Source organism: Phaethon aethereus (genome assembly GCF_964289735.1).
Source record: "Phaethon aethereus genome assembly, chromosome: 3".
NCBI classification, from domain to species: Eukaryota; Metazoa; Chordata; class Aves; order Phaethontiformes; family Phaethontidae; genus Phaethon; species Phaethon aethereus.
In genome coordinates, this window is record NC_138576.1 from 42441766 (window position 1) to 42585944 (window position 144179).

The 144179-nt window shown below is 39.3% G+C and overlaps 4 protein-coding genes across 4 annotated transcripts in view; 2 read left to right on the forward strand and 2 right to left on the reverse strand.

Moving 5' to 3' along the window:
* Positions 1 to 1653: 1653 nt before the first annotated feature.
* Positions 1654 to 3144, reverse strand: LYRM2 (LYR motif containing 2; the record flags this gene model as incomplete). The annotated part of the gene is made up of 3 exons (XM_081997873.1): positions 1654 to 1734; positions 2663 to 2803; positions 3100 to 3144. The coding sequence occupies 3 exons, from the start codon at positions 3142 to 3144 to the stop codon at positions 1654 to 1656; spliced, it is 267 nt and encodes an 88-aa protein (XP_081853999.1).
* Positions 3145 to 5290: 2146 nt separating this feature from the next.
* MDN1 (midasin AAA ATPase 1) lies at positions 5291 to 109245 on the reverse strand (the record flags this gene model as incomplete). Its single annotated transcript, XM_081998091.1, has 102 exons — positions 5291 to 5479; positions 6997 to 7139; positions 8882 to 8945; positions 9931 to 10045; positions 10139 to 10212; positions 10849 to 11023; positions 11654 to 11769; positions 12686 to 12775; positions 14622 to 14779; positions 16337 to 16510; positions 17160 to 17361; positions 17538 to 17639; positions 18019 to 18180; positions 18442 to 18746; positions 19372 to 19507; positions 20189 to 20332; positions 20568 to 20734; positions 22263 to 22400; positions 22620 to 22761; positions 22891 to 23052; positions 23410 to 23582; positions 23806 to 23952; positions 24309 to 24535; positions 25089 to 25568; positions 26784 to 26899; positions 28002 to 28107; positions 29001 to 29127; positions 31055 to 31201; positions 31373 to 31532; positions 32825 to 33020; positions 33209 to 33282; positions 33729 to 33838; positions 34116 to 34262; positions 35407 to 35531; positions 36256 to 36350; positions 36606 to 36701; positions 37357 to 37592; positions 38649 to 38922; positions 39726 to 39887; positions 40753 to 41449; positions 42570 to 42679; positions 42881 to 43262; positions 43359 to 43573; positions 43720 to 43890; positions 44810 to 44936; positions 45811 to 46042; positions 46186 to 46396; positions 47514 to 47634; positions 47996 to 48156; positions 48841 to 48974; positions 49649 to 49758; positions 50405 to 50537; positions 51334 to 51447; positions 54310 to 54530; positions 55637 to 55839; positions 56728 to 56873; positions 57451 to 57659; positions 58889 to 59005; positions 59308 to 59467; positions 60200 to 60470; positions 60616 to 60876; positions 60988 to 61077; positions 62772 to 62960; positions 64066 to 64173; positions 64265 to 64462; positions 65500 to 65622; positions 66149 to 66357; positions 67826 to 68035; positions 68828 to 69061; positions 69626 to 69755; positions 70890 to 71034; positions 72565 to 72695; positions 72791 to 72929; positions 73881 to 74019; positions 74096 to 74230; positions 74358 to 74499; positions 75241 to 75387; positions 76484 to 76692; positions 77050 to 77228; positions 77713 to 77864; positions 78660 to 78770; positions 78955 to 79102; positions 79750 to 79863; positions 81499 to 81595; positions 82995 to 83139; positions 83996 to 84099; positions 84906 to 85117; positions 85672 to 85732; positions 85833 to 85981; positions 86523 to 86635; positions 87716 to 87811; positions 88548 to 88629; positions 89697 to 89890; positions 91661 to 91775; positions 93615 to 93718; positions 95196 to 95327; positions 96628 to 96840; positions 99422 to 99614; positions 99694 to 99801; positions 101362 to 101586; positions 102205 to 102431; positions 109147 to 109245. 102 exons carry the CDS (start codon positions 109243 to 109245, stop codon positions 5291 to 5293), a joined length of 16713 nt encoding a protein of 5570 aa, XP_081854217.1.
* A 2525-nt stretch (positions 109246 to 111770) lies between these two features.
* On the forward strand, positions 111771 to 131427 carry CASP8AP2 (caspase 8 associated protein 2; the record flags this gene model as incomplete). Its single annotated transcript, XM_081998337.1, has 9 exons — positions 111771 to 111819; positions 112968 to 113048; positions 114895 to 114995; positions 116188 to 116262; positions 117505 to 117620; positions 120153 to 122683; positions 125172 to 128124; positions 129947 to 130046; positions 131371 to 131427. The coding sequence occupies 9 exons, from the start codon at positions 111771 to 111773 to the stop codon at positions 131425 to 131427; spliced, it is 6063 nt and encodes a 2020-aa protein (XP_081854463.1).
* A 10461-nt stretch (positions 131428 to 141888) lies between these two features.
* GJA10 (gap junction protein alpha 10) overlaps positions 141889 to 144179 on the forward strand; it is a gene marked incomplete at both ends in the record, with an annotated part of 8620 nt that continues 6329 nt past the window's right edge. The window contains one exon of the mRNA XM_081998133.1: positions 141889 to 143266. Within this exon, the coding sequence (XP_081854259.1) occupies positions 141889 to 143266 (1378 nt within the window). The remainder of the gene's footprint in view (positions 143267 to 144179) is intronic.

Consider the following 144179-nt stretch of genomic DNA (forward strand, 5'->3'; position numbering starts at 1 on the left):
CCTTGAAACGTACAAACCGGAGTCAATGGAGTAACGCAGACTCAGGGCTCCAAATAGGCATGCGCTGCGATGAGGCGGCAGGGTAAAGTCTCCTAATTAAGGAGCAGAAATCAAATCACTGGCTGAAGGGGAAGGGAAGGCGACGTGTGAGAACGAGCCAATATTGGTTATGGCTTCATTTAGTCAAAATTCCTTTCTAAACAGCATTTTCTGGTAACATGAAAATCAATCCCCAACACACTAATGTTCTGTCAGTGTGTTCTACCACAAACTCACAACAAAATTTAGATTTTTAACTAAACGTTTAGACATGTATCTTTTTCCTTAAATGATTAGAAGCTCAAAGGCTTCTGTCTATAGAAACCTGAATTCTCTTGCAGCCTCACTGGTTGCCTCGGCCGCATCCCTTACTGCAGAGCTAAATAAACATCATAGGAAAGGATCTACAACGACTTTCAGAAAAAGAATTAGGAAAAAAACCCCACAAAAATGGCATTTTCTTGTTAGGCAGCAGCTTTTAGCAAAGCAGCTTTGCTGAAGCACGTAGCTTTGCAGACCCTTTTTTTGGCTCCAGCGAGAAGCGTACGTCCTACTCCCGAGTGGGTTCTTCCCTCCTGTAGCAGGAGGGGGAACGCTGCCCTGTCCCTTCCCATGGGCCAGCGGTGGCACTGACCAGGCTGGCTCCGAGGCCGTCCAGCTCAGCGGCACAGCAGAAAGCCTGCTCGGGGAGGTGGCTCCATACCTGACCTGCAGCAGCGGAGTGAGAGGGGGAAGGGTTCCTGCATCACTTGAAACCACACCTTAAACTGCACGCAGCTATGGGATAGCCAGGTATCTACTGACTCATGTTGAAAAAATCCCAGACCCACTTTGGCATTTTAATTTGTAAATTAGATGGGGGGAAAAAAAGACATACTGCAATTTGGTTGGAAGGTAAGAACGTTTCCACACTAAGAAATAAAAGTAGAGTAATATAACATTTGGAAAAAGAGACCACAACATTCACAGGTAGTATTTCCTATTAGTAATTCTACTCTATATTTACTTCTAAATATTAACTTGAAAGTACTTCTTGTTAACTTGGCAATACCCATTTCTGGGCCTAAAATCTCTCATTTTCTTATATAAAGACATCCCATATTAAGTTTTATTCAGCTGTAACTGAAAATCAACATCTACATACAAAACATTTTCTTAACGTTTTATCATGTTTGCTTTGGGCCCATTTATTTATCACAAATTTCGGTAAAAATCCTTGCCACAGTACATAAAGAGCTGTTGCCACTATGAATGTTACCAACTTACAAGTTGCCACAACAGAAAACAGACAAAGTAATCTGGCTTATATTTATTTTCCATTTCCCTGGCAAAACACTGCTGTTGTCATTTTTGGAGCTTTCTGCTTTTCCCACAGCACATGCTACATCATCCATTCAGTGCTTTGAAGTCCTTTGTGTCTAAGTGATTTCCACACAGGAGGGTAACCAAACCAAGAAGAGGAAGGTGAAAAAACAAACAAACAAAAACCACCCTGTGGTAGATTCCACCTTCAAACATTACTGGCTTGTCAGCAAAGGCCACTACTATAACCACATTCTGGAAAAAATACTGTGTTCACAGCAGATGAAAGTCCAGCTGTCAACAGACTTAAGATCAGGATTTTGCCAGTTTAAGTGTTCTTTGAAGTTCCTGAAGTTGCATGTTGCCTTGAGTAATCATCATCCTGATTGCATCCTGTAAAACAAGACAGAGTCTACTGAACTGAACATCTGTACACAGCACAGGTTTCACACAAGCACGCAGACTTTAACACATTAAAATGACACAATTCTTACCAGTTGTGATCCATTTCTTTGTGTGAAGTAATGCTATAGTCACTGAGATGGTTAAAAAACAGGTGAATAAATGAATTTCCTCTAGTTCCTAATGATGTGTTTGGGGTCTAATATTTTTTGCTTTTAAAACTCAGTTTTGAACTGGATTCAAACTCCTAATGATGTTTTCTTTACACCTCTGCGTCTGCCGCCTTTGCAAGTAAGCAGTGACAACTGCACATGGGCATTATGAAGACAGGTGTTTTACAGAGCAAGTGGATGTTTCTCTCAACATTATTTTTATCTAAGTAAGTACTGTAATGTTTTGTCTGCATAATTCAGCCACTAATTCCTTGACCCCTGGCTAAAGAAAGGACCAACTTAGAAAGCAGAGGACAGGAGACATACAAGAAGTGTAAAGGTTTCTGCATTTCATACAATTTGGTTTTGTTCAGCCTGAATATAGTTGAAATCAAAGCTGAAAAAAAAGAAGCTATAGAAAGCTTGACCACTAAGAAGTTTGTTAGCTATCGTATTATTCAATACAATTTTTCTGATTTGTAGCTTGAGTAAACAGGATTTGTTTGGTTTTTAGCTTTTTAATTCCAGATTATTCTCTGGAAATCAGAGAAACATTACTAGTGCCAACAGAGGGGGATAATATTTAGAGATGCTGAATTATTTCTTCACACAAATGCGCAAATGCTCCTGAAGAGAAACCAGTAACAGGAGACATCTTACCAGTCCAGAAGTGACACCTACAAAACCAAACCCGGCAACAGAGTACACCTCAGCCCACCGACCATGCCCGACGGCTGCGCTCCGCCTTGCGGGTTCCCGATCCTCACCTCTTCCGTAGCATCTTTATTTCTCCTGAACTCCTCCCTGGCCCAGTCCTTTAAATAGTGGCGATCTGCCTCAGCAGGGACCTCGCGAATAGCCCGCAGGATCTTCCTGTACAGCTGGAGAACCTGCTGTCGCCTCAGGAACTGGGAAGGAGAGAGGGAGGTCTACGCCCTGTCCCAGGGCTCTCTGCCGAGCTGTACCCGCGGCGGCTTTGCTTGCTTTGAGGGACGTTTAAATGACCACCAAGTTCCCCACCGCCTTTTCTAAAAGGCCGCCCGGCCGCTTCCCTCCGCCCCGCTGCTGCCATTTGCCAGCAAGGCCGGGGGTCCCTGTCAGGCCCGGCCGGCCCGGCGAGCCCCCCTGCCCAGCCCGCCGCGGGACAGGGCCTGCCACCCCCGCAGCGGTGGGAGAGAGGAGGCCGCAGCACGCCCGCTCCTACCTGCTTCAGGGTGAGGACGGTCGGCGAGAGGCGTCCGGCGGCCATGACGCGCAGCTCCGCCCCTCCCGCCGCGGCGCTGGCCGTCGCGTCCTCCCCGGGAAGGCGGGGCCCGCCGGCCGCCATTTTCCAGGCGGCCCGGGAGAGCCGGCGCGGAGGGCGGCCCCGGCGCTGCCCCCAGGCAGAAAGTGAGTCCCGTCATGGCCGGGCTCGCTCAGCCCTGCGGGGCGGCCGCCCGGGAGCCGGCGCCAGGGACGCGTGCTTACCCCTGGTCAAATGAAGGCGGTGCGGTAAGATCCAGCAGCCACCTCGGCAACCGCAGGACGCTAAGCTACCGCTGGCGTCCGTGTAGCACCTGCGGCTGTGCCCAGCGAGGTGACTGGTGGCAGCAGGGCAAGGCAGCCATCGTTGTGGCAGTGAATACAGACATAGAGCTGGCTGGCAGAGGAAAAACCAACAGTTAACTGATGCCTTGCCTTCAGGACAAGCTCTTTGTTACTTACAGATGAAGAAAAAACTTGTTTAAAGATTTGTGTAGTAAGCACTGCTGATAAAGTTGTGTCTCAGGCTGTAACGACATCCCTGCAACAAACTCTAATTTGCATTGGAAACAATCCCTGCAATTTTAAGTTTTAGTTTCTAAAATATTTTCTCCAAGTTTCCTACTACAAATGCTCTGTACAAGTCCAAAATGGAAGTACATACTGGAGAATTACCTAATGAACTAAACCCACCTACTTCCACAGTTCAATTTCCCGAAGCATCCAAGTATTTGTATAAATGCACAAGAGATGTAAAGAATACTGGAAGGATATCATATAGTACCTGACATTTAAATACTGATGGGATAGAGTTCCCCTGTTGAGTTTTCAGGTCTGAAATTTGCTTATCATGAATTACCTGTGGCAAAGCTACACAAAGCTAGTGTAAGAAACAGCCTTGCTGGGGGCCTTTTCACACCTCTGGGTCTTGCTGCTGCTGCTGCATCTCGGAACAGCTACAGCCACACTTTGAGTAAGGTTCTTCTAGCTAGAAGCCAGAGAGAACGATCACATCTTTGGGAATACACCCACATTTCCAGCCATTTTCTGCTCAACCGCACCACACTTAAAATGAGGCACCTTCAATTTCTGTATGCAAAGATGATCTTAAAAAAGAGTTTAGACCAGGGGCATTTAAACAAAGTTTCCCTTCAGGTTTTGACTAAGAAGTCAAAAGACTGGACCCCTAATTAAAATTCTCTGCTGGCATTATCCTCGTAAAACGAGGAGAAGTGTTGAAGTTACATCAATCACAATACATTTTCATATGAAAATTCACATTTGTGCACTGCTCGAGAATGCACAGAATTTCCATGTGGAAAATTTGGTTAATTTATTCAAGCTTTGATCAACTGAAAGAACAGACATCCTAATTGCAAACAGTGGTACCTCTTTTTATTAGTACAGACAATATAAGATGCATAGCTTTTGCAATGAAAAATCATGTCCATGCTCTAAGACATCGGATTAATGAAAGGTCCTCCATGTCTGCCTTGGACAGAGGGGCAAACTTCACAGTGTAAACTGATAATATAGGGATGATCATATGGCATTATTCATAAAACTCCCTGTTAATATTGTCAGACAAAAATCAGCAATAATTAAATAGGATGTGTTTAACCACAGAATAGTTTCAAGTATTCAAGTACTTATTTTTTTGGTTAAACCCATCTGCTTCTCCTGCTCCCCCACTTGTTCCTAAGGAGGCACCAGGCCACACAGGTGAAGCTAAAGAATGCTTTTTTGCAAGACACCTGAAGTTCTTCTAATGCAGAAACACTGTCCCAGAAGCAAGACTGATTTTTCTTATTGCAATAGACAGTGGTAGGAATAATTTTACCTCTGTGAACATTACAAATACATTTTTTTTTTAAAGTAATAAGTTATTACAGGAGAAGTTAAGGAAAGTTTTACGTTATTTGTGGGAATAGGCAATGAAAGAAGATGACAGTCCCATCATTGCATAATTCTTCTCTTACAAATGTGGGAGAATGCACCTAAACCATTTTGTTCTCAGGCAGTCTGACTGCCAGAGGGCAGCTTCTGCACATTCATCCCAGTTAGAAAGAGACCGTACGAACTCTCCGATGAAATGCCTTTTCATATATTTCAGCGGTTTAGCAGCAACCAGGTACTGACTTCGTCTACAACGTCTACAAAGTGTCTGAGGCAGTCACCAGTTCAAACCACTGTCTGAGTGCATCACTGAGAGTTTCTGGAAGCGCATTCACATCTCTAAGGATCATGTAGAATGGGAATGGGAATTCTTCCATGTAAGATCTGATTTCAGGCAATTCTCCAGGTCCTTTGAATATAGGTACTTTAATGTCCAAAATGGAATCCTGTAAAAAAGAATTGACAGGACTACTAAACCACATGCATCTTTTACACGCCTTTGATGTTATTTATCCTATTTTTCAAATACTTAGAATACCTTCTCTGTTAAATCAGAAGTTAAAAAGAGTTTTAAGATTAAAAGCTGTAAGTGTTCAATGGTAAATCAAATCAAAAGCTGAACACAAAACAGTTAAATGTGGTCAAACATGGGAACAGGCTGCCCAGGGAGTTGGTGGAGTCACCATCACTGGAAGCATTCAAAAACTGTGTGGACGTGGCACTTCAGGACATGGTTTAGTGGGCATGGTGGTGTTGTGTTGATGGTTGGACTTGATGATCCTGAAGGTCTTTTCCAACCTTAATGATTCTGTGATTCTGTAAATGCTTTTGCCCTCTTCAATAAAAGTGCTCTAATCAATGAATTATAGGCTAGAAGAGACTAAGCTTAAGCTTCTGCAATACCAAGTTTTATAAATAAATCCTGTTCTGTCTTTCCTTAGTATTTTATGATTTGATTTTACAAGTTTACTGTTATCACTTCACTTCTATTTATACATTTGATGCCTTTCTAGCACACTGTCATCTGTAAGCTCTTTAGGACTAAGAGTTCAACTTGCATTTGTGCAGTGATCTAATACAACAAGATCCTTTAGCAAATTATTTTATAATATTTCAACAAATACTACAAAGACAAAAGGCAGGTTAAACTCCAGCTGTGCTTCTTGTAAAGTAACTTCTTAGTTGCTCAGTGTAGCAGCTCAGAAAGTTAATAAAGCTTATAAAAACCACACTTCACTGCCTAGAATTTTCTCTTGACATTATAGCTAGGTTTCATCAGAACCTTGTAATAGTTTGTCAGCAAAAGAATAACAGGTGGGTTGTGTGTGGAGAAATAAAGATATAGGAAGAAAGCGTGAACTACAAAATCAGAGTCTTCACCTAATTCAAAGTAAGGCTTAAGTTTGCTCACTTACTGCACTACAGTGTCTCCCTGAAAAGCTCCTGGGTATTTCAGCTTCCCAGCCAAGGAACTCTAACGGCTTGCTTTCACAGCTACCAAATACAGTACCAAGCTTACCCAGTTCAGGCACTAAGTAACTCTCATATACTCCTTTCTGTCTAATGTTTAATCTCATATTGGCTCCAGCTGCCATATCAAATGGAGACTGCTGTCAGAAATGATCAATCTGAATCAAAATTGAGGTGAACAAAAGCATTTCTCAAACTTTGAAATTGTCAGCCTGCCAGCTACTTCTCTGGTGGCCAAAATCTACAACCATTACATGTGAAGACAGAAGCTGTGGCATGGAAGTGATTTTTTTATTTAAATACAAAAGAAGGTAAGAGTTACAGTAGGGAGAAATCATAAAAGATCTGACAGATGTTGTGAAAAGCTGAAATTGGGCTAAATATCTTTGACCTCTGCAAAAGATAAGATAGCTGTAAAGTACTAAAAAAGACAAGAAAAAGATTTGTATGTGTCTCATTCACTGCATTTGAATTCCCTTGTTCACCTACTTACCCGGGAATTAGGATTGTCCAACACTACGAAAATAACAAAGATATTGGCATTCTGAGCTGCTTGAACTGCTGCTGTCACTCGTTCCTTGCCTTCCAAGAAAAGGCCTCTTCCATCAGATACAATCAAAAGCAGTTGCGCTGTTTCTGAGCACAAAGAACATTTTAAATTCCAGTAAGTTAGAGTAATACATTTAAAAGGCAAACAGACTATTTTGTTGTTAGTCCTGTGGGTGTAATGGAAAAACTCTCAGAGTATTCCTAAGGAAATTAAGTCTTTTTTAGATAGAATTCTATGATTTAACATTAAGCTGCCATTACAAGTGGGTCAAGAAAGACAGTTTTTCCCACTCTGTGATACCATTGAGAATAACTAGGAGGAAAAAAAGCGCCAAACAGTCCATCAGTACCATAATCAAGGATGAAAGCCACGGAAAACACCTAATGAATTGAGTCATGGTCTTCCATGCCTGTACATGCCTAGGAGTTAAATATTGGCTGAATTATAAAGAGTCCAGCTACTAGGTCACTACCTCAGTAGAGCAGCAGCTGCTGCAATGAAAGAGAGTCCAAATTTATTCCTCCAGAAGAAGGTACCTATGGATGCGTCTGTATTAGCATTTCACTTTGGACTACGACTGTGCTTCTGAAGCATGTTTCCCTGTTGTCCCTACTTCAACAGGCTTGGCTTCCATCAGAGAGCAATCTTGGATTATTTCTGGAGGAAACTAAACCAGAAGACAGGCTCCAGAGGCACAGTCAAAGCAGTCCAATCAGTACAGGTCATTCAGCCCTTGGGACCAGATGAGCTAGTCTGAATAAACCTCCTGAAACATGCACAGTACAGATGCTGGGTTCCTCAGCACCAACCATTTTCTGGAGACATGTAACTTGAGCAGTGTTGCCTCCCAGAGTCAGAGATATAGCCCTCTAAAGGGACATTCTAAGTTATGTATCTATTGACTTTTAATTACACGAGAAATAACAGTAATTACAGTCAGGAACACAAGCACCTCTCTTGTTCCCCTTGCAGCATAATGGCTAGGGAGAGATGCAGAATGTTTCCTCCTTTTTTGCAGACAGGTCCCAAATGTGACAGGGCTTGGTCTTTTTATAGAAAAGGGTTAATGTATCCTACTGCCTTTTCTCTTGCTACAGCTCCTCGATTCGGGGGAGCTGACTGCTGCTGCATGCCAGTCCAGTTCAACAGGACTGGATGCTGCTCCCCCTCAGAATATTCCAACAGCCTGGCCACCCTGTGGCAAAGCAGCTGTGCATTACAAATCCTAGATTATCCATTTCTTGGAGTACTTTAACAAGACAACCTTTTTAAAAACACGGGTGCCACCATGACAAGCTTTTAACTAGCACAGAGCAACCTTTTAGGCTAACTATGAGTCAGCCGTGAGGTAACAAGCCTTCCAGCTTTTCTGGGAAATTCAAGCAGCTCATCACCTAAACTTGCACCACAGTGAAAGGCAAACACTTATCCTCCTCAGAACAGTGTGCTTCTGGGTACCTAGAGAAATCAAGCTCTCAAGCAAGAGCAGAAGTGCCTAGGGAGTCAAGGTCACTAGCAAGCTGGACAATGCTCTAAAGCAGGCCGTGTCTAGGACTTAAACATGGAAACATGATGTAAAGGGAGGCAGGTAAGGTGTGCCTTTTTAAAAAGCCTTAAACAAAATTTCAGTGAGTTATGGACAAATATGAAGTAGGCATCTGTTGGGTTTTGAGCTAAATTTCAACCAAACATGCCGTTTGACAAAGCAAAACCCAAAGCCCTAATGCAAGTGACATCTCAGTGCTAGGAGTCCTTTCTGGCAGGATATTGCCAGAAAGTGAGTGTTCTGCTGCCACGGCAACAAGCACAGTAACAAAAAAAAGCTCACCTGGATTAATATTTTGAGACAACTGCTGTGCTGCAGCAAACATATTTGCTGATGATTCTAGAAACTGCAGAGGAAACAAATAAGAAGATTAAGTTAGCTCATCATAAAATAACAAACTTAATAATGATAACATTTTTAAAGAACACATTTCTGTATTTTAAATACCAAGATAGTTGAGTCTGCCCACCTACACAGGTAGAGTCCTTGGCATTTTCCTATATTAACTCCAGCTTCAAATTTAGTAAGTATTTTTGAACTAGAGAATCTTCAGAAAAGCCTTCAATCTAGATTTAAAATTTTTCCAATGCTAGCAAAGCCATCAAAACCTCAGTAAATTGCTCAAGTGATTAATGACACCATAAAAATATACATGCTATTTCTAGGTTCAACTTCTTTGGCTTCAACTTGCAACAGAGTATCTAGTTACATATTCTCCATTAAAAATAAGGGCATCAATTGTCAAGTCCTCCCAATTTTGGCATTTCTAAGATTACTGTTGAGCTACTTGGGTCTCCTCCTTTTCTGTTTAATATTAATGGAAGATCTCATTCAAGTGTGGAACGGTAACTCTTCAAAAATCTTCCTATAAGAAGAAAACTTGCAGCTGTCCAGGAACTATGACTACAGAAAGTTATTTTCTTCAGGAATCAGTCAAGTCTGACAAACTTAGCCTGACAAACACACAAAGCTCTTTCTCCTACTAATACAGTGGAATCCATGGCATGGAAAACCTCCTTAACTCCCACAAACTTCGATGTGATTTGGCATTGCGATACCTAATAGCTTCTACCCAAAATACTGTTTAAGACCCAATGCAAACAGAGAAAGATGAATGCTTAAAAGTGGCATACATCAGAACTAAAGTGAGAAAACACTCTTACTATTACAAAATTGTGATCATTCTATCTCTTTGTTACCTAACCAGCTACTACACTCTCAAATACAAACAACCAGTAAAGGTTACAAAGTAATCATGAAACCCTGAAGCTGCTGATGTCTCCTCTGGAAAAGACTTGCAAATCTCTCGCCCTAGAGGAATTCTTGTGTACCTGGGCTATTTTCGTTTTCTTCTGCTGAAATTTGCAAAGACGCAATATCCGTGTCCCTGACTGGTCACTGAACTGTTCGTGGAACGGATGCAGCAGCTGAACAGTCTCTCCAAAGCTTTAGAAAAGAAGAAAAAAATACAGTGTGAAACTGGTATTTACATTCTGCTCTGAAGCCTTGAAGAGAAGTGAAGATTTCCAGTAAACTCACCTACACACAGCAATTTGTCCCACTTCTAGAAGAGTCAGTGCATTTCCAATAACTGCCAGGGATTCATATGCAAGCTATTAAAGAAAAAAGTTACATCAAAAATAGGATATTCCGTGTTTTACTCACAGCTCAGTATTAAATATGAAGAATGTTATTGAAATTATTTTTCATTGTCTAGTAAAATAAATTAAGAGACTTCCTATCTTTTTTCCTGTTGCAGTTATGCAAGATGGTCACTGCAATAACGATACACTAGTTCTACTTACGGCCTTCAGCTGATTGATTTAGAGATACCCCTTTAAACAGGCTAATGAAATAAACACTGAAATAGCTATTTGGAAGAAAACACACATTTTTAATAAATAAAACCCTACACGAGCTATGATGAACTAATATTTAATCCTCCAATGAACTGCATAGCTAGGGAAATTTTGGCCTTTTACAGGCTACCAAAAATAATTTTCCAGTGGATATGTACACCTCTAACAAATCTAACATCTCCTCCTTTCAGCTAACTTTCACTGATCTTTTAATAACAAATCGCTTAGGCATGAAACGACAAGAGTTCAAGCGCAGAGAAATAACCGCTCTAGAATCACCAGAGTCAGACTTTCCAACGGCCACCAGTTCTGTGTGAAACAAGTCAGCAGCTGACATACTCATCAACAAGGGGTAGATTCTTCATACTTCTTCCAAGGTTTTTATCTTACCTGTTTAGAGTGATTGTCTATCATACTAGAGGAATCATCAATAGCCAAGCAAATCTGGTACTGTCGTTTACTGGGCTTGGTCCTCCGCAACCAGATCTTATCCTTTCGGAACTGGCTGGCAATATATGGTATCACTTTGCGCATGTTCAGTCTCTTCCCCGTTCTGTAGTCTCCTCTGAAAATTAAGAAAAAGACATAATGGCAGGGATTATCAGTAAATAATCTCATTCTGGAAATCCCAGCCTATGCAGCAAAAAACTAGAATTTTGTAAAATATAATAAAAAGAATCTTAGCAGCTCTTACTACTCATATTCAGGTATAGATCAAAAAAATCTTACATTTTTAATGCAACATGGATATGCAGTGTTTTTAAAAGAAGTTCTTAAATCTAGGTGCCTAAAAGGGAAGGAAGACCTTGCATTTAGACTCCTTCAGTTTGAAACAAGTTTAAATCAAAAAAAAAAAAAAAAAAAAATCACGTAATGTTAAAACAACGTAGAACATTTTGACATTTAAGATAATCTTTGACTCAACAGCACTTCACAGGTTTAAGTTGGTTTGATCACCTGTTGCACAGAAGAAAAAAATATTAGGCAATATCCTCAGGATGGGATACACACCGCATGACATTTGCATTTCATGAAATAACCTAGTTTTCTCATACAAAAGTAAAATGAATGCCTTTGCAAACACAAGTAATTGCTATAAAGCAAGAACAACAGAGAGCTGCAGTTGTACAGAGGTTAAAGCCCTCCAAAACCACGAGTTTAAAGAAACTAGACGCTTCAGAAAAACCCAACTTACTTCAATTTGGCTGCCTGAGTGGGTTCCAATATGAGTCGTAGCTGTTCACAAAGCTGCTGTGATAGAGGAGCTGTCAGTACTAAATACCTCTGCCACAACTGTGCTGCTTCCTTCTCCTAAAACATTATACATCACAGAAAGAAATAAAAGTGAATTATGAAAAAAGAAAGAGTTGGGAAGCCTGAAAACAGAAGTCAAACCTCAGTGTACCAAGGGGGAGGTAGTAGGTAACTATCAGCTGGAACTGTGAGGGTGTCTTGCAAGCACTCTGTAAAGACGACAATTTGCATTCAACTTCGCATGCTCCTTGCTGCTACAAAGCTGCAGTGTGCCATGACCACTCCTCTAGGAGTACACAAAGCAGTTTTGGCATTGCTGTTGATATAGGAAAATCTTGTAATGGCCAGCATCTGATACAGTAGCAAGGCAAGCTGTAAAGTCTGCTAGGTTCTCTGTTGGCCATCAAAAATAGTATTACTTACATTAACTAAAATTCAGCAAAATTGTTAAGCCTCTATAGTGTGAATTTCATTCAGGAATTACTTCCAAATACAGTTCACAATTCATGACTGGGACCGTCAGAGCAAGTACCATATTCTGGCTTTGCGGGTGGTTAGCTCAAGCTCCCTTGCTGCAACTGAAGACGACAGCTTCTGTCCATCATAATTTTGTGAAAGACGTGTCCAGCACTTAACTGCAGGTGACAACTCAAAAGGGAAGGAGCTTGGTAGGACTGAGAAAAATGTTTCTAACTCTGCAAGTTTTACAAGTCATTATCAGCAGAGTAACTTTCTGCAAATAGCACAAAGCACATTCAAAACAAGATCTGAAACATCATCCTGCTTTAAGAATAATGTAACTTTTTTTCAGAATAAGCTAAATGTAACAACAAAAATAGCAACTAAATCATGCTATTTTGAATATTTAGATACCAGCGTGCTCGGCTTCCTCAATGCTTCAGCAGCAAAACACAATGAAATAATGCAGTGAAAGATTCTTATGACAGCTTTATACTAAAACGAGGTCACGAACCTCATCTGGACTTCCAGACTGCTGTGTCTGCCAAGCTTCCAATTGCCTTTCAAGTTCCTTTCTTAGCTCTTCGGGATCTCTAATGATGTGCTAGAAGAGTAGTTATGAGATTTATGAGACAGAAAAAAAAGTTCACACATCTGGTAATCCCCAAACTATAGAAAACTATGAAAAAGTAAAATGCATTGTTCTTATTCTTTTAGACACAACAATACCTGAAAAAAACTTAAATGAAGATTCTAAAACTCATTTTTTTTAATAGCTTCCATGTACAGGAAGGATAAATACCTCCCCACAAATACCTGCATCTGTGACACAATCAACATAGAAGCAAATCTAAGAACATCTACGATACAGACCCTGAAAATAATCAAATACAGAATTTCAAGGTAATTCAATTAAATGACCTTGACTAACACCAGATTTAATGACAATATAATAGAGATCAAACCACTGAATACTACCCATCTAGTATCTTCCAAAATATAATATGCTTCACTTACAGTTTTTTTAAAAGCTTCATTCAAACCACTTAAATAATCAAATGACATCTTCCTTTTTACCTGACAGCAAATACTATTTGATAAACCATTCTGTTAAAGGACACCCAAACCTTATTACACTTCTTTTCCTTTTGTTGTGCTTTCAGTGACAACCTCTGCTCCTGACTTGTAAAATTATAGCTTAGCCAAACAGTTGTATGTGGTCTGCATAACCTGCAGGCTTATAAATTAGGGAAAACAAGCCTAAAGTATGTTGAGTTTGCATTCAGTAAATTCTCCTTCCTCAAGAAGCAGCAGCAGTCCCTCTGGTCACTTACTGCAGGTTTAAGGAAGGTAGGAAGAATGTACATGGAAGGGGCTTCTTCCCTTTCTCCTTTTGCTGAAAGGTGAGAACTTGCACTTTTCCCCCAGCATCGTTTTTCCCTCCCTCTTTAACTGGTGCTGCGAGAGCTCCCCCTCCTGTTTCAGGGTTTGCATGTCAATTGAAAAAACCTAAACCAAAACCCCAACAAAAAAAGGCACTTAACAAGTTTGACAACTGGAAAACACCCTTGAATTCAGCTGCCTTTTTCCAAAGAGTGGCAACATTTGGCAATAAAATGGAAATACCAGGTATAGCTGGCGCACAATCCTTTCCATGTTGTGCATAGAAACAGTGAAGTATCTCCCTCCAAGTATGTACTCAGGACACAGTATTATAAGCATGAAAGGTCAATACTTCTAAAAAACACACTGAAAATATTCTTACTTTATCAACTGGTTATACACCATCAACTGCTTCTATGCCATAGCTCTTTATCATAAAATTTTCCTTTTTACAGCTAACAGTTTGCACTGGGAAATTATGAGTGTTATGTGAAGCTCTAGGATTTTCTAGGCTATTATTTTTTGAATTGAGACATTCATAGAAGGCTCACAAGGGTTCTGTAATATTTGGAATCAGCTTTTTTGAGGAAGTAATATATTGTGACGAATTAACTGAGGTGAATTCTTTGTCCACAATGGTGTTTTAAAGTCACTGATGCCTAGATCTCTCATCACTCTGAACCCTTTTTTTATCTTCAGGCCACACACCCGTGCCCATCACTTTCCACTCTACCCAAGCATTTGATCAGCAGATTCATCTGAGCAAAACAGTTCCTAACAGTCAGAAAAACAAGTGTTTTGTTTTTTTTTTTTTAAAGAGTGAGGATGGGACCTTCCCACATAAGGATGGGGGAGAACTTGTTATTTTAAAGTCATCATTCAGCTGCATATACAACAGTTGGTTGTGTGTTACTTTTCATTCTGCTATTAAAGAACAACGAGCTATTGAGTTGTCTGAATGAAAGTAATTCTAAACTTTTGCATTTGCAGAGTTTCATTAACACAGGTCAAATAAAACAGACTGTTTCTATTACTGTAGCTGTAAGAAAACACATTGGATATTGTACCTGGGGAGTGTCCATCAGAAACTGATGGGCTGTATGTATAGTTGAGTCCCTGCTTCTCTCTGGCTTCTCTTCAGTCACCTTTGGTAGCTTTTCTGTTGTAGAGTCATTGACATCCTCCGAGTCAAAAGTCTGGATCTCTGGCTCTGCTTCACCTGGCCCTACAATCACAAAACTAATTACCAACTTTGTAGATCTCACATAATACAAGAACCAATACTGTATCTCAACTATTTTACAAAGTGTCTCGCATGCTTTGTAGTGCAACTCGGACATTATTTTTTAAGAGAAATACACAAATTTTAAGACAATCAATTCTAGGAATAGGATAAATACACTTTGGAACTCACTGCAACAGATAAACACGCATTTCCTTAGGCAAACTGTTTTTCTCTCTTATAACCTTCTTGCCAAATGAACAAAACATTGGTGAACAAATCTTTAACAACTTAAAATTCCATTGGTGAAGTACATTTTTTGAGCTTCATAGCCTCTCCAATAGAGTGACAAGAGGTATAAAGCACTTTGAGAACATTCAGAAGATCTACATTAAAAGAACAATGGCAATCTTTTCTTATCAAAAATCTACACAAGAAAAGATGGCCATTGTTTTTTTAATCTCATCTTTTACTCTCTAGTTTTGTAATGGAACAGTTTCCTATAAATCAGACATCGATTTACAAATAAAGGAGTGGACTAAAGATTTTCTTTTATTATTGTTTCTACTATACTACAACTGTTTAACAACTCAGTTTTTAAGAATTATTCTAAGAAAAAAGTATGACATTGTAGGAGATGTTTCAAGATCCTAGTTTTTCAGAACCTACTGTTAGAGAATCATGTGGAAAACAAAATAGACTGATTACATGCATGCCTGTACCATAAAGCTAATGAGTCTAGCAAGAGATTTAAGTGAAGAGATTAAACCTGAAGGGAGTGGGAGGCAAGAAGGTGAATTCAGGCTAGTAAAACTCTTGTCTCCCCCCTCCAGCCAGCTTTTATGTTGTTAGATAAGAAAACCATTCAAAATTCCAAGCTACAGCGTCATTTACTGAGAGTCATCAAAACTAATTACTTCTGTTGCAACTGGCAAGAGATATTTATTTATATCTGGCTTATTTTGTTTGTGCGGGCTGTGTGGCTGACAAGTCAGACTTGTTCTCATTTACCAATCATTTGCATCTGACAGCCATTCTGTTAGGCAGCTCAGTTTTGTTTTGTTTCATTCCCACTCAAGGAAGAAAGCAGTGAGACAGTGACACTTCAGTGCTACCTACCAGATGTTGTTCAGACCAGCTCTTCAACTACTTTATGTTTTGTCAGAAGTTACACACAAAAAAAGTTGAGTTATGTGGTGCTGATGCTGGTGACACTGGAATGCATTGTTATATGCCAATTAATTAAGCGAACTGGTATTGTGTCTAACAAAAGTGGGAAACTATTTGCTTTTTACTTCTTCAAAGAAGTGGATAAAGGTTAGAGACCATTAACGAAAGAAAGCAGCAAACCCTTCTATCATTCAAACAATTTAGCAAAGGCTAATGCTGGTTACTAGGCAGGAGTAAGAATACTGCTGCAGCAAAGTCAACTAAGAGCAGATGTTTTAGTCTTATAACACATACACACATCCATAACATGCAAATATAAATACCTACATATACATTTAAAGATGCACATCAGCGTATGTTTAGAATGTTTTTTTTTTTAAGTTAACATACCAGGAGGTTTAGTGGCAGTAGACAACTTTTTTTCTGGCTTCAGCTCCTCTGTGTCTACTGCTCTGAGATCCTCATTGTTCTGCATTTCTGTTTCCATAGCTGCATCTTCAGAATCTCCCTCTTCCTTTTCTTCAAGGGGCATAACAGGTTTTTCTTGCTCCTTGCTAGCTACATCTGTATAAAGGCAACAATACTTATCAAGGGAAGAGAGAAAGGAAAAGTAGTGAAGTTGCAAAAAAAGCTGCATTCTGAGGCCACTGCCGTATCAGTTTTAGTGAACTTCAGAAGAGATCTGAGATATTGCTACAAACCTTGGTTTTGTCTTTCACTGTGCTGTGCCATGTTCTGTCAATGAGCTATTGCCCTGAAAACCTGATGAATAGACTAGTTACTTTAATAAAAAGCAATTTATTTAATTAAATTTAGATTAGAGGAATATTTTTAAAGAGACATCAATATTTTTTATACAGAACAAAGATCCTCTTGTGTTATCCTAAATATTTTACATGTGCGGTAGCAGTTTAGGCTTCAAAATAATTAAGTAAGATTTGGAGAGAATAGATTTTAAATATGTTTATTAAACTAAAATCCATTTTTATGAGTCAACTCAGTATTTCCAAAAATGTTATCACTAGTTTGAATCTGATTGCCAAGAGTAGCATTTATTGTAGTGAAATGGTGCTACATCTTAAACAGAAGCAAGGACTGTTAAACATAACTTCAAAAAACATATTGGGAAAAACTACAGCAAATAGGAGTGCTTCAGGATTTGATTCTGCAATTTGATTCTGACAACTCTTTACACCCAGAAATACCACCGTACCATATGTCTGTGCATCATAGCATTCGGAGCCTTGTTTAATATGTTCAAATGCATCAGCCTCCTCTGCATTTTGTTTAGACTGAGTTGTATTCTGCTTTGCTTCACTGCTGGATTCTATGGTCCTCAGGCGCTTGTGGATATGTTCGTTGTGATCTCCCATTGAGCGCTCATTGTCTGCCTGCCCGGGTTTCCTCTTGAAACTCTGAAAGACAACAAATTAACACTGTGAACTTCAAGCAAGGTGCAACCAAACACCGATTAGAAAAAGAGTTCTAACAAGGAGAAACTGTGTCCTGCCTATTTGCTGGTTAATATTAGGACATTCAAATAAAATAAAAAAGATTTAAAAAAAAAAAAAAATGAAAAGAAGAGATGAACCTGGGTATTTTTTCTGCTTTGCTTCCGAGAAGCCATTCGGGCCATGCGTGTGGATTCATGGCCTTCTGATTGATTTGCACTTGAAGCTCCACTTCCGTATTCCTGAGAGAGCAAAAAAAATGCAATGGTAACTGAAAAGGGACTTAGCAACTGTTGTAGATAAATTTGAGAAGTTACACTGCAACGCTATGCTACCTTCTATTGTGAATGATGAACAGCTCACAACTGCAAGTATTATCCTTGTGGAGAGCAGACAAGATAATTCTGCAGCTCAACAATTAGCCTAAACTTCCCACGCAGCTTTCACTGCTATGAAGTGAAAACTACACGGTCTTCAATTTTTGTCAGTGAATTTCTAACTAGTGTTCTAAAAATTGAATCTTAGACACTATTCTTAAAAATATGGCAGCAACTCCTTGACTGTAACTTGAAAACATATTCACAAGCTCAGCATTTTCAACTAGGACACTATGTAATTTACCTCTTTAGACTGGTCTCTTTCTGAAGCCTCTCCAGCCAGCTCAACAGCACTGTCACTCTGCAGGTTTTCCTGCCCAGTCTGCCCTTGTGTTTCATGCTCCATTCTTTCCTCAGGCTCGGGGATCTGTTCATCTATCTCTGAATTATCTTTACCCTCTTGTTCCTGAAATAACATCAGTTTAGTTTAATATTCTAAAAAACACTGGGAAACAGAAGGCCAAGGAGGTAACAGGAATACAGATGACAGAAAAACACCAGTTCAATAGTAAGCACATCTGTGTTACCTTGGTGAAGATTTTCACTAACATTACACCTACTCAATGTCAAATTTGTTCCAGAGTATCATAGAACACATCTATTTCTTAAATCTTTTATAAGGTAATTAAAAAAAAAAAAAATCAGGCTTTTATTTATTACTCTCTACCTGAGGTTGAAGGCCTTGGTCAGCAGCAGGGATTCCCTTATCTTCAGCAGATTCATTTTTTTCCTCATCAGGTGGTTGTGACTCTTCTGCTGCTGCATCCTCAGTGTTTTCTTCTTGATCATCAGCATCTTTGTCCCCTTCGTCTTCCTTCTTCTCTTCATCTTCAGAAACACCTTCTTCAGCTGGTTCTGCATCTTGATCATCTCTTTCTGTCTCACCAGTATCCTCTTCATTCTGTTCTTCTGTCTTCTCTGCCTCATTTAAATCAACAGGTTTCTCATCTACTTCAAAGGCATTCTTTTCTTCTGGATTAAAAAAAACCCAGAAAGGTATACAAAACATTCAGTGAAGTACAGAGACAGTGAATATTACAGATATTTAGAATAAAACTGCCCAGCCTATCAAAAAATCTTAAAAGAAAATACTGAGAATTCTATACACAGAATCTATGATTTTCTATAGCAGATAATTTCTTTAAGTCACAATTGGTTTGTAACTAACAATACAGCAAGATGAATTCCTCTTGACTTCCTTTAAATTAATATTCTTGAGGGTCAGTTGACTAAGTGCAAATACTTGTATCATACAAAAACCTGAAATCACAAAAGTGACTGGACAACGAAGTAAGAGGCTTATAGCATAAATCAGGATGTATCAGCGTATCACTTGGATAACATGAGAAAGGCTGCTCCACAGTGTGCATGAAAGGGAGGCAAAGGGAAATGCTGTAACATTAAGTTCTTATCTGGCCTGCGTTTGGTATCTTGATATTTTGATACACAGAAGTGAATTTGCAGCTTCTTGTTATACAGAATCCTACCATCACCTCTCTTCTTTCTATAGAGAAAAAAGAATTTATTATCTGACTGTTCCTCCCTATTTCCCTTTGGCTTTCACCCGGGAACCTGCAGAGAGATTTTTCAGCTGTACCTTCATCCTTTTCCTCCTCATCACTCTTCTCATCATTCTCCAGGTTCAAATTATCAGGAAGGTCCAAAGGTTCAACTTCAGGCTGCTTTTCTTGCTGGCCATGATAAGGATCTACTTCATTCTCATCATATTCACGCTGTCAGCAAAAAGAAGGGATGGGGGGAATAACAGGTATGTAATAAGTCAGAGGAAAGGCAAAGATGAGAAATAAAATACTACTGAATTCTCTAGGACACAGAAATACTGGATACAATATTACATTCTGATCAGTTAAAAATGATTTTCCAATGGTACACATCCTCATGTCTAAATAGCAGAAAAAGATTAATTTCAGCAACTGCATTTACATAAATTGTTATGTCTTCAAAACAGCATGTTTTGTGTTCAGAATCCAGCTTTCCTAATGGAAAGATTCTGAACAGAATCTGCACTCTTGCAGATGGTAAATGCACTCTTGCATAATATGCAGAATCTTCAAGCCTACTGTATACAGATTCTTGGGATAAGTCCCACAGACTTAAGAACACAACAGAACAAGAACTTTTAAGCTTTGTCCATCAAAACACCAATTCAGTGTAAAGCCTGTTTTGGCAGCCATTACAAGTTCAGGTTAGTGCAAACAAGATTTCTTTCTGGATTATGCATCAGAAAGTATACATATGTTATAATGGATACAATATAGCTCTGAAATGAATGAATTTTTTCAGTGCACTTCACTATTAAATAAAGAGCATTTCAAATTCTCAGAAACACATGATACGAGCAACAGGATATGGTTGAACAGCAAGATATTCTATGTAGTCCAAATCATTTTTACCTCATCAATTTGTTCATGGATTTTCTCTTTGTTTTCATTGTCCTCCTCTTGTTGCTCATTTTCCTCATCCTTGGGGGGCTGTTTTTTATTATCCTTGTTTCCTGTGCCCAAATTGTAATCTTTTGCAACAAGCTCCGAATCCTCCTATTAACCAACAAATCCAAAAGAAACTCAATTAATGCTACCTGCTTCTCAAAGTCTGAGTGACAAGATATCATCTCCTACAGAAAAAAGAAGACAATATTAAATAACTTGTGATATACTCAAAATTATCCCTTTCCAAGACCAAGAGCTAAGCAAGGGAGTTCACAGTCTAGGTCACATCAAGTTAATAGAATTTAATTCCTTCGATATTCTTCTTCCCACTCCTTGTCTCTACCTCATCCATTCCTGGTCCAGTTTCTTCTGTTTTACTACTGGCATCTTCATCATCATCTTCATCTTCATCCCCCCAGAGCCTCTCATCCAGTTTATCATCAGCTTCAGCATTATCAAGATTTCCCATCTGCTTATCCAGCTCCTCTTCATCTGAATTTTCATCATTTTCTATGTACAGTTCAGAATGTGTTTCAGTACAGAAGAGACAAAGGTAACTTTGTTAACTTCAGAAATAAAAAAGCAGTCATACTTGGCACCTTAATTTTATCACCCTATGCAGTTACTTTGAAAGATGCCGAAAAAGACACACATGCACTAACACCCAGAAGAGCAGGTTTCCAATTAATGTGGTTCAGAGTGTTCTCTTGGACATAAGGACACACACAGCATTCTCTCCCTCAGACTAACAGTTCCCAGGTGCAACACTTGGATGATATAAACTCTCCATTCCTTACCCTCTCAGTCCTCCATTTTCAAAACATTCTGGCATTAGTGGGAGGGGGAAGGTCTATTCCACTTTATCTGTTTATTAGCTTGGAAATTTCCCTTCTTCTGCAGATGAACTTATTCTTGGTATTTTGTCAGAGATTTGAAAGTAGATTAATACTACCATAATTTATAAGCCACATTAGTTTCAGATGTTCAAATTGTTGCCCTGTAAAGTGAAGACCTGCTACCTTTAGGGTGAGTAGCAACTTGAGTGAATCTATCGAATACTGCTTTTTTCCAATTTAAAAAGGTAAAATTAAATTATTTTAATTGCTTAAAAGTAAGCAATAGCTTCATTAATCACATTTTGAAGTTAACTACAGCCATATTCTCAAGTATTCTGTTGGTCTTCAACAGCTCCACAAAGTCAGCGACTAATTTTAAACTGCGTCTGTAGGTTAGCTTACAACAGGAAGAAAGAATCATATCCCTTCATTCCAAAACCATCACAGTGAAAAAGAGAGACAATATTTTCTTTGTACCCTTCTTAGCATTCATGTTAATAGTTAGAATAATAGTCATAGAATAGTTTGGATTGGAAGGGACCTTTCAAGGTCATCTAGTCCAACCCCCTTGCAATGAGCAGGGACATCTTCAACTACATCAGGTTGCTCAGAGCCCCGTCCAACCTGATCTTGAACATTTCCACCCCCAGGGATGGGGCATCTACCACCTCTCTGGACAACCTGTGCCAGCGGCTCACCACCCTCACTGTGAAAAGTTTCTTCCTTACATCTAGTCTATATCTGCCCTCCTTTAGTTCAAAACCATTACCCCTTGTCCTATTGCAACAGGCCCTGCTAAAAAGTCTGTCCCCAACTTTCTTATAAGCCCCCTTTAAGTACTGGAAGGCTGCAATAAGGTCTCCCCAGACCCTTCTCTTCTTCAGGCTGAATAATGCCAAGTCTCTCAGCCTGGAAAAACACAAAAGTGTTCCAGCCCTCTGATCATTTTTGTGGCCCTCCTCTGGACCCTCTCCAACAGGTCCACCTCTTTCCCATGCTGAGGACTCCAGAGCTGGATGCAGCTTCTTAGTATTCATATACAAAATGGCACTACTCTGTTATTGAACACTGACTTTTCTGTATATGCTTAATAATACAAAAGTATAATTTAATATAAATAAAAAGTATAATTTAATATAAAATCCATTACTGGATTGATCTATAACATTTCTTTGAAGTTTGCCATAGTGGAAGGACCAAACCTTTTTCTTCCTGTTCTCCATCATGCATTTTTCCTTCAAAGTCTTCTGACATTTCAATTGCATTGTCTTCTCCTTCAATGTCTGGTTTAGAATCTTGATCCTCTTTCTCCTTCTCTTCACCCTTTTGAAAACTGTCTTCTATCTGAATTATTGGTAAAGCAAAAAATAATTACAATGGATCTTGCCTATATATTAAAGTACCACAACAATACTTATAAGCTTATATGCAAAGATAAAAGCCAGCCTAAACAGGATACTGGAGGTAACTTCATGTTTCTTTTACCGGAAACATCCTCAACATGGATCTCAAGGACCTTCTCAGTTTTACTTAAATTAAACAAGAACAACTGCAAACACTTGCCTGATCTTCGCTTTCTATTTTATCGCTCACATCTTTCTTGCCTTCCCCATCTCCAATACCACCATCCTCGTAATCATGAAACTGTGTTGCTCCCTCTCCATCTTCATCTTCAAGTAATTCTTTCGGCAGACAAAATCCCTACAAAGGCAAACTGAAACTCAAAACTTCCTGTATTAATAAGCTTAATAATCAGCTTAGTTTCTACTTAAGATTGCATTCATTACATATATGCTTACCATCTATCCACTGTTATGTCTAATAACTTACCTTTTGGGCAAGCTCTGTAAAAATGCTAGTTAGAACAGAAAGCAATTTTCCAGTACTCCTGTGAGATGCCAGTGAAACAGTGAGGTAGAACAGGATAAGGTCTGAATACTTGCAGAGCATGGGCTTTAGACGCACGAGCAAATAGCAGGACTGGTTGAAGAACTGCAGTTAAAACACCAAAGAACGTATGTCAAAAATGACTATGTACATACAGAGATATACCTCAGAGAGGGTGATGATGGAGACTGAAAACAGATGCTCAAACCAGAAATATCAGTAAGAGTTTAAATACAATTTAAATTTACAATTTAAAATTTAAATACAAAAGTTTCCAGAACTTTTTCTAGATTTTCACAACAACAAAAACTTTTCCTTCTTACCAAAGGAACATCTGGCTTTTGCACTACAGGAGAATACCTATATTTGGCCATAGTGGAAGGACCAAACCTGTTTCTTCCTTTTCTCCATCACTAAGCCAAAGACCCTTAAGCCAAACACTCTCGAGAAGAACAATTTTACCTTGTATTTATCTGAAGTGTAATCTTCCCCATAAGACTTCAGGTTCTCCAGGAGTTCTGAAACCGCTAAAATTGCTTTCTCCACATGCAAAGAATCCAAATCAGCAGAGAGATCTTCATCCAAAAGCTTAGTTATATGTCCTGCTTTAATCCCATCAAATGCAGATGCATCCTCTTTGTTTGAAATACATTAAAAAAATATGGAAATGAAGTCAGACATTCTATAAACGTTGTAGCAAGCAATCTAGAAATATCCATCCTACCTGTTTAAACAGACAAATTAAAATGCCAATTTCCTTGTGTACTGGTACCTCCTCTAGACACAGAGTTTAAGGAATTTTTAGGTTTGCATAGTTTAAACTCCCCTCCTCTCCCTTAAGTAAATCAGCAAATTTACCATTTTCCTCTGGAGATTTTTCTTCCTCTTTCCCATCTTCCTGTTTTCTCTCTACCAAACACTGGATGCCATAAAGAACAACACGGATAACAGTTTCCACTTTTGACGAGAAGTGCTCCACAAACTCTTCATCTGACTCTTGACTTCCTTTTGAATCATAACACAGGCAGTTTTACATAGAAACACATTAAATTACAGTTACTATGTTTCCCCTATGCAAGGAGCATGATAAGCACTACGCAGTTTTTACTACATAGTTCTACTAAAATCTCCTTGCTAACCCTGACATACAACTATGGTATAAAATCTGTTAGGAACAGTGACTAAGGGGGAAAAAATATTACTGCACAAATTAAGTCTGAACTAAATTTTGCAAGTTTGAATTTCATCAAGTATTTCTGGATATCCAAATGAACATGGAGCCATCATCTGCCATAACAAAACTAATGAATTCTTACATCTTTATCTAAGTGACAAAATGGGCAGAGGAGAATTGTCCTTACCACTGCAATTCGACATGGAAGCAAGAAGCTGTGTTCTCCAGGCTGTGAAATCTGCAGATGTGTTATTAACTTCTTCTTGTATATATTTTAGGCTCTTGATTAGGGCCATCTGATTTGCAGCTTGCCTGTCTTCCCCATTTGGAAGAAATAGGGACTCTACATCCTGTAACTTAGCTGAGACTTCTAGCAAACAACTCACAGCTGATGTGCAAACTTCAAAATCTCTCCTGCAACAAGAAATGCCATAATACTGAAGGAAGAACAAACATTTCAACTTAAGATTAAACTTTTTCTTGGGACATGGATGAGGGGGAGGCAGCTGATCTCCATCTTTAACTTATTAGATAAAAAGCTTGACAACAAGCAGATGTGCCACTTACACTGCTTAAAGCAGAGAGAAAATGAGAGGATTACTATTATTACTGAATAGGCTACAGATTTCTTTTAAAATAAAAACTTCTTCATTAAATTTATGTTTGAAATTTGTCTCATTAACTAAGGAGCTATGGGTATGAAATCCCAGGAGACTAAAAACAAACTGAGAAGCTGAGATGGACCAATTTTTTTTCTGACTTGTCAGGGGAGTGGGAGAAGACACGCACATTTGTTTAAAAAGCCAGGCACTGCATTTTGCAAGAAACACAAACAGAAAGAAGCTTCAAGAGCACCTGAACACGCTTTTCAAGATACGCATAGGCAAACATTTTCAAGATGACTTCACACATCTTACATGAGCATAAAACATAGAGACTTTCAATTTCATGCACACATAGAACTCACCAGGAATAAAACAAGGTCTCACATGACTCTCGTCTTATTTTGTCCACTTCTGCTTTCATTGCCTTCACATTTGCCAGCATTGCAGTCAATTGTGTAGCTAGCTGGAGCCATAACTGATCCTTATTTCGCATCCTGCATCCAGGAGGCAGTCGCTCAGTTGTTACTGGAGACAAGTATTTTAGCTCTGAGGGAATTAGGTCAGGTATTCCCATAAAAACATTTCCCATTTCAGGTCCTGAACTCTGAAAAATGTTTGTTTTGACATCCGTCCTTTCATTGTCGCTGCACTTTGTTAACTCTTCTTTTGGGCAGCACTGCATAAACCAAGACAGCTCCTCGAGAACCATCATGCACTGCATGGAAAGTTGCTGCAGTTTGTCAGTCCAATGTTGAATACTGTCTTGAGGAGGGAATGCTACATTATATTGTCTGTCAGCAGTCAACCTAGAATCTATCTCTTGTATAGAACTCAGGAGGTTCCTAGTCAAGAATAAAGAAGGAAAAGTTACAATCACTGAGTTTTATTGTTATAGTTCCTTTTTAAAAGCTCAACCATCAGACTGAGTTCATAAAAGATCTAGATAATACGGACTCAGTGGAAGTCAAACTTTGTCTGGAAAAAGTAAAATGATCGCCTTTTTTAAAAAACGTTTTGTCTAATTAGTGACTTTTTCTCTCCGTTGCATATGTTTGAGTTGTCTTAAAAACAGGGCTTTGTGAGATTTCTCAGAATCTACACCATCTTTTCAAACAATCCTTAAACTCCTCGCCTGATACTCAAATATTGTTAATTTTCCTCCATTATAAAAGCAAATTAGATTCTAACACATCTTCATTGTCTGAACAAATTATTAATCTGATTTGCAATGAAAGTCACAGCAATGCAGGTAAGTGTCTTAGAAGTTTTAACTATTCCTGCAACTGTAAAGCTGAGGAGTTTGTGTTGTGGGTTTTTATTTGTTTTTCCAATTTTCCTAGGGTTAGTATAAATTTTGCACCAGTAATCTCCAGTCTAGATGTCTTTCCCTGTACAAAGGAAATAGGTCCTGACCTAACTTCAGAAAGTTTTATGGAATACATTAGTGATGAGCACAAATATGCAGAAAAACAGTGGAGTTTGCAGTGAAACTGATGAGTCAAGCAATGGAGTGAAAAATCACAAGTAAGAAAGATTTCCTATACACTTCTCCTTTTACAGTTTTGACACAAGATCTAGTATCTCCCACCTTTCTAGGATTTTTCTTTGTAAGCTGTTGTTTTGTTTTTTTTTTTTTTCATTTTGGCTCAAAGTGTCATCCAGATCATTTATTTGCTCCAGATCAAACCAACAACTTGAACACAGCCAAAATTAACTTAGACCAATACCAAATGAGAGAGGTTTAACATTTTATAGGCTTAATCGTTTAACTGTGTAATTAACTACAGTAATTATTTCATAGTCTTCATGTATGCCTAACTTGTTTTCCCAAATTATTTTCATTCCAAAATATTGGCTGCAATGACAGGATAAACAGTATCTAACCCCCTTCCCCCCACATCTAGGTTTAACTGAGGGGAGGAGAGAAATGGGGAAGGGGGGGGGGAGGGGGGGAAGAACTTTATTTTCTTCTACCTTATTGTCTATCTTTCTTGAACTGCATTGCTTACTGTAAAACTGTCCTTGCCAACATTTAAATGTTGGAAAATGCAAACTACCTTAGTAAGATCCACTGTTCTGTCAAGGCAGTAAGAGATCTTCTCTGTCTGACAAGCATCTGCATGAGGTGTGCAGTGAACCCTTTGCATCGTTCAATGCTACCTAGTCCAATATCCTAAAGAAAACAGATGAAGTGGGAAGGAACAGTTAGATGAATAAGCAGAAACAACATTCTCTGTGCCTCCATTTCATTTCACTGAGCAGGCTGAAACGTTATAGTTTACTTGAAAAAGTCTTAAAATGCAGACAAAAATTATAGTTATTACAGTTTCCCCATCTTCATTCTTCTGCAATCTTCCATATATCATGCATACAAATTTGATTTTCAAGTAGCTTCTGCAACAACAGTCATTATTAAATTGCACTCCACTGCAGCAATTCTTATCAGGAATTTAGTTCCAATAGTAAAGCTACCTTACATAAATGATGATTAAAATCTAAAGAGAAACCAGCTGAAATTTTTACATTCATGACCATTGCTAAAACCACTTCCACAAATCATTTTACCAGATTTACTGACAATTACTTTCACTCCTTTCATTAGAAGCGATCCCATTTTAAAGCTTAGAATAGATGTTCATGGCACAGAGTGAAACCGACCATAGTTATGTTCCATTATTTATGGCCATTATCAGCTGTGATGTTTGACAAGATCGTGTTGTAAAACATGGAGTGAAGCATAGTGAGAGAAAGAGCATCTGGAAGAGATTCCTTTTTCCTGGAGTACTGGAAAAGTGGTACTGATTTGGCAGAGCTCATTTGTTCCTTCTACTGATTTTAGACTAATTTTTAAGCAAGGAAATATATCATCACTTTTTGCGTTAGACACAGGCTCCAGTTATTCCTAATTATAAATCTCAACTGAATTTTTTCATCAGTACCAACTAATCTTGGGGTTTTTTTCCTAACAAGTTTTTATTCAGCATTTCAGGAGTTACCTTCATGCACAAAAAGTAGCAATTTGGGATCCATTAGGATGAAAGATGTACACTGAACAGATCATTAACTTAGTTCACTGAACTGATATTGTTCATTCATAAAAGGGGTTTTAAAATTCTGCATTTAATGATCGGTCCCAAAAATATTATATTTTTTTATCATATCACAGAACATAGCATTATCTCACATCCCCTTTTTACTACTAGAAAATTTCAGTCCAAGCTGGTAAAATAAAGTTAACAGAAGTAGGATTTCTATTTTTACTTCAGTGTTTTTACCTTGGCAGGTGCCAACAATGCTGTTTGAAGTCTACAGTGGCGTGCAAGTGACCGATAGAAATATTTCTGACATCCATCCCAGGCAGAAGAAATCTCTGTCAGCAACCTGACAGAGCACAAAAAAAGCCTGATATTAGAAAGGTGTACAATTTCAGTACCTCAGCACACTGGAACCACTATGTCAGCTCTTCAACTTAAGACATTTGCTTACAATTTGTTATATTGCAAATGCATTGATCTTGTAATTCTTCATCTTCTCCACAAGAATTCTAGTCTTAAGAAAACACTTAAGTTTTAAAATAAGCTTTAAGGAAATCTTAAGCAGTAGCAGCAAAATCTCTATCTTTGAATATAATTTAACACTTAAATAGTGATTCCCCGCCCCGCACAGGTAAATCCAGCTTGACAGGGAAGCCTTTATTTTGGCCTTGATGAAAGACATTATACACTAAACACTTGCACCTGAGGAGGACAATAACCAGCATGCCTCAATGACAAAAATCATTTGCTGCCAGAAAAACAACACAGAAACATCTGAAAGAACATCCTTCCTCTAGATTTTCCAGAAATGGCCACTTTGAAGTCTATGTATTTTCTCCTGAAATATCCCATTATTTAATGAAGACAAAACAATTAAGTAATGCCTGTAAATTACAACTCATTTTTAATAAAATCATTAGCAGTCTACATTCTAATATGATGCTAGCAAAGCATCCCAGGCAAAGCTGGACGGTGGAGGGCTAATTGAAATCTGATTCACAGAAACAATGAAACTGAGGGTAGAGTTGCCAAAAGTGCCAATAAGCCCTTGCTCAGTTGCATGTGCTGGAACAGTATGTACAGGATTTTCAAACAGAGAAGTAATGGGAGGAAGGGAATATGCAGTATCCTAAATGAATTACAGTCCAGAAATTCCAGTCTAAATCCCCATGCAATAAATTATATATATCATAGCTGCAAATTCATACAATCTAAGGGTTAGAAATACTGTGTACATACGTGGCATCCAGTTCATGTGTACAATTTACTACACCTAATGCACTACGCAAGTCCAGTGGACGTAGGTAGAGTATTTCATGATAATCTTTTGAACGGGACCAAGACAGACCTTTCCGGTATGACAAACCTGGAATGACATTTAAACACACATCCTTTTATGCCCTCATTCTTTTATATGAAAAATATCACTCATACAGTTGGTATTAGGATATAAAATCTTCTGATGTATTTTTTTTTCCCCTGATGCTGCCTCATTTGACCAAGTCTTTGAACATGCTGCAAGTTTTGTAATGTAGGAACACATCGTAGCTTAGCTATCTTAGCTGAATATCACAGCTGAAATAAGGCAAACACATGTCTTATGAAATAAGACCTCCTACATGGGTAGGAGGTTGGTGGTGGTGGCTAAGAGAAAAAAACAAAAAGCCTTGAACCTGTAAGGCAGGCTACAGCCTGAGAAAGTTATAGCTATGTACTTCTAAAACTCAGTCTTAAGACTGTTATTTTAGCTATTTTAAAAACTGGATTAAACATGCTCATTTCTCTCGAGCCAGTTAAAACATTCCTTTCAAAGTATCCTGATGGTAAGCAGAGCCTGTAAGAAATACTCATTAGCTATTTAGGTTATGTTGCCATTTTTCCAAACAAAATGGAGAACAAGTCTTAAGAGCAACACTTTTCACTGCTCCTGGTCCTTTAAGAAAGCTGAGATAGGGCTCATGACCTTGTTTTTAAGACATGAAAAGGCTGATGAATAAGGAAGGTAGAGGTGTCACCTGAAATCAAAGACAGCTCAGTAAAAAATTCAAGTCCCATGTGTTAATTAAATCATTGCAGTAGGTCATTCCTCCAGCACAAACTTCACAGGGTAGAAATGGCAGATATTCCTTTGGCACCAGTGGGTGCAAAAAAAGCCAAACACAGGAACAGTGTATGTACTGCAAACGTCCCATTTAGGTTTGTAGCCATCTAAACACAAAAGGACCTTAATCTTCTGGGAACTATTTACTCAGTACACACATCAACTCATTTAAGTAGCATAAACTACAAACATTCAAAACTACAACTGAAGCCTCCTCCCACCTCCCAGAAAGCATTTAAGATGTTTTTGTTTTCATATACTTTCCAAGTGTTGTGACACTTTAACTCCTAGTTTGTTATCAAAATCATGCCTTCTTGGAACCCTTAACTTCATGTTTCCAAGCTTCCTTTTGCAGCCATGAGGAACAGAATTTTTTTTTTTTTTCTTGAGAGGTTCTTAGGATCCCAGCAGGCCAGAAGCTATGGCTTCCCAGAGAAGCACCAAACACTAAACTCTCTTCCAAGAAGAAGAAAAAAAATGCCAAAATTACATTAATTTCTACTTCTGCCTATGACTTAGCAGAATACGGTCAGACAGCTGTTTATTTAACAAGACTGCCTACTTCTGCGGGTTTCTAAACTGCTCAGTGACTAAGAACAGTTGATGAATGATTTCACAACACAACACCAAAGGAAAAGGCAACAATTAATAGTTTGGGTAGGTCCCTTACCTTAAGACTAGCAAGGGGAGCAATGGAGACTGGGCTGCTGAACAGGGTGTCTCGGTTCAGTATTTCCCATCAATAGACCATTCAATCTCCATGGCTCAACCACACCTCTGCCAACCTGATCTCTGCCAGTCTGTCAATCAAAAGATGGCCCCTCATTCTAATGAGCTAACTTAATTTCAGTTCTGGATCAGAGAATGGATACAAGATAATGAGCTTCCCTCTTGTTTCTAAAAGCTGGGCAGTGACTTCTGACTGGAGATAAAGTAGGTTTCTGCTTTAGAAAAGCTACTGTTGTACATTTAATGGAAGATAAGAAGAACAGAAGGTATCTGAAAGAGCTAACACACCGGGCCTCATAGTCAACAAACAAAGAGAAAGAGAGACTTAAATGCTTCTATGCATTAGTGGCTAAATGACTTCAAGAACATGGTATTATGGCGGGTTTAGATGTATTGGCAAAAATAGTAAAATGCTTAAGAACTTTGTACTTTTAAACCAAGCACACTTTTAGTCAAAGCTTACCTGTTTTAGAAAGGCTTTTAAAGAGATCTGATAAAGCCCGTTGCTTTTGCATCTGAATATGCTTTGCCTCTGATTTCTGCTTCTCCTTATCTGCTGTCCGATCAAATGTTAAATTTTGCAGTTCAACTACAGAAACAATGATACCACCTGTATAGAAGACAGCAGGGAAGGGTAAGAGATGTGATAATTTAACATACAGAAAGCAGCCATGAGAAGACAGTCTGGAAAGGGAACTATATATATCTACACTTTTTCCTGATTTGTTCCATTTATGTTACAGAGGTCAATTATGGTATGGAAATCACACGGATACTTAACCTGTGAACTCGTCAAGATTTTCCACCAGACTTAAGAATGAATTATTTTCTGTAACTGTTGTACACATTTTCTTCATTTTTTTAGTAAGCTTAGGCAGACGATACTGAAGAGATTCTGTATGAAATGTAATACCATCCTGACATTCTTCTGGGAGTGCCCTCTGAGAAAAAAAAAAAAGAAACAGTCCAATTATACACACATACTCAAAGCTGACTTATTTGACCATTAAGAGTAAATCACTGCAAAAACAAGGGCTAAATTCTGCATTTATCTGAAACCCCAAAACATGCCCACATGATCTTTTGAACAGTTTGGCACCAACACTTGAGGAAAGCTACAAATATGCAGTATGCAAATAGAAATTTTTAAATAAGAGAAGTAATCCCCCAGCATGTCCAAAGGTAGTCCCTAAGCTTTGTTCAGTTTAAGTTTCCACACGTCTTGTTTAAGGAATGAAGACAACATGAAACTGCAAGTGAAACCAACAACCCTGTTAACTATCAGTAACAGGCTTGCAAACAAACCAACCAACCACCAAACCAAACCCACAACCAAACACATTAGATTTGCATCAGATTACTGCCTCCTCACTCTACCCTCCTGAGGGTCACAGGACAAAAGCAAGATCAGCCACCTTCCTGGTCTGAAGAAACTGAACAAAGCCTTGGAAGCTGAGAGTAACTGAGCATTTCCCACTCACTCCCAAATTCTGATGAGTTATGATTGTGTCATTGCATCTTATTAATAAAAAATAATGGATGTGAATAGGAATCTATTTCAAGAAGAAAAAATTAGTTGACTTCCTTTCTGATCTGGACAACATAGTTAGAGACACAATAAATAAATAAATAAATAAATAAATAAACAAACAAACAAACAAACAAACTATGGCACCCTGGAGTAGGGTTTACCACATATCAGCTAATGTTTGCAGTACACAAGTTGTCAGCCAACAGCAAATGTATGACAATGTAGGGCATTCCCCATCAGGATTCAAGCTCAAAGTAATTTTATATTTAATCAGAGCTTATATGTGCACAAATCCTAGAGCTACATGATCATGTCTGGGTCCTTGTTTAGGGGGGAAAAAAAAAAAAGGCAATAATAATTTCAACTCCCAGTCCTTATTACTGCACTAGCAGGGAAGTAACAAATTGCTGCAGAGAATCTGGAAGCAACTTGGAGATGAAATGTGTAACTGCTATCATCTCTATATTAGAGCATAGATATTGTGCCAAATCAATACAGAACATGCCTGTCTTTCCATGCTGCATTTCCACCCAACTGCAGTGTTTCATAACACTGAACACAAGTAAGACCAAAAAAGTTGATGATATATTCAGCAGATTTGACACTTACATAAGATTTTTCTGCATAAATCAATGAAAAGCAACATATAGATGAGAACAGAGAAAATATCCTTCCCACTCTTAGAATAAAGAATACAGTCACCTTGGCAACATCTGTTTTAGCAGACAGAATTTTTTTTAATGTGTTGTTTAGCCTCTGAACTTTGGTCTCTTTGTTCTCAGACTCTTCCTGCTTTTGCAAACAGTCCAGCTGCTCTTCCTTACCAATTTCCACCAAGGCCGGCCGACATGGCTCATCCAGAACAACTTCAAACTTCTTCATGAATTTAAAGAGGGTCCTAATTACCAAAGGAAAGCAAAAATGTTACTGTGTTTTATAATCCTGGAAATCTCTCCGCTGCTGGAAATAAATGTTTCCACTGTGTTATGAGCAGGAGAAACATTCTTGCATTCAAATTTAACATCACAGACAAATCATCTAGAAGGAAAGTTCCAAATACAAGCTTAATTCCAAGCTCTGAGTTACCTGCGTATTTTTTCAACTGATTGTTTTATAGCCCAGAAGCTGACGTCATTCCACTTCGAAATTTTCACAAATTCCTATTAGGAAAATAAATAATCAATGGGATTACTTATATGCAAATATTGCACTGCATTTATATGCAAGGTGATCTTTAAAGTTGATCAGCTAAGATGATCTGGTGGTCTTAAAAGTTTAAGCAAGACAGTTTAGTAAGTGAGCAAATTATTGCATAGGCATCTTATTCTAGTAGTATATGTATTTATGCTAAAACTGCTGCCCAGCCAAATGTTGTGAAATCCAAAGGGACTTCACTACTGAGTAGAAAACTCCATGGCTAAATGGGACTGACCAAACATTAAAGAATTCAACCAACCCCCACACCTCAAAAAATAAATTCTTGCCAAAGAAAATGTGAAATATAGTAGGGATTTCAGTGGCCAACAGAGCTATTAAATCCAAATAATATCTGCTCCACTGTTCCTTTGATTAGTCAGTATATTGCCCGAGCAAAGCTTCATTTTACCTTAAGTTCCTTTTCTATAGGTTGACGAAGTTCAGCGATTCTGACCTCAACACACTCTGAAAACTGCTTGTAATAATTGTATAGATTCCACAGGATGCTGCACAGAACATCTGGAAGGGACAGACAATAACAAGCTTCTTTTTAAAACAGGATATTCTTCAGTATCAAGAGAAGAAATGCATCCCAGTGTTTTTTTGCAATCATGAAGCTCAGCAACACCAAAAGATGGGGTAAACTGATCAACAGTATTTTTCATGAAAATGGGAAAAACAGCAGCATAGGCTTGTGTTTTATTTATGAGCTTAGTGATCTGTTTGGTAAGTCTTGAATACCTGATGGTCAGGTTGCTGTAAAGAAGACTCAACACATAAAATGCTAACAACTTACCCTTTTCTGCTACCTGAGGCATCAGCAAGATATGGCAGTGGAAAACCAGTAATGCTTGAAGTCGTGCATGAAACTCTCCCAGTGTGGATCCTTCAATGAAAGCTTGTAGTGTGCTGACCAGCGTTTTCAGATCCGTTTGCTCAGTTTCTGAACATTGCACCAGAAATTTAGAAGGAACAGAGGAGAAAACAAGCAAAAAAAAAAAAAAACAAAAAACCACCTCTACATGAAAATTGTTTTCTGCTTTTTGTAAATTACCAATTAAATATCAGGTTTCTGTTAGGAAAGGTTCAAAACAAATAGGAAAGGCGCATAGAGGGGAAGAATTCTAATGCAATGAGTAAAACCAGCAAACAACACACTGGAAGAAAGGAGAGGGGACAAGAGAGGCAGCAGTTAGATAGCGACCAAGGAGCTACATGCCCAATTTCAGAGTGCATCAAGTATTTAAAGAACACTTGCTATTCTCTATGAATGAACGTCTTTTTCAGTTATGATGAGCCATACTACAAATTAGTCACTGCCAGTTCCTTACCTCCTCAAAATCACGAAGGCAGAAATACATCTTAGAATAATCTGGTAGAGAATATAGTGTCTGTAGAGCATTACCTATGAAAGAAGACATGCTGTCCACCTGGAGATGTAAAATAACCCAAGGATCTGAAGCTTGTGAAGTAAGTGCATTAATTAGTCATGAGATTGGAAGAACCCTGCCTCATGCCAGAGTATGCTACTTTCATCTTTACAATTTCACTAAATTTTGAGGAGGCAAGGGACTGACAGCTATATTCTTTTCCTTATTTTACGGAACGTGAACACCTGCTGACAGATTTGCTAAGAACAGTATGCACCAAAACATACTTGCTGTAAGAATTCTTTAGGCTTTATACAGAATGTTAAAAGCAGTTCAGCTGGGATATGAATTATACTTTGTGCAGTTAAAAAAATTAGGTGCCTTTTCCAGCTGCAGATGGAGGCCTCCTACCCTCCAAATCTGTTTGAAGTGTTTATATGTGCATGACATATGCTTACCACAGTTCTACTTTCTTTTAGATGCTTTTTACAGACATCTTTTTTCTTTACACTACCTACAATATTGGCCCTATGAGAGACACAGGTGGTTCCAGAAATAAATATCAAGTGAAGTTCACCCTATAGAGTCATGGAATTTATTGTAGAACAAAGGGCACAAGAACTAGACCTGAAAGTGCATTGCAAACTCTTTCATTTAGGACGTTAATTATGCATCCTTAGTAATTGCATCACACATTCATATAAGGACAGCACTTACCTTCTGTGTTTGCCTCTGTCTGTTCTTGAATATACTTCTCAATCATCTGATAGATTGAGAACCAGTGCTTTGTGGATTTCTCTACATGCTGCTTCATAATATTGTCCAGACTTACTGACCAGCAACTGGAAACAATAAGGAAGGGGAGAAAAGAAAAAAATAAAGCAAAAATATTGTGGGTAATTTGGGCTTACAAACAGCAACAAACTTTATTCTCTGTTTCTACTAAAGGAAGATTTTACAAGATGGAAGAATCTGCACATATGCTTAATATACACAATCAACTCTTGCGGATCACTGCTTGGCTGCTATTATCAAATATGAGAGAAGAAATGCAGGAACTAGGGACAGTAAAACAAAACCAGTCAGACAGGTTCAAAAGTTTGTTTTCACAAAATTTGAGGCAGACCTACGGAATTCCTGATCATGGCATATTGTGGATATAAAAATTTTACACGGTCTTAACAGCAGACTGGACAATAATTTTAAGGAAAATTTAATGGGAGTTGCTAAACAGACAAAACACTGCAGGCTCAGTAAACCCTAGGAAGAAAACAGGAGAACACTAAGAAAATAGTAGGATGAAGTACTGTAGTTATCTGACCCACTTCTGTTCCTCCTGAGGCATATATTTAGGGTCACCATGGGCTGGACGTGCTCATTCTGAGCCAGTACAGCTGCTACTGTGGGGGGGGGGGGTTTCCCCCCCCACTTTGTTACTAGGACAGACACACACACACAGAGAAGCATGTTCCATGACTGAGGCAGTTCCACATTGGAATGTGTCTCTGTACAGAGACAGAAGCTTCCAGTATCTAAGAAAAAGCAGTAGGGAAGGACAGTTCTTACTTCAACTCCAATCTACGCCACTGAATAATCAGTTGTGTGACCAAATCAAGATGTTTTCGCAAGGATAAAGCTCGACTGGCATTTTCCTCCCAGTCCTGGGGAAGAAAAACAAATAAATAAATAGATAGATAAATAAATCCCCCTTTAAAAAAGCCAGAAATTAGTGTTTGCAAGGCAAGACTTGTGCAGTACTCTGGATTACATTCCTACTCCTCAAACTCACAGTATGGAGCAAGTTCACTTCCCCAAATCCTGGCAATGAGACAGCTATCAGCTGTTTTTATCATGGTACCAATAAAAATAAGGAAACACACACGAGAAAATAAAGTTTCCTTTAGCAATTTTCTTACCTGTGCCTTTGCAAGAAGAATTTCCAAGCCATTCAAGAACTTTGAGAGAGGACAAGAGAGTGGAAAACTCCGGATTCTGTCCATCACAACTAACAGCTGTGGAACAAAAAACAAGCATTCAACCTATAGTAACAGATCTTCAACAGAAGCAGTCATGAAGTTAAGCTAATTTGTATTAGCATAACCACCTCCTGCAAGAGATAAGAACTTAATTTTTTTTTAATTTTAAACTGTTTCCTTGTTTTAGTATAAGCTCACTAGTAGTTCAGTGAAGGCCAGTGCACTCTGGGAAAGGAGCACAAATGACCTAATGCAAGGAGTTCAAATCAGTTGTGAGTTTCTGCATCACTCTAAGAAATATACCTGAGGGCTACACAGGCCCCACAAGTGGGACCAAAGATATCCATTTTAAAGCACTATGAAAGGAAGCATTTTGGGAAAAAACAGAAGCCCAAAGAACAAAAGACCTTGAGAATCTTTGAGGTATGGCAGGTTGAAGATGGCTTAAAGTAGGCAGTAAATACCACTTAGTGTTTCATAACGAAAACAGAACAGCTAATAATATCTAATACCTTTTAGGTATTAGAAGAAGAAACAGGTATGACTTCAAAACATCTGCATAAGTAATAAAGACAACATCTAGGCAAGTGTACACATGCACATATCTATGCATATCTACACACTCATTTACACCTAAATGCAATTCTGAAATGTTCCAGTTTTCCCCAAACATTTGCTGAAGTGTCTTTACCTGCATAAGTACTGGATGCTCTGGCCACTCCTGCAGCAACCCATTTACTTCTTTAGCAAAATTATCAAGTACAGGTTGGCACTGTCGGACTTGCTGAATATTAGGATGTTGGTAAAAGTCATAGGGGCCATCTTGATGCAGCACAAGATCTGAAGTTAATTCCTCAAAAAAGGTATTGTGAAGAAGAGTGCTAACTAGAAGTTGGCTTCCCAAAAGACTATCATTCATTTCAGCACCTAGGAAGTAAAAAAGGGAAGACATTACACATGCTATTAATTCTTTCTTCAGTTAGATAGAAAAGGGTTTTTTTCCTGTATCTCAAGCCTTAGCATGTTATGTATTGCAAGGACACATGAATATGCCACACATAAGCCATGAGATAGGAGTATGGAAAACAGACGTACTTAAAGTTTACATCCTCTATTTTATTAAATTTTCATATAAAACTAAAATCAGCATTCTAAAGGTGGGCTGTAATCTTGTCAGAGACCATAGTTCCTCTGTGCATAAATCGACATCAAGGAGAATTATTGTTACATATAATTATATTATTATTATTACTACTACTACTACTACTACAAAATTAGCAATGAGGCTCTGTGAAAAAGTAATCCAACACACACACAAAAAAATCGGATATATTACACTTCAGGTATTAACAGAAAAATAAGTTACTATAGAAACAGCATCCCTCTTGCATTATCTGCTGCTTCTTAACTGCATACATATACATTTATCACATCAGAACTGAAGTATAGATTTGCTTGAGAGGTGATGACCCCAAGGTCTCACACTTCGTTATAATGATTTACACATCAAGTGTGCCAAAATTTGGGGGGAAGGTGGGGAGTGGGTGTGGGGTGTGGAGGTGGAAATCACACTTTTTCTTTTTGTTAATTATAGAAGCTCTATTTAAACCGAATTCTTTTATTAATTTAATTGCAAATTTTAATTCCAGGAAATTTCTGCAAGTGCATTGTCTTCCACAGGATTATGCAGATGCAAGCGATCAAAATTTCACTTTACTAAAGTAGAGTAGATTCAGTTTACTCTTAAACTGTGTTGGTCTTATGTATTAACAAGTGGAATAAAAAAAAAATCCATAAAATAATAAAAACAAAAGCATTCCACCGAGACAATTCTTAACATGGGGCAAATTCTTTGGAAAAGAAAATTGGTATTTGTGCATTTTCCCCACAATAGGTCTGTTTCTTGACCTGCAATACAATTAATCTGAAACAAATCATTACAAAGCTAAACCTGCACATCTGAAATATTGCTAGCAATCTTACCAATTAAAGGATAGAATTGCGACACCAGGCATGCACCAGTCTGATAGCAGGAAATAAATGTACTGAAATAATGTTTGGCTTGATGAGAAGGCAGACTCTGTTGATACCACAGGGATCGAGCGAAGTTTAAGCACAACTGTTGATGAACCATCATTACTGTTTGCATAGAGCTCTTGGACAAAAGGGCTCTATCAACTTCCAGCTGGTCTTCCAATGGATTTTCAGTTTCCATTTTTTCTTCTAGGCTTGCCTGAGCTGTGATATCTTCAAAGTCCTGCAAATTACATGACAATCAAAGGTCAATTATATTTTCTCCATGTAACGCCTCCCCTCCCCACCACCCTTTTTGCACTTTTTGGCATTGTGACAATGTGCTAATGACTTGGAGCTGGCACTATATGGGTACACTGCCTACCTCACAGCTCAGATGTCAGCATGAAAGAGAACACAGGTGAACGGAACAACTAACCAGCATAACCACAGCAAGCAGGAGTGCAGTATAGTGAGCCCTGAGCTGCTGCCAACTTTTATCTGCTGATAAGCTACACCTCAACATTGTTTGGTCGCTTGAAGGTCTGAACTATTTACATCCCAGCAACACACCGATGCACATAATTGTGGATTTCTGTACTGCAAAACATTGCTCAATGAAGACGCTTCAAAAATGGTTCAGTGATACAGGCCAGTTAAATAAAAAAAAAAATCTCACAGCTTGCTTTATTCAAGATTATCCTTCCTCAGAGGCAATTAAACCTCAGCAGACCTTACGTGCTAAATGAATCAAACTCCAGAATTTTACAACAAATAAGTAATGGTGTTGTCATTCAGTAACTTGGGACTATTCAAGCTGAACCACAGGACAGTTCAAGTCCAAAAGTTAATTCCAAAAACTTTCTACAAGAAGAAGGGAAAATAAACTAAAAGCACAGAACTTAATACCTTTCTATTAAAATCTATCATGCGTTTTTCTTTCGGCTGAAGGAAAAACTGCTTAATTCTTCATCTTATTTTTCATATAGCATGCCTTTTCAGGAGCTACTACAGACATAATTTTTTGTGTTTCATTAGGGTTGCTACCTTTTCGTGAAGGGGAAATCTCCTCCTAAATTCTTCTTCTTCCTCCTCTTCCTCACTTCGTCCTTTTCCATGACTTTTACTTCTGTATCTGTACAGACTGCGTTCCATTGCCTCCCGCTCTTGGGCACGGCGTTCCTGTTCATCCCATTCATTTATAATTGCCTATGAAAACACAAAGCAGGATGCTTTTACACAAATTCGTGTTTAAAATCACCTCATATTTCATCAAAGGGGCAGCATCTATCTTGTTTGGCTCTCTCCTCCTCTATAGTCTACATCGGTATAAATCAAAACCATCTAACTTGAAGGAAGATTTGTAAATTGCCCTCCCAACAAACCTATGAGGAAAAAGCACAGAAAACAGTATGCAACAGAGTGCTTGGCGAAGCTCTAGTCTCCTTTCTTAAACATTTTATAAAGGAACTCTCTGCAAAGTTTGGTTTTGGGGGTTTTAGTTGAGTTTTTTTATAAATAAAATCTTTGGTAACCATTACTGGCTATGATTTTATGTCTTGATTAGTCCCAACAAGTTAAAAATAATATGCTAAAATTCTCTTTTATCAATTCCATCTTCCACTAGATCAGGCTACTCAGATCCCCGTCCAACCTGACCATCAACTCTTCCACGGATGGGGCATCCACAACTTCTCTGGGCAACCTGTGCCAGTGTCTCACCATCACCATTGTAAAAAATCTCTTCTTCATGTCTAATCTAAATCTACCCTCTTTCAGTTTAAAACTGTTGCACATTGTCCTGTCACTACAAGCTTTGGTCAAAAGTCTCTTTCCATCCTTATAAGCTGCCTTTGTATACCGAAAGGCCACAATAAGATCTCCCCAGAGCCTTCTCTTCTCCATGCTGAACAATCCCAACTCTGTCAGCCTTTCTTCACAAGAGGGGTGTTCCAGCCCTCTCATTACTTTCATGGCTCTCTTCTTGACCTGCTTTAATGGATCCATGTCTGTCTTGTACTGGGAACAAAGCAGTTCTGTGCAAGAAACATGGCCACTGGCATTCAGATGTTACCTGACACAGATGCCTAAACAGCTGCAGAGATTTCTGGTCCATCTCTCCTCTGGATAATACATGGCATCGAAGATGCAACAAAGCATTCACTAGGAGCTGTTCCAGTGTTGGGCAAGGCTGCTCTGCTCCCTCAGTTTCTCCTTCAGAGTGCTTCACAAAAAACTTTTTAAGTCCATGAAGGACCTCAACTGAATTCACCGAGCATAAAATTTCTGCACGAGCAAAGTAAGTGGGGAAGGCACAGCCGATAGAAGGGAATGCCAACAAAGAAGTGAGGAGGTTGGTCAGATCATCTGGACGCACAAAACTTTTGAGCGCTGTATAAACTTCAGAAGCCACTAATCGCATGCCATGTTGCAACTGTAAGATGGCAGCTTGCAGTGGAATGATGACATCAGGGAATATAGCATACTCCTCTGCCAGGTGTTTTCTAAACTGATGGTGCGATTGTTGCCAAGATGCTTCTTCATTTAAGAGGTTTTGTATTGCCTGGAGTGATTTAGGTCTTTCCCCACGGAGGAACTGCAGAAGGCGGGCTAAAAGATCTTGGACTGAAGAAACCCGTGCTATGCTGTTGACGTACTGGTGAGCCTCCTGGTATAGGCAATCATAGGGCGGAGCTGGAGGCCTGAAGGCCTTTTTTCTGGAAAGACTGCTTATTTGCTCCTTCAACCTTTGCATTCTTTCACGCAACAATCTGTTAAGAAATAACATTGACCAGTTTAGACACGTTTATAAATGTATAACATAACAGCTAGATATATAAAAAGATCCATCAAAAATATTCTGCTAGTTTGTTTGAAACAACAAATAAGGAAAAAACAAGAAGCAACACCTGCATAGCATGCATACGTACTTCTCCGCCCGCCCCCTCCTTCAACAGACTTCAGTTACTTTTTTGCTTGCTACCTGACAGCTCTGTAAGCATTAAGGAAAAAGTAGTATTACTGGAAGCAATTGGTAAAACTCAGCCTTTCAGAACTTGCTTTCAATGACTATTGTTCACTTTAAGCAATAGCATAGAGCAATCAGATCCTCTACGTGTATAATAATGAAACCTAAAACTTCCTTAATAGTGGAAAATCATGAATAATACCTAGCTTTTATCTCCATGTACAAAGAATACCTGGAAACCTGCACAAAGGAGAAATCTCTGTTCATTTAAATTTTCCCCCTCAAGTTCCTCAGATACAAAAACAACAAAAAAAACTAACAACAAAACAATGGCTACAAATTCTGAATGTCAATAATGTACTCTATGCGGTAAGATATTTAATTCATCCACAGCACCCTGGGCAAAGGCTGTTGCTAAAATACACATCTGGAGACTTCTACCCACTACAAATCAGTCCAGTCCAAGAACTCTGCAAAATAGCACTGGCATCTATTGAGGTCTTGAAGAGTTACAGCAATAGATATACATTCTGTCTCATTTCAATTTGTTGATAACATTGTCACATTTTAATGAAACTACCATAATTTACATGTATGGCTTTATTTTCACTTCTGGGCATAGCTTCAATTTTATCAAGATATGAAGGCCACTGCTTTAATTGTATTTACAGCGGTAAAAAGTCATTGCAAGTAAACAGAACAGCTTCTGTATTTTTTTTTACCACCTCAACATGCAAACTGATACTTTCAAATCAGCAACCCTTATTTCTACAGAAGAACAGAAAAATTGTAAAGCTGTGGGGAAAAGTTTTGGAGCCTGCACATCCAAAGATGAAATTTCCAATCTAAAAGGGAACAATCAAGCATCTAATAGAGAAGAATTAAGTATCTAAAAGAGAAGAGTTAAGTGCCTGAGATGTTACCTGAGATGGGGATGAATGTAGTTGCTGACTGCTTCATCTTCAATACTTTTTCCTGTATGCAGCTGGGACGAGATATCATTTGTTTTCCATTCACACTCCAGCTGGTATAACTAAAAAGGAAAGAATAAACCATTCTCTGAGGTTCTGGTTTTGGTAACCAAGTAGGTACATTATCTTGGACATTAAAAGAAGTTCTAACTGTGTAGTTTAAAAATCATGATCAACGATTTGCCCAAGAACACCCAAGTCAAACTCCTTTGCATTGATTTGATACATTACAGAGGTAAAAGCCAACTCAGCTCCACACTCACCTCTTCTTTTGCATACTTGAGCTTGTATTCTCTTTTAACAGCCGGATCAAACCTGGTCTGCGGAAGCCACACCTGGATCTGCACCAAACCAATATTCACCCAGAGGCTTCCTCGCCAAGCTGTCTCTGGTAAGCCCTTAAGCCCTTCCCCAAAGAACTGCTGCAAACAGGTGAGCAGGAGAAACAGGAATTCTTTCGGAAGTAACTCCTGATCAGTGATGCTTTTAAGTATCTTGAGAAGGTACTCATATGCAACAGGATCCTTGTGGTAGAGTTTCTCACAGCACTCCAAAAATTCTTCTTGAAGATCCATTGGAACCAGATCTACCAGGGCAGAGAGTTGTCTGCCTAGCATTATTCCTTGTAGTCTGGCATCTGTGTATCTGAGGGCAGACGAATGAAAAAAGTTTACACGTGGTAAGCGAACTCCTGTAACATGCCTGATTTAAATAACATATGTGGAAGAGAGGTCTTAATACCTAAAATCTGCTATCGAAGAGACAGCCAGGTTGGTCCACAGTGCTGTGCTGACTTCATGAAGCTGCTGTGCTCTCTCCATCCATTCTCCCAGTGTCACATGGGATGATGACAGAACAGGAAGCCCACTCACATCCCACTGGCTTGTCTTGCTGCTGCTAGTTAGAATTTCAAAGAAGCACTTTGAGAAAACGGCTCGGGTCAAAATACCTGGGCCCTAAATTAAGAGATTAAGAGTTAGATTGTTCAGATGCAACTTGCACTGACTGTGCTAGAACTTACAGTATTGCTTTAGAAAACTGTTGAGTTATTTAATAAAAAAGTATTCAGCCTAGTTGTTTGATTAGGTCTGAAGAGACAAACCTTCATAGAACAGTTCATATGGGATTTAGAAAAGTTCTTTTCCTCTGTTGCAGGTAGTGGCCTCCAAGTCAACCAGTAGTCTGGGTCCAAGGAGAAAGTACTGCTCCAAAAGGATGCTAACACAGCATTTACTAGTTGAGTCGACAGAACAGACATTTCTTCAGGGGATATCTAAGGACAGAGGAAAACCTAGAGCTGAGAATAATTTACAGGGAGCAAGAGAATCAAGCACACACACATACAAAACAAACAAACAAACGAGTATGACACTGTTTTTCAGTAGGGATAGTACAAGATATTCCTCAAGATCCTTTTCATATTCAAATTCACATAGCCTTTGCTTGCATCTCTTCTCAACAAAAAGTACACTTTCTGAGGTCAGAAATGCCTCCTTCTGTCTGGTGGAATATGCAGTGTGTTTATGGAGCAAGTTTTCAGAATACAGCCTCTAGTCTACAACTGTGCAACCTTTTATTATAATACATGAGGTTGCATAAGCGTGAAACAGATAAAGCTATCCAATACTCTCTGCTCTGAAGCATTTAAAGTGAACTTGCTGATTTATTGACCTGTGGGAACACAACCACTACTGTATCATTGCTAAGTATCTACTGATTAGAATTTCTCTGACATCTTAAATGCTCTATGGAAAATGCATCACATAACTGTCTCAGTCTATTTGATTTGCAACACAGACCTAAAAAAATTGAGAGGCACAGGAACAGAGGCAAGTATTTTTCAGCATAAAATTCCTTCGAATACACAGATACAGCCAGGCTGGCACCTGCCAGTCAATCAATTTCGTGTTTTCCATTAGGTCACAGATAGATGAATGGAACAATAGTACTAAACTAGATCATATAGAACTATGTTATTTAAGACTCTGTTGTGTTTCATTTATGTTTGAATGTTGTGTTTTAATTATGCTTTTTGCAGGCTCACAGTTAATAAACTTTCTTATTAAAAGAAGGAACAATTACTATCAGGCACAGCTAGAAAAACTGCATGTCAAAAATCTTATAGAGGTATACCTATTTTGAAGTCTGCTGAAAACTTCTGCAAGACTAATTAAACTAAAACTCGTTCTTACTTCATTAAGGTGTAACAAGTGCCACAGTCCAGATAGCTGGTGAGAAGCAGCTGGTGTCAACTTCAGGGAAAAAGCTATAAGATGAACTAGATCTGAACATATGCTTAGTTCTTGACTGCAGTTCTCCCTGTAGCAGGTAAAAGAAATACAACCTAAGTAATGCTTAAGCAGGGCACATGAAATAAATAATTTGGATAGTAAAGCAAATTGAGAATGGCAAAGTCACAATAACAAAGACTCCCTGAAAGATTAAAATGACAACATTTTAAACATTGGAGAGCAAGAAACACTCAAATAATACTCAAAACACTTGCATCCTTCAAAGTCAGCAAAATCTAAATACAACAAAAAGGGGGAAGAGGAGGAGTCTTCTGTAGTTACAAGCTGCATGTTCAGCAAAGCATACAAAACATTTGGAGACAAACTGCCTTCCAGCTTTGTAGTTCTTGTGAAAATCAGAACTTTGCTGAATTTAAGAGTCAATCAGTGATTCTAGGAGTCTCAATGCACAAAAAATTACTTTCACCAAAATCCATAAATGAAGAGCTCTCTTTTGAGGAATGGTAAAACAAACAAAAAATAAATACACTTGGCCCCTCAAAACAACACTAACACTTCTTAAATTAATAAATTTAATTTAAAATACAAGTGTATGTGTCTAGTTTGCACAAAAGGAAGCAAGCATGCTAGTGTACTTTCTCCATCAACAGGTTTAACTCAGTCTTTCTGCAGTAGCCCCCAGCAACATGGCAATAAACATCTTCATGTTAACATGAAGGACTCTTCTATTTCATTAAAAGGCAAATACTATATATGTAAATATACATAAGCATGTGTGCACCACATACATATATATGCATATACACACAGCCACATATGTATGTACATACACACACAGAGATTTACACACAAATGTCAAGTACTGAATTTACAGCTTTTAGCTAGGGATTCTGAATCTCATGAAAGGAATATAGGATTTCTTTCTCCAACCTTCTTCTTACCTTCGTGCACAGGCCTTGGACACATAATCTCCTGTCAGTTTGTACTGCCAGAGCACGCCTATGTACTCCATTGCAGGCCACAGCTGAACTCGACTGCAGAGCTGGTTTAACAAGGCAGGGTCTAACTGGTTGGAGATGGTATCTTCAGTAAACCTTTCTTCTGAATGACTATATGTAACTCCTTCTGCTCTCAGCTGTGAATGTACAGCTTTCAAAAAAATCTTTAGTTGACCTGTTTGACAGAGCGTAAGAGGCATATAAATGCATGTACTGTTATTTCTTTCCAGTGAACATTTCACATCCTTTCCATTTGTATACAAAAAGAATCGAGATTGCAAAAATCATCCTGTTAGGCTCTTCAAAAGTGTTACCTACCCAGACTAACATCTTCTAAATGATTGGCTCTAATTACCAGGCCATCAGCTTGCAGCAATGCTTTCTTCATCTTCCATCCAGTGGCAGCTATTTTCAGGCAGCACATTTTTTCCTGCCATCTACTTTCTCCAAAGGCCAGTCTTAGCTCCAAGATGTTAAGTGGTTTGCTGAGAGTTTTTAACTGAGAAAAACATTCCATGGCCAGTTTATCCTGGAAACACGAAAAGGACATTTGAACAAGTGGAAATTTATTTCAGCAGTGCAAACAAAACAACAAACAAGATCTGTGACTGCAGTCAGAACTAAGATTTCAAAGGCACATGCACACGACTGAAGTACAAGTACAAACCAACCTGCAGCAACTTAAAAAAATCTTTTGTAGCCCTACTCAATACAGCAGGAAGACAGAAATCTAAATAGCTGGCCACAATTCCTCCTTGTTAAGTTTTTTTATTCCTTCATGAAGAAGATATAAATTATGCAGACAATGTAAATTATGCAGACAAATAATATCTCAACATGGCAACTTACCTAAACAAAGGGCAATAAATACACAAATTAATTTAAAAAAGGCCAGACGTTACTGTTACTTAAAAGAAACTGGCATTTAACACCTGCAATTTAAATACATTAGCCTAGAAAAATCTCCCAAAATTCTCAGTAACCACTGAATGTTCTTTAAAGCCCCACAACTTAAGTACATGCTTTTTTGAACAGCTGAGTATCTTTGAGACATAAGGCCCTAAAAACCTAGGTCTAATTACTAAACACCAATGTGAGCAACCTACATATCTACTTGTGCCCTGCTTTTAAAAAGGAACTTAGATGCTTTAGAAAATTTTACTGTAAGATTTTTTAAATTTTTACCAAATTACAACAATTGGTGAAATAACTTTAAAAAACCCCCAAAACTGTCAGAGTTAAGAGGCTTTTTCTTGGTAGGTCATAAGGCAGCCCTATCCTGTGCTGTATAAAAGGAAGTACATGGTCTATTCTATATACACATATGTTCACTAAATAAGCAAGTGGCATACTGATATTCACAAGTCTCTAGAACAGAGCAAGTACTAAAATGTTTGTGCACCACTCTGTATTAAATAGCTGCTATCTATATAACGCATAATTAATAGTAGAGATGCTACCTGGATATATTTCACAAAAAAGATGTACATTAACATATGCTGAAATTGCCTTTTTAATCAATCTAACACGTCCAAAAAGATTGTCTTTTTGCTGGCCTGGAAAGCAAGTGCTGCAAATCTTTATGATTATTTTAAAGCATATTTGGACATTGCTGGAAATACATATCTTTTACAGAGTACTGATACCTTAAAAGGAAGAGGTCTTCCTAGAGACTTCTGTAATGTCTTCGTACTGGCAGAAATACCAGCAGGATTGGCTAAGCAGCTCTGAATGTGCTGTGAAACAGACTGAATTTCCTTGGAAACCCTTGGAGATTTAAAAAAAAAAAAAAAAAGTAAAATAAAAGCCCACACAGTTAACTCTGAATTTGAGAAAAAAGGCAAAAGGACACACGAGAAAGGAAGTCCCTTCTCTTAACTTTGCATTAAAGGGGCAACCTACCTTTAAAATACAGAAAATGGGTAAAAATTCTAGATCGCCATTTGGGTAAGAAGCCTCCCAACTCTAAGAAACCTAAATTTTAAAAATTAACAGCTACTTCATACATTGCTCTTGCATCACAAATGGAACACAACTTGGACACTAACAGCAATGGTAATTAGCGATAATTTTACAAAAGGGTAATTTATATAACCATTTACCAGAAACACAAACCAAAGCAACTCACTTGTGCTGATCTGATCCAATAAGCATCTGAGGAATTCTGTCAATTAGATGTTTCATAACCCAGTGCCAGTGCAGAGACAGAAGCGACAACCCTGATGAATCCACTATCAGAGTGTCAGAGATCGCCCAGAACCGGTCACGCCACAGCAAACAGTATAAAATCTAACAACAAGCCAAAAAGGTCACAGTTTTCCCATTGTTGAGCCCTGTACGTTACGGAATACTTTTTACTTCAAGCAAGAGAAAAATGCAGAAAATTCAGAAAAATTTCAAAATCGAGCAATGCTTTAATACTTAGCGGCACCCAACTAGGACTCAACTGCCCATTCTCCGCAACAGCAGGGCTCTGCTGGTAGGTGGAACTACGCAGTCAAAACCAAGCAACCCCTGCACCAAGTCTACAATGTCATTGTCAGGTTTCAGCAAAATGATCTTCATGGTCTGAAGAGGGTGAAGGTGAAGTGAACCACCCCTGTGACCTGCATGTCAGCTGTCCAGGTTCAGATATCTGTATCTGAGATGGATGTGGATACTCCCTTTATCATTAGTGGAGAGAAACAGGCACTTCTATGGCACAATGGCTATCTAGATCCCAAGTGTGTACATTTAGGTAAAATAATTCCCACCCTGAGTATCTGCAGGCTGAAAACCTACATTCCACACAGAAGAAATGAGAAGACAGTGAATGAATACAGCTCCTGAAACAAACATGATCATCTGTCTGGTGTGAGGAATGTTCTGAATACCAATAGAAACACTCCAGTTTATTTCATGGTCCCTGAAACTAATATTCTGCACACTGATTTCACATAACTCCCATAAACATACTATGAAAAGTCTACTTACATCATGCATGTCATCATCACTTAAGGCCACCTGAGTAGACTTCACCCAGTGAAATGCAAATGCATCCCAAAGTTCAAAGAAAGCAGCAAGATTGACCACAATTGCATGAGGAAGGCAGTTATAACTTCCTGGGTCTGAGGTTTGGGGAAGAGGGAAGAAAGGGAGAGAATGAATACTCCAGCCACATCACACGACAAGTAAGGGTCAATTTCTGATTGCTAGATCCTCTCCGTGGTTGGGGGAAAAAAAACAAACTGAAAAGATCTAAGAATCAAAGTAACAAAAAGTATTCCTTCACTATTTGCACAATTCTCTATTGCCTCTACACATTTAATATAATAAAAAAAATCCAGAATGAAGGAATGAAGATCAAGTGCTTCTATGCAACATACCATCTTCATCACTACATTGCTCCCCTTTGTAAGCATCCTAACTACATTAAACAATAGAAAGAGGATTAGAACAAAGGCATGTCTGAAGAACTTGGCTTTTCTTACCAGGCAAAGACAAAATGCAATTCCAATTTCTCTCCACCGTCTTCCTTAAGTTTAGATAATTAAGAGAGAAATGACATGTACTCAATTACCTAGTAGAGGCTGGACATAAATGCTGTAGCATAAGTCATATCTGAATTAAGCATACTGTGTCAAATATCACATTAGTCCTCATCTGACTGCTTTACATTCACCCAATCTTCCTTTGCACACTCAGGACTCACCATGTTTAAAGTACACATTTCATGGCAGTGCGAATTAACCATATTTCAAATTGACCATAGAACCAAAAGGAACAGTGAAAGTCAACTCACCTTTGTGGAAATCTAGAGACATTCTTAAGATACTATTTCTTGGCTTCTTGCTGGTAATCAAATTCTTCTCAGTGTAGCTTCTTTTTTCTCGTTCAAGAAATAATACTGCCCTGAATTAAAAGTAAAGTTGTTAGAAATGCAGTATCATTTTAAAGCCTCTTCCTTATGAGAACAGTGAACCACAAAAAGTGGTATTTGATATTTCACTGTGTTATGAAACAAGAATCAAGCGCAGCATAATAACTGCTTGAATATGGTTTCTGCAAAAGCAAGCTTCACAAAAAGCAGATTCCTGACTTCAGCAATCACCAGGAAGGAAAAAATAGTGAGCTACTAACCAGATGCAACACCACCACTTGTAGGATATATAGGCAGCTGCTTCCTTATAGAATAACTGCAAAATCTGTGTACTTTTTGTTCTTATTAGGAAAAGCAATCCAAATCCAAAAGCAGGGCAACTATTTAAGTTCTGTCAGAGATTTCACACTGCTGCTTCTGCCCCTTTTATGTTTTATCCCACAGTTCTGGTTTGTCCTTGAATTATTCCAGCCTATACGGAATACTGGGAGCCCTGCTTCCTATATTAAGTGATTTGTTTTAGTCTGCAACTTCTGATAACAGAAGAATTTAATTATCAGGCGGGTTTCAGATCACATCTATCAAAACCTCAAAACATACTTGGCAGATACTGCAAGTGTTTATATAACACTGATTACAGTCACTGGGCAGTCTTCACCAGCTTTTTTTGTAACGTACCGATTTGCTACAGACTTCAGAAGGATTAGAAGCTGATCTGTGTGTTCCATTTCTGTATCAAAGTTCATCGAATTTTTAATGATATCCAAAAACTGCATATTCCACCTTGGGTCCAGTGGCATCACATGTTCATCTGGGAAGGCAGACAAGATAAGTGGAAACATTATTCAGTGAAAGACTTTCCTCCATCTCCCTGCCTATGCAAGAACATTAGAGAAAGAAAGAAGGAAGCCTAAGAGGAAGGCAGAGTCTTAAGGTCCCTCACTTCAGATACATAAACAGAAAAGCATTAAGCTGACTGCAGGTTCTGTAAAACAGAACCATGAAAGTAAATTAACCAGTGGTCAGAGCACCTGAAAAGAGCCTGGAAACTCAAGTCCAACTCCCTTTTCCTTCACAGTCCAGGCAAGATACCTAGGACCACCCATAAAGGGTCCAGTGTCACTGTATGTAGCTTTCATACATCTAAAAAGCTTGGAAAGGAAATCACAGGCCTGAGTTCCCTGTAAAACAGAGGGAAAATTACAGGCCTCAATATAGGTTTCAGATGGGCCAACATAATAAATGCTGGGAAAAAATTGGATGCCTAAACTATCTAGTCAAAAAGGCACTAGATATATGCATCACTTGAGAACATCACTCAACTCTGAGCTGTAGGAATACTCCCGGGTCACAGTTACACAATCAGGATTTGTGGTCATAGCGCTCATACCACATTTGCATAGGATGAATGCATTTCATTGCCATACTTGCATGCAGTTCTAGACAGCAAGAATGGCTTTGTTGTTATTTGTTTTGCAACAAAAGCAACATACAGTTAGAATTTATCCTTTGTTTTGTTACACACATTTCTTAAGAAGGGTTGCAGTATGTTCAGAGAACACATAAAGGAAGCACCAAGGCCTTGCATCACTTTTTTTCAGAAGTACCTGTCATAGTTGGCTGTAGCAACTTGATCATGTTACTGACTCCAGATGAGAGGGGACTGGCATAGAAACTACCCAGGGCTACAGCACCTGCTTCCAGCTGAATCCGCACTGGATCTGTAGGTGATGGGGAGAAAACATAGGTGTAACAGAGAATTTTGTATAAATAAAGAAAACTAACTAGCAGCACAAGCTGCCTGAACCTCATCTGTGCATGCACTCTGGACATGCTGGTTGCTCTTATTTTGTATTAGCTCTAAGAGGTCTTAAAAGCAGTCAGAGTATCACAGCCAAAGAGATAAATCCAGTAAAGAGTTCTAGTTAAACTGGTGATATTTCATGTATGCTGTTAAAAATATGGTTTGTGAAAATCCATGAGTTTATACGTTCAACTCTTCCTCTCAGTACCTCTGTTTTTGATTCTTTTCTCCCAATTAAAAAAAAAAAAAAAATTCACATAAGAGCATACCTGCCATTAAAGTAACTTCCTAGATATTTTATAGTTTATAGACAAACCTGCCTGGAAAGACAGCAAGATCAAGGAGGAGCAATCCCATTCATGTAGGGACAATACAGTCCGAAATTTCACACCATACCAGGAAGCTAAGTGTGTGAATTACTTGGACTAATGCCTGTCTAAATCCTCCACAAGTTCAATGTGATTAATGTAATTAAGCAATGAATACCTCATCTCAGCTGCTATCCTGAGTATTCAGGCAATACACCTTCAAGAAATCTCAGTTCTGCAGTTTCCTGTCTTTCTAACCATTTGCTTTTTAACACCAAATAAACAGAAGGCATTTGAGTGTTTTTACTATCAGTATAAAAAAAAAAAAGTGAAGAGAAAGCCGTATTTGCTTACATAGACCAAGAAAGAGGTATCCAAAAATAATTGTAATTCAGAAGCAGTACAAGTTACAGGCATACTTCAAATAATAAAAGGCAACATTTAGCCTCAAGTCTCCTCTTGTCCCTAATATGCACAACCTGCTTCTGTCTCTCCCTGGAGCCTCAATATCCTTGATTTAGTGTGGTGTGGTAGGCTGACCCTGGCTGGGGGCCAGGTGCCCACCAACGACACTCTGTCACTGCCCTCCTCAGCTGGGCAGGGGAGAGAAAATGTAACAAAAAGCTCGTAGGTTGGGATAAGGACAGGGAGATCACTCGGCAATTACACTCAAGGGCAAAATGCCCAGGGAGGTGGTGGAAGTGGAAGTGTTCAAAAAACATGTGGACATGGCGCTTCGGGACATGGTTTAGGGGGCATGGTGGCGTTGGGTTGATGGTTGGACTTGATGATCTTGAAGGTCTTTTCCAACCTTAATGATTCTGTGATTCTGAAAATGGACTCGACTTGGGGAAAATTAATTTAATTTATTGCAAATCAAATCAGAGTACGATAATGAGAAAATAAAAACTAAAACACTTTCCCCCAACCCCTCCCTTCTTCCTGGGCTCAACTTCACTCCCAAGTTCTCCACATCCTCCCCACTGAGTGGCGCAGGGGGATGGGGAATGGGGTTGTGGTCAGTTCATCACACATGGTCTCTGCTGCTCCTTCCCCCTCAGGGGGAGGATGACTCTCACTCTGCTCCAGCTTGGGGTCCCTCCCACAGGAGACCATCCTCCATGAACCTCTCCCACGTGAGCCCTTCCCACGGGCTGCAGTTCTTCACACACTGCTCCAGCCTGGGTCCCCCCACAGGTGCCGTCCTTCAGGAACAGATGGCTCCAGCCTGGGTCCCCCGCGGGGTCACAAGTCCTGCCAGCAACCCTGCTCCAGCCGGGGCTCCTCTCCCCACGGGGCCACAGCTCCTGCCAGCAGCCGGCTCCAGCGTGGGCTTCCCACGGGGTCACGGCCTCCTTCGGGCATCCCCCTGCTCTGGCGTGGGGCCCTCCCTGGGTGCGGGTGGAGATCTGCTCCCCCGTGGAGCTCCATGGCTGCAGGGGCACAGCCGGCCTCGCCATGGGCTTCCCCAGGGGCTGCCGGGGAGTCTCTGCTCCGGCGCCTGGAGCAGCTCCTGCCCCTCCTGCTGCTCTGACCTGGGGGCTGCAGGGCTGTTCTCTCACATATTCTCACTCCTCTCTCCGGATGCAGTTGCTATGCCCTTCTGTTTCCCCCCCACTTCTTAATTCCATTCCCCCAGAGGCGCTGCCACCATCACTGACGGGCTCGGCCTTGGCCAGCGGTGGGTCCATCTTGGAGCCGGCTGGCACTGGCTCTGTGGGACACAGGGGAAGCTTCTAGCAGTTCCTCACAGAAGCCAACCCTGTAGTCCCTCCTGCTACCAAAACATGGCCACAGAAACCAAATTGTCCTGGTTTCAGCTGGGAAAAAGTTAATTTTCTTCATAGAAGCTAGTGTGAGGCTGTGTTTTGGATTTGGGATGAGAAAGTGTTGATAACGTGCTGATGTTTTCAGTTGCTGCTGAGCAGTCAAGGACTCTTCAGCTTCCAGTGCTCTGGCCTGCCAGCGAGAGGGCTGGGGGTGCACGGGGAGCTGAGAGGGGACACAGCCAGGACAGCTGACCCAGGCTGGCCAAAGCGATATTCCATACCATACGACACCATGCTCAGTATATAAACTGGGGGAACTGCCCGGGGAGGGGCCACGGCTCAGGAACTAACTGGGCATCCGTCAGCAGGTGGTGAGCAATTGTGCTGTGCATCACTTGTTTTGTATACTCTTTTATTTTCCCTGTCCTATTAAACTGTTTTTATCTCAATCCACGAGTTTTACCCTTTTCATTTCCTGATTGATTCTCTTCCCCATCCCACTGTGGGGGTGTTGTGAGTGAACGGCTGTGTGTTGTTTTGGCTACCTGCTGGGTTAAACCACAACAGAAACACATGTGGATAGCTGAGAACTTTCATATTGGATCATCTAAACGGCCTGAATGTTTTCTTAGGAGACTTATAATTTGTGAAAACATAATAAATCATCCCTTAGGCAAAAAGGAAAGTTAAATAACTACATACCAAGCACCTGTGGCAGATTTTTGGCTAGGGAGTTAAGCCATTTAACTCTCAGTGTCCAGTCTTGATTGGTTGCCTTTTCTATGAACAATTTCACTGAGGCCTGGAGAACTTCCATGTTATCCATCCAGTTGGCAGCTATCTCAACAGCACTGAATTTGAGACTCTCGGGATTAGTGGACTGCATAATCTCTTGAAGATCTTGCAGAGTCAGTGGTAGTGTCCTGAAACACAAAGAAGTGAAGTCCAGCAATAAAAGACTTGAACTGTCAGTTCCAGGAAAGAATATATTTTGCAAGTCAAGCTACTCAGCATGCAACCGTCTTAAGACAAGAAGGTAGCAATGCAATAATCTCTCCTCTTTATTTTGCTTTAAATTCCAACTTCAAATCAGTTGGGGGTGTCTACTATTAGGAACTCACTATGACCAAAAATTCATGCAGTGTCAGAAGTGAATATGCACAGCATTTCACTGAGAAAGTATAATTGAATTGTGCACCAGAATGATCTGCAAAGGTAAGTCAAAACAGACAAAGACAGGAGAGAAGTGTCGTTGATAAAAAAAACCCAGCACATTGCTAAGATTTTACAATTTCAACATTACATCTTAGTACTAACTTCCTGTTAGTAGTTTGTTAGTCCAGCTTGTTCTTTCACTGGAAGCAAACCACAGTACCTGTCCATGGTAGGTCACTAAGCAAAACAGGCAGGTAGGAAGATTTTGCAGCAGTGTTGTGAAAATAATAGTTATATTGCACAATCATTAAAAGAGTTCTGGCATAAGGACCCTGCAGATGAGATTTTCAGACAGCTCTGTTTGAAGGAGGAAATTTGTTTTTTCACCTGAAGCTACTGGACCTAAAATAGCTGATGAATAATTGTTTACATGAAAGCAGGAAGTACAGAGGATCATTAGTATATTTAAGACTATTTGAATACCTTGGGGGTTTTTAAAAGCTCAGAAGGAAACTGCAGGAAGATACTTTTGAGGATCTTACTACCTTGTACCTTGTAAACCCAATGCCTGCATTCGCATTTTCTGCTAAATGCCTACTCCTAACTCAATTCAAAATGGGTCAAACGTACTACTTATTGAAGATTGAATAGAGTCAAGTATTTTGGACCGAGGAATAAAACAGTAAATAATTAAACTTGTATTTGTAGTGGTTGCATGGAAAGGTAACAGAAGCTTCAGTTACAGAGTGTGACTATCACAGTCTCTACCCACACAATTTGCTCAGGACAAAGTTTTGCAAGACACAATGACATGCCACCAGTATTTCACACATACCTTGTTTCTTTTATTAGACAAAAAGTGTTTCTTGCCTACCTGCAGTTTTTAAGGTTTAGTCTATTCAGACAATACATTAGGACCTGTGCATCACTCCTGGCTGTTGAAAGAAGTGAGTCTTCAGCTGCAAACAGACCTGTAGGTAGGGAGTCTGGCCACAATCCCATTGCTAGCAGGGAGTCACCCCAAATTTCATGGGAAGCCAGAGATGAAGCATGCTTCGTAACCAATTCCAACACAAGCTACAACAAACAACCAAAAAGCAGTTTAGAATCGTATTCAAACTCGTATTCAAGTACATGAGCTCAGGGAATTCTTTAATTAAATGTATTTATTATGAAATCATTATAAACCAAATGTTCTACAAACACTATATAACCTACATGATAAAAGTACCAAAACACTCCAACAATAAGTGAAATAACATACTGCACAGCTTAAAATACAAAATGAATATTGCTATCTCCAGATGACAGTGTGCACAGTGTTTCAGGCTATAGAATAATCAGTATTCATATCGCAAAGTCTCAGCTGAAGCTCTTAAAAAACAAGTAAGCCTCAGAGTCCAACTGGGATATTCTCTGGTTCCCTTATGCTGCAAAAGAGTGAGCCACTATCTACAAAATGTCTGAGAAACCCTATTTATCCCCCAGGGAATATCTCAATAAGCACATGCTAGATTGATAGTCTTTATGCAGCTCTCACTTATCTGACGTCTTTCTCCAGTAGCATGCCACCAGGCTGAGAAACTATGTCATGAAAGGACAGGTGACAGCTGAAGTTCACTGTACTTCACCATTCCATACAAAAAAACCCAACTTCTGGAGCTCCAACTAATTTGTTAAAAGTTACATGCAGAACTGTACTGCTTATGCTGGAGCCAAAAAAGGCTCCAAGTCTAAGAGATACAGAAAATGTCCCAATGCCACTTAATCCCTCCTCTTCAACATCTGACAGACGCCTGAAAGGGTGTTTAAAATGGTTAGGTTCATCTGTTGAAGAGCACCGTCTCATCAATCCCTTGCTCAGGCACTTAGGAAACAGAGAATCTTCAACACTAGCCTCATGAAATTTTATTTTTCATCTATTTAGAGGATGTGAGAAAAAGCTTTCAAACACAGGACTTGTACCTTTTGGTTAATCTGCAGTTGTTGTGAGCGGCCATAAACTTCCCAACAGGCTCTGTGAAAAGACTTTGCTAATCCAAGGCCTCTCTGTATCTGCTGCACAATTAAAGCAGCAGCCTGAAGCAAAGGTGACAAAGATGACACAGAACCTGAAAGACACACAGCATTTAGGGTGATATGAATGTTTTGTCATAGTCAGCCCTTTAACCCTCTGAGGACAAATACCACTTTAGTCCCTGAGGAAGATCCAAAACAAATGAATCCTACTGGGTCCTGAAAATTGAATGAGTTCTTTCCAAGGTTAGTACAAAAATCTGACAAAACTGTAAATAACAGGTGACAAATTCAAAATAAGACATCTAGCAGCTGAGATGAATGACACTTGGTGTCGTCTTGCTCCAAAGAACAACCTGAACAGGCCTTGTGGAAACCCAATCTCGCTGATTTTCACTTAGAATAGATTACCTTACCTATAGCAATAGGCAACTGACACTTGCCAGGGTCCGACGTCTCCTTACAAGCACCTCCAGTTCCAGTCTTTTTATGACTGAGGCTTATTTCTTGAGAACGCAAAATACAACCCAAAACAACCTCATTATACTTTTATGCTTTTACTTATATCATCACATAACACAGTAAAAGAACCAAGCTTTAATATTAAAGAGCTAATCCAAATATATGTAGTGAGCCCAAGTTGTTAACAAACACTGAACAGACTTTTCTTACCTGCTATTGCTTCCTTGGTTTCTAAATGCACAGCCATAAGTGCATCACAGATGCTATCTCCCACTAAACCCAAACCATGCAGGAGTAACTTCAAATCCAGATTGTCCAATACATTTCCATCGTTCTCGCCGGGAATGTAAATTTCAATCCCACGATTCCGCATGGCTCTGGATATTTCCCCATGAACAGGATCCATGGAAAGGAAAAGCCTGTTGGGTGTTAGAATAGTTCAGTTGGAAGGCACCTACAATGATCACCTAGTCCAACTGCCTTACATTCTTAACGTGTAACTTCAGGCTTTATACTAGTACTCTGCAACCACCAAACCACAAGTGAAGTAAACTCAGCTGCATAAAAATGGGGACACTGCTGTCTAGATAGCCAGAGACATCTACTGAATTTAAATGAGAAATCTGTATGAATAATTGTACTTTGAGATTAGCATGATTTTTAACTCAGTTACATCTGAGCTATGTTTATTTTATCATTTGCCTACTTACAAAAAAAAAAAAAAGTTGAACTATGCCTCTGAGCTATAAAGACGACTTTTAGAAGCCTTAGCAACGGCTTCAGACAAATTTGTGCTATTTAAAAAACAAAGTATCCACCCAAGTAGTTTATACTATCAGTAGATATCTCTTAAAAGCAAGGAGGGAAAAAAAACCTCAAACACCTTCTGAGATACAATTCAGCAAAACAGGTTTCTGAAAAGTCAAAAATCTTGTTTCCAATTCAGAGGAACCAGAGCATATCAGTCCCAATATTCTTTTAATGAATTTATTAAAAGGTAGGAATTATACAGAATACTCACTCTGTTCTCCTCCCATCTCCCCCAGAAACTACTTCAGGTCTGAGAGAATAGACGGGGCAGACGGGGGGAGGTAGTGTGCTTATTTTGGTTTTTTTGGGGGTGGGGGGTATGTTTTTTTGTTTGTTGGTTGTTTTGGGCTTTTTTGTTTTCTGTGTTTTTGTTTTACCTTCTGTCACTGAATGAAACTCAAATTTATGGATGGGATGGAAATAGCTGGGAAGAAAATTATGTCTATATACTAGCATTCATTATCAACATCTCTGAATACTTCAGAGTATCTTCAACACCTGTATCCTCAGCTCTATTGAAGTGAGACAGGGAAGTGCTGAAATCCTAAATTAGAAATGGAGAATCAAGGCAGAGTACACTGCCAAGAATTTTCCAGTGTAAAAGTCCGTGCTGCAACAGGGATATAAAGCCAAGCCTCTTAAGCTCTCTATCATATGCTCACTACAGTTTCCTTCCTTGAGAAACAGAACATGTCACCACACAGTACATGGCAAAGTGAACAGCATTCAAAATACCAAAAGACTGTCTCACTGATGACATTTTTTGCCTAAACTTGCTATTTGGTCTGGGGCGGGGCGGGGGGGGGGGAGGCGGGGATAAGGCAGAAAAGCAAAGCACCTGAAGTTGGGATGAGGAGCTATTGTAGGAATTGTGCCATCTATCACACCTCTCTCACTCATGGTAAGAACGCCTCCTGGTTCAAGTAAAGCATTCAAGCGGTCCAGCACAGAAGGGCTATATTCAAAAGAAATTTATATGGTTATAAAAAGGTAACAATTTGGTCTCTTTCTAATCCAAAATCAAAATGGTACCAAGCAAACAGCCAAACAGTTAATTACATTGTGAGGTAACAGGAAAACTATCAACTGCTAAGCTGTCTAAGAAGGAAGACACTCTTCCAGAAAATTTAAGTTACCGGTCCCACGTATTTTTATCAAATGCAAAATATTCAGTTGTGAACCATACAGTAAGAGGCAAAGTCAATTAGGGAGGTCAAGGGATTTACTCAGCGAAATGAATCCACTAAAATCTCCTACTTGCAGAAGTTAACGTTGTCCATCAACAGCCAGTCTCCAGACTGCAGGGCTTGAACCAACATCCCATCCACCCACTCGAAAGTGCCATGGCTGTTATGGTCAGCAGCCTCAGCGTGCTGCTGCTTGAAACGCCGGAACTCTTCTACCAGGTGAGCAAACTCTGAAAGGAAGTATATCTTACATCAAGACTTATATTACTGAGGTAGCTTTCTGTTCCAGTCAAGAAAAATACTAGCTGTTTTGTTAATAAACATATATGCTTCCTTTTTAGAGAAACATAACAGCAGAGGTTCCAACTCTTCAAGTAGCTTCCCATGGGCAAAATCCATGAGGACACAGGGGGTTTGCAAGCACAGAGACATATAAACTAAATATAAACTTTTCTCCCTAAACAGACACTTTTCTCCATCCCTTTGCCCCCCTTAGATGAAACTTGATGGCTATTAATGCCATGTTTTAGACGATGATTTAAAAAAACAAAACCAAAACCACACCACAGCCCATACATTATTCTGCTGAAATATTTAAAGATCAGCTGATTAATGCTGCAGAGAACAAATGCAAAAATAGAATATCTAAATTCCCTTTCTTAAGTATACAAGGTAAGAGCTGTATTGCATCGTATGTTGAGTAGCTCAGTACAGGAGAATTTGAGTGTGGATTACTGGTCGCTACCAGATGTAACTACACAAAAAATAAACCTGAAGAACCATCATTGTAACTTCTTTAGAAGCTAGGCAGTTACGTAAGTAGCAGGAAGCAACAGTATTGACCACAAAAAATGTACAAAACATCCTCAACTTTTCTCAAGCTTTCACTGCAGATTTGTATACTACTCTTATTTTCTTCACAGGAACATACAGTCTTACTCCAAATCACCCACCATACATACCTGCCTTTGAGTAAGAATTTATTTTGTTGTTTAGTCGCTGGGCAAGTACAAGTATTCCCTCCAGTTTGCTCACTAATTCAGCTGTAACACTTCTACCTCCTTCACCCAGAGATTTGGGTTTGTAATTCAGTATGAAATTACTCCAAGCACGCAGCACAAGCTCAGCATCATCTGCACAAATTTCTGTCAGGAGAAGACTGTCCCTTACTAGCGTGCTCACAGCATTCTCCACTTTTTCCAGCAGGCGCTGCCATGGCCTGTTGATATCAACCTGCAAACATGCCATTATGGAGTTAGTTCATCCAGAAGACTGTGGTCTTAAAGCTCCATTTGGTGCTTAAACACCAAGATCACAGCGGACTGGCCACTGTTAGGTAGGCAGGAGAAATACTTCCAATTACTAAAACGGTATTTACCTGTTCAAATCCACCCAGGAGTTCAGTTGTGTCCATTGCACCGTTCATTGCCATGATTTTTAGTCGATGGCCGGTCAGATGGGCCAGCAGCTCAACAAGACTGGTTTTGCCGACAGCTACAGGGCCCACCAGGATTACCATCCAGCTCATGTGCACACATTTCATTATAGACTCGAGGGACTGCAGTGAATGATGCAGAAGTGAAAGACTTCTGCCAGGACGAGGAATATAGTTGCCACGAGAAAGCACTGAATAACCAATCTGGAAGGGGTGAGACATACATGGGTGAGTAAATCAGAGGCAAACGGGAGCTCAGCTATGCAAGTTGCTTCCTTCTCTCTCCAATCACAAAAGCTCTTGTCAACAGCTTACCTGAACGTTATATGGAGTGATGTGAAACTGCCTGGTTCCTGTATACACATCAGCCTCCTGGCCAAAAATGTCTCTAAATATAGATATAACCTAAACCAGAAAGAGCAAAAAAGACACTTATCAGTCTTAAGTTACCCATCATTCTAAAGATTTACTTCTAAAGTAGCATTCCCTCTCAGCTTCACAGCCATGTGATAACAACACAGTTTAATCACAAGTGCCATTTCATTCAAAGTGCAGCAAGTGATTAAAGTGAATGTGAGCTGCCCACAGCAACCCCTTCATTAACCACACCTTCCTGTGACTTGAAATACTGTAATGTTTCTCTTTAACGAAGTACTGGGGAAGAAGTCACTGCATAAATAAGCTCTTTGATAACACACAAAAATATAAATACTACTACAGAAAGAGGAAGGTAAACCCATGAGAAAAATAACCAGTCACATTAAGTAACTTCAGTTTTACAACCTGATTGACTTTTAGTTTAATACCATTTAAATGATGGGAATTTAAACAAAAGCAAAGGATTTCTAGGAAAGAGAGGGACAAGTAGGTGGCAATGTTGGAATAACAACTGCAGTGTTTTAGTAGAAAAAACCTTAAGCAGCGAGTTTAACAGAATGAGGGGAGCAACTCACAGGCAGATGAAAAAAGTGACAGATAAATAAAAGTCAACAAAAGAAATGGAAGCCAGAACAATTTAAAAATGCTGTTAGGGAAGGGCAGAATTACAGGACATTATTTTTACTTACTGCACTGACACAAATGCTTTTTAACCATAACATTAAGAATCTCTCCATATCTCAGTGCATTTTCTCTTCTCTGCTCCCTATCTTCTCTTCCCTCACAAATATGCATGCAATCAATGCCACATCTATAAAAATGTTATTATTTAATACAGAATCAGACAAAAGTATGTTGTGTTGTGCTCTGTTTAAGTCCGTTGTTATTCTACTTGCCTTCATTTACACCAGCTTTCTGCTTTTATACTAGTAGGTAATTAAATTAATATTTTAAAAGACAAGAGGAGCAGGTACATATATATATTCAACTACAAACCCCCAAACAAAGCTGTTTTTCTTTTGTAAGAGGTAAGGTCTATGAATGAATTGCAAAGCACCTTTGTCCTGTTTTCAGCTGGGAAAAAGTTAATTTTCTTCATAGAAGCTGGTAGGAGCCTGTGTTTTGGATTTGGGAAGAGAAAATGTTGATAATGTGCAGATGTTCTGGGTTGTTGCTAAGCAGTCAAGGACTGTCCAGTTTCTCATGCTGGCCTGCCAGCAAGAAGGCTGGGGGTGCATGGGAAGCTGGGAGGGGACACAGCCAGGACAGCTGACCCAGGCTGGCCAAAGGGATATTCCATACCATATGACATCATGCTCAACATGTAAAGCTGGGTGAAGAAGGAAGGTGTGGGGGGATGTTCGGAGTGATGGCATCTGTCTTCCCAAGAAACCATTACGCGTGGTGGAGCCCTGCTTCCCTGGAGATGGCTGAACACCTGCCTGCCCATGGGGAGTGGTGAATGAATTCCTTGTTCTGCTCTGCTTGTGTGCGCAGCTTTTGCTTTACCTATTAAACTGTCTGTATCTCAACACACAAGTTTTCTCACTTCTACTCCTCCAATTCTCTCCCCTGTCCCACTGTGGGGGAGTGAGTAAGTGGCTGCATGGTGCTTAGCTGCTGGCTGGGGTTAAACCAAGACAATCTTCAAATTTACACTTGGATTTCTAGAAATACTTCCTGACAATCTGAAGAGCAAGGAAGGAGAACACACAGCTTACTTTTTCTTTGTCTTCCCTGGTTCTCATTCTTTCTCCATATACCAAAAATACGTGCTGGCCTGGATCATAACATCCTGGTGACTGGTCAACAAGCATAAGCTGGCACCAGCGGAAAAGATCACGTAAGTTGAACTCCCAGGGTCCTCCTTTCTGTCCCCACTTTTTTTCAGCCATTACCTCTTTGTCAATCTGGAAAAAGAAGATATTTAAAAAAAAAAAAGTCTTTTATTCCACCCATGTGCTGGTCTTCAAATATTTAAAAAAAAAAAAACCAAACCAACCAAACAGGTGAACTTCTGCCTTTGGCAATGCTTAAAAGACAGAGGACAATAGAAAGAGCAAGCTGTATTCACTTTTCTGAAGATGTCAGGAACTAAAGTTTTATTTAGTTTGTCTCTCCTCTACTAATCCTCTAACAAGCTCAGTTTTCCTTTTTCCTCTTGCAGTCTATAAATGAGTATTCAATAAGATGCTGTTACAAAAGATTTTATGTAAGGCCACAGAATACTACTTTCTCTTAATATTGCTACACTTTGTTTCATGAGATGAAGATTAAACACAATTTCAGAAGCATGACCACAAATAGAATTCTTACTGAGAATTTTATATCCTGGACTTTGTGCAAAATGGCAGCATCTAAGCCATAAAACAGCTAGTAAGTTGATGCCCTGTAATTAACACTTATTGAAAACCTCTTATATTAGCAAATTTTTAGATCTGAGTATCTCTGAATCCTTTGCCATGGACAAATCCAACCAGAAGAGATTTTTGTTTTATTGATGTCTCAGTGTTCCAGAAGAATGCCACATACCATTACAAGCTTCTGGTTCTGTAAAGGTCAGATGCTGCTTTCACTAACAACATCTCATGATAAAGAGTGGATAAAAAATTCAGACCAGAAACAGAAATACACATTTTGTTTCTTGTTAAGATACAGCTCATTTTGTTTGTGCTTCAAGAATAATCCGTATGTGAGGAAAAATATTATTTTCTCATATGACTTCACCAAGCTACCAAACCATAACTGTTTCCACCATTTGTAGAAAAAAAGCCTTTTATATATGTGTGTATTTTATCTTCTGTGGAAAAATAACACCTTTCCAGTTATCAACCAAGTATCTGACTATAGTCGTAAAAGAATTCAGGTGGGTTTTAGTAGTGTTCTTTATTTTCTTCTGCATGTATTTCCATTCCTCTTTTTCAGCCATTCACTTCTCTATAAAAATGTTTGGAAATACAACATTAGACTTAATTTTTTTAATCCTACACAAAAGAAATTAAAATATATATTTACCTTGTTATTGAAAGCAACCATTTTAGCAATACTACTTTTGTCAATAGCAGGAAACAGCGTATTCCCAATAAACTCCATATCTTCTGCTGACAGTGGATCAACATACACCTGTACAATTAAGAGCATGCTGAGTGTTGATATAGTCAGAAAACTACAAGACAGGATCATGACACAGTTTAAACCAAACAAATAAGCTTGCCTGTGTAAATCTATTAAGAAAGGACTTGGGCAGACCCTTTCTTCCACCTCCTTGTCTGTACGGATTCTGGCATCCAAAAATCTTGGTCTTCTTGTGCTGTACATGAAAATTCATTCCCAATTCTGGAACATAAATCTCTGCTCTGTGGTCAAAGCATGCGTTTAGTCCCTCTAATACAGACTGAGAAGCCAGATTCAACTGAGGAAAGAAATAAGGATACAATATTAATGCTCCAGAAAACACTTTAGCATGATCTCTAGTTTAACAGGCTAGGATACACAGAAGGTAAAATTCAATTTCCTTGTAGTTACATGACTGTTATATGTTATTACTTCCAGCTAGACTGTTATTACACTGGAGCAACAAAACTATAACTAACAGTTTTCCTTATGTGCATTTGCTATTTTTGTACTGTGTTTTCACCATGGTAACAAAATAGTTCTCCATTGTAAAATCTGCATGTTCAAGATGTTTCTTCTGAATATATGTTCATATATTTGTGACATCCAGAGTGTTTTGTTTGCTTGTTTGTTTTTTTAAATTAAGGCAGTCTGGGATATTTAAGTATCACTGTTATTTAAAAAGTGGCATTCTTCACAACAGGAAAAAAGGTATACAAACAGCTAAAGAATTTAAGATTTTGCACTCTGCAATAATTAGAATACATGACATCGAGCTCTGCATGCACATGTCTGAAAATACTTGCTACTTGGCACACGAACAAACCTGTGGTGGCAGGATACTTTATAGTGGCAAAATGGAACTCTTCTTCATCTCAATTAAATTAGTACCCCAACACAGTGTACCAGTCCCAGCAAACTGCCTTCTATTTCAGTGAAGTTATATCTACGTAAGTAAGAGCATCTGTACCAAAACTACTGTTAACATTCTTCCCAAAAAACCTTCAAATATATATCAGATCTAACCTTGGTTTTCTGCAGTAATTTTGGCTGGGATTCAATCTTTGCTGTCTTGTTTAAAAAAGGTCTAGTCAAAGCTAGTCTTTTACATTCCCTCTATGGAGGGCCAATGGGCAGAGGGACTTAGTAGAGGGAGATTAATTTTCTCTTAAGTGGAACGATCACTTTCAACAGGGCACTAGAGGCACATAACTAAAATGAAGCCAAATTTAACTAAGTCATCAACCCTCAAAGGTATTTAACCTACATTGTCAAATCATCACCTTCGCTCTTCCAGAACATTCCATTTTATTTGTGCCCCAAACTTGAATTTACCTCATCTAACACAATCCAGTGTCCAGCCTTTAATCCTGCTAGTAGTGGTCCATCACGCCAGGCAAATTCTCCTCCCTTCCCACCTTCAACAGGCAAGTCTGTCCCAAACAAGTCTGTCACATCCTTTGGGAGTAGAGAATGCGGGGGAGAAAAAAAAAATTCACACAACTCCACAGAAGTTCATAAACAGCCCCTGTTAAACCTTACCTCACATTTTCTCCCTCCCCTTTAAATCAAGATAAAAATGTAGGTATTACATTTCAGTAACTGCAAGCTGCTAAAAGCTTTTCCGTGATAGGATTCCAGTGACCAGCTACTATATTTAACAGCAAAAAAAATAAATTGGAACAGAAAAGCTAAAAAGCCTTAAAGCTGTTTCCAAGTAACTTTACAGAATCTAAGAAAAAGACAGTAGACAAAGATATGCATGTCTTCACTTGAAAAGAACAGAAAAATCTGGGAATTGGCATTCGCTCACAGAAGCTCACTGCTCTTTCTGGTTCTCCCTTCCCATTTAGTTTTTTCTCGAGACCAAGAAGGAAAAACTGACATTTCAAACTCACTGCCAAAGTTAAAAAGAACTATGCTTTTTAAGTTAAACAAAATCTCCCTTCTCCATAAACATTAAGTTACAAAGATAATATTCTACCGTTTGCTCAGACAGGTTGATTCGAACGAGACAGTTTCCCGAGGCTTTTGCCAGGGCAGCAACTAGACTGGTCTTGCCCACACCTGGTGACCCCTCCAACAAAATAGGTTTGTTAAGCTGTAGGGCTCTTAACAGTCTTTGTGCATTCACTGCTGTAGTCCCAGCATTTAGAGCATAATCTGTAATGCTGTTTCTCTGGAGAACTGGGCCTAAAACAAAGGAAAGAATTAAATAGAATTACAAGAAAACATTTAAACCAGAATGTTCATACTGGAGCTGCTGACAGTGTGCTTCTGAAAAAGATCATTCTGCCTCTTAATTGCTGATCTCACCACAGCAAGCAATGGAGATCAAGCTTGTATCCCGTTCTCGGAGATCAAGCACATATACTTCCTGTGTGACCCACAGCTGTGTCGCAGCCCATCTCTGCGTATTTATGCTGAATTCTGCAAAAAGCATATGAATACACGGTATATTTTGCCATGAAACTTCAACACTTCCTGGTTCATGACCCAAACTAGAGATCTATCACTGAAAAAAATCATAAATCTGTCCTTGCATTTCAGAGACATGGACCTACAACTCAAAAGCAGCTTTTGAAAATTTGACACTGAAGGATACAATTCAGTCACATTACAGAACAACATATTAATCTGTTCCATACGCTGCTAGTTCTGTGAAAGAAGAGTTCTTTAATTGAAGTGTGCTTCTAGGCACATATTTTCTTTACTGTTATTATGATGTACAGTGAGGAGGGAGTACAGAGCTTGTCTGCCAAATTCCAGCCAGTATAGCTCACTGGGACATCACTCTCTGAATTCCATAATACAGCATTTCTCAGGTATACAAGATATTAATCACCAATTTATCTTGCACATCTCGATACCTGTTCAGTATGAAAGAGATCCTTCCTTTTGTGATCTAATTAGCAGAGGGAAACTAGGCAATTTACAAAAAAGCATTACCTTGTACAACTTTATGTGTGACTAATATGAACCGTAAATATTAAAATGTTCAAAAATGAATGATTAACACAGCATTAGGAACACATAGTTCCATGTACTGAAAACTAACCAGCTGAACTAGAAAGCTCACAGTCATCATCTTTTAGTCCCATCACTGTATTTTAAGGGCAGAAAGCAATATTTGCAATAGTCCCATTTGCATTAGTTTGTCACATGAGGAACTGAAATGCAGTGTCTAAGTGATTTTGCAAAAAGTGCAGCAAATCTTTGAGAGGCTACAGCAAGGCAGGGCATTACTCTCCATTCTGTTTAGCATTGTACCCAGGACCCCTGCTTCCCATGCTTTGCACAAGGCCCAGGATGAGCTGTAGCTTTAGTTAGTGGCAGTTAGCAGACATTCTGACCATGCAAAGTGACAGGAAATTACAACTCAAAATTGAAGAAGCTTTGTTACACTGAAAAAGTCTACTAAAATTAGGCCATTAACCAGCAATTTTAAAAAGTAATAAGAGAAAGCAATTAACAGATGTGTCTTCTTAATAAATGTGATTGAGTTGTAATCAACACACTTCGAGGAAAAAAAGGCATTTTTCTAAGGCTTGAGAACAAACTACAAACTGTTCTGTAATGGTTCAGATGTCCTACTTATATTTAGTGAGTAACAGAACTCCTGGAAATAAAAAACACAGAATAAATATCCACCCACTCCCACAAAGTCTCTTGCCTCTTGGAATAAAAAAGGGGTGGATTCCCATAAAGTTGTCCATCCATACAAACTCCTTCTCCTTTGTTCTATCATAAATTTTTAGTTCATCCTTCTGATAATCAGTCAAATCAAGGAACTGACTCATTTTCTCGCATAAGAATGTCAGGCATTTTTCACGAGCTAATAAAACTGTATCAGCTGAGCAGGATGTTGCACCTGTAATTAGAAAAGTGTGCTTTACAAACATAACTAGGCACGTTCATCTGATGACTACAAACTCAATTCCTTCACAGATGCCATTTTTGTGCAGTATTCTGCTTCAGGTTTATATTTCATGTTAGTGCTTTTGCTTGCCAGTGCTTCCAGTGCTATTTACCATAGACAAATTGTTCTGCAAGCACTTTGCAGCTTTCTCCTCCACTGCGCAACAGACATTTTAAAAGGACACATTATTTCCAAAACCCTTTCTTCTACCATCACTATCATCCTGATCCCTTGCCATAGTCCCCCCCAGGCCTTCGTTCCCTGCATTTTTTGTGGCTTTTCACTTTTTCCGCACTCCCATATACTTATCAGCATATTTATCAGCTGGGCCAGTGGCCAAACATGAAAAGATGCATTATGAACTGTACACATGACACAGGCTAGCATGCACAGATGCTGACCTGTGGGCTGGGAGAGAGAGAATAATATGTGGCCATGTAATTAAGTACCATATCAGCCCAGAAGACTCAATAAAAATCCCAGGCTTTCTTAATTTGTTGCTAGCCTCTGTAATATTATTATTACTACTACCTCTAATTTACTTAAGTTTGCTGTATTATTCAAACTCTTGCTACTGAAACACAAAAAAGGTGTATGAAATACAGGATATTGTTAAACGGAAGAGAAAACTCCCAGAAGAATTCTATGCTGCCCTAAAGCATTTTGTTTGCATTCTACTCAAACATCTTAATTTAAATATATATCTTTATATTTTCTGCTACCAAATGAGCACTGAAGACTTACCCGATCCTATTCCATCAATGTATACCAAACATGCAGCATGGATAAAAGACATCATTGGAGAAATGTAAAGAAGGCTATATTCCTTGGCAGAATTCGACTCTTCATCCTCTACCATAACATTCATAAAATTAACCCACGACAAGGCATCTCGCACACTGAGAATACACTGGCGACCAAACTCTTGATTAGTCAGCCATTCAACAAAGTCCATCATAAGCTCTGCTATGTCTGCCCCTGAAAAGAGAGTAAAAAAAATACCAAAGTATTTGGTATGGTAGTTACCAAATAATTTTATTGGTCACATCTACTACATTGTTATATGATAAGCATCACTAAAGCAGGTACAGCTGTAATGCAGGAGCAACATGGATGGGTACTCTATATCCTAACAGGTAGGATAACTGAAGAGCAAGTCCTGTTCTGTCACTACAGATCCTTTAAAATTCAAGTAACAAGAGAGAAACAAGTGATTAATAGTAACAAGTGAAGCTGCTGGCAGAAAATGAAGTGCCAGTTCTTTCAGCACCTTACACTGAAATGAAGATTTGCCACTGAATGACTGGGGATAATTCAACTACCTGAACGGTGAAGTAAATACAGCCTTGATCTTACTTCTGGCTAGCGATATGACAAACACAATGAATGAAGAACAAAGTCCAAAATATTTCAAAAGTGTCCTCAGAGGTGTACTTACAAGAAAAAGGAACACAGTGGTATAAATTCTGAGGAAAGTTTAGCAGCCCCCAAACCCATTTTTTTCTTAACAATGTTTGAATTCCAACACAGAGAAATACCCACCTTGATTGTTTATTCCACCCAAAGACAATCCTGGATGAAGATTGTGTTTTACAATCTGTATCAAATCATCACGGCCATTGCTTTGTGGACACCATATTTCTGTAAATCTGTTGCGCAATGCAGGAGAAAGCTGCGAACGAGCAGAACAACATGGCAATTCAATTTACATTACATCATATTACTTAAGGTTGCAGTTAGCTGACAGCCTTGTAGCCACAGTGCTTGTGAACAATAAAGTGAACAAGCCAGACCTTTCCTTCTAATTTTGACAGGGCCACTTCATAATAAAATCTTTGAGAGAATATGGATTTTAAGATTTCTAGTAGTGGCATCAATGCAGGAAAGAGGTGATAAATGAGTAAGTTCAAAAGCACATGGGAAGAAACTGAACTGGTTTGCAAGCACCAAGGCTCTATTTCATTCTAGGACATCCTGTATCAAACAATGGCTATGTAATCTCTCTTTGCTTACAGAATCAAACTGCCACGTGGACATTTGCTTTCGATTACAACTCATTTCTGCAATTCCTCCCTTCCTCTGGCTGAATTAGTCAAGCAAAAATCATCAGTGCAAACGCAATGCAGAAATAAATCCCCTTTAAACGCATGGCTTTACAATGAGCTGTTCCGTACTGTAGAAACCACATTAAAAGGAGTATACATCTACCCATGTCCTTTTGGGTAGAAGAGCTTATAGCTCTTTTTTTCAGTCCTAGCTCCCAACACTGTTTAAAAGTTTCAGGTTTTGTTGGGTTTTTTTTTTTTACCTGTCTTAAGTTACTTAAAGCTGAACTCCAGAAACAGATTTTTTTCATTTAATGAGAAAGGTCTTTTGGGATGTGATGTCCATATTCACTGACAATGACAAGATGACTTCTATCACCTTTCTGAACAGTATGAGGGAGAATAATCTATCGCGCAACTTCCCACTACTCCAGACTCATGCTAGAGCTGGATTTACTTGCTCCACAAGCCACATTTCCTGTAGTTGAAAGTATTCTACATATCAAGCCTACCTGAAATATTCAGAGGCCCAAAGTTTTCTCTGACATTCTGCTGAGTATTGACTTACATTGTTAAAATGACAGCACACAGAAGTGATAGAAAACAGATACAACCCAATCCTCCTTTACTGATGAGGCAGATGCCTACTAGGAAGCACTGGATGCCAGAATTGGCACGATGCATTTTTACATTGCACTTCCAATCACTAACGAGTGAATGTTGGTTGTGAATGCTCTACTTCCAGTTGCTTTGACATTTACCTCTTTTTTCCCAAAGTCACCTCCTGGGTTCATGGTAGCAAGGATACGAAATTTCTTTCCTGCAACTAGCAGTTCTACTTCATTTTCCTCATCATCTTGACCACCTTTTTCAGCAAGTACCAATGTCTTTTCAGCTTCAAGAACACTAGAGAGAAGGTTAAAAAAAATGGTTTATTTTAAATTTCATTTCACACTTCAAAAGGTCACTTCAAAATGAAAAAATAACATGAATTGGCCTGATTAAAATTTTATTGCCCCAGAATTCATATTAGATATTTAAAATTTGTTCATCCTCCCTAATTGAGAACATTTCTGATTTTGTGCAGAAGGAAACTCTACCCAACCTTGTTGATAAGGTTCCGTTCAAATGATCTGTCAAAAAACTTACCTAAAAAGTATACATGTCACAGCTTTCTTTACAAAAGCAATGGTAAAATTTATATTCATAGGAGCTAGATAAGGAAATCTGCACAATGAACCAGTCTTCAAGCTGACGGACTACACATCTGAGAAGCATTCTACTAGGTTTCTGTGGTTTGGGGGGGGGGGGGGGATTTTGTTTCTTTTATTATCTGTACTTCACTGTACACTAAGAGCTGTAAAAGTTTGAGCTGTTACCCGTTTAGAAAGACACTGCTTAGTATCACTGTCAAAACAAAGAGATGAACTGAACTTTATGAAAGAGTGATACCTGCAATGATGCAATGAAAATAATCCAGATTGTAACACAGGGGGTTTGGATATGCTAGAAAAAATAGCTTCTAGTCATCTTAATATAATGGGTAATGGAAAAAGACTAAAATGAGGGTTATTGCTGCAAGCAGATAATGAAATGAAATTTATGTTTTATTACATTTTACACACACAAAAGAGGGAAATAACTAGATTTTGTTTCTGGTATTTTAAAAGGTTTTCAAGAGCTCACTGACAGGCTGAAAATATTAATATTGTAGATGATAAATTGGAGATTTTACTTTTAGTTTTATTTTTCCAACTTGATTCATGCTGTAAACTGTCTTTAGATACTTTTTAAACTGCTTCAACTGAACTAGGGTTTATGTTCTTAATTTCTTTATCCAGAGACATGAGCTATTGAATAAAGAGAATCCTTTCATCATCTTATTTTTGTCCATGAAACAAATACAGCAATTTGAGTGCAGATTAGTCTGCAGCAGCACTATAAAGCCAAATGGAAAATAATGGCACCAACTATAGCATTCAATACCAACATAATCAGTGTACCAACATATGTCAAGCAAACAGATACATGTCTGCTTTCTAATCAAAGTACCTTTTATTTTTCCAGGTAAGTTCAGACATCAAGACTTAGGCAAGACAAGGCATCTTGTCTTGCCTTACAATCTTTGCCCCTAGCTGTAATTAAAATTTCAAGCAGCAAAAATTGTTCAATTATTACTGTGATTAAAACCAGCACCTCTGTCAGATAGATGACAATTAGAAAAACAAAGCAAACTGTAACAGAAGTTGAAATACAAACATCAACAAGGCCAGAGTCATGTGGGTCATTCTTCCTTTCAGCAAGAACTATATGATTAAGAGAGCAGCTCACCCAGACCAGGAAACAAATGTGCCTAAAAGAAGCTAGATTTACCCCGCTCATGTTTGTACAATGCATAGACACACTGAGGATACTTAATACACCTTTAAGACGTACCTGTTAAGTCGCTCTAGTACAGAATCATCAGCTAAAGAAATCTCATCAAGGAGAAAAAACCCCTCCTCTTTCATTGCTAAAACAAGAGGTCCATCACACCACTCAAAGAGCCTAGAACCATCAGATTCCTCCTAAGAAATGGAAAAGGAAGTGAAAAGTCATTAATGACTGCTACTTTTTCCTTCCATGGTCATACTATCCAAACTACTATCGATGCAAGACAAACCTGGTCTTTTGACCTCTGTCTCACTGGTCGCAGCCCTCCCAGGAAGTCTGAAGTCTCCATATGCAAGTGGCAATTCACTGAATATAGCTTCTGATTTGTTAATGCTGCAAACATCTGACAAATGGTAGTTTTACCACACCTGCAACAAAGTAATTTAATTGAAAGGGAAGAATGAAAAAAAAAAAAAAAAATCAGCTCACTTTGGACAGGATTCACTTTCATTGAAGAGTTATGAGGTAAAGGCCCAGTGTACAAATTTCCTTCTGCTCCTTTCCTTGGAAGGAATGTATGCAAAGTGAAGCCATTTTTGGCACAATTGTTGCTGACTTGCACAAGATGCTTTTAGTTAAATTTAAATCAATATCTGCATTGATGGATTTCTGCAGGTTCAAAGTCAAATTTATTTCAGCCTGCCCCTACAGGTACTCAACGAACTTAACATTTCATGGAACTGGAGATGCTACATGCCTAGACAAAGCCTATGTCTGAGGGAATAAACTACTGAGTACCTAGAGTACTCATTTATTACCTAAATAATTTTACTCTCCCTTTTCTTGCATTTTTTTTTCCTTCTTTCCCATCAAAATGTACTCTCCAAATTTATAACCAGCACAGAAGCAGACAGCATCTACTTCCACGACCTCCTTTACAGCACACAAGGCAGGGACTGGGAGAAGTAGTAGTAGCAAGGCTATATTCAAGTTCTTAAAACATGTAAAGCAAATGTGCTCTTAAACAGAAAAATGTTACAATTTCCCAAAAGCAGCCTCTCCAGTGAGGCACAGTGACATTCTGTAGGGCAACTTGTGAAAGGCAGGGACAGAAGTCAGCTCATTTAAATGTTACTACTTTCTATATAATTTCTACGTAGTTATACACAATGCAGATAACCCCATTAAAGACTTGTGCTGAAAGAGATACAACTCTTCCCCTCAAAAGGGAACTGTGAAAAACAGCAGCTGAAGTCTGCCATGACAGAGGCTTAAATGTCCCAGATCAAAGCAGCACTGAAGGCCACACAATCATTTTGCATCTGACTCAGTGGCTGGTGCAGCACTACAAAGAACTGCATAATAAAAAGCAAGGTTACCCAGTGTCTCCCACCAGCAGTACTGGTTCACCAAACTCCAGAGCTCGGCCCACCAAAATTGCAAGTCTCCTCATCCCTCGAGTCCAGACAATATGGTTAAAATCTCTGTCCATGACCGACATCCACGTGGAAGGTTTAGCTGCGCAACACAAAGCAATCCATCAGCTTGAGTCGCATTTAGAGAACTACCAGTGTGGTCCTTCTAGGAAACTCACCCAGTAGCTTTTTGACGCTTTCCCCTGAGAAGAGAGACTCAGGATATAGTTTTTTCTTGAAGTGTTTTTCAAGGACACTCTGAATAATATCCACCTCCTCCTGTTTCCTGACTCTGCCTGCCAAAAGCATAAAACCTATAGAACAGAGGAAGACAAAAAGCAATTACTTCCTGGTTAATCAGCAACAAAAATTTATACTTAAGAACTGGGGTTAGAAAGCAATTCTACAGACACTTTGAAAACCTGAGGTAGCAGGGCTCACCATCATTTGCTAAGTGCTGAAGCCAGTCATACTCCTTTTCCAGCTGTTCTGCCAATCTGTACCTTTCAGCCCAACGAAACAGATCCCGCAGTGTAATGAACCCATGCTTCCCAGCAAACACCGTTGAACCTCTGCGGTAAGACTATCATAAGAACAAAACGTGAGCCATTTTTTCATGAACCTGTCCAAACACTTAAAGCAAAGCTAATCAGAGCTCTCCGATATGACACTTCTTCAAACAAACTGTATGAAAAAAAAAAGTCTAGTACAGTCGTGACTCCCAGACTGAAATTACCTTTAAGCAGGTATTTGATAGGTACCAGGAACAAAATAATATAGATAATAATAAATAGAAATACTAAGAAGAAAATAGGTACCTGGTATAAAACAAAATCCAAGCAAAAGATTAGGTTCTACACCAAAACTTATGTTAGCAAGTGTTCTCTGGTTTGTGCTGCTGCAACTGCTTGTAAATACAAAATAGTTTCAGCTACATACTAAGTAACTAACACAGGGGTGTCAGAACACATCCAAAATTATTGCTTAAAAAAAAAATACCAAATTTAGCATGACCTAAAGACAGCTACAAATCCAATACTGTGCTTTGGATCCAGAGCAAGGTATTATTCTACACATCAAATCCCAAGGCCTTTGGTTGCTAATTGTTTTGTTGCTAGCTTTCTCTCAGTTCTGACATCACCTTCCCTATCCTCTATCTTAATCACTGAACTAAGTACTTTGGTGGGTTCTCTTCCATCAATTATTGTTTAGGTTTTTAAATATCTGCCAGTTAGCAACAGCTCCCCCCTTCAAAGGAATTTCTATTACTTTGTGCTGAAATATGTTTGCATGTCTTCTACAAAAAGAAGAAAGACTCTCATACTTGCAGGTCTAACATGACTTTGACAAGCTTGCTGCAATAAGAAGGTGGCAAACTGCATCGCTTGTGCAGGATGGTTTCCAGTTCAGCACTTGGCAGTTCATCAAAATGCAGTTCCACAAAACGATTTCTGAAGGCTCTGGACAAAACCTAGAATATGAGGACATACTATTGCTTGAACTTTTTCCTTTGATATTCCCCGTATCTTCCTCTACACATCCAAAGGAAATATGGATAGTGTTATAGCATACAAACTAGCACATATGCATAAACATTGAAAGAAAGCAGAAGAGACAGCCTGGATGAGGACAAGAGCTTTAAAATGTGTTGTGTTTTAACTGCGGCAGGCAGCTAAGCACCAAGCAGCCACTCGCTCACTCACTCCCTCTACAATGGGATGGGGGAGATCATTAGAAGAGTAAAAGTGAGAAAACTCATGGGTTGAGATAAAGACAATTCCAGTGGTAAAGTGAAAGCTGCACACACAAAGCAAAATTAGGAATTCATCCACTACTTCCCATCAGTAGGTAGGTGTTCAGCCATTTCCAGGAAATCAGGGTTTTATCATGTGCAATGGTTATTTCGGGAAACAAACACTGAACATCCCCCCTTCCTCCCTCTCCCCCCCAGTTCTAATTGCTGAGCACGACATCATATGGTGTTAGATATCCCTTTGGTCAGTTGGGCTCAGCTGTCCCAGCTGTGTGCCCTCCCAGCTTCTTGTGCACCCCCAGCCTACTCACTGGCAGGGCAGGGTGAGGAGCAGAAAAGACCTTGACTCTGTGTAAGCACTGCTCAGCAATAACTAAGACATCCCTGTGTTATCAACGCTGTTTTGGTCAGAAATCTAAAACATAGCACCATACCAGTCACTATGAAGAAAATTAACTATTCCAGCCAAAACCAGCACAAAATAAGATGTCAATAGCTCAAGTCAAATCTCTTCTCCAGTGCTTTTGAGGAAGAAATGCTGAGTCAAATATAATATACATGAACTCCAGTTCAGTAAAGCACTTAAATCTCAACTACTCAAAATGAATTAGAAATTTGGTATCTGCAAAACATGCAACTAACCTAAACAGAACCCAGCTGTACCAAAAGTTAGTCCACCACCACCTCATCTCTACCTCTTGAGAATTTGTTAATTCTGTGCTACGCATCACAAAGTATTCACATCACACTTCTATATACAGGAGACATTAATTCCCTACAGTTGTAGCTACTCAAAGGAAGACACTGTACAGACCTTTCTGCCACCATAGAGTCCTGGAGGATTCTGTGTAGCAAACAGCATAAAGCGAGGGTGGGCTTTGACAACTTCCTGGGTCTCAGTAATGAACAGCTCCCTGTTATCATCCAACAAACGGTTGAGAGCCTCCAGAACATCAGTGGGAGCCAAATTCAGTTCGTCTAGAACAATCCAGTAACCCTTTCTCATTGCATCTATGAGAATGCCTTGGAGTGAACAGAAAAAGTTCTAGTTAAAAATCTAACAAACTAAATCTAACAGAAGCATGCATTCAGATAAGTTTAGCAACCAGTTTTCACTTAGTATAAATGCTAATTCAGAGATGGAAGCAACAGTATTGTCTAAGTTGTTGAATTCTTTTCTTTATGTCCAACAGGACAAGTATGATGAGACAAACATGAACTCTTAAGAATTCACTGAAATTCACATAAGCGATTATCATTAATATGCAACTACTAACTAGACAGGTCATCTCTCCATTGTAATAAAAGACAAGTTAAGCCGAAGAGAAAAAGCAGTGAATTGAGACAGGAATTTGGAGTAAATATAATATGTCCACTCACCTTCCTTAAACATCAACTTCCCAGAGGCATCTGAGGTGTAACAGCCAATATATTCCTGGATGTCAGTATGCTCATGATTGTTAATCCTTACACAGTGATTCCCAGTAGCAGCAGCCAACCAGCGAATTAAACTGGTTTTACCAACAGAGGTCTCTCCTTGAATCAGTACTGGATGAATCCTAAAAGGGGTAATGAAAATAGTGGTTTAGAAGCATGGGTCATATCTTTCTCGTATACAAGATATCAACATTATTTGAAATTTTCACAGATCTACATTACCAAACTACCTTACCAAAATATCACTACTTAACTCACTTGGAGTATCCGATATCATACATTAACAGGGGAACATAAGTAACTTTACCCACAAATGCTAACTGCTACCCATGAAGCTTTACATAGCAGTGCGAAATAAGCAGGTTATTCTAACTGCAAATTTCTAGATTATCATTTAAATAAAACTAGGTATGGCAGTAAAATGGTTTAAGGAGACAAGAAATACACATATAAATTTAAGTCACTGTATAATGAAAAGTTAACTGTGAAGTAGGAGCAAAATGGACATTACTCATGCCAAACAATAAAGGCTAGATAGGCACCACTCGAGGCCCAAACAAACATCTTAAATTTAGCTTTTTAATGGAAAAGTTGTAACAGGCTTACCCTGCAGAAACAACTCTGGCAATGTCTTTCAGATTAAGCTTAACTGAAGGGGTTAGCACATAAGTCTCATCTACAGCTGGTTCTTTATCCCCAGCTGAAATCCAGTATCCTTCTATGAGTATAAATCTCCCTCCTTGAGGTTTTGGTATTTGCTAAGGAGACATGACAGAAATAACAGATTATACAAATGAGCTTCAATTTCCTCATGACAACAACTACTGTTACACCACTGCAACATATTCTGTAAGAAGTCATTTTAAATAATCCCTGAGCGCTCCTGCAGTAGAGCACTGTGAGTAGAGCACTGTCCCCTTGTCACAGAATGCAAATTACAGGGAAAGCCTGACCAGATCATTTCAAGATCATGAAGCAAGAATCTTTGTCAGTGCCATGAAGATAAAAATGTCTCAAGAATCCTAGCACTGAATTTTCAAGTGCGCTTCCAAGCATGAAACTGGCTTTTATCTTTTTATATTTATACATATTTTCCTAATATGAAGGGGTTTATTCTGAAACAAATACCTATCTCTTACAGCTGGTTTCCCCATCCCAGCTGCCCAATCTCCCATGCAAACTCTTGCTGGGCTCCCAGCACTAGTGAGATTCTTTCTTTCCCATCAGAGACAAAGCACAGATGTTTGCTTCATATCCATATGTTCTGCATTCGGAGTCTAAAAATAAAAAGCCTGTGAAAGCTTTAAGGTTGGAATCACTGTATTAAGCTGCCCACATTCCCATATTTTTTCAAATTAAAGTCGCTAACATATGGGCATTTCAAGCAGAAGTAAAAAAATTATGAAGGAACAGTTTTATTTTTTTTTAGTTCTTCTTTATAACATGAAAACCAGGACTTTGAGAAGGAAATGTACAGGAAAAAGATAGAAAAGGCAATTAAAAATAAATTCTACTCTGAATACTAAACAGCTCTATTAAGCTTAGTTACGTACCTGCTTGAGAAGGCTTTTGATGTTGCCAGACACTATATGCTGGCAAATTAGCTTTTGAACTACCGGGTGAGAACCTCTGTCAAGCTGCGTCAGGAAACTCAAACAGAAACCCTAGGCAGAATAGTTATTTTCAGTGATAAAATGAAAAATCAATAGGGGGGGGGGGGGGAAGAGACCTTAAAGAATAATTTCTGTTCAATATTGCATTAAATTCACTAAAAGAGAGGATTACTCTTCACCAAAACAGTCTTTGTACTGAATATACACTGAAACAAACCCCAACATAGGTAATCACCTCGTACAGTGAGCGTGGTATGCTGCTACATGGATTAGATGCTGCAAATCTCAATGCCCTGCAAAGTGTACGGAGACTATAGTGAGGTCTGTGGCCAGTTCCATCCACCAGCTTTGATTCTGCTTCCTTTCTCACAGATAAGTAAAAGCTGCAAAAATAAAGAATGAAACCAGTTCCAGTTACATAGTGCTGTTTCTGATCAAACCATTGCTCTAAGGAATTAAACCCAAAGTATGAACACTTAAGCTTATCTCCAACTGTCACTCTTTCTAAAAGCTCCAGGTTAGGAAAGCCATGCCAAACTCTACCATCTGTATAGTCAATGAAGCAAAGCAACAGAGTATTTTAGAACAATATTTTTGAGAGAGCTTGATATACAGAGAATGACTGTACACATGTAACAGTTCTTCAGGTTAATGCAGCAAGATAGTACACCTTCAGCTACAGGGAAAAAAGGTAACTTGACAAACACACAAGACTTCCATTGGTATGATCTACATAAACAAACCATTTTAGTCTCTCAGATGGGAAAGAGGACTGCAAGAGCAATTCTTTTTAACTGGTGCCACCAAAAAAGCAATTCTGAATAACAGAAAGTAAATCTGCTCCCCACAAGTACAGAAACCTTCAGAATGAAGAGAATGGATGTCTACCCTCTTCCGCTTCCTAAGGCTATGCAAACTGCTGCGTAGGGAGCATTATAGTATTTCCCAAAACAGTCTAACGAGACTAGTTACATACTTTCTTTTTGTGACTTATTCCATCAAGGATTTAAAGAGATTACAACCAGCTTACTTCACAATTCCTTGTACTGTATTTTTGTTCACATTCAAGCCTCTCAGATAATCCATGATAAGAACTTGCAAGTCTCCTTCATTTCTCAATTCTTCTATATAAAGTTCAGTAAACCTATAAAAATCAAATCAATCCATAACACTTAGACATCTGACCATATTAAAGAAAAAAATCATGTTATATATGATTCTTATGGTACATAACATTTAAATTTTTTTAAGCAGCAGAATATTGACTTGTCAAACCACCTATAGATAGTCTCAAGAACCAGAGTAATTAAAAACAAAGTATTAGTAATACCTTATTTTTAAGTAATTTATCCGAATTATTTTAACTTAGCAAACTGAAAATGAACTATGGGACTGTATTTTTTAAAGTTAAAATTTTAAACAGTTTGCAATAGATATCCAAACGTTACAGCATGAACACTGGAGCACTGACACAGCAGGAACACTTTTCAAAGTGGACTCTCTAATGATGTCTATTTTAAAAAGTGGACACTTAGAGATATTACCCATTCTAATTTCGTTATGACTAGCATATCCAGGACTAGCATATCCAGGTCATTTTCTACTTTTACAAATATCCGGCTCAGCAATGATAAACCAGGAAAACTTGATGATAAGCAAAGGAAAATTAGCAGCAAAAAAAGTACTCAATGAAGTTCTGAGTACCTTTAAATATGTCAACAGAATGTTTCACATTTAGTACACTACACTAGCAGCTCTAGTTAATGAACATATTTTCTATCTCTTAATCCAGTATATTTGCATTGGGTGTTGAATATCAGTCTGCAGCCCTTCCATACCATGCATTACAACTGCAAATAATGGCTCAGGACACACCACAGCAAACCCAGTACAACTGAGCAATATTAACTTCAGAGGGATGGATATTTTTGACAAATGCAAATGTAAGTTCATTTAAACTTAACAAGCTGAAGTCTCCTTTCTTCTGTATTACACTCACTCTCTTTTCTTTTGCTACTAAGCCAGGAGAGCTAATTGCAATAAAACCTTACTTTGCCACTAACAACTGCAAATGACTAGTTACATATAGTAAGTGCATCTCTACAGTTTTGCCCAGTGTTTATGAATCTAATAAGGGACGACATATATGGCTTTTGGCATTCATGAGGGAAACCGCATCAAATACAACAGAAGATCTTTCTATTCAGGAGCAGGTAGTACGGAAGAATGGATTTGCCACAACTCCAGTTTCCTGGCCACAGCTTGAATGTTTAAAAATCACACATCAAATACTTCGAACATCGTACATCTGCTCCACCATGCAAACCACCTTCCTTCTGAGTGAACGAGGATGGATATACAGCTTTTTGCAAGGATCATCAACACTTCTGAGTTATCAAGAGAAAAGGCTGCTAAACAGACACAAAGCACTTGTTTTTGTTACACCCATCAGGAACATAAACTGCTGCAGTAGCATTCCCAGACATGGACAGCTTAATTGTAAAGAATGATCATTTCCCAGCCCACAGTGACAACACTGTACACTACTGCTAGTTTGCATTTGTTCATGCTCAGCAACTTTTACATGAAAAATACAAGAAGTATTTTCCTGATGCTATTTCATGAAAAATGTTCACCACGATGTGGAAACCACAAGTTAATCTGAGTTCAGACTTTTATCCTCAGGCTTCAAATAAGGCATCCTTCAGTGGGTCAACCTATGAAGCTAGTTAAACTCTGAAAAAGACTAGTATTTTGTCACAGAATCATTATTTCCTACCTATTTCTTATTCCTAGAGGAAGATTTCGCTTTCCTACATCTGTAGCTGGATTCATGCATGCAAACAAGCGGAAATCGGGGTGACGGACAAGAGGCTCTAAAGAGAAACAGAAATAAGAGACATAAGGTTAATGCTAAACCAGGATATTTATTAATGAGGTGTATTTCTTCCAAGCCGGTTTTCTATTACTGCACTACTACATTTTCTTAAAATGCCAGGGTGAAAATTTTTCAGACAATAACGTGATGAAATTTTATCAGAAGTATCTCTGCAGATATCAGAAGTATCTTTACCACAGCCACAGGCAAGTGACTTATTTGTGGGTAGCAGGATGTTTTAACACCACAAAATATTTCAAAAATTACATAAGCCCTAAACTTGGAACTCCTCTTGTCTCTTTCAGAACAATGGTCAGTGCTTCCCTCAACCAGAAAGAAAACTCAGCCCAGGAAGCTCATACAACATTTGTCTCTATCTGTAGTTCCAGAAAACAATATTCATCAACTGCATTTTTTACATTTAGATCTGTACTAGGTCTGGCTAGGATGGAGTTAACTTTCTTCACAGCAGCCCCTGTGGTGCTGTTAAGAACACTCCAAGGTGTTGGCTATTGCCAAGTAGCACTGGCACAACATCAAGGCTTTCTCTTTTTCCCCACTCTGCCCTCCCTCCCTCCCCCAGTGACTTAGCTAGGGGTGAGCAAAAAATTGGGAGGGGACAATGTTGGGACGGCTGATCCAAACTGGACGAAAAGATACTCCCTACTACATAACATCATGCTCAGCAATAAGAACTGGGGTAAAGGAAGAAGCGGGTGGTTATTTTTGTCTTCCAAGGTGGCTGGTGCTTAGACACTGGCTGGACTTTGGTCTGCTTGTGAGAGCTGGTTAGTAACTGCCTTTGCATCACTTGCACATGAGTTTTCTTGCCTTTGCTCTTTCTGTTCTCTCCCCCATCTTGCTGGGGGATGGTGGAGTGGCCGGAGTGGGTAAGTAGCTGTATGGTTGCTTAGCTGTATGGTTGCTAAGCTGGTTGCTTAGCTTCTAGTCCCACAAAGGACTCAAAAATCAAAGGCCTTGTCCACATATTTCTAGCTGAAGAACAAATATATTCTCAGGATCAGTGAAAAACAATTACTACAGTAGCAACTAAACCTTATGTCCCATGCCCTTAGCTGTCAAGCTACCTCAACTTTATTTTAAAAAAGTGACACTCCCTGAATAGTCTTTCGAAACAGCAATGCCTACTAAGGCCACTAGAAAGATCTGCTCCTTGTAGAATCCAAAGCAGCAACAGCTACAACAATTTCTGCATGCTGAAATCTCTTGAGCCACAGTGAATTAAAGGTCCCACTTCTTGCACACACGAATGAAGTCTAGAAAGACACGCACACATTCATTTTAACACTAAATGTTTTCTATTTTGAGCCATATAGGCTAGGGAATTCAACTAACTGGATAGCAAGACATAGTATAATCAAGCACAGAAATAGTACCTATGTCTCCTCTGTCTAGTAACACCAGCGAACCAGATGATCCTTCCAATAAACCACTCAGACACTCTAAAGTCTCTGCTGCAGCCAAGTTAATCTCATCCAATAAAATCCACTCTCCTTTTTTTACTGCTTGTGCCAGAGTACCCTAAAAATAAGATCAATTTGTTAATCACATCAACAGCAGTGATACAACAACTAAAGCATCTGCATACTGGAAATATTTGTTTTTGCAGACTATGGGTTGATGAGACAAATAGCAATTCCAGACCTTTTACAGCAATAGCAATTTTACTGCTCTCCCTCAGTAACAGCAATTATTTGACAAGTCACAGAAGTCAGACAGTTATTATCAGCTACCATTTAGATTGTCTCAGATATAACAGAATTAAGCTCTCTTATTTGTGCAATGCTGTCTGTCAGTGATATCCATCACTGTGGTGCATAAACTTCACTGACACCACTATGAGAATAAAAGCAGTTAATCTAAAGAAATACAAAGACACCAGCAATATTAAGTTCCTCAGGGAACTATAACTTATGAATTAAAACTATACTTAAGTCAAAGGTTCTCCAACTACTTAAACAGTGTTTTTTTAAAAAGAGGACTGGTCAACATTTTACACACTTTACATACAATTTGAGAGTATATATTAAATCCTTCACAGGAATCCCCAAGCAGGAGCATGTCCTACTGGAGATTGGCAAAGATGCTTTTTCTAATCTCATACACCTGAAAAGATGATATGACATACTGCTGATATTCTTTTATCATGCCAGTCCTAATTCCTATGAAGCTGCACTGAATTAATGTGTTACCACAAAACATTCTCCCAGCCCCCAATCTAACCACAGTCTCCTTGCAGTAGCACACTTCATTATAGAACAAGTTTTACTTCACAGCAAGATTCCTGCCAGGAAGTTATTTACATAATACTGATTGCAAAGTCTTTTACATCCTCCTCCTTATTCTTCCTAGCATCAAAATGCAAATCTCTAAATACCTCAACAAATGCAAAGAGAAGAGCGTTTTCTGTCATTTTCATCTGTTGATGAGCATGATTCAGTTTCAGACCAAATGCCTCCCATTTTTCCTTCAGTGGGGAGCCTGTAAGCAAAACAAATTCAAGTTTGTACCATCAGAACAATAGCACAAAAAACATTTAACAACAGTATTTTAATCAAGCTGTTTCAAGCACAGAGATACAAGAGTAAGCTTGGCTGAGCAATGAAAACATTTAAGTTCTACAGATGACATCTCATGAATTAAAAAATTAAATTTTGCCTTTTTTTTTTAATTTAGCTGAACACTATTGACGGATAATTTGCTATTCATTCCACCATGTCCTAGCTTAGGAACAAATACTTATGCTGCACTTGGTTCCAGCATGACTGTTAGCACTCTCGAATTCCCAGAAAGAGGCACCTCAGAAAAATAAATTCAAATTTACAAACCTTACGACAGAACAGATTAACAATGAACACTTCAGTATCAGTAAAACCACTGTTGCTTATCGGTTATGATGTTATTTACTATTGCACTTACTTCAGTTATTTGTTTAAAGTCACAGCCTGAGGTATATAAAGCATCATGACTTAAGTTGCTAGCTTTGCAAGTTACAGACTTCAGCTTGTCTTTATTTTAGGGTTGTTGATACTTGCAACAAGCAGCCTTTAAAAGCTCATCTTTTTTTACATTTGCAGATGTTTATTTTAATATCTGCATATTCAGAAGAACCAGTAAAAAGAAGAGGACAGACAAGAAAGCAATAGAGAGGGATAAAAAAAAAAACAAAAACAAAAAAACCAACCCCACATAAACCCCCAAAATCAAACAAAAAAATTCATCACTTTATCTACTCTCTGTAATGGTTCACTACTAATGATGTGTGTTTGATTAGTCTGAATTCTCACCAGATGCATTTTCTTTTGCTTCCTTATTAATAGCAGATTTATGAATATGCTGCATTAGTTTTAGCAGATCATGCCAACGTTTCTGCCTGTAGCAGGTCTGAATGTGTCCCAAGAATGTCTGATTCTTCTTTCTAGAAAATGTCTGAGAGAAGAGTTCTTCAAAAGACTCTCGCAGAGGTAGCCAGATCAGCTTGTTATCCACAGGCTTGTAACTGAAAAGAAGCAAAAGAGTACTTATTTGTGACACAGGAACAGGAACTAGCATCTGTGAACTAACAACAACAGTTACTGAAACGACAATATTGAGCATGAAGGAACTGTGGTTTCCACAGTTTTTTACTCAACTAATAAGTGAAGTAAAATTGCACATATTTAAATGCACCTTACAAGGCGATTTTATGAAGACAGGACCACCCTGAGAAGTAAAATATTTTTATTACTACCAACCAGTATGTCCAGTGAATATTATAGCGTATTAATATTGAACAGCTTAGCCATTTTTAAAGTGACATTGGGTTGTACTTTTAAATTACTTCATCACATACAGATGTGCACACAATTAAGTGAAACTGCCTCTGTTTCACTTGCCTCAGCAAGGACAAGGTTTCTGCATGCAAGCATGCTTCTCAAGACATTTATTTTACCATGAAATAGATATGTGTCTAAAAACAATTCTTTGACAACACAACTATACTTGCATTAGAGGCTTGTTCTGATACTGCCAATTTGTTATGCAGAACAAACAAAACAGTCGTCAGTGACTCACCCCCCTAATAGATCTGCTGTGTCACTTTGTTGGTTCATGTTGATGACCCTCAAATGGTGTCCTTGAAACAGAAATAGAAACCACCATCAAATTGTGGGCTTTTGTTTGTTTGTTGCTTTTTGAATCATCTTCATGTGAATTAGTCTTCGCACTTTATTTACCTGTAATATGAGCAAGGTACTGAACAGTTGAAGTTTTGCCAGTTCCTGTTTCACCAACCAAAAGCACAGGTTCTCCTTTGACAACACAAACTGCAAGCTGTTCAATCAATACTGCAGATGGCCGTGTGGCAGCAAAGGTTTGTTTTGCTCTGAAAAAACAAAAAAAGGAAGCAAACTAAGATTTACCAAGGAGCTCATTTTAATTTTACCTTTATCATTCTTTTAGAGGAGTGGTTGAATTTAGGATTTTTCTTTTTAAATTAAAAATATAGGTTTTGAAAAAAATTAATTCCAAGACACCCTTATAAGATACTTATTTTTCTCAAGATACTCAGGGTTTCCAAAGAACTTCCTGGACAGTGGAGTTAGTGCCGCATACCATAAAAATCTCTCTTTACAAAGACAGATACATCAAAGTCTTATTATAACAGCTGTGGATCCACACTGCTTTGAAGAAACTAGTTCAAAAGAAGCTGAAAATTTCCATGATTTGGCTGCCAGAAGGATGATGCAGACAGCCTTAAAGATACACAAGGCAAAGCTCAGATCACAAAAGAAAGATCTCATCACATTCCTTTCATTAGTGAGAATATCCAATGTGCATTTTTTTTTTTTAATCCTGGGACTTCCAATCTATTTTATTCCACCACAAAATATTTTGAGTCACATGGAAACTACAAGATATTCTACCTTTGTACAGTGAGAGCCGGGGTTTGTTTCTTCATGAGATGCACTCTTCCAACAGAGACTTCTTGTTCCCGTATTAGAATTTCTGGTTTATAGAGTTCACAAAAAAACTCTACCTGTGAAGAAAGCATCAACATTTCCAATACTAATGTTGCCTGCAACATCACACTAGTAACACCCACGTTGCGCTACCAGTATTACTTTGCGGCAAGCTAATCTTTCATGGTAAGATTTTTATGTTTTGCAGGTTTTACATACTCAGCACCTAAAACACTGAAATACCTCAGAAGTGTTATTGTCTGTACAAACAACATATTTCCATTTAATAACCTCGTAATGGGTCTATACCATTATGTTTCTACTTTGTCTACTTCCTTGGTAGTTCAACTACATAAACTTGAAACTGGGAACAGTTATCTTAACTAATAACAAACAACCAACCTCCCTCAAAAAAAAAATTGGTAAATACCTCTGTGTAAACAAGGATATTTTACCATTGGCAGAGCATAATACACTCCTGTATTGAAATAACGCAAAGCGAGAAGAACAAAAAGAAAAAATCCACAGAAGTTTCAGGGATCCATCTGTCCACCCAGCTTGCAAGTTTTTCCATCTTAAAGTAACAAAGGAGGGAATTTTCTTTGCAATCAAACTTCTACAGTCAGAAATAGCTGAAAAAATAATTATTTAGTTTAACTCAGCCATTTCTATCACATGCTATTAATATACAGAGAGTTACTAGCCTCTAGAGGTACTTGATTTTGGAATCAATGGTTACAGAACAAGCAGTAAGGAAGATTATGTTTCTCTCCAATCTCTTTAAGTGATTAAAGTTCACTGTAACCACCACAGAAAAAAAACACATTCTTTACTAATTATGTGCATCTAGCAGTATCATGTGCTTGGGCAACTGTGCTGTTCCAGCTGTGTTATCCTTCTTTTGTATGATAAGGCCATTTGCAATCTGCTCTGAAACAGATTCACTGGAACTTTCAGAGAAAAAAATGCAGCTGAAAATAAAACAGGAAAAAAAACGTAGGTCCCAGTATAGTACAGCAAGCAAAAAAATGTTTGGGACAGAGACATAGACATAATTTTAAAGAAAAATAGAAAAAAACATTTAAATAAATCACTAGAAAAATTGCAAGTTACAGAACATTACCAGCAACCATCATGTTAATTATAGCTTAACATACCTTTTTCTTGGAAATATTTAGTTTACTTCCAATAACTTTTGCCATTTTCTGTCTGCTCCCTTGGTTGGACAGCATAGCTGTGAAACAGTCCAGTGCCTGTCAAGGGGAAAACAAATGAACTTCTTTAATACAAATGTGGTATGATATGAGCTGACAAGCACCATCTTAATTTACATGAGCCTGAATACAATCCAGCCATGGTAAATAATTTTATTTCACTGTCCACAGATTGCATCAAACAACAGAGTTCAAAAGGATGTAATAAGAATTTCTAAACTCTTGATGATCTTAAAGGACTTTTCTAACCTTAATGATTCTGTGATTCTAATGTACTGGGTTTCTACTGAAAGTAAAACCTTTTCAATGCAGAAGCTGTTTTCACACAAATGGACCAAAATGGAGAAGGAAGTAATGTTGTAAGATCTCACGTCTTAAAACTACCTCTGACTGACACACCTTAAAAATTCCAAACTTAAAATGTAAATTGATGCATAGGAAATCAGCCTCATATTACATGAAAAACGAAAGATCTTAAAACTTTTACTCTGTCATATGCAATCCCAGCTCGTATCAGTTAAAATTATGTTGCAGAATGCTGTTTATATGACAGTAGTAAGTCTGGACTGGCTTTCAGCACATTACTGCGAACAATTTTCTTAATAGTAAGGAAAGCCTCTGATAGATGGATCACAAACATTCCAACTACAGTCGAATTGCTCCAGATAAAACTAAATGTAAATTCCCATCTCACATTCACAAACAGAGTATTTTCAGATTTGTGAGACAATGCTAGAATCTGGGTAAGCAATTTCTGGATCAAGTCTTACCGCACCTCCTGAAAAATATTCACTGTTGTGGTTGAAGAATTACTGTCAAAGTTGTAAGCAATCCTGCTGCACCAATTCAGTAAGTCTCTAAAAAGAAAACCAAAAAGGTTTGCTTGACACAAGACAAAACGCACAGCATCTTCCTTCATGTTCAGCTTAGATCATTATGTCATCTTCTGGCAATTGCACATTTAGTTGCTGTGTAAGTTGTACACGGAAGACACATATAAATAGGATGCTAATTCTAAAGAGCAGCTGAGCGCATAAAGGCCAACAGTGTTGCTTTCAGATATGTTGCTTAGAAATAGAGAATACATACTCCATTAAACCATAAAGTAATTATGAAATGGAAAAAATGAAAAGCAGCAAGCTTTTCATGCAGAAAGGTATAAAAAGCTATTTTTTTCAAGATACTGATTCCTTATTAACAACAAAACCTTCCAAAAGGTAAGAAAAGGAAACTTCTGATTTCAGAAAAACAACTGCTTCTTTAAAAATTAGTGGCATTCTTATGCTTCACAAAAATATTAGGTACTAATCCCACCTAATATTTACTGACTAATTCACAAAGCACTACTGGTTACAGAAGAAGAAACAACTGAACATCAAGTTGCATTTAATAATAAAAATTCTGAAATTAATAATGTACTAGAAGTCTGGTTATTTTTAGTCATCTGTAAGTTAGAATTCTGTGAGTGTCTAATATGGAATTATCTAGATAAGCAAATATATACAATTGTTGAAAACATTATCTACTAGCTATTATGACAACATTATAAAGTACATTTCAGTCAACAGTTCTTAACTAGAACTAATGTTTTGTATTAAAGTGAATTGAGAAGTAATCCACATGGCTTGATACCAACTCAGCACCACATATGACAAAACCTACACTTTCTCCTTAAAAAAAAAAAAAAAAAAAGCAAATAGGAAGTCCTAAATAATTCAGAATGAGATTTTTTAAAAGAAGATATATTAATCATTATTTTAAAATGAAAAATTTATTTTTTCAAGTTTTTATGAAATTCCAGTTTAATTATTCAAACTTTTATCACTATTTTTTAAAAATTCAGAAAAATAACAAAGACCAACCCTCCTACCTCTGCAGCTAGCTAACTAAATTTCCTTCTAAGAAACATATAAGAAAAGACAACCTTAGAGATAGTTCTCGTCCTTCCAGATTTGGTTTCTTATTTTCTGATCTTGATTCTGATGGATCTTCTGATATGTGCCTGGAGATAGAAGCACTGTTTTCTGATGCCTGATACTTGTCTCCCGTAAGGTGAATGTAAATGTCTAGCAAGTGATCAGTTACAAGAGCAAGGTTGGGGTATCTCCTTTGAAGAACCTGAGAAGAAAAAAAACAAACCAAACCAACCCCCCAAAAATAATCTTTAGCATCAGAAGGAAACTAACAGCCACCCAAATTTTAATAGGATACACTTTGATACTCAAGTTAGCAAGTTGCACAAAACTGCTCTCTTGGAATTTCTCATATGAAGAAAATAAAAGTCATTGTGACTTGTATGATATCGATTTGGATGCCAAAAGTGAATTTTGCCAACTCAACTCTACTCCAACTAATGTCATACATTTGCACAAATACCAACAGAAGGAACAAACGGTACATTCAACCCTGTCTAAAGCCAAATCATGATCATACAACTTTACAACTGATGACAAAAGTTCCTACCTCTTGTCCTTTTTATGACTGAACTTCTTGAGTATTCACATTGTCTATTCACTGTGCTGACAAACGACACATTAAGGGGCTATTTTTTCTTCTGTAATTTCCTTTCAGCTCAGTTCTCTCCACTAAAGCTTGCCAAACAAAATTATTGCTTCCCAAAATAAGCTTTTTACAGATACAGGCCAGGAACACCGGTCCTACCTTGCCAAATTGATTTTTACGATTACCCAGAAGAACACAAGTCTATTTTCAAAACAAGCGAGATTTTTCTACCACTGTCTCTTCTACTACTACAGAATCTTACACAGTGTCTGATTTATGTATTTTTGTGACTTGAGCTACAAAGTTACAGAACAGAAAGAACCTAGTGGTGACACATTTAGCACTGAAGCTTCCTTAGGTTTTGACAGCCAAGCTGTATTTGAATATTGGTCCTTTCTGGAGGTCAGCTTCGACATCGGTTCAGCCAGATAGCCTTTGCTAATACCGCAGCAGTGAGCTTCCTAGCATTCCTGCCCACATGGATCTATTTGTAGTAGAACCAGCTACAGCACACAAGTGTGTGTACCTCCAGCAAACCATCTACAGAGGCCTACCCGTGCATCTACTTGCTTCCCCTCCAACAAAATCTACAAGTACAAAATAAGTGCTGTTCTTGCCCCGTTCCTAACAATTAGCTGACAAATGACAAAATGGAAAAACATGCAGATAACTACTGTCACCTGTAACTGTGCTGGCTGCTAAACAAGTTCCAAGGAGTGAATGAATCCTATTGAAAAACTGTCATCTTCATTCTAGAAAATTCAGAACTTTCCCAACTCTTCAGCTAGAAACTATTCACCCCCTTTTCCTTTAGGCAAAGCTCTTTTAAAATCAGATCATATTCTGAGCTCTGTATCACAAGGAGAATCTCTAGAGAATTCTGTTTCCATTTAAGCCCTGGGCTCCTTGAATTTTTTGAAGGACTACACAAAGCAAACACTCCCTAGAGATGCTAACAAAAGATGTCAATAGAAACAGTTATTTGTAATTGACATCTGACCAACTACTTTCAGTCTCAAAGCTTAGAACTCAGGATTAGAGTAAAACCAATTTTCTTTCTTTCTTTTTCTCTCTGTTTTCAAATCCCTGTGGGCTACAAAATGGCGAAGTAATTTGATTCTTAGACCCATTCAAAGTAGAACTGTGTTTGCCAAGGCAAGTTCCAGGAATCTTTGTCCAATACACTTCAAATTTTCCTGACAAACTGCCCATTTACTTCAAAATTGTCAAGATAAATCTGAAATGATAAGGGTGTATTTGAAATGATAAGGGTGTATTGTGCAACTTGGAGATAAAAATAAGCATCAGATTTGTTACTGAAAAACATTAATTATCTTTAATTGAAACGATTATTCACATGCCACCATAGAGCAACACACACCATACCTCCTTGAGTTCTCCTTTGCTCATGTTATCCACATGTATTTTGGTCCAATACTTGTCCAAAAGAGCAGCATGGCTGCTTTGCTGCCTGTACCAACCGCCACCACAACTGAATATCCTACATCAAAACAACATTAAGAAACACAGCATATTGTGTCTTGCTGAAGAATTCAACGTTTTCAGTGTGTTCCTGTACAAAGAACATGTTACATATTGCTGCCCTGCATAATGCGCATGCATAGATCACTCACTGTTTGTCACTGCACTGTCACATACCCTACCCTGCCTAACTCTGCTTTTCAAATTATCTGTTCTTTTTCCATAGTGTTTTCCCCCTGTAGTGCGAAATCTCCTTAGAGGTACTTGCAGAACGATGACTGACAGTAAGTTAAGTCTATCAGAATCAACATAGAGAATCCTTTGCAGAGAGACAAGCCTGACAGAAGTGGCCTGGGAAATATCTTCCACAGATCCTAAAGGATCTGTGTTCTATTACAGAGATGCAGGAAAAGCATCTGCAGTCCCCGTCCTCTCCAATCTTTCCTGATTATTTTCACTTACTCTTCAGGCTCACAGTCCTTTCCATCATATATTTTTATGTATTTTGTTCCATTCTTTTTTTTTTTTTTTTACCGCAGAAATAACTATGCACCCATGTGTTATACCCGCTATGGAAGTAGCCTTGCACATGAAAAGCATTAGATACTCGGTTTGTGATTTGTTTTTTGTTTTCTGGCGCTTTTTTGTTTGGTTTGGGTTTTTGTTGGTTTTTTAAATAATAATCTACATCTGGAAACTGCAGAAGACTTATTGAATCTGCTCCAACTAGCCCACTGGAAACTATAATTTGCTGCTATACAAACTGTTGACCAAGAATACAGAAGAAGAAAATCTTAGGAAACGAGGCAACCAAAAGAGAGTTGAATTCAAAACACCCAATTCCAGAAAAAATAGATCGGATAAATCAAAGAAAAGAACAAATTTATGGAAGACAGACAAAAGCAGGAAAATTTATTAAAGGCTTTGAAGTAAACTGCAAAACATTTGAAAACCATGTAACTTTACTCTCCATCTAGATATCCTAACCTTTAATACAATATTATGTCACAGAATCACTAGGTTGGAAAGGACCTTTAAGATCATCAAGTCCAACCATTAATCCAGCACCACCATGTCCCCTAAACCATGTCCTGATATACAAGACGACATTCTGACATTTGATGCATGAGCCATTAGTACAATAAAACTGTCAGAGAAGAATACCTTAAATCTTCTTCTGGTTAGAAAACATTACAAGTGTCCATACTGACACAACACTTTCACAAATCAGATTTCCCTAAAATTTTTTTTCATTCTATTTCTTTTTTCACGATACCCAAACAAAACAACACTATCTTATTATAGATGCAGGGTTCAGTTATAATTAATAATGAAACTCCTAAAAAAAAAATCTTCCAAGGAACACATGTATACAACTGCTCAAGAAGGTGGAAATAAAAAAAACAATCCCCAGAAAACTAATCATTCAGTAGTCAGACTACCAACTACCCCAAGATCAGCAAAAATAAGAAATATTTTACACATGTGCTGTTAAAATTAGCAAGTCAAGACACCTTGTGAATATCAATCATAAACCTTCTTCACACAGTAATTGCCGAGAGTGGTATTTTGCTTTGGTGAGGGGTTGAATTTGTAGGGTTCCCCCAGAAAGTTTCATTGTTTCAGCCTTGCTGAAGTGACCTTTCTGTACAAAGACTGGATTCACCTGGTAGTAATGTAATGCTGCTCTAAAATGAAAAAAAAATGAAAAAAATTCCTTTCACAACTTCTATGGCTTCTATTGCTTGTTAATTGGAAATTGCTAAAATACTCCTGCCCAAGTACCTTGTACTTCCTGTCTTTGGCTTAAAAAAAGGGATAGCCATGCTCTTAACCTCATTTAAGTTTACAATCCTACCTCCTGGTCGCAAAAAACTGGAATCCCGATGCTACTTTTAAACAGTCACCACGACCAGGAATCAGCAACTCTCCTTTTTCCAAAAGGGGAATTAGCACAGAGATCTGCAGAAGAGAAGAAAAATTATAAAACATTTTTTTTGTGGAACTGTAACAGACAGCACACCCATCCACACTCATTTCACACTTGAGATGCTACAGCACTTCCACTCAGCACCATTACATTGCCAGCAACTGCCGTACCTGCAGATTGCGCTTCCAAGTGATGCTAACAGGAATTGCACAGTCCCCAGTAATTTTAAACACCAGTGAAAGTCACAAGCGTAATGTTTACCTATCTTCTTTCTCCTGTATCCAGATTTAATGATAGGAGAATGGAACTGACAGTCTTTACATACCAAGTCCAAATCAAAACTATTTATTTGAATTGTCAAATGAACACTTTCATGTCAGAAGCCTTATTTTCTTTATCTGTCTGAAAAAAGATGGCCTGCATCTCAAAGATGTCATTCTCAAACATCAATATTTTTCAGTGTATATTCTGCTACCCCCAGGAGAATTTGGTATCTATTTAAAGAATCTATCCTTCCATGCAGCAGTAACGGTGGAAGGAAAAAAGGGAGACAGGACCACAGTGATTGCTCAGCATAAAAGGAGGCAAGCATGGAGACTTTGATATGGAGAAAGGAGACAGGATGCCTGCAGGAAGGACCTGAAGAAAGGGAGAGATGAATGCAGGATACTACTCAGGGCACGCTTACGATGAGTGCAATGAGCTGAGTCCACAGAAGCAAGTAAGTGCATGACCCTCTGGCAGTGAAAAACTGTCTAGTATATACAAGCAGTATTTCTTGTCTTTTGTACAAATTCCCTATATTTCAGAAGCCTAGAACCCAATAAACAAGCTGTCAGATTATTTAGTCACACAAAGGATGCTTTACAGAACAGATATGAAAGAAAACAACTATCTGGACAATGTCCAGCAGGCCTATACAGCAAAACATCTCTATGACATTGTTCTTGCAGAAGACATGCTTTCAGCAGCCATTACTTCAAAAGGGAAGGATGACAGTCTAACAAGTCATTCTGGAGCTGAATACAGGGAATCTGTTAAAACCTATACTGCTTAATGTAACAACACATTTTTAATATCCCAGCCAGAGGTAAGAAATGTGTAAGAAAAAACAAAAACCACACAACAAAACACTAAAAAAAAAAAAAAATCTTATTAATAGCACCACTCTAATACAGTGACAATACTCTCTGGTGTTTGGAGCCACATTTGTTTTCAAATATTAAAATATGATTTAAAAGACACATAGCTCTTTATCAGTGCCAATTCAAATCTTCAGAGTGAAATCTGGCATCAGTGGGAGTGTCAGGACTACTCTAAAACAATGACAAAAACCAATGTGGTGTGCTAACATGTTAATAGAGACAGACAGGTTAATTCTTTCTAACCCCTTTTAAAGGGGCAGTATTTTCAGCATGCTGCTGCAGAACTCATGGTGATTAGACTCAAAAATTTGCTAGTATTGGGCTTTAAGACCAGTACCTTAACAGTGACCATGAACCTACATACCACATCCAGAGGAGCATAATCAATATCCTCCAGAAGTATCCAATGACCTTTGGTAACAGCTTGTGTCAAGGTTCCAGGTTGCCATACAAACTCCCCTGGTACATCTGTACAACGATACATACCAAGCAGCGTCTATGATGGAAACAATCAGTAAGTTAGAGACCTGTTCATTACATCCCTTAAAAACTCAAGAGTAAAAACTTACAAAAATGACCAAAGCATATAAGTAATGCTTACTTAGCCTCCACGTTACTAAACAATCCACCTGGTAATCTGTGCCCAGCGTTACACTTCTTTTAATAAAAAAAAAAAAAAAGTTTCACCCCTCCATGTCTACGATAATCTAACTGATTAGATTATAGCAATTAAAATGAACCAGGTAACTGGAAGTGAATTCAGAGAGCTGTGCCACCATAATTAACAATCAATCAACAGTATAACATACAAAACTGCCTAGGGTTACACTGAACTTTATTTCACATTTTTAAAAAGTCTGTGACTAAGCTAGTAAGAAGAATTGTAAAGCAAGTTATTCAAAGATACAAAACCAGTCAAGTGTTGCTTCTCTGTGAAGTTGTAACTTCCACATTTTAAGCATTCCTTAAATAATGAAGTTTATGGTTTCATTACCACATATTTTGTACCTTGAACTTTATGACTTTGTCTTAATATGGTGGTCTTACTCATGTATATGAAAAGACACTCTTGTGGAAAAAAGTTGTGAGATGGTGAAATTGGCTGTTCTATGCAAGTAAGGAATTATAAGTATAAGCTTATGCATGCTAATAAAAACCTCCAGATAGCACTTCTGGTAGATATTAACCACCTTGGAAAACTAAACATAAACTGAGCCAAACAACATAAATTCAAGCTCAAAAGTTATATATGCAAACCCAGAAGAATGTGAAATTATTTTCATCTCTGGTTTTATCTCTATAAGTAGACCTAGCTCACTATTATTTAAGTGCAAGTGTCCTCAAAAATCACAGGATTTTACTTCATCTCACCTTTACCACAAAAAACTGGGATGAGATTAAACTGACATTAGCTCATTTAAACCAAAATAAAAGTGTCTATACAGCCTTTGGCACCAACTTGAGTCATTTTAGAATCATCTTTTTCCCAATACAAATCAAATTTTTTTAATTAAAAAAAATTAATAGGGCTCTCCCACATAGAAAAGCCCTGATAAAACATAATTTCAATGAAACAGATACAGCACAGTTATGCACAGAATTTAAAACCTACTGACGCATAACTGTGATTTTTCTTCACATTTATTTATTCTCAACAGTAAGACCAACACTACAGAGTTGGAGGTTGTGCGGTCTTTGGGCAAAACATTAAACATTATCTCATTAGAAAATTAAGTCCATACTTTAAGTAAAAATTATGTCTGATCATCCAACCATAAAACAACTTCATCAGTTACCTTACTATCAGTTTGATCCCCAAGCTGGACTTTCAAAATATGAGGAGGCTTTGCTCTTCCTGTAACAGCTGCTAAGTATTCAATTAAAGAAGTTTTGCCACATCCTATTGGTCCTTCTAATAAAACAGGACTCTGATACGCTACAGCAATAGCAAGGTTTTGAAGATTTGTGAAGGCAGATTCAACCAAAACAAAACGGCTGGTGTTAGTTTCCTGTTCAAACATAAAATTTGAGTTACTACACTGAAATTGTACAACATGTAAAAAAGTAACAACACAGAACAATTAGGAAAGTGAGTCTGACAACTAGAAAACTTGGGCCTGTAAATCTGCCAACACATATCAAATAAACTAAAGGATTCTAAAGCTGTATTTAATGACAGATATTAAAATAGGTTTTATAAAAAATCTATTATAAGTGAAACACTTAATAAAGTATACGTACAATTTGTTCCCAAGGGGAGTTTGCACTAAGTTGTCAGTACAGGCATAGTAACTACTCAATCATAAACACATGTCAATCAAATACAATTTGCAATATAAGTAAAATTAAATCATCAGAATGGTTCCAAATCACAGGACAAATCAAACACCAATTACATTCAGACGATGCAAGTCTGAGTATTAACTGTTGCATTTACTTCTTCCTGCACAGGCCAAAGTATAAGACCATTAAACTCAGTGCATAAAAAAAAGAGGTAAATTCAGTAACATTTTTATTTTATTCAAAGTGCAACAAATAATAATGAATAATTTGAATGGTAATTAATCAATGCTACAGAAACTCTCCAAATATTCTGACTCTCCTACAGTCACTTACATATCAGTATATGGCACAAAATTAGTGTTTTCCTGCCAAAAGGCACAGAGAAAAGAAATCGGAGCACATACTGCACCGAAACAAGTGTCTTGTATTTAGGTTTGATTTTCTTTTCAGATACAGTTGCATGTAGTTCTCTGATAACAATGCTAGTTTGTAAGAGTACCTGCTTTCCCTCATAAATTGCTCCTACCTCTTCATCAGACCTCCTCAGCTGTAACTGGAACGTCCCCAGCATAACTGGAACTACACTGTATATGAGATCAGTGAAATACCTGTGGCTATTAAAAAAATAAAAGCATGCCTTTTTGAGACGTTCTCTCCTCCCTCATACACAAAGACTATCCTTTCAGCAATCCAGTTTATAGCATGGACTAGCTTCAGTGCATCTGCAGCACCAATGACACTGGAATGGGAGTAAGAATCTCCTTAAATGGCTCTACAGTTTCCCCTGCTGCAATGAATTTCAAACTATACCTTCAATCCTAAAAAAAAAGAGCTAGAATACAGCAAATTCAACTATAGAAGTTGGGGGGGGGACGACTTTGGGAGGAAACTCCTCCTTCCTTGCTTCTCCTACTCAAGAAATTCTAGACATTGGTAGACTTCATTCATTTCTTAGTCCTTCATTTGTAGACCAGTGTTGCAAAATTAAATAGAAATACTCAGCTAAGAGCTAAAACTGTACTTAAATGAGAAAAACAGTCAAGATTACCAGCTGCTGCTACAAAGAAGAACCTGAACAGTTCAAGATGAACAGCATCTCAGGAGAAAAAATGTTAAATACTGTTTGCTAAAAAATGTTCATGCCTCTGATGGACTTCCTAAAACTGTAAGGCACTATCTTCTGCATTACACTTCACTCAATGGAGAAATTAAGTTCTTGCTCACTTCCCCCTCCCCTTTTTCTGCCCTCTAAAAGAGTAAGTAGCAGCCTTGTTTTCTTTTGATTCAAAAGAAGAACTAAGAATATGTTTGGAAAAAGGCTGTTTATAAGATGTCTGCAAAGCACAAAAAACTACTTCACGCAAGTAAAAGCAACTGTGCCAGACCCTGGCTTTACTCAGCTATGGAATATCACCCTAACTTGGACTACAGATCCTATGTAAGGCTGAATATACTTTTGTAGTTACCCTAGTTTCAGCTGGGATAGAGTTAATTTTCTTCATAGAAGCTAGTATGAGCCTGTGTTTTGGATTTGGGAAGAGAAAATATTGATAATGTACTGATGTTTTCAGTTGTTGCTAAGCAGTCAAGGACTTGTCCAGCTTTTCATGCTGGCCTGCCAGCGAGAAGGCTGGGGGTGCACGGGAAGCTGGGAGGGGACACAGCCAGGACAGCTGACCCAAAATGTCCAAAGGGATATTCCATACCATATGACATCATGATCAGAATATAGAGCTGGGACCAAGAAGAAGGAAGGGGTGGAGGGTTCGGAGTGATGGCGTCTGTCTTGCCAAGTAACCGTTAATGCGTGCTGGAGTCCTGCTTCCCTGGAGATTGCTGAACACCTGCCTGCCCATGGGGAGTGGTGAATAAATTCCTTGTTTTGCTCTGCTTGTGTGCATGGCTTTTGCTTTACCTATTAAACTGTCTTTATCTCAAACCATGAGTTTTCTCACTTTTACTCTTTCAGTTCTCTCCCCTGTCCCACCGTGGGGGAGTGAGCAAGCGGCTGCGTGGTGCTTAGTTGCTGGCTGGGGTTAAACCACGACAGTAGTATGTTCCTAAGGACCGCTACCTGAAGATAAAATGAACAGCACTATTACGCCTTCATTGCTTCATTCCACTGCAGAGAGTCTTTGCAGTGTCTAGATTATGCAACACTAGCTTACAGCACACATCAAGAAAGCTAAAGATGCACGCATTACCCGTAGTATCTCAATGCCATTTAAGCAGGAAATAAAGTCAGTTCACCTCATTAAGGGATTCTTAAAAACAAAAAAGTTACAAACTTAACCCTGGGTTACATACCTGCTCTTCAGAAACAAGCTGTAGTCTAGGCAGCACAATACCACATACAGCTACTACATTTGCAGAGAGGTCACCCGATACAATATGCCCTTGCGTATACTGCAGTTCTTTCTCCTTTTCCCAAAATGAGGAGTCCGGATTGGCCAAAACAAGAGCTTGTTCCACATTCTGGAGATGAGATTCTTCTAGCAGCCTGTGAAATCCATGTTTATTAACTCAAATGAAAGCCATCAACAAAAACAAATAGTGTTCAAGATTTTAAAAGTTCTTACTTTAGTCTGAAATGTATCAGCTCCTCAGGATTGAATATCTTCTTCAGGAAAGATAATTTATGCTCATCATTCATGCATGTAACCAGAGCAAGACAGTTTGAAGTATACCTAAAAATTATATTTAGAACAAAACATGTCAAAACATAATCTTAAGAAATTTAGTTTGGCAACTGTCAATTGCAAACCAAAATATAAAGTTTGGAAAAATATGCAGAGAACTTTCTACATAGAAATTATTTTAGTGCTAGTCTTAACATTCCTTAAGATTAGAGAAATATCTCATAACTGAGAAAAGCTATTCTATCATGGCATACTTTATCCTTTAAACATCAAGTAGCTAACCTTTCTTTGAAGAGCTGAATGATCAATAGAAATATAGTAAAGCAGAGCACTTTCCCAAATAAATGAATGTAAACGTATGAGATAATGAAAATCAGGTTTTCTTTGCCTAATTTTTTCTTCTCCTCCTAGCATTTTCCTTTCAAAATTGCTTTCCATTTCATGCTATTTCTAAAATAACCCTAGCACAATGAACTCAAGACACAGTGCCAAAAGACGCAAACAACTCCTAAGTCTTGACTTCATTACTACATAAAGCTGTCTCACAACAAAAGGACATTTAATACAAATCATAAAACACTTTTCATTTATTATACCACTTTTTTTGCCTTCCAGGAACAAAGCTTTGAATTACTTCGGTGGGGGGGGGGGGAAGAAAAAAAGCGTTACCAGAAGAAGATTCGTTCAGGACAAAATTTAAAAGTCAGCTCATTCACTTACTTAAGATTATTAGCTGAACACCAGGTAAACCAATTCCAGTCAGTGAATCAGAAATTCTATTTCTTTTTCTAAGGCTATCTAAGTGTATGTCATCCAAAAGAGCTTCATAAATGGTTGATAGATTTGACAATACTCTTGCTCCTGCCCTTCCTAAATTATACACCTTATTTTAAAATTATGTGTTACTAAGATAATTGTGAATTTATGTTAAAAAAAAAAAGACTATTAAAGAACTTTTCTTAAATAAATGAAAGGCACTATCAATACTCCTACCCATATAAATAAGGTGGATCATGTGACTAAGTTGAAGCCCTGCAGGCAGACACCTAACAGAAAACATCTGACCAAAACCACATGCAAAGTCTGCAAAAAGGCCAATTTGGAAAGCATAGCTTAAATAAGTCAAGCTTTACAGTGACTGAGATGTCTACATACAAGCAGTAGAAAAAAACCCCAACTTATTAATAGCGTATCAATGCGAAGTAGTATTATATATCGTTGTAATGCAAGTTGAAGTGAGGGTAGATGCATCTCTACGTTTTTCTAGGATAACATGCTAGAATGCATGCAATATACCAACTGGCTTACAGTAGAGATGAAGTGATAAATTTACCATCTCACATGAATCCAACTTGGGTAAACTGAAGCTATTTGGAAAGATTCTCCAGATCATAGCTTTAAGCACGACTAAGAACTAGCCTAAGTTTCACTCTGTGATAGATCGCTACAGCTTTCAAAAGATCAGGTAAGAAGCATACAGCACCATCGGTACACATTTTTCTGGTGCTATTTGAAGATTCTTTTCTACTTGCATGTGAACATTGTTAAATACAATTAAAGATACATATACATCTTTTCAATGGAGAAGATCTGGGGGGTTTAACTTACCAACGGACTAAAGTGTCATGACTCCTTAGGAGTGGAATACATACACTCCAGTCCCATAATTCCCGGAAAACTGATTGCTCCTTTTGTAAAAATCTATAGGCTGCCTCCATGAGGTCCCGTAACTTCATTCGTCTGCGCCCGTATCGGACTGTGTTTGCATCTGAGCTCTCCAGGAAAAGCCTCTGGAAAACTGGTGATGTATTCTTAAAATATCTTAAAGCAAATCTTTAGGAGAAAGAGAGAGAGAGAGAGAGAGAGAGAGAAGGAACACAGGTATGTAAGGCAGGGGAAAGGAAAACAAGCACTAATAAAAATGTCAGGACAGAGGTCCTGAGACAGTAATTGACAGTATACTGAGAACTAAGGCCTATATTTAACTTTGTCCACACTTGGGAAAGACAACAACTTCAGCAATCAGCAGACAACAGATACTTTATGTTATTAGAAATCATTACTTAATTATCAAGCGGAAACAGTACTGCCTTTGGTGAAATCTCTTTGATTGCTCTCGTTTTCTGAAAAAGTAATACTGATTCCCACTTACATAACTTCATGTTCTACTGGCCTACAGATGTAATCTTAAATGCAGAGATTTTGGTTGTGAGCAATTTTCATGCCAGCTGTTTTTCTTTTTGTCATGATGAAAATCAAGTTAGATCTCACAACACAATTTAAGTAAGTTGTGTTTAAGACTGTTTTCTCAATCATTCTTTCAATTCAAAACACATTTGTTACTGTGGGAGACAATCCAAATTGTAACACCACCTCTCATCACCAGTGAACACTGACAAGCATCTACTCCCTAAGTTCAAACATTGCACAAAGAGATGTTACATTACTCACGGCAAAACATCAGGGTGGTCAGCAACCAGCTTGCTCATTGCTACACACAGCCTTTCATGCCTATCATGGTTGATTTGGCCACCAGCTTTAATGGCTTCTGCATTTCTTTCCAATAAATCCAACAAGACTGGCCGAACTTGACGGCCAATCAATAGAGTACATTCTTTATCCAGTAATAATTGTGCTAAAGTATCGAGGATGCATTGCCGATCCTGCTGGGTCCAAACCTAGAGGAATGGAAAGTAAAAACATGTTAAATGGGAAACGATTTGGACTTTTAGCTTCACAACTAGTCATGCAGGATTCATAGCTAATTTTACAGGAACAAATCTTTCAAAAAACAGCAGGGAGTCCAAAATTCCCAGTGGAAGTACTTACTTGACACAGCTCTCCATATTTAAAAAAATTGGGAAACAAAATGAGTGACGTGCAGAATGACACATTAAATAGGAATTACAAAAAAGTCCCAAAATCCTAACTTATGTTTTACAGTTGAAAGATAAAGCAAATAATTTTAAATGTTTTTTTAAAGAAAAAATTGGGAAAATGTTATAAAAAATAATACATCTTTGTTAATAGAATTACCACTGATCTCAACAGCTCTGCTTCCTGAGAGTCACAAAACATTTAAGAATTCGAGTTCTTAAAGTTTGCATTGCATCATGTTCACTATTTTCAAAAGTAAGCATTCAATTAATCATGATCACAGCCTTATTTCCATATTTCTGATAGCAATTATAATGAGCAATGCTCTTGACAAGAAGCAGCATGTATCTGCAGTTTTGAAGTGAAGATTGGTTTTTTCTTACTTTTACATAAAAATGATCCTTTAGTGCAAAACAAAATATTAGGCTTTAAAATAGATGGCAAACATATTCATATCTGCTACGGAAAAAAACCAAACCAAAACAAAAAAACCCACAAAAAACCACCACGCCCCCCTCACATCCCACCGAACCTTCCTAACTTTGTTACTGAAAAACAACAACTCATTTCTTGTGTCTTATGCTTAAATTTCTCTGGTCTTTGAGCTCATGTTATTATCCGAGCATCTCTCCACTTCTGTCATGTTTAGCATATAATGCAGTATAAGTAATTTTGATTTGTGAGAAATCAGGATTATGAATTTGCCATGTAGCGGTTTTGCTCTTAACTTTGACCCTCTGCTCTCCCGTCCCTTGCTGAGTGAACCTTTACCCTATGAAGACAATTTTATCTTTCTTGGCAAACATCGTAAATACAGCTAGGCAAGGCAGCTTTCCAAACAGAACAAGCACTTACTCAACTCCTACAGAAATATTCTGTGGTTTGGGTAGTCTTTCGTTTCAGCAACACATGCAGCCAATTTCTGCTTCTCCTAGACTTTTGTTACTGAGGTAAAACCTGCTCCCAGGCCTGCAGATGGGATGGTTTCCTTGTTATAATAGACTGCAGAGGTCCTGCACGTTGCCTTTGAAAGGGTGACCTCTGGGATATACCACTGTCAACATCCTTCTAGAATACATGCACACTTGTTCAAGCTCCTTGAGTCTTCTTCTGAATTGGAAAAGACATTCACTGCCTAACGGCACGTAAGAAATCAGGGAAACTGCACTATATACGCTACGAAGATCAAAACCATCGCATTACTTGCAAATGGTTTCTTAGATGCTTTGTGTTTATTTTTAAGAAACATGATGTAAGTTTATCTTCCTCTCATCTATCAGAGCAGCATCAAAAATAATTTAAAATATGGAGCTGAAGGTCTGCATTCATCACAGAGCAAGCAAGACGCTGCGCATTACAGGGGATCCAATTCTGAGTGGCAAAATGATTGACAAGCTGTTCAAAAGCAGCTCAAAAGAACTAGCCACAAACTCCACTGTAAAAGATAAAAAGTACCTTCAGTTTCCAAATCAACTACATCTTTGGCTATCCAAACAAGGCACAAAAGGGTGCTTAATTTATTAACCAGAGCTTTCAATATCAAATAAAAGGAACAATTAACAATAAAATAGTAAATAAATAATGTGACTGACTCAGTAAAATTCTGTAGTTACATGACTACCGTACAACAAATCCATTCCATTAGCAATTTTATGAGAGCAAGCAGTTTTTTAATCATTGTGTATAGTACCCTTAGGACATACAAAACTGTTAAAAGAAAAAAAAAAATCAGAGTGGCAACATTCTTATTCTACAAACAGACAGTCTGTTTGATTTCAGAGCCTTTCAGAGTCTGAATGAAAAATTTTATGGAAAGGAAATTTTTAACTAAAGGTGCCTTCATGAAATACCAAACTTTCTCAATCAGTAACAAAGGACAGCTGATCTGAAAGCATTTAATTCTAGTCTTCAAATCTGAGGTAGTAAATCTGCACACATGGTTCCAGCCAGCTGCTATAAGAACGTATCACTGAAGACTATCCCCTCCAAACATTGACTATACACACACATTAATTATATTAACACATTGTGCGTTATTAATGAAAGAGACACTGAACAGAAGCACAGCTACGACTAAGACCTGGGGGCAAACACGATCCTAGTTGCTCCTCTAGCAGTATGTTGCACACCTCCTTCCCAACCTCCACAGGACATTTACTCAGTGCTCACAAGGTACAGAAATCTTTATTAAGAACCGGCTCAATCCCAACCACAAGATGACTAAGAGAAAGGATCACAGCAAGGAACAATCTCTGGTCGTGGCTCACAGGTGTTTCCACAGGACGTTACACCATGTACAGGTTTAACAGGGGATACTTCTGAAGGGTGCGAAGGCATAAGGGCCACACGTGGGAAATCCTTCTTCCTCTCCAACACAGGAACACACATTCTCAGCTCCATTCCTTCACACAACAGCTCTACCATTGTAGACTGCGCAGCAATCAATTTGACAAGATAATCCAAATTAATCCTTCTTCCAAAGTCTTCCACTGGGTGGGAAAACTGAACAGATTTTCCACATCAGCACACTCACTAGGTTCAGGATAAGAGAAGTAACAGAAAGGTGTGGCTTGGCCTTGGGAATAGACAAAAGAAAACAGAGCAGGGCCACTCATTTTGGCAGCTGTCCAGTTCAGTAAGATAAAGCAAAACATGAACTTGCACTCTTCTTATAACCACATACTAGAAGAAAAAAATATCAAAAGGCAGGGGGATATGTAGTCTCACAAGGAGAACAGCTTCAACTACCTGCAGAAGAAGCTAGAACTTCCTACATCTCCTCTGGCACATCGTATTTCACAGGGTTGGACAGACCACTCCTTCAAGGACAGCGAGAACATTCTCTTTGACTTTGTATCTGAATATTTATTAACACAGTCTCCCAAAAATCACAGCTCTTCAAAAACTAGAAGCAGGAGACGAAAATACACGCCAGGATAGAACCAAAGTGCAACATACCTTCCCTTATTTATAATGCTACATGATGTAAAGCTTAATTAATCTTTCAAATAAAAAGCTGAAGTCCTATTTTAGGCAAAAAAAACAGTCTGCCTTCATTGCCAGGACGTCAGGACATTTTTCTGACAGCCAACGAGTAGCTGAGTGAATTTGGGACAGCCAGGTCACCTCTTTTTTTGTACATTTATTAAAAAAAAGAAATAAAGGCACTTTTCACCATCAAATGCTAGGAGTAAAGGGCTATAAATAATAACTTGGGAGTTATTATTAAAACAATTTTCACTCCTGCATAGAAAAATGAAAGACAAAAGGAAGGATGCCAGGCTAAAACACCAATAGAATAGAACAGGAGATCCAGAACGTTGTGCTCAAGATCTCCTGTTCACTTAAGATGGTTCCATAGACTAAACAGAGGAAATATCCAAAAGGGTCACATTTTTTGATTTATAACTTTCTGTACATGCACATTAGCGTATGCAAGGGGCAGAAACGAATAAGGGTATTTTTGCACTACAGTTCTATTCCTACTAGCATTTTAACCTTCAACATTAATGAACTTCTCTACTGAAGTTACAGCACCACTGAAGACAAATATATTGGGTTTGCATGGCAAGGTTTTGGTAGCAAGGGGCTGCAGGGGTGGCTTCTCTGAGAAGCTGCTAGAAGCTTCCCCTGTGCCTGATAGAGCCAAGACCAGCTGGCTCCACGACAAACCCACCGCTGGCCAAGGCCAAGCCCATCAGCGACAGTGGCAGTGCTTCTGGGGTAACGTAGTTAACAAGGGGGAAAAAAAACCCAAACAGCAACAGCATTTGCAGCTGGAGAGAGGAATGATAATATGTGAAACAGCTCTGCTCACACCAAGGTCAGTGAAGCACAAGGGGGAGGAGGTGCTCCAGGCGCCGGAGCAGAGACTCCCTGGCAGCCCCTGGGGAAGCCCATGGCGAGGCTGGCTGTGCCCCTGCAGTCATGGAGCTCCACGGGGGAGCAGATCTCCACCTGCACCCGGGGAGGGCCCCACGCCGGAGCAGGGGGATGCCCGAAGGAGGCTGTGACCCCGTGGGCAGCCCACGCTGCAGCCGGCTGCTGGCAGGAGCTGTGGCCCCGTGGGGAGAGGAGCCCCGGCTGGAGCAGGTTTGCTGGCAGGACTTGTGACTCCGCGGGGGACCCAGGCTGGAGCCGTCTGTTCCTGAAGGACGGCACCCGTGGGGGACCCAGGCTGGAGCAGTTCATGAAGGACAGTCTCCCATGGGAGGGACCCCAGGCTGGAGCAGGGCAGAGTGTGAGGAGGAAGAAGCATCAGAAACAACATGTGATGACTGCAACCCCCATTCCCCGTCCCCCTGCGCCGCTCAGGGGGAGGAGGTAGAGAACTTGGGAGTGAAGTTGAGCCTGAGAAGGGAGGGGTGAGGGGAAGGTGTTTTAAGATTTGGTTTTAGTTCTCATTATCGTACACTGATTTGATTCATATTAAATTAAATTAATCTTTCTCTAAGGCGAGTCTGTTTTGCCCGTGACGGTAATTGCCAAGTGATCTCACTGCCCTTATCTCAACCCATAAGCTTCTCGTTATATTTTCTCTCCATTGTCCAGTTGAGAAAGGGAGTGATAGAGTGGCTTTGGTGGGCACCTGGCATCTAGCTAAGTTCAACCCACCACACCAAAGTACATGCATTTGCACAAAATCTGTCAATTCAAACAGACCTTTGGGAACACACAGAACCAAAAGCACATTCCAGCTGTTTGTGGAGTGCTACTACTTATACAGTTTGCTTAAATTATCCAAAAATAGAAAGGCAAGAAACAAAGACTTTTACAGAGCTTTTCAACCCGTTTTCCTCATTAAGAACACAGAACTTTGCTGTACCTTTGCAGAGTTAATGGTATAAAAATGCTCCACATAAAAGGCTCAATTTCTATTACATACTGAAGCACAGGGAACAAGATCTTCCATCACCACATAAATGGTGCCTTACTATGAATGTCAAAAGACTGTGCCTTACTCAGCAGTTGTGGGCAAGTTCCATTCCATTACGGAATACTGAAGAAACAGGCTTTCAGAAAGAGTGAAGCTGAAGAACAAACAGAGCTCTAGATTTCCAGAACGCATGCTTCCTAAGATACATACAAAGCAACTGGTAGGAATTCAGGTACAATGACTGAAGACACTTCTTGTTCAGTGGCAAGATAAGCCTAACATGTCATTGTTCATTAACGTGCTGTTCCAGACTCTCTGTATATAATCACTCTTTAATAATTTCCACCTAGCAAGACTTTTAAACCTGAGCATATCTCCTAAAACAGTCACCAGAACAAAAAGGGCACAGTCTCTTTCTCAGTCTCAGATCTTGGTGACTCACTTCTGGTTCACTGCTCCATCTGTCTTCTACATCACGTATCCGCATCATCCTCATCTCTATTTCTCAGCTGTTTCTTTCTCTTCAATAGCAGCTCTTCATCACTGCTTCCCACCAATTAGCGTCAACTCTCCAACGGAGGAATATACATTCACGTCAATTTTACTTTGATTCAATGATTTGCAGTGACAGAAGAAAAAGCCACCTGCCTACTAACAGAGAACCTTGACTACCAGTATGAAAGCTTTCCCTAAGCGTAACTAAGAAACAGCAATTCTGACTGAAAGCAAATATTTTGAAAAAAAAATGATGATTTAAACTTTTCATCTTCAAACAACTGGGACATTTCCTAGACACTGAAACAGAAACATGGATTTTGAGTCCCAAAGTGTGCACACAACTTAGGGACTTAAAAAGCTCGATCATGAAAAGTATTAATAATATGACATCCGATGTGTTGATATGCTGTTATTACATGTCTTCAAATATTTCAGAGGTGGAAAAGAGCTAGGCCTTAACTCTCCTAGAAGGCAGGTGTGCTTTTCACAATTAAGGCAGCCAAAGCATAAAACCAGGGAAAGTAGGAACATATTTACAACATCACTGGGGTAAAAAAAGGAAGCAAAAAGCCTAGAAAATCCAGTCCCCTGTCGTTTTACCCCACGTGCTGGTTTAAGGCAATTAAAGAATACGGCAAATAGCACCAGGGTAACGTGTGGCAGCTAAGGGACCAGAACCTGTCTCGGTGCTTGCTAACGACATGTCCCCTAAGGTGACTCTGTGAAAGGATGATAGCGAGAGGTGACATGGAAAACACTGAAGCTTCTAACCTGCGGGGCAAAATGCCCGCCGAGGAAGCGCCGTAGGAGGGGTACCAGGGGACAGGAGAGGAGCTGCCTCACCGGGCTCCACTCGCACAGCACCAAAAGGGGCGGGGAAGGGACCGCAATAAGCACGCACAGAGCGAGCGAGCGAGCGGGGGGCTGCTCCCGCAGAGCGGCTCCGCCGGCCGCCCGGGGACGGGAGGGGTAGCCAGGCGGCGCGGGCAGCAGACAAAGCTGCCGGGAGGAGATGGCGGCGCCGGGGCGGGGGGAGGCAGTCCGGTGCGTCCCCTTCCCTCCTTGGCGGCCCCTGCAAGACCCGCCCGGAGGGAGCGAAGGAGGGAGAAGGGCTGCCGCCGCGCCCCGCGCCGCCCGCTCACCTGCTTCGCCAGGAACCTGCTCAGCTCCGCGCTGCTCTTCTCGTTCCTGCGCACCACCAGCTGCAGCGGCTCCGCCAGGCGGAACCGCAGGTCCGCCATCCCCCGCCGCCGGAGCGCGGGCAGCGGCTGAGGAGAGCGGCAGGAGCGGGGGGGAGGGAGGGGGCCGCGCGCCCAACAGCCGACAAAGCACGTGGGGCGCGGGACAGACGCGCAGCTCAGCACCAGCTTCCGCTTCGCCGGCGCCGTCACCCGCCGGCGCCGTCGCAGGCAAAGGGAAGTGCTGCCTCTCCCCGCCTCTCACGTGACGACGCCCGTGCTAAACTACAGCTCCCAGAATGCAGCACTCCGCGCGTCGCACGGCCACCTGGACGACGGGCCCCTAATGTATGTCGGGAACTGTAGTCTTCCAGGAGTCACCGCCCCCTCCGCGGAGCGCTCTACCAGCCTCGGGCGGCTGCGGGTAGTCGCCCGGCAGCGGTGCGAGTCTCTCCCACTTTCTGACGGCGCTGGGAGATCGCGGGTGCAGGGTTCCCTTTGCTGCGTCCTCGCCCTGCCCCGTCCCCTCCTTCCCACGGCGTTAACTGCCATTGCTGGTGCAAGACTTCCCTATAGCAGGCCTAGTCACGGGTCACAAGCCAGGGTGGTTGCCCTTACGCCTTTTTAAATCTAGGTTATGGCATCAGTCAGAGTCCTGACCGAGGACGAGCGCGCGTGGTGTCTAACCCAAACAGATGGTTCAGGCTTGGGAGGAAGAAGGCCAGCATTACGCTAGCCTTTCCACGTCACTCTCCCCAACTCCCCTCGCCGGCCGCAGCCAGCTCACGAACTAACTCATCGCATCGCACTAACGATGTTTCTCGAGGGGTTTGACAGCGGGGTCGCTGAGAGCAGGAGCCGGACTTAAACCCCAGGTTTCACCGGAGAGCCGTCGGAGCTGCCTCACGCCCACCCCACCAGCAGCGGGGCACGGCCCTTGGCGCACACCTCACCCCAGGTGAGCAAAAGCGTCACTCCCGCGGCTATGCCGTTCAACGCGGCGCAGGCAGCCTCCCTCGGCCGCTTCTCTCCCCCTCCCACCCGCCACAGCCTTTACAGGAGGGCCGGGCGGCACCGGCGAGGCGGGAGGAGCGCTGCTCGTCCCGCCCGCAGCCTCGGGGGCCGCGCGGCTTCCCGCGCTCAGGGCCGAGCGGAGGGCGGGGCAGCCGCAAGGCGGCTGCGGCTGCAGCAGGCTCCCTGTCCCGGCCGGGGGCGCGCGGCCGGGAGGGGCGGGGCGAAAGGGCGGGGCGATGACGAGGGTGGGGCGCGGCCGCCTCGCGCTCCTCGCTTTTGGCGCCAACTGCTTCAGGCTGGGGGGTGGGGTTTGTCGACGTCGCGGTCGGGGACGTGCCGTGCGTCTGCGGCCGTTGGCTGCTGCGGCCGGGAGCCCCGCCCCCTCGGCGCCCGGCCTGCGGGACTAGTGGCGGCGGCAGCGGAGACGACGGCGACGGCGACCTGTGGGGTGTCGCGGGCCGCGGCGCGGCGGCTGACCGGTGGGTGAGGGCTGCGAGCCGTCCTGGCCTGCTGAGCGGGGCCTTCCTCCTCCTCCTCCCCTTCCCCTCCTCCGCCGGCCCAGTGGCGCGCGGGTGTCGCTCCCCTCCCCCACCACCCCTGCGCCGTCCCGTCGCCCGGTTCGGCCCGGCCCGGCCCGGCCCGGCCTTGCCCACCTCGGGCTCTCCCGGCGCCCCTCCACCCTCTCCCCGTGGGCGCATCCCGGCCGCACCGATCCGCCGGCGGTTTCGGGGCGCGGGGTGCCACCCGTGCGGCTGCCGCTGGGGTGCCGCTCCCGGGCCGCCATCGGCGGGTCTCCCGCCCTGACCGGAATCGGGGCGGGTGGGAGCCCCTTCCCGCCCGTGCAGGGAGGGCGAGGCCTGGGAGGGTGGGCAAGGGCCGCTGGCAGGCTGCCGCTCAGTCAGCGCTCTGCTTTCCCCGGCAGCCGAGCGTTTTCCTGAGCTCTTCTTGGTGCGGCCGGCTGCCGTTCTCGCTTCAGAAGCGTTTGTGTACCGGTGGCACAGGCGTGTGTGCTCGTAAAGTCGCTCTGCGATGGCTGTGGTGGCGGACAGGATGTCTGCGCCTCGTCCTGTGGCTGAGCATCGCTCTGTGCCTTGGCAGGCAACATGTTTCTTGCCTGCTGCCGCTCGTTGTTGGTTTGGCCGGTGGTGTCCGACAGGGGAAACCTGCGCTTAAGTGGTCAGCAGAAACGAAATCAGAATTATCCCATCAGATTATTTTAACTGGTTAAGATGGGCATTTACATAACCTCTTCATGCTTTCATACCAAAATTTCTTTCTAGGGTTGTTACTTGATAACGTATGAATAAAAGCTACAGCTGAAGGTCTTCTTCAGAATGCTTATTTATGAGACAGATAATTTCTTACTTTTTCTTGATCTCTGTATTTGTTATCTTGATGTAGGAGTTTTCACATTCTAGTGCTGCATTTTGTTGAAGAGCATGGGCCACAGGTAGCTCTGGTGTAACTGACTTATTTCAACATGCTTCTGTTTCATTATGTTGTTCTGAAATTGTCAGTTAATCTGTTATCTGGTATTTTACTTACAGATGGGGAAGCCATAGGGAGTTTGTATCATGGCAGCAGATGAGGATGGACTGGGACTGTTTGATAGCCACTACGGTGGTAAGATGTGTTACATTACTTTCTGTTTTGCAGTGACATCACACAAGCAGTCTTATGAAAATAAATAGGTCCAAAAATAACTTAGAAAACAAAATGGAAACAATTCAAGTTGGGACAAATACTGATGAGCTTCAACTGTAATTAAATGTCTGTGGCACAGTATCAGTGTAAGCCATATCCTATTAGTAAGTTTGGGTTTTAAACCATAACTCTGTATTTTGGATTTCTAATATGTTTTGAAGTGTGCCTGGAACTGGCCTCTCCCCTGTGTTTTATGGTATATAATTTAACCTTCACTGTATCCTAATGAAGTGAGTATTTAGACAGGTTAGGAGGTTTGTTACTTTGTTTGCTATTTGTAAAAGCAAATACACTATAATCTGGTATAGTACCAGCAGTCAAGGTACTCTAACATTAGCTCTGCAGTTAATTGATCTGTCACATGTTTGTGACATTCCCAGCCTCAGAAGGACTGTGGACGTTTATGTTTTTCTTTATAGTAATAATATTTGTTGCATAACTGGAGAGATTCACATTGAGGAGATGAGTGTGATAAGAGGCTTTGGAAAAAGACATGAAGAGAGGCTGAAGAGGTTTAAATTAAAATAGTTTTGAAGAACCAGTTAGCATGTGAACAGATGTCAGTAGTAAAGCAAATTCTTTGATACAATCTATGATACAGACTGTTACAATGCTTTCTGTTGTTTAGGGAGAATTGCTTCTTTTAACAGTACTGGTTTTATACTAATTCGTTTATGTTTGTTTCTGAGTTGTAAATCTGTTGTACTCAGTGTGTTCTAGAAAACAGCTTCAGATTCAGATCAAGTTGACTAAGTTTATAATTTTAAATTTCATTTGTACTTAAAGCCATGTAATTTGCTTCATGCACAGTTCTTGTAATATTTAGGAATTGATCTTTATTTTTGCTCCCTGGTGACTAAAGATCTTTTCTTCACAGTAGCAGTAGCTTGCTGGGTAAAATTCACCTGTCTTTTACTAGTCTATGCTACTACTTTTACTACGCTATACTGCTCCAGGATCACAGCTATGCTTATTTTATGGGGAGGTTAGAGGTTGGAGTTTACTAAGTTTTTACTTTGGGGCTTTTTTTTTTCCTTTTTTTTTTTCTTTTTTTTTTTTTTCTTTAGCTGAAGCTTCCCCCTTCAAGGAAGGTGATGAGAGTTCAGTGGATATTTACGATGGCTTGGACAACAGTTTGACAGTTCCTGGTAGGTTGACTGTATCTTGCTGCTTGTCTTGGAGCGTTATAGAGTCTCTGCTTCTTAGGCTGGTTTCAAGTGCAACAACAGTTATCTTTTTAAGTTTACATTTAGCGGGTCTAACATATGCTTCAGTGAGCTACTTGTTTAAATTCAAGATATATATGTTACACTCTGTATAAATACAGCAGAGAATTCTTAAATCTATTAGCTGAATGATTATAAGAGAGTTTTCATGTGATACTGGCTATTTTAAGAATCTTGGGCATAAAAAGCAGGGGAGAGAAATCTCAGCTGCTCTATCTATGCCTTGATACAGGACATTTTACCTGGGAAAAAGAACCTTCACTTTGTGGTTTTTAAATAGCTTCAGGACCCGAACCAACAGTCAGTAATCACTAAATCCCCAGTGAGAGCTCCAAAACATATTTTCTGTGTGATTCAGTACATTCAGTAGATACTTTTAACCTTTTGTTACTTTCTCAATAATTCCACGTGCTAACATAAATTGATTTCCTCTTTTAACTTCTTTGAAGGTAAGAAAGAAATGGACCCAGCACATGTTCTTTTTTCAGAGTCTTAGTGTACCTTTTAATGAAATGGCGTTTCTACCTGTTTCTAGTATTTAAACAAGTGTTTCTCTACAGATCTTACTACTGTAAGGCCATTGAATTTTTATGGAAAGACTATACTATACCCTACAGACATGAAGCATCTATACATCTTTTTCTCTCTTTCCATTTTGTGTTTGTTACAGCATGTAAGAGTATTCTGTAAGTCTGTATTTCACATACTGAGATGCATTGTTTAGTAAATATAAAAGATGCAAGGAGGAATAACTTGACACAAAGCAAACATTTAATATAGTCTAGTTCTGAGGAATCTTTTTTTTTAATTTAAAAAGAGGATTGGTGAGATTTGTGCTATATGCAGATAAGATGTTATTTGCATGTCATCTTGCATTGTGTTAGTGATACTCTTTGCATTATAGTGTAACTCAAAGGATTGAAGCGCAGTTCTGATAGCTAACTTCATTCATTTGTCTGCAAATGAATCTGCATTTAGAAAGGTGTCATAAGTCAGGTCCTGTCAGTAATACGTATTTGGTGAACAGAGCACACAGGTTCATTTGAGGAAAAAGCACCATTAACTAAATAATTTAGTGTGCTTGGGTGTTGGGTTGGTGTTTTTTTCACTTCTGTGGAACTAAAGCTAGGGAGTTTATGTTTGTGAGGGAATATAAAGCAGCAACGAACATTTAGTTAACATAAGAAGCATGGTATTTATCTCCATACCATCTCTACAGTAACCCCATGTGATTCTGATCAACTGATCCATGTTTATGAATGTGTAGGTCATTGGCATCTGAGTATTCTTTTTCTCAATAATTTTTTTTCTACTGCAAATGTTTGCAAGCTGAAGTCTGGCCAAAAGCTGAACGCATTGTAGAATGCACATATTTATTTCTAGTTTTCTGCTGTCTGTTGGCTCTGGAATTGTGGAACCTCAGATCACTGCTAAGATGTAGCCCTTCTTGCTTTGTAAATTAGGTTTACTGTGAGTTAGCTCTCCTTTGACGTAAAACAACTTATTAGACAGTCATAAAATGCACCCGTTAGGTGTCCTGTATATCTCTTAATTTTTCTGACACAATGTTTTCAGTTGAACTTTAATTTTCATTGTTACTTTTTATGTTGAGGTACATTGGACCAAGTATTTCTAATAAAACGAACATAAATGTTGAAATTCAGGATAGGAATTTCTCCAAATAAGGTCATGTGTTCTCCTCAGTGATACAATGCAACCTGGCTAGAAAAATACCTTCCTCTTTATGTAATTAATTTTCTTTCTGCAGACAATTCTGCTCCAAATTCTACACCAGCTGGAAACAGCTTAAATTTATTTGATGAGATATTAATTGAAGAAGGGACTGCAAAGGAAGCATCCTACAATGAGGTGTGTATTAATGTGACAAAATAATTCTGGTGGTTTTGGGTTTTGTTGTTCCAAATTTGCTTGAGTAAAGTGAAAAAAATGTTGTCAGTACGCTCACATCATGGGAAAAATAGGGAAACTCTTTTTAAATAAAGAAGTAAAAACAAGAGCACGCTAATAAATTGTTATGTCAACACGTTTATCAGAGTACCGTGAATCTCTCACTCTGTGACGTGGTCTGTTCTCATTTAACATCCTTTGCATATGGTTCATATATCAGCTACGTTATGGGAAAATGTACCATGATTGCATCTTAGTTAAATATCTGTTCAGACATCTGGTACAAAACTAGTCTTTGTATTTCTTCCACCAGATTTTACCAGACTAAAGCAGATAGGTCATGGATTAATCTTGTGTGTCGTTAAATTTTGTCCTTGAGACTGAAGACAACAGTGCAGTAGGTAACTGCCTCTAGCAAATTAGCGGAACACTTTACTCATGTAGCATCACCTATCCTGGTCTGTAAGACACGCCTTAACCACAAACTTGAGATGTGGAGTAAAATAGAAAGACATCCACAGATATAATGCTCTATAGAAGAAGCAGGAGCAAAACCTCCAGGAGTCTACTAAGTGATGAAAATGTCACTTTGAAAGTTTGAAAGCAATTGACTGTCGAAGTATGGCAATAGGGCAGTTGTACATTCTTCTGTGAAAGTTTTGTTGCCGTCTGCTTTTTAAGAAGGGCTTGTGCCAAATACATTTTATTTAATTTTGTGATCTCAACAGGAGCATGTCCTCTGCAGTCTGCTTTTGCAGTCCAGGTTTGTTTGTAGTAACTTTTTGCTGTGTTTTTCTTATCTGTTTGGTATTATATAAAATCTGACAAACAAGTCCTCATCTGTAGGGCTCTGAGAACTCCTGCTCCCCGATAATTGTGTCTTTAATTTCACAATAATATGGCTTCCTGTTACTCTTGGGCAAACACACATGGATTTCCTCTTATCTGAGTTTTTGTGACGATTTAGAGACTTGTATACCTGTTGGAGCATATTGAAGCTTTTTGTTTTAATAGGGCTTTAATATGTTACTTTTGGAAAAAAACAGAGCTTTGTAATATAAATTGCTGTGTTAACTAGGTATAAATCTAGAGGAGTAACTTTTCTGTGTAATTAAGTCCATTTCTGTGCTGTGAATTCTTCTCTCTCTGACAGTTGCAGGCAGAATACGGAAAATGTCAGCAGCAAATTAAAGAGTTGATGAAGAAATTTAAGGAAATACAGGCACAGGTACTGTAGTTCAAATGTCAACATTGTCAAGATCTATATAAACAAACTGAGTATTGCTTTGAGAGAGAGCTAATTTCATATTGTTTCCAGAATTAATCCATCACGTGGATGGTTTATAAAGCACCTCTGTAGGTGCTAGGAGCTTGCTCTGCCTAGGAGAGTCGCTAGGATAGCCTATTGACAAAATCAGTAGGTAAATTCACTTGTTTCACAATGGTTTGTGCAGTAAGACTTTAGTTGCTTAAAAGCTATCTTCTATGTCCTTAATTAGAAAATAAGTATGTGAAATTAATAGTTACAAGAAAGGTATCCAGTTCTCTTGTTTGAAAAATAGGCCTTTAATGCACTAGGGAGAGGATTGCAAAGATACCTGAGCTGTCATTAGAACTGGAAGAGAATGTCTGCGTTGCCTTGAGCATAGTGACATTTTGATAAGGCTGAACTGCTCTTCAACTTGAGGTAGTATCCCCATGCTGTGCTATTCTGTATGATTAGATTATCTTGGGCAATTCTGCAACATGCTCTGCTGTGTACTACAGGTAGGTCCCAAAGGTTCTATGCTTTGGAATGGTAGGCAGCTTCTGCCCTGTGACACTTCTGAATTGTTTTCTGCAAAACTTGTCTGCTTTTCTGAGGAGGCTTTGCTGAGGACAATTTTCAAGAGAAGGGACTGTCTCTGGGATTGACACATAGGGTTCTAGAACATCATATCTAGAAATGTTAGAAAGATAGAGCAGCCAAAGTTTGTTTTGATACCTTGAAAGAAATACAATTACCCTCTTTCTCTGCAAGTGCTTAAAAGCTACATCTCTCATTTGACACAGTGACCAGGAAAGCAATAAATTGAGTAAAACAATGAAGCAAAGGGGAGGGTTATAATTTTTTAGCTGTGTGGGTACTTGGTTTATTACATATTTCAGTTTTAATAAATTGTATGCTTAAAACTTCTTAAATAATTACAAGGAACATGAACAGGAGGAGGAATGTGAGTGATGTAAAAAAAAAAAACCCCAAAACCAAAAAACAAACAAACAAAAAAGCTCCTTTGGATCTCAATAAATCTGACTTCTCCAAAACAGTTTCTGTATGTTATACTGTCAGTTTGCATATGATGAGACTTTTTCTAATGCTTGTCTTGCATTGTTTTTCATTATGTTTGGATGCCCAAGCTAATTCTTTGGTTTTTTTCCCTCTCTCTCTTCCCCTTCCCCACTCTCTTTTTCTGTATATATTTTAAAATAGAATATCATTCTACAGAATGAAAACCAAGCTCTCAAAAAGAATATTTCAGCACTTATCAAAACAGCAAGAGTGGAAATTAACCGTAAGGATGAAGAAATCAGTAATCTCTATCAAAGGTAGAACTAGACAGTGGAACTGAAAACATGCTTTTTGTCTGATCACATTTATATACTTGTAAGAAACTTGTGTGTGTACTTTAAGTAAAACTAATGAGGAAAATTATTACTTAGTAAATAATTGTGTGGTGTAGTACTGGTACAATCGGAGGAAATAGGTATGTGTCGTCTTTGGTTGATGAAGTCTTTGGTTTCTAATTAAGCAAACAAGGAGGAATCTAAGGGGTGACCATTTGTCTGAATTCTTTTGTTCATTTGTTTTATTTAATCACCTGTTCCTTGTGGGTTGTCTAACCATGTTGCATGTTTCAAAGCAGATACTGTCTTACTCAGTTCAGCTTCAGAACTAGTCTGTTTTGTGATCTCAGACATGAATTCCATGGAACTTTTCAGACAACAAATGGAAATAAATAGAGAGACTGTACAATGTTTTCATGGCAAGGTATGAAAGGCCTGTCTCCAATGGTGGAGGACAGCAGCTAGAGAATTCTTGGTAGTTTCTGTGTGATACTGATCTTACTGCAAGGAGTTAAAAATATTAAAGTGTGGATGGGAGAGTAGCTGAGTGTAAGATTTCGGAACCACTTGAAACCAGAGCAGGGGTCCAAGATTCAGGACCCCTAGCTTATCACAAGGTCACTTGTGTGATGTCAGCCACAACATTGGTTTGTTTGTGTTTCAGTTTGACCATTTGATATTTTCTTGCACCAAAAGGTATCATAGAGGAGGAGGTTTGTTTGATGTTGCTGTGCTAGAGGCTATATGCATATTACCTATGCATTTTTTTTTCTAAATACATAAAATTACCAGATATAGTCTGATGGAAGTCAAGAGGTTTTAACATGTGTAATTCTTTCAGTTGATTTGCTTTGATATGATAGCTGTCATTTTCACACCTTTAAGTATTATATTCTGGGTTTTAAATTAAATTGTTTGAAAAATATTTTCTTGCTTTGAATACTCACCCTTGTTAAATAGTTTACAAACTCCGTTTGCAATACCTTCTGATGATGATGAAAATTCATGAGTGAAGTATTTGATCTAGGTATTTTGGAGGCAACCATCATGGAAAATTGTGGGGAAAGTGGCACATCAAGGTCTTAGAAGCATGCCTCCTCTGCTGCAGGGTCTACAATAAATTGGCTCATCTTAAGCAATCTACCTATCTGTAAAGAGTACTTCAAAGATAATATCTTTGAAGGAAATTGTTAGTGCTTATGTAAAAAAAAAAAATCAAAACAAACTTAAAAAAACAAAAGCTCCACTTGGATACAATTACATTCATCACACATGTGTGCACATTTAATATCCAGCCTAAAGCACGGTGAAAACTTGTCAGTATAGCTCAAAATTAAACAAATATAGGAGAGGGTTTTGGATTACAACAACTGCAGCATTGCTTTAGTTCAACGTTCAATTCATATCACAATGTCACATTTCTGGAGTAGAGCCAGTTTTATAAGCTGATCATTAAATATTTAAATTTACTCTATGGGCCCATAGGAAGTGTTGAATTTTATAAAGCAAAACCAACCCCATTTTGTACTGGAGATAAATACAGAATTATTTTACACTTTAACTGATTCTCTGAAACTGGACACTGAATCAACGTGGAATTTCAGACCAAAACCAAACGTCTATGTGTAGCAACCACTTCATCCTTGACTCTAAAAAGGAGCCATATATTTGGTAGCTTGCTGCCATCATTTGTTGGTGTGACTGACTTCTGTTGCCTCCCATATGTATTAGACAAAATCATTCTTTTTAGATAGTGGAGAGTATTTGAGAAAGTTGTCTTTAATTGTCTTTAATTATGTCATTTTAATGAAATTTTTTGTTGAATATGGCAGAAAAGTGTCTGTCTGGGTTTGTTTGTTTTTCTGATGAGGTAACTTTGATGCGTTTTATTAGTAATGAGTAAGGGTTCAGGCCATACAGGCTACATGTGCCCTTTTTAATTTAATTTTTTTCTTTTTATTATGATGACCTTGCAGCAGTGCTTGTGGCCTTGATGGGGCTTGATTATTGTAATTTACTACTTGTTTTCTGTAGCTTGCAGCAAGTTCCAAACATGATAACTTATCTGCTTGTTAGGTAGAGTAAGCACAGTCACATTATACCTATTCTTTTAGTTGCAAGTTTACCAAATAGTAAACTATTGAATTGCTCTTTTTTAAATTATCTTTTTAAATCACTAATGCTGTAAAGAACAACTTTTTTTTTCCTAGGGGAAGGCTTCTCTTATTGCTGGACAATGAAATACTAATTGAATTACTGAAATTGTTAATTAGACTCAATATAGTATTTTTCCATGGATATTGCTTTTTCTTGATGAATTTCATTTTGAAAATACGTACGCAAATTATATATTTTTGCTGTGTGCCAATGGAAATTATTAAACTTCTTTTTTTATCCCATGTTTTTTTCAACTTGAAGCTGAAAGAAAGCATGAAAAATTTTTAGAGATATATGGATTCATTGCAATTTGGCTTTAGTTAAAAATAATGTAACTTTTTTCTTTTTTGTAAACAGGCTGTCGGAATTTCCCAATCATCGAAGTAGCTTCACCAGAACATACCTTCCAGGATCAACTAATGGAAGATGCTCTGAAACGTGTAGGACAAAAGATTCCAAATTCAGACCTTCTGATTTAGGTGACAGTATAAAGATGGAGCATAGAGTGAAAAATGACTGTTCAAAAGAGACTTACCACAGTTACTCATCTCCTAATAGGGACAATGGGAAGTTTAGTTCTGAAAAAATAAACACTCCATATTTACTGAGATCTCCTCCCGAAGAGCTGTGCAATGATGGTACCCATATGTGTCTACCAAACTATGACCATGGTTCCAACAAGGATAACAGAAAGGAAAGAAAAGAAATGAAAACTAATGAACAGCATACTAGGGGACCTGTCAACAAATACAAAAGAGAAGTACATCAGAGCACTGGAAACAATGGTAACTGTAACAATGGTGACAGTGAAGAGGGGAATTCAGATCCTCAGCAAAAGCTGAAAACCCTTTCAGAGAAGCCTAGTAAAAATGAGTCACAAAAAAAAAGTCAGAGTGTAAAACTCAAATGCAGTCCAAGTGTAGAAAGAAGAGTAGAAAGGAGTGTTTCTTCCTGGGAGAAACAAACTACTGGTAAAGACAGATTTCAAACAGGAGGTGAATTTTATGCTGATGAGAGGTCACAAAATCTATTTAAAAAAGACATTAAAACACACGATAAAGATGAAAAAAATGCTGGCCAAAAAAATAAACCAAATGAAAAGCTACAGGAGCAGCCAAGGAGGGCTGGTAGAGGGAGTAGTCCACACTCAAAGAATGAACATACAAAGAGTCTTCATGAATCACGTAAATGTCGTGCGGAAGAGTCTAGAAAAGGAAGAGACATTGACAGCAAGAGAGACAGGGGAACAAATGATCATGCTTCCCGAGAAGGAAGGACTTCACCTTCTAATTCCAACAGCAGAGAACATAAATATGCACGCTTGAAGGAAAATAGTAGTAGATATGAATGGGAAACAGCACATTCCAAATCAGAAAGACACAGAACTGAAGAAAAAAGGAAAAGAGAGAATCAGGATGAAAATAGACATTTTAGAAATGAAAGAAAAGTTGCAAAAGAGATTTCTCACCAATCTGGAAAAGAATCCAAAAAAGGCACAGACGTTACAAAAAGTGAGAGAAACAAGCCCTGTAAGCTAGAAGAAATATACAGAGTAGCAGATATCTTAAAAGACCATAAAATCCCCAAAACTAAAGGTGGTCACACTGGGATAAAAAGCAAAGACTTGAAACTTAGCTTTATGGAAAAGCTAAATTTAACTCTTTCTCCTGCTAAGAAACAATGTCTTTCTCCAACAGATGGACTTAAAACACCTTCCCAAAAGGCCACTGATGAGAGAAGTACAGAGCTCACGCTGCAGGCAGAACTGTTAGATTCTGCCCACCCTGTTAACTGTGGTCCCACAGTGCAAACTAATTCAACACTACAAGTTCTGGACAGTGCAGCTCAACACAACGTGGAACCAGCACTGCTTGTTTCTGTCAATTCTGGAAACGAAGCCTTGAAAGTAACAGCAGCAGCAGATCCAGCACAGTTTGAAGCATTGCCAGCAGTGCCAACTGATGAACTGAGCTCAGAAACCTTACCAGAAGCAGAAGTGGGTCAAGTACAGCCCCAGGCCTTGCCAGGAGCAGCAGAGGTACTGGTTCCTGATGAGATGCAGGCTGAAACTTTGTCATCGGCAGCAGAGGCTTGTGATCTGGTTGAACTGGAAGCCTCAGCAACAGCAGCGGCTGTGACGGATCTGAATGACTCTGAATCTTTGACCCTGGATGTGGCAGGGAGTGTGGCAGAGTGTGAAAACTTGCCTGTGACCATGGGTGTGATGCAGGATAATCATGTACCAGCAGCAGCCAAAGTGACACAATCTGAACCTGCCAGTGAAAGTACGGGACCCCTTCCAAACTCTGCAGCAGAGAAGAGAGAGGAAGATAAAATACAGATAGCTGCAGACATAGAAAGCTCAACAGACCAACGTGGCTCTCAAAACCTTGTCTTGGATGACTCGGATGCCAAAAGTTCTGGTAACCTGGAGTCCTGTGATGTCGCAGATGGTATTAGCGAAACAAAACCAGACTCTTTAATAGAATTAGTGAAGGACAATGATCACTTGGCTGCAGAAAATGTTGAGTGTCCCGTTGAGGAAAAGGGTGTCTGCAAAATTAGTACATCTCAGTCGCTTGACAGAACTATGTTAACTGATAAGGACGCACCATTAGTTGACCAGAATGCTTGTGATCTGGAGCCAGACCTAACTGAAATTGGTACAACAGCATCTTCTCTTAGCAGTGAGATGTATCCTAGAACTAAAGAGAGGGAAACTAACCCAGTTCCTCTTGATGATGACAGCTCAATACTGAGCATTGATCTCAATCACTTGAGGTATATTCCGAAGGCAATCAGCCCACTGAACAGTCCAATACGTCCTTTGGCTAAAGCACTTAAGATGGAAAGTCCCTGCAAAGGTCTTGTGAAGAGTTACAACAAAGGTATTTGTATACCTATTTTTTAATTTCTTTTCTACATAAAGGCTTAGAAGATCCATTCATGGAAAGCAAAGAAAACTTCTTGTAACTGCTTTCTCAAAAATTGTTTCCTCTTAAGCTGTACAAGTCTCAGTGGTCCGTTTTGTTTGTAGTGGAACCATATAACAGTACAGCCGAGATTGTAGCCAGTTGAACATTAGTGGTATAAAAATTGGAGTTTGTCACTACTGACAGATGAGTGGTTGAAATAAGAGTTACATACTAATTTCTAAAAAAAAAAAAATACATATAGGTTTCCTAATTACAATTGGTTCTGAGTAGGTCTCAGTAGATTTTTCTCTGAAATTGTAGAGGCAAAAGTTAATTAGGATCATATTCTTTCAAGTATTTTATTTATGAGAAAGCTGGAGAGAGTACCTGAGACTTAATTTCTAGGATATCAGCTAAGAGAAGGCTGTGCTCTCCATCTGCATTAATTTCAGTGTGACTTTTTATATGTATTTTATAATTGTGAGTCGGTCGGTGGGCAAAAAAGTAGAACAAAGAGAACATTGGGATTTATCATTAATAAATTAAGAGATAACTCCAAAGAAAGATGTCAGGGGTGTAAAATACAATGACAGCACTCACAGGAAGAGAGAATAGGTGACACAAAGTTTGAATCTTTTACTTGTGTGAATTTAAGTCTTCCTGTAGCATCCTGCTGCAACTAATAAAAAGTTTTTTTTGAAGTTTAGATTTCCTACTAGAAGAGGAATGGTAGAGTGGCATTTAAATGCTTTTTCTGATGTTTCAGAGCATAATCCTTATGTCTTTTTGCAAATCTTAGTGTAGTTTACTCTGGAATTCTGTCTCTTATGCTTGAGACAGCTAGTCTCTTAAGTGTGAATTCCTTTAGCAGTTTATATTTCATTCCTGTAGTAGTTTATATTCTTTGAAATACCTGGGGGGACACAAGAGCTTTGGAATCAGGGTAGATGAACATCAAATAAAAGTATTTTTCTAATTTTGTAGTGTTTCCCTGAGTTACTTTAATTAGAGGAATCCGTCTTGTTCAGAACTTGCTGCTAAACTCCAAAGCAGTGATTTTCTGAAGTCGGATGCCTAGTTGTCTTTGTGATCTAACTAATGATATGCATGTCAAATGTTCTGCCTCTGTTAAATTGACAGGAGGCTATGGCTTCTCTTGGCCTTGAAATTCAGTACTTGCCTTTCTACAGTTCTGCAGGACAGGGGTACATATATTAATACTAAATTTTGACCACTTTCGTGTTATACTTTGTCAAAATATTGATAAGTTTGAGAAGGTATTGATCCTTGTAAAACTGAAATGGAGGTGGTGATAGAATATGTTTTTGATCCTGTGTAGAATCTTGAAGTGTTAATCACAAGTTCATTTTTTTATGGAGATCAATTTAGATAAGATGTTTTATGAGATTAAATGTTTGTTAGAAGTCATTAAGCAGTCTAATCTATGTGCAGTTGAACATAAGAGTGTTTTATTAACTAGAGTGCCCAGCAAGCCTAAAATTAACTGCAAATCTCATTAATCAATACATACACACTTCAGTGGAATTTTTATACAATGGAAATGAGCTTGCCTTTTCTTCTTTCGTAACATGCTACTTTGTAGTCAACTGTAATTGCTTATTTTTCTTAACAAAATAGCATCTGGTTTGAATTTTAAATAATGATTAAATACATATTTAATGGCAACTCAAAAATATAAAACATTTAATAAACTTATTTTTGAGGCAGAGTAAGACATATTACATTTGACAGAACTTTAGCCTTTTCTCTCGCATATCTCATGCCTCATTCCTGTCATTCAGGAACCTGAACTGGAGGCTTTCTCTGAAATTTCTAAGAGAAAAGCTTTTTGTGCTGTTGTGCTTAGTTACAGTGCTGGTAATCTTGAATGCATCAAAAACTGAAATAGGAGTTTTATCATGTGTGTTGTGCCAAGTACTTTTTTTGTTTAGTAAGTCAGTTTATTGAAAGACTCAGAGGACCTTATTATCGGCCTTGGGAAAGATAGTCGAATGCAAACATTAGTAGGTCATTTGTTCTTCTCATTTTGTTTTTGTTGTGAAACTGTTAAAAGCTACTTAGTGCATGTAAATGTTAGTCCATAGTGATGTTAAAGTTAAAATTTAGCTTGTGCAGTGTTCAGAAAACGTGTTAAAGTAAATAGAAAGAGGTTCAAAATTTATGGAAACTGCTAGATTTTTCTTTTTTTAATGGGTGTGTTTGTGAAATAGGTGTTTTTGGTGAAATGTTGAGGTCTTATTTGCCCTTTGAAGCTCAGAAAAATCCCTTAAACTAGCTGCTGAAGCAAACCACCCAAACTTGTAATAGCTCGAACTTCCTCAGTTGTCGTTGGCCGTTTCAAGAACGGTCACTTCACAGAAGAGAATCTTCCATTTTTTTCTGAAAATGTCCTTATAATTGCATTCTTTATGGTGATTAGCAAACTGTTTTCTTTTTATAGATTTAATTCCTGAAAGTACAGTTGTCGTCTGTCCCTCAAAGAATTTGTCAAAGGAGGTAAACAAAGAAAATCAAAAGCCAGTTAGCATGTCTGATGAACACTTAGAGATGGAGTCACAGCTGAGTATCTCTTCAGATGAAATAGAAGAAGGAGAAATTATAAGTAGTGATGAAGATGAAGACCAAAAAGAATCTAAACCAGAAAGAGGCTCTGAAAATACAAAAAAGTCAAGACCAAAAGCTTCTCCTGAGACACGAAATTTGACCAGCAGTCCACATAATCAAAAGAGCAAAACTGTGCGTTGCAACGAAGAGAATGGAAAATTTGTTGCTGTGAAAGTAAGTACAAAGAAGAACGGAGAGAGGCATAAAAATCAGACTTTCAGATCTTCAAAGGATGTGAAGAAGAACAAAACTGTAAGCATTGCTTGTCTTGAAAAAATAGTTCATGTTATTGTTGAACCTTCAAATGTACAAGAAATCATGCAGATGCTAAGAGCTATACGAAAACAGATGAGGAAAAATTACATGAAGTTCAAGGTACACTTCCCAGTTCAGCATTTTCACAGAATTGTAGAATCTGGTATCATAAATTTTACATCATTAATAAAATACTTGAACTTTTCCAAGATGTCTACATTAGGTGAGACATTAAAATTGAATATCTGTGATATTATAGAGTCCAAACTTAAGCAAGTTAAAAAGAATGCAATAGTGGACCGCCTATTTGAACAACAAGTATCGGATATGAAAAAACAGTTATGGAAATTTGTAGATGAACAGCTTGATTACTTATTTGAAAAGATAAGGAGAATTATAATAAAACTGTGTGATGTGGGAAATGAGAGTGAGGAAGGGAAGTTTGAAAGAGCAAGAAAGCAAAGACACAAGATCAGTCATAAAAATGAAGTGCAAAGATCTAGGAAAAAGTCCCTGAAAGCCAGACCTCAAAAGCCTGAAGAATATATCCTTTCGAAGCAAATTGTGGATTATCAACGACGTAAGTGCCACCATGAAAAAAATAAAACAGATGCTCCAAAAACTGCCTTTACAAAATGTCTTAACTCCATTGATAATACGAGGAATTCCCAAACCAAAGTGCATCTTTCTAAAGAGAATAATTTGCAAGGCACTCTCACTCCATTGAAGGGTGTAAAATATGAAAAGGAAGGATTCCAGCTATCCAGAGATGCTAACAAGTCTGATCTTAGTTATGAGCTTCTCACAGAACAGCAAGCATCCAGTCTTACATTTAATCTTGTAAGTGATGCTCAAATGGGTGAAATTTTCAAAAGCTTATTGCAAGGTTCTGATCTCTTAGAAAAAAATGGTGGCAATATCGACAGAAATGAGTGGGAATTCAGGACTCCAGAAAAACAGTTTTTAGACAGTCGTAAGTGCAGAGGTAGTACTGCTGGACTGGTGCAAGAGATTGCTGCAAAGGAGGCTTGTGTGGAATCTCGACCAGTAGAGGATATTAACTGGCCTATTGTTTCACCTGTAAGAGCTCCATCTTTAGCATCTAGGCTTCAGATGTCTGTTGATCCAGATGTACTAGATGAAAGCTGTATGTTTGAGGTTCCTACAAATGCAGCCTCATGCAAAGAAGATGAATGCAATTTACAAAAAAATAAATCATTTGTTTCTTCTATCCTCCTTGAAGATTTGGCTGTTTCCTTAACTATTCCATCACCTTTGAAATCAGATGCTCACCTCAGCTTCCTAAAACCTGAGAATAATTCTAGCTCAACTCCCGAGGGTGTTCTCAGCGCACATTACAGTGAAGATGCACTTCTTGAAGAGGAGGATGCCACTGAACAAGACATTCATTTGGCTTTAGAATCTGATAACTCAAGCAGTAAATCAAGTTGTTCTTCATCATGGACAAGTCGGCCTGTTGCTCCCGGTTTTCAGTGTCGCCCTAGCCTACCAATGCAAGCAGTAATCATGGAGAAATCCAATGATCATTTTATTGTAAAGATTAGGCGTGCAGTGCCGTCTACCTCACCAGCAGCTGATCAGGTGGCTTCAGTGAAGGAGGTGCGGGCATCATCAGCCAAGATTGAAAAAGATGAAATGAGAAACGGGGAAAAAGAAAGGGACAGTGAGAGTGCCATAGCAGCCACTGTGCAAGAAACTGTCAAATCAGATCTGGTTAAGACAGATCAGTTGCCTCATGTCAGCACTGGACAAGAACAAAATCCTGTCTTACTTCAGCCTCTAAAGGAGTCACATAAAGGAAAGGAAGGAGCTGCTGGGTTGCTTGGACCCTGTAGAAAATCTTCAAATGCTGAGAGTCATGACACTGAAAGCCCAGATGAAGTTTCTGAGCAATCTCAGCCATACAAATTGAAAGTATCTGAAAACATAAATGAAATGGGTGTTAGATCTCAAGCTTCTTTTCCTGATGGATGCAGTATAGACTCATACATAGACTTAACAGATGATATTGTTAGTGAAACTTCAGGTCGTGCAGTGGAATCCACTGCAGATAACAGGACTCAGGAAACTTCTACAGGAAACTCAGAAATCAGTGATAAAAAGGAAGAACTGGAAGAGTGCTCTGATGCGTTCATAGACTTAACAGAAGAGCTTTCCAATGAGACTGTAGCAGGTGAATGTAATCACGAAACAAAATCTACTTCAAATACTGATTCAGGATGCCAGATAAGTATAGATGATAAAACCAGTAAAAAAAGGAAGAGGGAGGCTGTCAGAGAGAATTCCAACTCAAAAAGGCAACGAAAAGAAACTGAATCAGCAGGTGAAGGGAGCGATGCAAGTGATGTGAAGTCTGAGGAGGTAAATTCAGCACTCAGACAATGTTCTGATAAGAGGAATGAATTGCAGCAGAACAAAGGCTCTTCTCCTTTGGCTTCATCTGCATCATCACCTAGTCTGTATGCCAAAAACATCATTAAAAAGAAGGGAGAAGTAGTAGTTTCCTGGACAAGGTAATTTCTGATTTTATCTGCTTGATTGTTTTAGCGTTCTTTAAATTACATGATATACTAAAATGTGGGAAGAAAAGGATATTTGGCTGATGGCTGAAGTTATTCAGTAGCTCTACATCCTTCTGTAAATAGTGGAGTTGGAGCCTCTTTCTGTCTATGCAGGATGGTTTTATGAGATTGATGTCTTCATGTAGAGTACCACTGAAAGGTGCCAAAGTCTATTTTATCCTTTTTCTATAACAGTTGTCCAGGGGAAAAAAAATAAAACTAAGGGATGAACTGATTTCATGTAGGCCTGTTAGCAGCCTTTGGAAGAGAACAATTTTTAGTCATTTCTTAGGTAGGTTAAATCAGATTTGCCTTAAAGAAGGTGACTTCCATACATCACAACTAATTCTATCACTTACCCAGATCTCCCAAAAGAAGGGTACTTTTGCTTTTGTTTTTAAAGCTTATATGCTAAGGTTACAAGACCTACTATATTGCACTGTCTGTAATTTTTGTTTCCCCTGCCCACTTCCTTTCCTGTCCAAAAATTCCAGCCAGGCTTGGTAGGGATGGAGGTCTGTGATGTTCCTACAAGGCCTGGAAGCATCAGTGAACTGGGTAAAGGAGAGCAGCTAAAGATTTCCCCCACTGAGAGAAGGCATGAGAGCAAACAATTTTCTGTTTTCGGGTCTGCGCTGCTCAATCTGCAGAAGTGTACTAGTCAACCATTCAGTCCATATATTCCAGGTCGTAAGATGTGGGTGACAAATGAGGTGACTATGTGTCGAAGACACATACAAAGTTATTGTGGTATATTCTTATCCTTAAGCAACTGTAGTTAGCAGGTTTTGCTGTTCTTCTTAGAACTTGATACAATCAACACTTGATAAAGGGGTTGCTAAAATTTTCAGGACATAATTTTCTGAACTACAGATATGAAGTAAGTTTCTAGGTAGCATTTTAAAAGAAAATCAACTCTGTCATTGAAAAAAGACTGCAAAAGCTAATATGATTTTTAACATGCAAACCAATGAGATAGGAAGAGATTATTACAGTTTTCCTTATGAATATGGCTAGGTTTTCTGTGTCAGTCTCTGTCCACTTTTGAACTGTGCCTAAAAAAATAAAAGTTTATTTAAAAACTACTCATTACATTTTTCTTTGAAATGGAGGAAATCAAATATAATTTATTGGAATATGGCAGGTTTCAACAAAGATCTATAGTAGCTACTGTATGACTGTGTCTATATACATTTTACATATAACTACATTCATCAGTGAGACAAACAGCAAATCGGTGACACACTTAAGAATAGACTCCTGCTCCTTTATTCTCATGTGAACAGTAGATGTGCTCTGAGTATGTTCGTTATATTAAGCCACTTACAGAAGTCCAACACCTCTCAGTTTAATATTTTAATGTCTGTGGGCCTTAGGTGAAAGCTGCTGCCTAGCCACGCAAACTGAGGCCAAGTCCACCTAGAACTACTGGACCCTGTTGAATTTATGACTTCTTTTCAATTCAAGCTTAAGTGTCTGATTTAGAAGCATAAAACTCTTCTTGATGCATTTGGTTTTGGGCTAATCTTATTGTAATAATCCTGCCCTTCCTAACAGGGTAGCATAATCTCTACTACCACTTGTTTGTACTGACTCTGTTACTCTGTGCTGGTAGAGAGGAGGATCCTCCCTAAGTTCATTGCTGCTGTTTGAACTCATGCTCTGTAATTTGGAAATACTCAGAATTTTATACATGCCTGTTATGTATTTTTTTTTTTGTCTGTGTATATGTACACATACATATCAATATTTTTTAAATGCATTTTTGCTGTAGGAATGATGACCGAGAAATTTTACTGGAATGTCAGAGAAAAGGACCATCAAGCAAAACCTTTATTTCCTTAGCTGCTAGGCTGAACAAAAGCCCAAATCAGGTAGGTGCTATCATTCTTATAGTTGATAACAACTATATTGCTACATTTAGGATTGCAGTTGAACAAAAACCTTTGGAGATCTGCTAATTTGGAGTTGTTTTTTCCTTATGTCTTTTGTTGAGGGGTTCTTGAAAAAAGAATCCTAGATTCTCCTAGTTGTTACTTTTAAAAAAAAATACACATTTGAGGGATATTATGGTCCAGGGATTCTTTAGTACCTGCTTGATTGCTACCTTGAAACTGCTGTGTCTATTCATAAGCCAGGGGCAACAGGATTGTTTCTATTGTTGAATCAACACTTAGATAAAGAAAGGCCATTTGGAGAAGCCCAAAGCCTTTGCACACATTTAATAAATTAGAAAAGGTTTTAAATTGGAGCTGGAAAAAAAAAAACCACAAGTATTTTGCAGAAAGGACATTTTTCATTAAAATGTTTCCTTCTTTCTTTCGCTTTTTAATTAAAGAATCTTCAAAAGATACAGTTGTCAAATTGTTGTAGAATATTTCCAGAGGTTTCCGTATAACTTTGTACTTGTCTTGAATTACTATCTTAATCTCTATCCTGCAAATGTAAAAAGGGAGAAACACCCATTTCACTAAGTTAGAAAGTCCTGCGTGCTCGGGATTTGGCTTTTAGGATGTTGTGTTGTATCATTACAGAGTCTTTGTGGGTGGATGGTTGGATAAAACAGTGTTATCTGTGCATTTATGCCGCTCTTCCCAGTTAGCTATTTGGTGGATGCTTTAGCAATATCCATATAGCAGTAAGAAATACTAACTTACAATTTAATGAGGTTGCTATGTAAGCTGTAGCTATGCTCATCGAAAAGATGTTTGACACTCATCTGCAAAAATCTCTAGTAGGCAGATTACTGTATGACGAGCCTTAAATACCTGAAGCAATAGTTGTACAAGAGGGTAGAAAATAACCAATAAACTGTGCTTTTTGTGGAGTACAAAATAAGCCTTCATCCTTACATTTGAATCCTACTCACAGTTATACCTGGCAAAATTCAAGTCTAATTGACTTTGAAGCCTTCATGTTTTTCCGTCCTTGTAAGGAAGCCTGTGTTAAACCAGTAGTGGGCTCTTGCTCTCTGTAATTAACCCAGAGGCTATTTCAGATGTCAAAGGTATAGGAAGACTTCCTACATCCAATTAACCTGTTAATGGTGCTCCTAAATTTCTACCACTAAAATTGGAAGCAAATAACAGACAAAATAGTGGTCCTTTTTTAAAAACTTTATGCTGTCAGATCAGTCTGTCTTGGTAGGTATGGAAATCTGGAGCCTTAATGATATGTCTTTTTTTTGTCCTCCATTAGGTTTCAGAAAGATTCAAGCAATTAATGAAGCTGTTCAAGAAATCCAAGTGCAAGTAAACTTAACCACCAAGTCGCTTCAGGGTTACAGGGCTTAGCTGTTACCAGCAATGATGGAACACAAGCACTGCATTCATTTGATGAGATGAGTGTGAGGTATCCAAGTCAGAATACTAAGTTTGGTAAATTTGGTGGACTCTTAATTATTTACTCCTCTGTCCATGTTTCCTCTGAAGTGCTTTATCAGAGTAATGCAGAGGGAACTTGACAAACCGGCTGGGAAAGAATGGGCACGTACAAATGGAGCAGTATCATTTCAAGGGAGGGACATCTGTTGGTTAAATGCATTCTATAAGCAAGGACAAGGGCGTGCAGTCAAGAGAAAATGGTGTCTCTTGCTTAACTTCTCAGAAGTACTGCATATGGTGATGTTGAACTAGCATTTTAAAAAGTAAGAGTGCCTTGGAATCCAGTTGATAGATAATCGTGGAAAATGGCAGGTATGCCATCTTGGTTACCTTAAAACGTCTTTTAGGTTAGGCCTTTTTCTTTTAAAATAAGGACGGGCAATGATAGCAATGATTCCAAAAGTTGCTATCTAGTAACTGGATTCTGATGGTAAGGAATTAGGTGGTTCTTGCTTCTTTGTCATTGGCTCATGGTGAGTTTCAAAGAGAGAAACTGGCACTGAGTTTAGGGTTTGTCTTCAACTTCAGGCACATTATCGAAGCCAGTTCTTAATGACTCCAGTGTTCAACAGAGATGAATGAATTTCTCTTTGAAGGTGCCCATCTGTCATCTTGACAATGGAGAAAGACTAGACAATTGCCTTAGATTAGACCCTTAACTTTCTGATTTTTGAAGTCAAATGAAACGAGTCCCAACCCCTGTGAGAGAGTGAAGCCAATCATTAATGCAGTGACCAGTTTTTCAGTTTCTTTTAAATTGTGAAATGCTGTAATGAGTATTCATTCACAAAGAACTATCTTGCAGTTAAAAATGTTTTGCATTTCTGATGATATTTAAAATGACTTAGTATTGAATTTTGAATAGTTGGGAGCTTTTTTCCCCATGAAAAATGTATTGGATTTTTTTTTTCCCTGCTCCAAATTGTATCTGGGAAAGGTACTTAAATTAGGTCTTCAACATAATGAACATTCTGTTTTGTTAAAAAATAAAAATAAAAATTGGCAAGTGATTTTCATTTTAAAATTAATTTAGACCTTTGCAGATTTATAAATGTGACTTTATACTTACTAACTGGGAGAAAAACTTTTCTGTAAAAACAAGCAGTTTCAAAAGCTTGTTGACTTGGCATGTTTTGACAGCAATTGTATCTATCTTTACAAATTGTTTAGTACATTAGAAATTCATTATGTTGTATTTTAAAGAACTCCTATAACTGCTTCTAATTTTACTGGTACATGCTAGAAGTGTGTGTATGTATACATATAGATAGATAGATATGTGTATATATATGTGTACACACACATACCTTGTATATATTGCTGCTTTATCCCAAATTTCTAAAAAACGTTTTTTTCCTCCCCTCCAAAGAAGCATTCCTGGAAGTTGCACAGGTTTTTGTATTCTGAATTCATTTATATTTGAGGATTGGAATTGCTGTAGTCTTTATTCAGTCAGAACATCTGCTGATTTTAGTTAAGACTTCATTTAACAGCCTCACCTAAGTGCATTGCCTTTCAACTTGGATTAAATCAGCTTTTTGTCACAATCCAATGACAGCTGCTTCAGTTTCAGCATAATGGTTTTTTGCTCCCTCTCTAACTAATGGGACAGGCTTCTCATTCTGATAAACCATCAGCTAATTTGTCAGTGACATTGCCGCTGACACCTTCGGAGTATTGCAAATGTGACCTATGGAATAGGTTGTCATGCTGCCACACAGCATGTTGTCCTCATTTTGAGCAGTGCTCTGGAAACTGCTAGGAGGAGTGACTTGAGTAGGTGACGATGTCAGTTCTGGCAGTCTTCCATCTTACGTGCTTGCTTCTGAAACATTCGCTTTTGATGATCAGGTGTCACCTTCCACCCTATGCGGGCAGCACCTGGTGATTTCAGTGGGGGGTCGGTATACCTACCTATGCTTGTTCTTAACAAACATTTGTGAGAATTGTTTACTTATTGGAGATTTAAATCGAACTGAATCTGTTCTTGGAAGAGTCAGTTTGCAGAGTAGCGTTCATGTTTGTGGAGAAATCGGACTCTGCTAAAGAGTATTTTTTTAACCATATCCTTAGAGATCAAAATGTGCACAGTACTGAAGGCACTGAGGTAAGTAATGTCTCTCCACTTAAGTGCTTCCTCTCTGTCTCTAAAAAACAGGCAGTATTTTATTACAAAGTTGGTTATTTCTCGTCTGTGTTTACTTTCGTATCTGTACAGGTGATGGGGCGTGGGGTTTGACTGTTTTGGTTCTGACTTGGATTCCTGTTTTTGTAAATTATGAAACTTTTTTTAATGTTCTGTCTATTGTAAGTATGTGTACAGGTTCCTACATGGTCATGTAAAATATCTGATGTGTGTATATATATATATAAATATATGTATAAAAATAGAGCTTTGTTTAGCCAAAGATGATTTTTTAACTATATAAAACTCCAGGTTTATTTTGTATAAACTAAACAGTTTGCTTACTGTAAGAGTAATGCAAAAAATAAAACTGTAAAATTCACACACATATGTTCTTGTTGAACAAAGGTTGGCTTGGAGTGGTTTTGTACCATTGTTTGTAATTTATTTCTCCAACAGGAATTTTGATACATATATGCAAAATGTACTGTATGTAAATTTACAGTCTTATTTGTGAAACCTCAGGTAAATGAAAACATTTTTCTAGAACTGTTGGCTAATGGCTTGACAACTACAAATGCTGTGAAGCAACACGTAAAGTTGACTTCTGTTAGTTTGTACAAATGAGTATCTATGTTGATGTTCTGGCCAATAAACATGGAAGTAATCAGCTTTGCAATTACTGCTCCGAATACATACTGCTTATTTCTTAGTGGACATGACTGGATCAGAAGTGGAACAATTTCACAAACTACATAAAACCTTTAAACCACTTAGGAAGCAGAACCTACAACTTTACTCTTTTTTTCTAGAAACATTGGGTTAGTGTTGAGTAGAACAGCACAAAGGAGAAAGACCTTTTTGTATGCAAGGCTTTTCTTTGGAAGGGTGTAGCTGGCAGCCCTTTGAGAGTCTTACTCCAGTTTGCTGTTGAAGAATAGGTCTGCTTCTAGCCCACACACATATTTTTACAGTATTGAATTTAAAAAATCTTAATGGACATGAGTATTGGAAAATTTTCCAAAGTGGAAATTCAGAGAGCAGGGTTTATGGAGATGCACGTAATAGTGAAATCATAGAGCAGCAGCTATTGAATTTCAAGGGATGCTTTCTAAGGCATAGTCTGTTGCCAGCTAACTGTCTACATACAAAAGTTGACTGGACTAAAGGCATTTCTCTTAAGTGACAATACAGCAACCCATAGCTATTTCCATTAAATCTTTCCTCCAGTTGTCTTCACTCTAAAATCAGCTGCAGAATAATCTTTAGCAATCTGTCTTCCTGAAGGGAGGCAGCAGTAATAAAACATGCCAAGAAGCAGGTTTAAGGATTTCTTAGAAGAATCTATGAAATCAATGAAGAGGCATTTCGGGAGCAAAATTGGCTTTGATAGGAAAGAAGGATAACATTTCAGTGGTGGCTGGCACATCCTCTCCCATCAGAGTTTGAAAGTACTGTGCTGTGCCACCAAAAGCAAACCCATCTGAGTCACAAGAGGTAATATAGGGAATAAAATAAAGAGAAGTACTTTACTTTAACGGAAAAGAAGTTTCCCAGCTCTTGTTAAACTAGAGGCCCATGGTTTGAATCTGCAAACTGGAACATAGTTGTCTGTATTATTAATTAGTGTGGTCTTTGATAATTAGCCCAGTCCAAAACTGTGCAGCTATCCTTGACATAGTTTAGACAGCAGTGCAGAGCAGGGGCAGGTCTCAGTGTACAGTTCGGTTGTGGGCATCCAAGGGTATAGCTGTGCCAGTGCCGAGAGCTGCCAAGACATTCCTGGCCTGTTTTATTTCATATTGTAAAGCTCAGGTAGCCTTCATCTTCCTGTCAAAGGTACCTTGCCCCAGAAGGAGCAAGTCTAGTACTGGTAATGTTTGTCTGTAGTAAAATGGAAAAATCTGCAAGTTCAAGTGAGGTGACTTTTTTTAATAAACCAAGGGGTTTCTAGCCAGTCAGGTTACACTGTATATGGAGTGGTTTTGGCTAAAGGCAGTGAAATTCTGCAGTCTCATCCTGGCATTTCAGTATGCCTGTACCTGAATTTCTTCAGCTGCAGCTCACTGTTTCCACATGCATCGGCTTCAGAGTTTTGTGATGGATTCAGTGAGAGGGCAGAAAGCATGTGCTCTTTGTAGTGGTTTTGACCCTGTAATGTTATCTGTTTTGAGTGTCAGAACAGTAATATACTAGTACAAGGAAACGCTACTGTCTGTGTTACAAGATTACAATTAGTTCCCACATACATCCTTCTCAGGTTTTCAAACCGCTGACATGAGAATATCAAAAGCTGTAATGGTATAGAAGGTGTATCTGGATCTAGTATTTTAAGGTGTATTTTGAGAACTTATTTTGTAATAGCTGCCACTTGTGATTTAGGTGCCGCCATGGGCAGGACAGAATAAAGATCACATACTGGATAAGGGCACTGGGGTTTATTGAAGAGCCAACAAGATTAGAGCTTCTACCCTGCTTGGTTGTCTCACGCTCTTGCCCCAGCACTGTGCTCCCTTGACCTCCACTTCCCGACAGGGAGGCTGCTGCTGGTCTGGGAAGGTCAGGCACAAAGTTGTGCTTGTCCTGCTGCTCACAGTTAACCATTTCAGGTGTCACTCACCACGGTCCCTGGGCATCTCCTGGCATTGTAACCACCCATCTCTGTTCTCCAGGATGTTCCGCCCCACTTACAGGATCTTTCCTCCAGCCATGATCTTCAGCTTCTTTCCAGGCACCCTTCTTTCCAAAACCCATCTTTTTGGCAAATCTTCTTTCCACCACTCTTAGTTTTTCCAATTTAAATAGTCTAAGTGCAGAAGCATGAGGTGTGATCATTCTCCTTGGTGGCAGTTCTGTCTTACATCTCCTGGAGGATTCAGACATGCCACTTTTGCCTACTTCCAGGCGTTATCACTATTTACAACCAGTCTGTACTAGTTGCAGCTAGCAAATGTGCTTGTGCACAAGTTCGGAAGTTCAATTTCAGACCTTCGCACATGCACACACACACAGAGTCATCTGCTGCCTGGTAGCATTCACACTGTAAGCTGATTTCACCTATGGCAGATGCTTATAGCAAGGATGTTTCCTCAGCCACCACAGATTCTTGCTTATCTCCAAATGCCAAAGACTACACCACATTCCTGTTCTTTGTTCCAATTCCTCCCACCACCCTTGTGCCCCAGCCCTGCTTCCCTTCCACATACAGTTAATTCTACAGTCCATTAACAAGCTTGCATGAGCAGTCCTTTCACAATGCCAATTATTCTGCTGCTAAAGCAGAAACACGGCAAATTGTCCCTAAGCAGCCTACCGTCACCTCCCCTGCCCCCCAAGAAAACCAAAACCTTAAGCCAGGTTACTCTGAGGGCAGTGTGGTAGGCAGCCTGTGGTTCTGGTGGTGTGACCTGCTGCAGGGGAGAAGAGGTGGGACAGAAATGAGCTGGACCAAGAGCAAGCTGCTTCTGCAGTGAGCAATAAAGCGTGTTCTCTGACGAGTTGAATACATTGCAGGTGCTGCTGCTCTTGCCCAGTTCTCAAGTTTTCACAGTGAGCAGAGCTGAAGAGGGTGCTCCTGAGAAACACCCGGCAGTTGTGGAAGCCACTGGAGGTGTTGGGTCAACACCGCCTTCTGGTGAGGGAGCACCGGGCACCCAGGCCAGAGTTGAAGCCCCAAGACAGCTGAAGCAGCAAGACAAAGCCTTAGGGACTTTGTGACTGAATTTGGAAAGAAGAGACATGAAAATAAAATGCCAATGACAGGTACATGAAAGTACATGGGCTTGAGAGTGAGCCTGAGAGCACAAGCATATGGATGAGAAAGGCCCACGGAGGTCTGGGTGGTTTGGATGAATATTAACACGTCCCTCAGGAGTAGAAATTGTAGCACTACTGCCCCTAAAGCATTTGTAACGTATGCATTAACCATACATCTGCTGCATTAGACTGAGGCTAGAGGAAAAGATGCTGTAGCCACCTCATCTGCTGCAGGGACAAGGCTCTGAAGACGTATTTAAACAGGACTTTCAGGGAGGTGAGCACAGCTTGTGTGGGAGAGAGGGATGCACTGGTACATAAATCTGGGATAATCCCAAAGAAGAGCTGGGGCTAGTGTCTTTTGAGAACTGGCCACTGGTTAGTGGGAGTACCTTTAGGAAGAGGCTGAAGTGGATCAGTTATGTACCTTTGTAGGATGGAAGAAAAGGGCCAGAAGTTCCAGAGCAAGAGAGAAAAAAAATGGGTATTTGGGATTTTCATAAAATTTAGGCCTGGGCAGGACTAGTCACCCAAAGCTCTTCATATCAGAGTCTCATCTAGGTGGCCCTGATTTCTCACAAAATCCCATTTTGGCAACTGACCTTCCTTTTTTAAAACTTGTCTCTCACAGATAGCAATTCTGAATGAGCTTGGGGGTGGCTCTTTAACCCAGCTGAAGAAGGGTTACCGTGCCAAAAGCCTGTGTTTCTAAGTGAAGACTTGAGTCTCGGTTCCTGTGGCCTCCATTTTCAAAGACTCAGTCTAACACATCCTAAATTAACTCACCAGGCAGCAGAGTATGAAATCGGACATGACCGATCGATCCTTGGGCATTGATTCAGAGCGAAACTAATGGAATGTAAAGAAAATGTAAGAATCTATCATATTGTAAAGGGTGCCTATTTAGCCATTTTACAAAATAAAATTTCATTTGGGAGCTGGGTGGTCGTATAAGTTTGAAGAACCAACAAAAACAAGGCATAGGGATGTTGCTGACTATTGTGGTACAGACCAAGCCTCGAGGGAATGGCTTTGTTAGATGCCGCTGACTAAAATAATTGCATGATAATTTTGGCTAGAGGCACCATCCTATCATCTGATGATTTTTAAACCGTGCATGGATAGTTTAGACTGAGTGATCTTGGCACCCAGCTACAAAGAACCGAGAAGTCCGCTCAGCATACCGCGTCTATGCTTTGGCTCTTGGAAAAAAAAAAACAGATGTCCTAGCGCTGCCAAAGGAAGGTTTCTGAGCTATAGCAATCGGCAGCGCTGCGTGCTCCTTCTGCAATGCTCTAGGATAGACTAACCAAGAGCTTTCTTCTAAGGTAAGCAGCAGAAAAATAATTCTTCCTAGAGCAGTGTGGAGCAGGCAGGTCCCTGTCAGACTCGGAGCAATGCGAATTAAACCCAGGAGTATTTGCATCTGAGCATTTAACTTTTTTTTTTTTAAGAAATTTAAGATTTAACTCTGCTTTTTCAAATCACAGCTGATGAAAACTTGGCATAAATTTAATATAGGAGTGATTTGAATAGTGGCAAATGATCAACTGAACTTTAAAGAAGTAACAAAAACAAGAAATCAAGAAACTTCCTCCAAGAGAAATGGTGGATTTCCATCTGGTTCTAACTGATTAAGTGCATGAATTTTTATTGTTTGAAATAACCATATAAAAATATTTGGACAGACACGGAGGAAGTCAGATGGCATAATGGGAAGTGTCTTAGGAATGTACAATCTATACTAAAATGGTATATTTCTAGTATTCTAAGCTAGTATACTGGAATACTAGAATTTCTAGTACGCTAGTAGACTGGAAATAATGATATCATTGATATTTGAGGTTACATTCTTACAGTAAACTAAAATATGCTGTTACACAGAGCTCAAATAAGACCAGGGAAGGGAAAGATGGAAAAATTGGAAGCACATTGCTATGACAAGGTTGCAAAGTAGTTTTGGCTGATTTCTTAGAAACTCTGGCTTTCATGGCTCTAGACTAACTTCTTTGCTTTATACACAACGTTTACCATATCAATATTCATACTGCAGCTCTACCAGTGCAGATTTGAGGGAAAGTGTCTTGGTATAATAAGCTCACTTAGGGAGTGGAATTAGACCACTCCTATAATTACTCTTCCCTGTCTGCCGTTATAAAGGAAAGATGAGGATAAAGCTGTTTAAATACTGGTAGAAGCAACTTAAGAAACAAACACATCTATAGAGCCCAAGTGTTATGTTTATACTCCTCTTCCTCTCTTACCCTGAATGGCTATATTCACTTTTTGTTCCAAAACAGGCAATGACAATTCCTACTGCTAGAGGAATGCTAGCTTTTCATCTTTGGGATTAAAACATGTCTCCTTTCCCTTTTATTCCTGCATTTACATTTTAGCATCTCACTTGGGGTGTTTTTTTGCAGAGTTTATCAATTTCAGTGAGGGACCAGCCATTTGCAAGGCAGCAAATGTACCCTAAACTCCTTTGCTTAACTGTTGTGTTGCCATCATTCAGTCTCCTTTCAGGGGAAGCAGTAAAGAGCAATCAGTAAGTGTCACCCACTCGTACTTGGCCTCCTGAGTACTCCAGGTTTGGGGGCTTTCTCTGTGTAATCCTCTACTACTCACTTTACTGAAGGTGAACTCTTCTGTATATGCTCTTCCAAGCTCTGAAAAACAGGTTCAACGGTGTTAGCTTGAGATGTAACATGTTCTAGTAAACATTTTCAGCATATGAACACCTTAACACCCACCCAGCCTATGAAGATATCTCCTCTGAATAAAATCCATATGAAGTCTGAAGAAAGATATGACATTGCTCTTTAAAGATGAGGAAAATGGACTACAATATTTTTTGTTGACTTTTTTTTCATGTATCTCATTTTGATGACATACACGGGAGGGAAGGAGTGGGGAAAGAAGATATTCCAGGTGCATCACAGCACCTAAGAAACTGCTTGACTAGCTAGGTTTCCTCAAGCAGTTCCCTGTGTCAAAAGGGAGGTTCATTGTGAAAACTCAAATTGTCAGAGAAAAAAAACAAATCCCAGAAATAAAATAATAAAGACTGTAGGATGCCTATGCAGAGAATGACTGCACTGTTGGTTACAATTGAAAATCTTCACTAGCCAGGTGGATAAATATAGCCTCCAAGCAGGATTGATCATATCATAAACTATAATCAAGCCATATTGGTAATGGTGACATCACCCAGCTGTGCTATCAGTTAAAATTGTGTAAGATTTTGGGTTCTGCAACCAGCCACTCTTAAAAAGCTTAGAAAACACACTTTATTAAAGGTTGTGGTTTAGTGGAATTTGTGAAGTTTTGCAAGTGCAGTAGCATAAAAATTTAAGTATCTATCTAAGGTAGATATGATCGCAGTTGCTTTCAATATTTTATTACTACTTAGCAGAAAGAATTCCAGGGATACAGCACTGAATGTGCGGTGCATTCACAAATAAACAGACAAATACCTTACATTTAAATTCTGCACATTACCTGGAGCTGCTGAATAGTTTCCAGAGAAACAGCTTGGAAATCAAGCATCTGGCAGCAGAACGTAGATCAGTTTGCTGGTGAATCAAAGAGCTTCTGGGAAAGAGGTAGTTAAAAAGATCATCTCACACTCACAGCTAAAAACCTCCACATCACTCCATTACATATTCTCTGTTTTATTTATCTCATATGTTGAAATTTATAATTAAGACAAAGTCTTGGTGATTCAGTAAGACTTTAAATGCATAAAATTAAAGATATTAATCTTAGTAAGCACTCTTAGTTTATTAACATTATCCTAGAACTGAGACTATTTATACATGCACAGCTATGTGTAAATTAGCTCTGTATTTGTATTTTTACAAATACAAATGTGCTCGATGGGAGAAACTTGGGAAAATATTGAATGGATGGCACTAATAATGGCACTATTATCTTGGTGTACAAAATGAAACATTTTTCTGTCACAGTTATAGGATATATCTCAAGACTTTATCAAACAAATGAAAGCCATGAGCATTATATATTATTTTAGTTGTTTTTCACCCAAAACTATGGCACAGCCACAGACAGTGGAATGGAGTGGGTGTAGAATTAAACTATACTTGGCAAAGGATTTGCAAAGTGAAGAAAAAGTCTTCTTTCCTAGTGGGAAGAAAATAGGGTAAAACTGTAGGCAGTTAAGACATATTGTGGCTTACAGCTGAAATCAATCTCTCTTAAGCTTAAAATGATCTCACATTTGCATCTTTTACCAGTAATCATAAAGTCTGCCTTCATTTATAGACCCATTAAGTAGAAAATAACGATGAACTTCTAAGAGCTCTCCTGCTATCACAATAATGTATATGAAAGATGCTTAAAAAAAATAATAAAAAGGCCATTTCCAAAAGAAATCCAGTATTGTATTAAAATAACATCCTTTTTTTCTCTTTCAGATATGAACTTCTGACCATGGGGGACTGGAACCTTTTGGGCAGCATCCTTGAAGAAGTGCACATCCACTCCACCATAGTTGGCAAAATCTGGCTCACAATCCTGTTCATATTCCGGATGCTGGTGCTGGGAGTGGCCGCTGAAGATGTCTGGGATGATGAGCAGTCTGAGTTCATCTGCAACACAGAGCAACCCGGCTGCAGCAATATCTGTTATGACAAAGCCTTCCCCATCTCTTTGATCAGATACTGGGTATTGCAGATTATATTTGTCTCTTCTCCATCTCTAGTCTACATGGGCCATGCACTCTATAGGTTAAGGGCTCTCGAAAAAGAGCGACAGAAGAGGAAAGCCCACCTGCGGGCTCAGCTAGAAGATCTGGAGCCCATACCCGAGGAACACAGGAGAGTGGAGAGAGAACTGCGTAAGCTGGAAGAACAGAAGAAAGTGAATAAGGCACCCCTGAGAGGGTCCCTGCTGCGCACCTATGTCCTACATATCCTGACCCGGTCGGTGGTTGAAGTGGGCTTTATGATAGGTCAGTATCTTTTATATGGGTTTCACATGTCCCCCCTTTACAAATGCACTCGGCCCCCTTGCCCTAACACGGTGGATTGTTTTGTGTCCCGACCCACAGAGAAGACCATCTTTATGGTTTTCATGAACAGCATCGCCGCGGTCTCCCTGTTCCTCAACATCCTAGAAATCGCTCACCTGGGCCTCAAGAAGATCCAGAAGAGCCTCTACGGGCGGCCGCGGCGGCCGGCGGGCCCCGCCGAGGAGGAGACCAGCCTCTACAACTCCAAGAAGAGCTCCGTCGTGCCGCCGGCCTGCCCGCTCGGCGACGCCTCTCCGCCGCGCCCCGCCGCCGCCCCGCCGCCGCCGCCGCCGCCGCCCCACGCTCCCGCCGCCGCTCCCGCTCCCGCCGCGGCGGGGCCGCCGGGCCGCCAGCACCGCGGAGAGCTCCACGCCGCCCCGCCCCCGGCCCGCCGCCGGCACGGCGCGGGTCAGCACCGCGGACAGCGGCCGGCCCCCTCCTCCAGCAGCGAGGAGGCGCCGCGGGCCGCGGCGGGCGGCGGCACCGGGGCGGCGGCGGGGGCGTCCCGCCGGGCGCCCCGCAAGCACAGCCGGCTGAGCATCCGCCGCGACCTGGAAGAGGAGCTCGGCGACTCCCCGGACAGCGGACACTGCCCGGCCACTCGCAAGTCCAGCTTCCTCTCCCGCGTCCTCACCGGGAGCCGGGCGGGCAGCGACAGCGAGAGCACCGCCTCCCGCAGCGGCTCCGGCCCCGGCCCTGGCTCCGGCTCCGACTCGGAGAGGAAGCGCCGCGAAGAGGGCAGCCCGCCCAGCAGCCCGCCGCCGGCCGCCGCCATGGGACGCCGCGTGTCGATGGCAAGTAGCTCCCCGCGGCCCCCGGGGCAGCCCGCGGCGGGGAGGGGGTCACCGAATCTCAGGTTGTTTATACTCACTACACCATCCCAATCGACTCGGCGAGGTCTGTCCCAGGAGAAACTTGTTCAGCCCCGGCCTGCCTGAGGCTGTAAGAGAGAGAAGCCTCGAGTGTGTTGACTTCAACGGCTCAACTTCTCTCAGCTTCAAGGGGTTTCTCCCAGGGACGACCACCGAGCTGAATAGTTGCTCAATGAATAAATCAAAACAGACCTACATATAAACCAGCAAAAAATCACAGTGCCAGAGCCAATGACTGCAGCACTGCATTTTCAGCAGCTGTTCCTATTCTTTGGCCACACACTCTAAGTTTGCTTACAGTCAGTGTTGATAAGATATGGTGCTTGCATTCAAGAACCAAAGAGGCTTTTTTAAAAGTAATTTGAATTCCGATTGCCCTGGATCACGGGATTTGTCCTCTGAGAACAAAAAAACTCCTTTAAAAATGCCTGCAGGAGCAAGCCCTTAAATATCTTTTTATAGGGCATGTAATAAAGAGAAGATTACTTCACACAATACTCAAAGTTATCAATTCTGTTCAATCTGTTCTCACCCTTCCTAAAAAATAAATACTTTTCCTAGAAACAAAATGTGAAACCAAAACCAAACAAAAAAATCAATCTTTTGTGTTAAGAAGCAGAAGATACTCTCGCAGATCTTGCAGATTGCTCATCAACAAACTGTTTCTGGGTTCCAGTTTTCATGGAGTTATAGTATAAAAACATTCAGCATAAGCCATATTAAACTGTCACTTAGATGCAATTTGATCACTTTCCACTTGGCCATTTCTAATATAGGAAGAGGGCCTGGAGCCCAATCTGTTCATCTGCTGATTTTTGATACTCAGATGAGAAGGTTCT